The sequence below is a fragment of the Pangasianodon hypophthalmus genome, chromosome 14 (genome assembly GCF_027358585.1).
Source record: "Pangasianodon hypophthalmus isolate fPanHyp1 chromosome 14, fPanHyp1.pri, whole genome shotgun sequence".
In the NCBI taxonomy this organism is placed as follows: Eukaryota; Metazoa; Chordata; class Actinopteri; order Siluriformes; family Pangasiidae; genus Pangasianodon; species Pangasianodon hypophthalmus.
In genome coordinates, this window is record NC_069723.1 from 5,342,795 (window position 1) to 5,464,018 (window position 121,224).

The following is a 121,224-nucleotide window of genomic DNA, read 5'->3' on the forward strand; positions in this document are numbered from 1 at the left end:
CTTTCAGGGAGCGGTATTGTTCGCGAGCGTGCGGGTTATTTACCGAAGATAAAGGGACGTTCAGTTCCGATAGAGTATTCAGAAATCGCGTCCAAGAGGGGGTGTTTTTTTCTTATAGGAGAGAGAAAGATGTTTAAATAAATTGATCATATGGGACCCTTTCTCCATCTCACCCTTATAAACAAATTCCCCCTTCGAATTCCAACCCCCACCGCTCTCCTTTAATTTCTCGACGATGTACGCGGTGTTCTTGCGACCCCGAGGCAGTAGGCTTTTCAAAACCTCATCGCCCGTACGGTTGAAATCAAACCCGTTGGACGCACGCATGCTTTGAGCGGGAGAAGAGGAGGGGTGTGGGACCCGAGCCCCCTCCTCCTCGACAACCTCCCCACCCTCTCCATCCTCGGTTCGCTCCTGTAACATCAGAGTGACTCTACGCTCATCTCGCCGATCCTGCTTCAGCAACGTCAAATATCTCTGCAACAAAGCGTTGTATTTTTTAATTTTTTCATAAGAACTCAGCCCCGGTTCGTTTAACACCTCCCTCATTTTATTGTTCAAATCGTCTTCGGCCGTTTCTCTGACTGTAGGTTGAGTCAGTCCGCTTAACCGACGGGGTGAGACGAGAAACATTTTCCGAGCTTTCTTCAAAGTCATTATATTTTTTTTTATTGTCTACTAGCGAGCCCTTCGATAAGATTCCCAATCAGAGGTATGACGGTCGAGAGCAAAGGTAGAAGAAACCCACCAGTCTGTTTCTTCAGAACCCTATGTTTGCTCTTTAAACAGGTTTTTTCATCTGCCAACAGCCTGATAATTTTTCTCCACTTTTTGAGTTTTTTGTATTGCAAAGGGGTTAAGAGGATGTTACCCTTGAGAAGGTTTAAAGAGATCTCGCACAGGGATCTGATGAAGTCAGGAGAGAGTTCGAGAATCTCTTTACGTTTCCGGGGAGAGGTGTGGTACAGAGCAGCGAGCAAGGGAGCGTTCCTTTTTATACGAGCCGTCATGACGTTTTTGGGACGTACACGGTCAAGCGCTGGTGAGGAAGCAGACCACTCCTCAAAATGTATCTGTCTGTGCACCCCGGGGTGAGGGCGATGATTAAATAACCGTGAGGATCTCTGGTAGCGTCTTCGAAACATTCCAAGAAATAACCCTTTTGCGAGGGAAAGATCTGATGGGCTAATACGCTCACCTTTAGTTTTTAAACGCTCACCCGAGGGTTTTTAAACAATACCAGATAATTACTGTTCAGGCTAATGGTACGGTTGTGTTTACCTCGCTGAAACATGTGTTGAGTCAGCATCATGACACTCATGTTTCTGTGGTGTCTGTACTGAGTGAAAATTTTAACCACTTCAGGATGTTCGGATGCTTGAAAGATAACGTTGTCCAGAATGATCAAATGGTTTAAGTCCTGAGGAAACAGGTTTTCATCTTCGAAAGAATCAGGAAGCCCTTTTTTATCTTTTTATTCATCTTTTGCAATTCATCGTACATAGGCTGGTAAGAAGTGTAGACCCATACAATGTTTTCGGGTACGATATTCATGACACGTTCAGAACATTCCAGTACACTTTTTACAAAACAGGTTTTCCCACAGCTACTAGGGCCTGCTATTATACAAGAGAAAGGACAGACGAACCTGTGTTCAAAATCTGTTTCTTCTATAACCTCGAGATGTGACATTTTATTTATTCGCCCCTCCAAAAAAATAAAAGAAAAAAATAAACAAATAAATAAATAAAAATATAGATTAATATCCGAATGGCAGAGTAGTACCGTCCGGAAAGAGTCGTCTTTTGTCATAGACATTTTTCTGAAATGTCGGGTTTTTTAATGAGAAACCCTTTTTATCACAAGTTATTCCGTGCTGAGGGATCTCGATAGCGCCCGCCACCCCTCCCTCTCCGGAGATCCTTAGGTAATCCTCCACCAGCTCTCTGACGCTGTCAGAGTTGACCCTCTTGCTACATTCTATGGTCTGCATGATGCCTTTGACGCGCATCACCACTTTTTTTTTATTCTTTGTCTGATAAGCGTAACTCTTGGGCCCTGCCGCCACATACTCCTGTATGCTATCCCCGTCCAATTCGTCGGTCAGCTCGCCTAGGTAATTACCCAATTATAAAGGAGTCTCCCCCTCCTTCCCACATAAATTAAACTATCCGTGTCCGTGTAGAGAACTCTGTCCCTCAACCTTTCCAGGTAGCCGTACAGTTTGAGACGCGCGTGGGCGGTGGTGAATGCGGCTATGAACACATTACTCCTTTTGCCTGGGGGCTGAATGCAACGGTCGCCGAATCTCCACCTGATCAACGCTCTCTGGTCGTCCAGAACATCAAAGTAATCGAGCACGTATTTAACGGAAAACAGATACCTGAAAAACTTTTCAGGTTCCGAGACTATCTCGGTGTGGAGCAGATCGTCTCTCTGAGCAAACTTCCCCCAAAGACTATTGAGACAGAGTTTAGCCACCTGTCTCTTGGCCGGATTCGCCTCTATCTTTTCAGGGTCTAATCGGACCCCCTGTCGCAAGGGTCTCTCTGCATGCATGATTCCGTGCACGTGCGACACAGAGGAAAGAGTAATTTACCGTTCTTGCTTTTGTATGGTAAATCAGGGAAAAAGAGCCCATGAGGCGGGTAGACCGTGGCTCTGATGAGACCAAAGTAGTTTCTAGGGTCTCAGGGGTAAGAGCATGCACTGTTAAAGTATGGATACAGCGAGGTGACGTCTACATAGAGCACCTTTTCCCCAGGTCCCGGCGTGTGTCTTAGCTTAAGAGCGCTCGTTCGACCTCCGTAAAGAGCGGCGCGAGGGACCAGAGGCTCTGGAAGATTAAACGTTTGGAGAAACTCTTTGACACAGTCGCAAGATTTTTTCATCTCGACCCACTCGTGTTCTCTCACCACCATCACGCTGATGCCGTGTTCGGACTCTAACGTCCTCACTCTCTCCTCGCTGTTCAACCACAATTTGCAGAAACTGATGCCTCTCAACGGGCACGTCTCCGCCGGGTCGAAACACGACGGACAGCTGTGGTAAAAGCACCCGTGATATTCCCACACGTACTTTTCTCTGTCGATCTCGGCGTAACCGTCTACAAAAAAAGGACCGATCTGCTTTTCCCCCATATTTAGAGCGTGCTGAATAAAGATTTTTTCTTTCGCCATGACCCATTCTAACCATTGGATGGACGTGTGCGAGAATCTTTTACGCACCCGAGCATAACCGTAGGGGCAGGGTATGGCCAACGTCTTAGGAGTCATATAAGTTGTGATAAACATTTTCATGCAGACGTCCGGCTGAGCTGAATTTATGAGGAAAATACCCCTTGGTCTGATCGGCGAAACCTAAGGCTTTTGGGAAATCGCTAAGAAGCGTGGATAGGAAAGACAGAGAGTCTATGAATTTTAGCTCATAATGAGGGTCTTCAAAACTGAGGATTTTACTCCCCGTCATGAGAATACACTGAGGCGATAACCCCTCTTTCAGCATACCTTTCAAAACCAGATAGCTGTCGAACCCTTTGGCGTTGTGAGCGATAAAAACGTTACGTCTGTAGCGCTCATTTCTGAAATACATAAGAAAATGTTTAATGCTCCCATGACCGTAAAACCACTTCTCTTCACCTTTCAACGTTTTTGCATACACCAGAAAAGGTACGTGCACGCCGTTCTCATCGGCGAACGTTTCAAAGTCATAAAAAATCAAATCGGGATGGTCGGCTCTCACGGGGAGAGGCGGAATGTAACACCTGTGGTCAGTTTCCGGCTCCCTCGTTAACTTCTCCCCACAAATTCTACATTTCGGCTTAGCACAACGATGACCATTTCCTACACGGGTGTTCGCTCCTGTGTTGTAACACCGGCCGCATCTAGCACATTTTTTAACGAGCTTGCAAAGACTGAGCGACCCACCCGTTACAAAGTTCCTCTTACATTCTTTGTGATGGGCGAAACACGCCGGGGAGCGACACTTTCTGAGACAGTCTGAGCATTCTACGGGATCATACTCTTGCATGGGGCACTCACCGTCGTTGCATATGTGACAATATCCTCAACAACTATGTGCATAGGAGCAATTAAAACCCTTGTAGCACCTATAAAGGCCTTGAGGTTTTTTTATCCCGTAATAATGGTTATCCAGTAAAAACAAAAACAAAGTTGGGGAACGGTCGGGGAAATCTGTTTCCAAATGTGAGAGGGTGCTAGACGTTCTGTAAAACACTACAATTTTATGTTCTAAAATGTCTTCGAATTTTCGCATGTCGCTAAAGGTGACAGGTGTCTGCTCGTCCAGACCAACAGCTCGCTGCCACTCTCTAGCCCGTCTCTCGCACTGCCCGTCTGTGAAACTATCATTACACGCGTGAGCTAGACCGATGGCGAAGCAGAGCTGATCTCCGAGGTCCTCTGTAACATATATAATCTTCTTTTTATATATGATTTCCCAGTCTAAAGTTTTCTCCAACTTACGTTTTCCACCGCCTCTAGGGTTCCACACCACCTGAACAATCAGATCCACTCGTTCGCTCGCCGCAACCCCCCGTGTTCGACTGTACTATCCGATCGAGCATATCTTCAAAAACGGGTAGAATATTTTCACCCGTGCCGTCGGCGACTACCGACGCGTGAACTCTTACATTTTTACCCTCTACACTTGTACCAAGTCCCCCCTCCCAGCTACAACTCTCGCGTCGTCGACCAATTCATGAATGAGACCGATCACGTTTTGATAAAACGTAGCAATATCAGGCTCGTCCCCCAGTGGAGGGATTGTTAACACGCGTCTCATTTTTACGGCATTAAAATTCTCGTGCGTCGTGACATTGATTTCTCTTTCATCAGCTCCATGTTCCTCCTTGTCTTTGACCATCGCGCATCCTCCTCCTCCTCCCACCTGCACCTCTTCTCTATCTGCTCCGGTCCCAACCCCTCCACCCCCTCCTTCTCCCAATTCTCTACCATCGCCCACGACCCCTCCTTCTGATCCTTCTTCCTCTATTCCCTCCCCCTCACCCTCCGCACCTCCTTCTACCCCCTCCTCACCATACGGCCCACTTTCTTCCTCTTGTTTGTTTATAGAAAGAATAGCGGCTTCGATTTCCAGAAATGGATCATTGTGCCTATTTAGACCGAGGATTGCATTTTCTATTGCCTGTAGAGGATCTTGCTGAATCACCGAGGCGTTATCGTATATGTCCTGACGCATGTCTATGCGAAAGGAGGGGCGGATAAGCCGTAGTCCTTCTACGCTTAACCTTAATTCGGCAAGGACCCGCTCTAAAGTCTCATCCATTTTTTTAAAAATGATATATGTATTTTTTATTATTTAAATGATATTTATATATATATATATATATATATATATATATATATATATATATATATATATATATATATATATATATATTTATATGTTTTATAGTGTTTATACGATTTATAATGTTTATAGTGTTTATATATTTATAGTGTTTTATAGTGTTATGTTTTTTGCTTATTTTGTATGCTTTTACTTTTTAACGAGGGGTCTAAATAAAACGTCACAACTCAGGGTTAAATGATTTTTTTATTTTTCTTGCACACTTTTATTATATAATTTTCCCCTATCTATAACCTAGCATTCACAACGTCAAAAATATTTCCCTGACGCTAACATGCATTCAAAAACATGAATTCACAACATCAAAATATACCTCGACACGGACATGCATTCAAACCTTTCACACAAAACCTTTTTCACACGCGTTAGAAAATGTGGTGCTGTAGTCGTGAATCAGGTCGTGAATCAAATCGCTCGTTATTTCAGCGAGCTGCAAGATTCTGCTGTCACGGCGCTGGTGGAGAGGTGGCGCTATTCTCAGCCGACGGACCCGTTCAGGTCTCGCTTCCAGGTTAGAGACGTTGGCTGAAAAAAATAAAAACCCCTATCAAAATCTTATAGGTATGTAAAGAAGAAATGTAATCTAAATATATACATAGACAACATACCGTTAAACCGTCGTTGAGGTAACTTGCGTATAAACTGAGGTCTAGTGGGACCCTCGCGCTCTCTCTGACATCGCCCTCACTGGCCTCGGAGTTGTTGATATTTCTATTACGCCGTCTCCGCTTCTCTTAGGAGAGGACAGAACGCGGCGATCTCGCGAGATCGCTGGCGAAGCCCCAGTTAGAATCAAATCCAAATCATCGGCGTGACTGTTGCTTCCCGATCCTCTCACAAACTCATCAGGATTAATACCGCGTGTAAAATCTGTCATGCGTAGTAAAAAAAAAAAAGTTTTTCACCAGAACTAAATAACAGAGGCCAAAAACAAAAAAACACAGAGAGAGATATGGTACCTGGGTCCGTCTGAGTGAGGCTAATACCCTCTAGTAAGAGAAAAACATATTAAAGAAAGTACAGAAGGGTTAAAATAAAAGAGAAATTAATAGAAAAGCTTACCTTGATACTCAGGCACCTGGTGAATTTCACCTTGAACTTTTAAAGCTGAGAATACATAAAGTGTTTATTTAAACAATGTTTTTAAGAGAAAAGAAATACCTTATAATTTCAACAAGTTTTCTTACCATGAGCCATCATGTTGATCCCCGAATTTCTTCATGGAAAATGATAGACTGTCTCGTTTCTTACATACCCTTAAAGTTCTTTTCCCACTGATACACCTGTCACAAGTTCTCGAGCAACCATATACACCTGACGCCTCATATCATCGCTTTAGAGGGTGGAGGGGTAATCTGTCACGAACCCTCCGTCAACACGTGCTCTGTGGCCGCTGAGCATCAGAATGAATGAATCCTGGTACATGAATTAAAATATATTTTTTGCATATAACAGGGATACCCTTTATGTTTCAAAAATAAATAAAGTATTAATAAAAGATCCGAAATCACACAATACACGGAAAAAAAAGTTCATCACTGCGACCATCAGCTTTGACTAGCTTCAAATAAATCACTTATACACAGCAGTAACAAATAAATAATTTGTACATTGTGCATTAAATGTTCCCCGTATGCTTCTTGGTAAAACGTGGCTAAATATAAATAGCAAAACTAACTTAACTGATGCTAAGCACTGTGTTTTTGTTTTTTTTGCTAAACACTTTCAATTGGGGAATTTTTGCTAGCTAGCTTTAATCCAAATTTATCTAAGATGTATTAAATATTAGCTAAAGTTTAAGAGTGGAATGGCATGACACTAGCGGCCTGAAATGCGACCTCGTGCGCTGGTCAGATAATTTGCACGGACCCCAGACCGGGGGGTGAGAGGGAAAGGGGGGGTTGAAGCGCATGAACGGACCCCCGCACGGAACACAGATGCGCGTGAACGGACCCACAAAAATTAGGGAGGGAGATCGGGGTGGGACATCTGAGAAAAAAAGAAGAATCTCATTGGTCGAAAGGGGGCGGGACTTCCTGACACGGCGCGCTTCTTGTAAACTTAAAAACAACAATGACTCCAATGTGTGACCATGTCATCAATGTCCAGTAGTGTTTGTCAATCATATTTGATGAAACAAACTGTATCCTCTACAAAAAAACTACAAAATAAGATAAGAATAAAATAAAAAACTGCAAAGTTGTTTGGAAGCTCGCAACACGACAGCCATGCTTAGCACCATCTTGGGCCTAGTCCAAGATGTGTGTGTGTCTGTGTGTGTGTGTAGTAGGCTCTGCCAAAAAACACAAAGTAACACAAATACAGTAAGTGACTGATGGTAATAAGATACAGGTGAGAATCATCACAAAATACATGCCCGTTCAACCTCATCTCCATCTGCAGCTGATGTGTGCAAAAATATGATGTCCAAAAAATTAGGCACAAACCTACGATAATAGTCAGCCAGTCCCACGAACTGCATAACCCCCTTTTTGGTCTTGGGCCTCAGGCAGGCCACAATCGCTGTTGTCTTATCATTTTGGGGACGCACCTGTTCATGGCCCAAGTGGAAGCCCAGATACCGTACTTCCACCCATCCAATTGCACATTTATTTGGATTTGCTGTGATTCCCACCCTTCTCAAGGTTCTGTTTATGAGATGTTGAAACGTTGAAACATAACTGGGGCTCCAAACAAACCAAATGGAAAGGTGACAAATTGGTGTAACCGAAACAGAGTGGAAAAGGCTGTTTTTTTCTTGACATATTAGAGTCAAGGGAATCTGCCAATACTCTGTGGTTAAATCCAGTGTCAAATAAAAGAGATCCAAGCCTAACCGATAGAGCAGTTAATCAATGCGTGGCATTGGGTGTGCTTCAAATTTAGACACCGTCTTGACTTTCCTAAAGTCCACACAAAAATGGACTAACTCATCAGCCTTGGGCACCAAGACCATGGGGCTCCTCCAATCACTGTGGGACTCCTCTATTACGCTCATGTCAAGAATAGCTTTGAGTTCATACCAAACCACATTTTTTTGCATTCAGATAACCAGTATTGGGGGTTGAGTACAACCACACCTGGAGGAGTGTGTTCTATGAAGTCTGTGTGACCAGGTAGAGATGAAAACACATTGGAAAAATTACCCTTGCAACCGGGAAACCTGTGCCCTCTGGGACAATAAAGTTGGGCTTTCTAGTCTATATTACAACTATCAAATTCTATGGATTTCAGGTTACCTGCCCTCACTGACTTGGTGCAAAATAATTGTTCTGCTTCTTTCTGCCTATGTAGCAAAAGAAATGAAGAAACTCACTCTTCAACCCAGGTATGTATAATAAACTCTTTAATGATATGTTAAATTGTTTAATTTCATTGATCTGTGCAAATGTGTTGTACATAAAGGACTGGAAGAAGTGCAAGTCTCTGGCAGGACCCACGCTTACCAGAACTCAAGAAGGCCAGAGGACAAGGGCAGGAGCATACAGAGCCAGTGCACTACTCAATAGTGATTGATGTGTAAAGCATGGTGTAAAGCTGTAAATGATGTAAAATGGTGTAATTAACGGTCATTACCCATATGCTACTGGCTAGAATTTAGTTAATTTCTAACCTAACTGTCAGCGTCAACTGTCGGGCTTTGCAAAACACAACCACAGGTGAGTTACTGGTCTTCTCTGAAAGCTTTGAATGTCTGTGACATCAAGGAGGGCTTTGTAGGCATACCAGAAAGGAGAGTAACAATAGTCAAGTGTCCGGTCTCCTTGTGTGTTGCAGGAGATGTGTTGGTAGTATTTGGGATAGCCTGTTTTGAAGTGGCCTCCAGGTGAAGAGTTTCATGCTTACTGATTGCTCTGTACAGCTCCTTAAGTGCCATCATAGTGTTGGCTCATGGGGGATGTAAACAGTCAGTATAATAACTGATGTAAACTCCAGATAAAAAAGCCAGTATGAATGTCTGTGACATCAGCAGATACTATGCTGAGTAGAACCCACTGCTCTGAATGGTGACCCCACTATTCAGAACAATGGGCTCTACTCAGCATATATTCTGGTTTAGAAAACTTTTTTAATCCATGAGGGATCCTCAGAGTGGCAATTCTTTGGGGGTCTGAAGGTAAGTTTTGTTAGGGCATTGATTGCATGATTTTGTATGCTTTCAGCTCTGATTGGAGGGTTAATTTGGCCCATGAGAAATTTTTCAAATCAATTCAAATTTATCTATATAGCACTTTTAACAATGGACATTGTCACAAAGCAGCTTTACAGAAATCCAGATTTAGATCCCAAGTGAGCAAGCCACTGTTGACAATGGCAAGGAAAAAACCCTGAGTCCTTACTTTAACTGTATGCTATAAAATCAAACAATGCTGAGTGTGTTGAAAGGCTGTTCATTATGAGCATTAGTTTATGATCCGAGTTATCCAAGTGGGACTATCCACATCAGGGTATCTATGCAGGACCTTAGCAACAGCAAGTGACTCTCAGGTGAAGAAAGCTCCAAGCAGAAGTAGAGCATTAGGATGGGCCAGGCATGTCTGGAGGCTACAAGGAAAGCGTGTCAGGTACTATGGAGTATTTTAATTAACCAGAGTATATTGAATCATGTATAATCAATGTATAAGGCACGAGAAAGTACGCATATGTGTTAATCAAAGAAACGAGTTAATCCATTATTATTTTGGGACCTATGTAACCAATTATTATGTAGACAAGAATGTGCTTATGTAACCAATATATGGAAACATATCCAAATCAGATGTGCTACCATTAAAAAGACACCTGAAGGGCTTTAAGAAAGGAATATGCAGTATATATATATAGATATATATATATATAAAACAGATAGGCTGGCATCACGGCACCATTATAATCTACTGTTGAGGGATGCGGGGAAAGAAACCATGTCTGAGAAATAATGGTGGCAGACAGCCAACAGGTACCAATTGTTTGTAAAAGAAGAAATCCCACCTAGAGAGATAATCTTTGTGAAACTGTATAAAAGAGTGTGCTGGAACTGAGTCTGGTAGTTGCTCTGCGGACCAGTTCGGCTTTGTTGCACTAATAAAGTCTATTTTTTTGGCATCAAATCCCTGACACTTCAAGAGCTTTTTTTGCAGAAAAGATTCCACCACAGTACCAGCATCCCATGTGGTAACATGTAGCTCAACACAGAGAGAGAGAGAGAGAGAGAGAGCGTGAGAGAGAGAGAACAAATGTTTAGGTATGCTCTTGACCTATATTGGTTTAAAAGGGTGTAAATTATGAGCAGGGGCTCTGGAAGGACTAACAATGCATAACTGAAACTGTGGTTAAGATGTTGGGCTTCTGATCAGAAGGTTGTGAGTTCAAGTCCCAGCTGCTACTGCTGGGCCCTCGAGCAAGGCCCTTAACTCTTGACTGCTCGCTTGTAGAAAGGGCATCTACCAAATGTAAAAAAAAAAAATGTATGATAGGACATAAAGCAAATGTGCTTGCATGAGACAATGTACATGAGGGGAGGACAGAATCAAACCATGCTAGTTTACTGAATTGCTCTAGGCCCATGTGAGTCTTCACATGGTATAACTGAAAAGCCTTCCAAAATCACTAAATGATCAGGAAGCTTGTTTCTAACTGTCTATGTTCCTAGTAGAAGTACTCCAGTCTTGTTGGAATTAAGTAGGAGAAAGTTATTTATCATCCAGTGTCTAATGTCCTTTACACATTCCTTAACTTTATTGAGCTGGTGTCTGTCATGTTTGCTGAAACATATAGCCATGTGTCATTAGCATAGCAGTTGAAGCTGACACCATGGCTATGAATAATTGTGCCAAGTCTTGTGGAACATCAAACTTAACTTTTATACAAATAGAGGAGTCACCATTTATATTACAACATTAATCTAAAAACTAATAATGATCAGTCATATAAGACCTGTGCCAAAGAGCTTTTCCTTTAACTTCAAAAACATTTCCAGACTGTCTAGGAGAATATTGTGATCTCTGGTATCAAAAGATGCACTAAGGTCAAGCAACACAAGCAAGGAGACATCACCCTGACCGGAGACTAGTAGTAGGTAATTTGCCACTTTAACCTCTGCAGTCTCAGTACTGTGATGAGGAGTAAATCCTGACTGAAAGATTTAATGAATGTGATTCCTATGCAGGTATGAGCATAATTGTTGAGCTACAACATTTTCTAGCATCTTAGAGATAAGGGGGAGATTTGATATTGGCTGATAGCTTGACAGCTGACAAGGGTCAAGGCTGGGTTTTGAATCAGAGATTTAATAACTGCTAGTTTAAAGGACTTAAGTACATAACCCTTGCTATCAGAGATTAATCCTTGCTATCAGAGAGTCTCTCTGACTCTCGCTGGAGGCAGTCGCATTTTTTCCTCTCTCTGCTGTGTCTGTGTGCCTCTCCCGTCTCGTCTCTATTTTTCCTTCTGCTGGTGAAGCTTCTCGAATCCTAAATTATGGAATTGATAAGCTGGTCCCTCAACGCAATTGATACGATCCTTTCACAAAGGAATGCTGGTTCGGGAGAGCCGACATGTCCGGACGGGACATTTGCTGCTGGATACACGATGGACTCTTGGAACAAGTGGAACATTGTCTGTCTGGCACCTCTGTCCCTAGAAGACGTCGAAGATGTTTACATATTTGGATTTTTAATAGCAGGTTTCCTGATGATTGGCCTGGGGATGTTCCTGATCTATCGACAAATTGGAAAGCAGGCAGCCAATAAAGAATCCCCCAAGCTGTCAGCCGTCATCACACACCATTGTGGAGCCGTTGCTGACCAGGTGAGGGCATTACATCAGAAGGTGACACAGATTGAGGAACTGTACCATCTACAATCCGTGGACATCCCCCGACACTTGGATACCATCACGAATATGTTTTCGGAACTGTGTAAATCCAACGCGACCCAGTCCGCAATCATGGTCACGCGCCAGGAGGAGATGACTAGGGGTCTCACGGCCCTGCAAGGGGACATAAAGTTGGGGGCCATGCAGAACCAGGTGCCCGAGTAAATTGTACGATCTCCTGAGTTCTTAGATTTGCTTGATTATATTTGTGCATTTTCCTCCCCGGCTAATTTTTCTTTCTCCCAGAGGACCTTCATCGCAGAATATGCTTTGTTTTGACTCTGATCTGCACCGGACACTCCAAAGACACACAGCTGTGATAACAACAGCTCCCCAAAGCATACCATATCAAATTCGGCTAGTACACACTGTTTTCGTAAATACTCTGCCCTAGTCAAGGACTGCCTCAGTGTCACATTTTCCTCTTTTTTCTAATCTCTTGCCCCCCCACCCTCCCGTACTGTAACCAACAAAAAAGACCCCTCATGTAACTGCTCCATTGTATGATGTCATATGTGTTTGTGACTTTGTTTATTGCTTTGACTGTTCTGTTAATGTTCTTCTATCGCGGATGAGAGAGGACGTTAGCGCCTCGCATGGCTGCTTAAAGGACCTCTTCTCTCCTTATGGGGGAAGATGTGACCCATCATTCCATTCATCTCGTTGTAGAAATACAATGACAATAAATGCTATCTGTCTATCTATCTATCTATCTAATCATTTTTAATAGAGGTTTATTTGCTTCTGTTAGTATTTGTATATAAGGAAATGTGTAGGTAACGGCTTCAGTGTACATGTTGATTTTGAAGAGGAAATCATTGACAGTTCAGAGTAAAATATTCTAATCACTCTACGAATGGGGTTATATTATACTCAACACAGTTATCAAATTATCTTACTTTTTCAAGTTTGTCATAAAAAAACTCAAATTCACTGCTACTATACATGCAGTTGGTATTTTTGTGGTCTTATTCCTAGTTACCTTTGCTACCATATCAAAGAATATACATAGAATTTTTTTTTTTTGTTGTTCCAAAAGGTGGAGAGATATGCTGATCTAGCAGAAATAATAGCCTTTCTATAGCTAAGAAGGCTCTTAAATTAGGCTACATTATCTAAAGGATTCAGTCACCTAATCAAGTTTTGTGGGGTCAGAGGGTGCAGGGGGTCCATTTCTTGCATTTTGCACCTGCTCTGAATTGAGCCTGTGACTGACAATCACAAATCTCTGACGGGAACCACACAACTTTATTTTATGAAATAGAATTTTTCAAGGTATTGGTTATTTTCGACTGACTGAAAACCAATCTAACCAATCTAAGCAGTGTGGGACCAAATCAAAACAAATGCATTGCATTGCTAGCCAAATGGAGTTGACAAGAAGATATGAATATGTAAAATTTGATTATGTTCTGGTATGAAAATTATATTACCTAGGATCTGTTTGGTGCTGAGCACACTTAAATTCACTGACTCACTAGCTTAACCATATTGTAAGGAAGCTCCTTTATTGACTAAAGATAGTGAATGATGATACTGAACCTACAAGCATACTTATGTATTCTCAAACATGTGTTTGTGGTTGCCCAGGTTTGCCCTGTTAGACTGACTGTTTAAACAGTTAATAGCTCTGAATGTCTACTCTTAGTTTGAGCCCTGGTTTTCACCTGCGAAGACTGCAATTGCTGTTAAAAAAGGATAGGTATCCAGATGATCACAGATTCCATCACATGTCTGAGATGGTGATGCCTCACTCCCAGATGCACTAAATGATTTCAACGCATGGTTCGAAGCAAAGGTGCCAGTGGGGCAGACCACCCCAAATTCCACTGATCAAGTACTCTGTCTATATGCAGAGGATGTCAGGAAGATTTGTCCTGAGTTGACTCTCCTGTTCCTGTCTCCTGTTCAGCTGTTCCTGACAACATACTGTGTTGGGTGCTCAGAGAATGTGCTTATCAGCTTGCAGACATCTTCAACATCTCCCTGAGCCAAGCAGTCATCCCTATGTGCTTCAAGATGACCACCATCCTCCCTGCCAAAGAAATCATCTGTGTTCTGCCTGCCATCTGCTACCAGCCCATTGAAGTCGCACCTAGCATCATAAAGTGCTTGCTGTTCTCTGGTGCAGGCACACAGGAGCTAATCATCAGAGCCATCCTGCATGCATCTCAAAAACACCCTTGGGGCTAGCCTTAGATGCATGCAGGATGGCTCTGATGATTAGCTCCTGATGATTAGACAGCTTGAATTGCAGAACTTGAGCTGGCATACCTGCTCTAGGAAGGCAAACCCCAAGAGGTACCCATATTCTTGGGTGATAGGAACATAGGCATGCATTGTGCAGATCTACTGACATGCACCTGTCTGACTGGTGTGGACTTTTGCATGATAAAAGGTGGGTTGCACAGTGGATCAGGGTGAATTGGGCCACACTATTTACACCTACCTCTGGTCCCGGCTCTTCAATTTCGGGAACCGCCATTGCCAGAGCCACAGGAACCACCTCTCTACATGGTTTCAGAAGATTTGATGTGCATGGGCTCTATTGGTTCACCTGAGCTCATTGTCGACTTCTCTGAAGGGTCCTTGCCAATTTGTCAGTAATATAGAGCTCAAAATGGGTAGTAAAAATGAGTACCTTATCTCCTGGTGTAAACTCCCATAGCCTGGTACCCCTGTTGTACAATTGGGACTGTTGATCTTGGGCCTGTTGCAAATTCTCCTGGGTTAGGTGATTTAATATGTGGAGTTTTTCTCTCAGTTCCAGAATGTACTGAATTTTGTTTTTGCTGTTAGAAGGTCCCTTCTCCGAATTTTCCCTGATAATGTTCTAAGACGCAACGAGGTTTGCACCCATACAATAACTTGAATGGGGAAAATCCTGTGGAGGCTTGGGGGACCTCTCCCACTGCAAACAACAGAGGTTTGAGCCACTTATCACAATTCTAAGCATCATTGTGAACAAACTTGTGAATCATATTTTTAAGCATTTGATTACACAGTATGACCAGCCCATTGGTCTGTGGATGGTAAACACTGGTGTGAATCAATTTGATCTCTAATAATTTGTACAGTTCTTGAAGAGTATGTGACAAAAAGAGCCTGCCCTGGTCAGTTACGATCTCTTTCAGGATCAAGATAACACAGAAAATTGCCACCGCCACACTATGTGCTGAGATATTGCAAAGAGCAACAGCTTCTGGGTATGGCATTGCATAGTCCACTAAAAGTAACACAAAGCGATTGTTTAGCAGCCTTTAGAGGAATGAAATGTAGAATATGTATATGCATAAATAGAATATGTTAAAAACAGATATACAGAGCTGTAGTGTGCAGAAAAATGTCTCATAGTGCAACTGTTTCTGTATAGAAATATACAGAGCTGTACAGTGTAAGAGTTTTTTAGGTAGTGTGCAAAAGATTCATTTTTCTATAGTGCAAACTATTTGTGCATGTGTGTCTGTGTGTGAGGTAGAGATATGCAGATTTCTCAAGTGTCCTCATTCAGTAGCCGGATTGCCTGAGGGTAGAAACTAATCCTTAGTCTCTCTGTGTTGGTCCTCAGGATCCAGTTGCCCTTCCCTGGTGGGAGCACTGAGAAGATATTGTGTCCGGGGTGGTGAAAGTCTTTTGCAATTCTCCTGGCCTTGGTCTTGGGGTCTAACTTGGACCCCAAGGTATTTGAAGCTGCTCACCCTCTCGGCTGTGGCCCCACTGATCAACGGGGGCTGTAGTTCCTAACCTGCTTCTTCCTGTAGTCAATAATCATCTCCTTAGTCATGGTAATGTTCAGGGAGAGATTGTTATTCTGACACCATGTGGAGGGGATTTTCACTTAGTCTAAGTAGGCCTTCCGTTGCTGTTGGTGATGAGGCCTACCACCACTGTGTCGTCGGTAAACTTCACCAGCTTGTTGGAGCTTTGTGTGGCCATGCAGTCACTGGTGTAGAGGGAGTACAGCAGGGGGCTGAGGACGCAGCACTGAGGTGCTCCAGTGCTGAGAGTGAGCGTGGAGGAGGTGTGTCACTGGATCCTGGACTTCCTGACCGGATGCCCCCAGGTGGTCAGGATGTCCAGAATCCAGTGGCAGATGGAAGAGTTCAGTCCCAGATCCTGGAGCTTTTTGCAGAGGTGTGAGGGGACGATGGTGTTAAAGGCGGAGCTGTAATCCAAAAACAGCATCACGTAGTTTCCTTTCCTCTTGTCCAGGTGGGAGAGGGCAGTGTGTATGGTGTAGTTGATGGGGTCATCTGTGGACCTGTTGGCCCAGTATGCAAACGGTATTATCACACCCCACACTGCACCACGCTCCCTATGATCCAATAGCACTGCTCATCTGATCCCACCATCTCTCATTGTACAAGGAAGGCATGCATCAAACTCTTCTCTGTTCTGGCACCTAGGTGATGGAATGAACTTCCCCTAGATGGCCGAACAGCTGAGTCACTGGCAATCTTCAAAAGATGACTAAAGACCTACGTCTTCCTGAAGTACTTAAATTAGCACTTTAATTTTAAAAATTGTGTTGTCTGTATGCTTTTCTTACTATATTATCTTCCCACCAGAGTTTTTTAGACTGATAGTATTCTTAGTCTGCAACCTAGTGACCCAGTATCAGGATGTATATACTGATGGAAGCTTCAAAGCACTGTAAGTTGCTCTGGATAAGGGCGTCTGCTAAATGCTATAAATGTAAAGTAAATGTAAATACAGGTGACCATGGTGCTGCTGCAAGGGAACCAAGTCATGTTGGGAATGCTGTCAGTGGGAAACTGTGATGATACTGCAGAGGCCTGCCTCCACAATCAGTGCTGCAAATGTTATGCATCAAATGTTTAGTTTTGTCTTATAGAATAACCCATGAGGGATTGTGGGAACTGGGGGGAGGGGGGTGGTTTGGTGGCATTCAGAAAAGTAAAGCTCAGGCTAATGAAAATATAGTGTTGAGACTATTTATTACAAACACAATATTTGGTAATGAGGATGCCTGGCATTTCTCTCTCTCTTCCTGAATACTTTCTCACACTGCCTGGTGAGACTTCTGTGCTCTGGACTCACTAGTTAGAATCCTTAATATGTACCTCATAGCCACGGAGCTAACTGAGGTGAATGCTGCTTGGAAGGGAGCACTACTCCTTCACATGCTTGGGAGCGGATGGACAGTGTGTGTTTCACTGCTTCCCACAGGCTCTCTTTGATGGAGTCACAGTACACCACTTATACCTTTATGCCTGGCCCTCCACACTGAGAACAGATCACCAGGCCCTGACTGCTCTGCTGTTCACTTCAGTTATGGGCAATAGACCACTGAGGCTACACTTTTGGTTGGACCATCTCCACCAACTATACTCTGCAGTTCACACCAGGCATTGACAAAGGAGACGGACATCAACCAGATGCTACGCCACCCCTCCAGGCCATGGTCTCACTGCAGCTGCAGAGGCATTGGTACCTCCCCAGCTTCTCACATGCTAGACTAGGAACTCCATCTGCCTCTTGACAGGCTCTGCCCTTTCTCAACCAGGGTGCCCTTTCTCAACCAAGTGGCGTTTCTGGTGGATTCCGACAGTTGGGTGACAGAGAACCCCGCAAGAACTGAACTGTTTCTAGGCCTACCTCTGGCACACATCATTTTCAACCTCCTGATCTGCCAAGAATTCCACACCAAGCATCCAGAAAGACCAGGCCCTCACCCCAGAGGTAGGCCTAGAAACAGTTCAGTTCTTTGGTAGGGGTGGGGGGCTCTGTCACATAGGAGGACAACCCCACTTACCTGGTCAAGATCATCGTGAACTCACGCCACAAAGATGGGTACTCCAACTAACCATCTTTGCTGTGTAAGTTCAAGATGTTCTTGACCAGGTAAGTGGGTAAGGACTTCTATGTGCGGGTGTTCTGGTGAGGGAAATGTCAGATGCTAGTGGTCCAGGTGTGACAGGCTTGAGGTGCGATACATGGAATGAGGACGTTAGTCTGCTATGGCATAGAATATCCAGCCTGTGTGTGATGTTATTGATACAGTGGAGGATCTTGTATGGGCCAATGTATCTTGCATTGAACTTCTTGCAACCTAAAATCTTTGGCTGATAACCATACTTGGACACAAGGTTGGAACTATGGGATTTCCCCTCGATGTCAAAAAGCAAATTTCTTGTTTCTCTGAGCTAGTTGTTCTAAGTTCCTGTGTGCATTCTCCCACACTTGCTTACTATGCCTAAACCATTTTTTTTTACTGTGGGTGAATCTGTTGATTTAGACTTCCAGGGAAATAGGAGTACACACCAAGTACTAACCAAGTACACACTGGAAGGGTGTCAATTACGTGGCTGAGTCCTGGGTGTATTTTGCCCAAGGAAGAAACTGAGCCCAATCCTCCTGGTTTTCAGAGCAAAATGTCCTCAGGAAACAGACGATTTCCTGGTTAGCCCGTTCCATTTGCCAATTAGCTTGTGGATGATAACTGGACATGAGGCTTACTGAGACTCCTAGTTTCTCAATGAAGCTGGCCCAGACCCTGGAGATGAACTGTGTGCTTCAATCTCTCACGAAATCTGTGGGGATCCCAAAGTAATGGAACATAAGTGTGCAGATGAGCTCAGCAGTTTCAAAGGAGGTGGGTAGGCCTGGCAAAGGAACAAGACATAGAGATTTCAAGAATCATTCTATAATGACCATAACCACAGGGTTACCACGTGACTCAGGGAGGTCTGTGATGAAGTCTATGGTGAGGTGAGACCAGGGTCGCTGTGGTGTGGGTAGAGGCACAAGCTTATCCGCTGGGAGAGTGCAGATGAGGTGTCACCTGTTTCACAACAATCCTGTGGCTGCCTCCAATTGCATCACCATAATCAATACAAGGGTTGACATGACCGATTATGCTCCAACCAAGATCTGTTCTTTGAGCAAATGGCTCATTGTCCTTGCCTGCAACAACTTCTCTGGGTAGCAGGGCTTGAGAACAGTCATACCCTATGAGCAGGCCAACATCACAGTCAATTAAAGGAGCAATCTCCTCAGCAAGGTGTTCCAGGTGAGGCCATGCTCTTGCTGTTTTCGGTGTAGGAATGTGACTTAAATTGGCAGGAATAAATTCTCTAGAATAGGTTGCCGGAAGAGGGATTTTCTTTGATGAGTAAAAGCCTCTGACCTGCAGCCCTGTTAACTTCTGACTTGGAATGACTGTACTTCTGGATGACAATGTGGAGATTTTTAATTGCACAGGCTCTTTAGGTGTGTCGAGAGTTTCTGCCTTTTCTTTCAAAATGAAGGTAGTGTCACTTTGGCTGTCCAGCAGTGCATATATAAGAACTTCATTCTCTGGGTTACTTATGGTAGATAACCACACTGGAATAACTGTTGACGTGTATGTGCTGTTCATATCTTGGACCACTCTGTTAGATATTACTTTATTTGAAGTTTCACTGTTCTGTTGAGTCTCCATCCTTTCCCCTGGCCTTTCCTTTTCCTTCACATGCTTCTTGTTGTCTGTTCGTTTGACTTTCTGTTGTCCTTTCTTTGCACCTTTCGTGGCTCGATCTTTATGTAAGCATGTTGGGTGCTTCCCCTTACATGTGTCGCAGACACTCCTCTTCTCACAGCTAGTTTGAATGATGTCCTGGTTTCAGACATCCAAAACACAGTTTTTTCATTTGCACAAATTTGACACGTTCTGTAATCGACTTATCCATCTTAATCTGTGGCATTGCTGTTTGACAGCCTTGAAGGAAGTCCACGAACTCTCTTAATTCGACACAATCCTTAGGTCCTATTTTTGGCCATGAGGCCAGTTTATCCCTGAAGGCCTTTGCAATCACAAAGGAGCTTCCATACCTGTCATCTAGGATATCCCATGCAGCAAAGTAAGCTGCTTCTGTACCTAACAGGAAATAACTCTCAATGGCCTTCTTTGCAGGTCCTCCAACATAATTGCAAAGGTAATAAACTTTCTCATTTACTGGAATGTTCTTTCTGTCTATCAACATTTGAAAAGACATTTTCCAGTCTGTGTACCTCAGTGGATCTCCACTGAAAACATTAGATTCTGCTACTGGAAGGCAGCTTGTATTTATTGACTCTGCTAATGCTTCAGCCAGTGCTGCAGTGCTATCCTCCTTGTGAACATTAGTAATAGGTTCTTTCTTTACAGCAGGTTGTGGGATATGAACAGGTTGAGCATGTGTGCGATGTTGTGGCGGTGCCAGGTGATGTGCTGGAAAACTTCTTGGACTGGGTTCAGATTTGTCCTGTATAAAGCTGCAATCATGTAGCAACTCTGATATCTCTTCTTCTGAGCACACTTACCTTTCATAAACCTGCAGTCGTGCCTTTGCTGCATTCATTCTCTTAACAGTTTCTAAGTGCTCTATCTGCCTGCGCTTCTCTTCTAATGTCCTTTACAGCATTTTCTGCTTCTTGTAGTGCAAGCCTCTGTCTGTTTTCAACTTCAAGATTTTCAACAGAAAAGTTGTTTCTCACATTCTATTTCTTCTAAGATCTTTAAGGTGGTTTGGGTGGCAGCTAACTCTGCTGCTGCTTCTTGTTTACTGACAGAGGACAGGCTTGAACGTCGTGATCTTATACTCGTAAGTTATGTACAGACCTTGAACCTTGAGAGCTTGACCTAGACCTCTGGGAAAGTGCAGATGAGAAGACTGAAGCTTGTTCCTTATAAGAAACCTCCTGGTCGCCTTTCTCTTCAAGCTGATTCCATGATCTAGGAGTCGTTTTGTAACGGCATCACAGGTGTCTGCTCTGCATTGTGTGTCCCCATCAGGGGCACTGTGTTGTCATAAGTCGTCATAAGCTTGTTTCACATCTGTTGAAGCAGAGCGGATTTTAGTTCTGAGGTCTAGTAGGACATCAGTGGAGGAAGGTTCATCGATTGCCTTTTTAGTCTGCTTGGCAAGAGTCTTCCATCTGTCATAAGTAGTTGCAAAGCGCTTTTGAATCCTTTTCGATTTGCCATCATGCAGTTCTTGACCCCTTTCGGTAAATTTTCTGGTTCTCTGGCTTCTTCGTAATTCCTGCACATCAACAGCTTCAGTCTCTACGTTTACCTCAGTCTCCTTTGATGGATTTGTGCTTATAGGTTCCTTATTAGGGCCTTTAGCCTCCTGTCGTGAGCTTACAGTGTCACTGTCTCTGTCTGAGTCTGATTTATTAGCTCATACTCAGCCATTTTCGTATTGTTTGAATTTACCATGAATGCTTGCCTGTTTAGTTACTCAACTCCAAATTAGGTTACTTAACTTATTACTTAGCTTATAGTTCATTAAAAAATACAGTTAACTTAGCTTATTAGTCTCAGTTTAACTAACAATGTATTAAAATGATCTAACTGGTCACCAAACAATACACAACAATACAGATGAACTTGTTTTCACTTACAATGGCTAAGAAGACACTTCCTTTAACACTTAAGTACTTAATAACTATGGCATAATCAACAGTGACTTAAACTTAAAACATGTACATAACTCCCAAACACCTTTACCCTTTTGGGATTTGTAGAGTCACATTACCACTTCTTAACATTTAACTTGTTTTAAATGTTTTTCTTCTTGTTGGCTTGACCCTATCCTTTCTTCCCACTTTACCACTTGTTCAGGTTACTGGTGTATGCACAGTCTTATCTGCTCGATGCTAGAGTTCGGTGAAACTCTTAGAAACTTGCTTGCAGCTCCATCTGCAGCAGGCACAGATTGTCATCTATTCACCTCATGTCTAGCAGCATGAGTTCTCACTGTTACTCCCCTTCATCCAATCACGGACACAAAGTGTTCTCTTGTTTACGGGCATTTATTGCACATCCATGTCTTCAACATGTTGTGAGAACTAGATAAAAGAAAAATAAAATAAAATACACTTTTCATAATTGAGTGATACAATACAAGCTTTCTCATAGGAAATAATAAATTACAAAAAATAAACAAATATTCACAACACAAATATAGCATGAATGATACATTACTTCAAGGCTATAAAACACTAACTTACAAATAATTACATTCACTGAAATGTAGGTGAACCATCACATTGCTATTGAATGAAAGTTGCTAACATTCATTAGCTTTAAGCACAATGTAAAACAGACATTGACATTATGTACCTCACTGGCCGCATTAACTTATAGGGACAAAAAGAAACTTCAAACTTTACAAGTCTTCACTCCATTCAAGTCTTCAGAAAACATTACTATACAGCAACATAGCTTAAACGTTATCTTCAGCTGAACACGGCAAAACTCTCAATGAGGAAACATATGGTGTCACACACAACAAAACCCTGACGTCCCCTTGACTAATGAATATTGATTCTGCTCTGAAAATAATATACAGGTGACTTAAACCACATATCCTCATGTTTTTAATCATGTTCTTGGTCAACAAAAATTATTTTATTAAGACAAAATATAAATATTTAACTTAAATGATTAAATAAACTGAAACAGTATAACTGATTCTGATAGCAGTTACAATGAGGAAGGAAATCCTGGTGGAGAGTGTTGACGTGGAGTAGGAGGGGTTTGGTACACATAGTGATGGTCCCATTTCCTGTGGGTCTTCCATCAATAGCATGAATTTTTAAGGGGTGTTGAAGTGGCCGCATGGGTTGAGCTTCATGTTGAGTTTCATGACAGTATCTTAGTCCATGAAACTCCCTGCTGCTCCTGAATCAGTCAGCACTGGGAGAACAGAGACATGGTCTGAGTGTTTTGTCTGCACATTCAGGATAAAGGAGTGAGACAAAAACCGAGATGGACTAAACATAGAAGTATGGGTGGAGGTGGAAGTTCTCTCAGTGAGGCTGGATTTGTCAGGAATTTTCCCCCAAGCAGGGCATTGTGCTACGAAATGAATGGAGTAACCACAGTAGAAACATAAATTCTCCTTTTGTTGTTTCTCATCTCTGCAGTGCTTAGTCTGGTCTGCATAGGAGTTGTATTCGCAGCACGTTTATGCACTTGGTGGTTGCAGATAAGGTGATCCAGGAGGATTAATTGGCTAAATCAATCAATCAATCACTCTAGGGCATATGCAGCCACAATTCTTTTCCCTTAGGTTACAGTGAGAATTTGTTCTCTGATTTCTTTGCCTTCAGGGGAATGGTCACAAATTCTTTGAAAGAGTTACACAAAGCAGTTCCAGACTGCTGTAGCCCAACTGAGGGCTTTGCCCATGAGCAAGCTGAGGAACTCTGCTATTTTTTCTTTGTCAGAGACACCCTCTTGGCCAGAGAAATACAGTGAGCACTGTTACAAGAAGCTCTTACACTGAGCTGTTTCTCCTGAATATTTTTTGGGATGGAAAATGAGCGAATTGGGGGGTACAGTGTGGGCTCTGGGGGAAATGAAGGCAGTAGAGATAGAATTGGTGAGCGGTTAGCATGGCGTTCAACTCGATCAGGTGCTGTTGATGTTCTCCTACAAGTCTCCCCTGGGCTACCATGGCATTTCACCAGTCTGATTCTCCTGCTGCATCCATGAGTTTGGGAAAGTAGTTTGTTATTCGGGGATTGGGTGCAGATTATCTTTGTATTAAAAAGACACTGGCAAACAATTCCAAAACAAGAAGCAAAAACCATAAACTAGAACAGGCAGGAACTCAGGTGATCAGCAAACAGTACAACGTGGGCAAATCCAAAATCCAAAAAATAAGCAACAAGACCAGATCAAAACCAGAATAATGAGACACAAATACAAGGCTTGGAAAGTCAGGTTAAGGCACACTGAGCATTACTTCACAACTGGCTGAATGTCCAAAGTCTGTTTATATACAGTGTGAATGTGATTGTGAACAGGTGTACATGATTAGAACTCAGGTAACTGTGAAGGTGCTGGTGGAGTGTTGTGCTGGGGATTGTAGTCCATGGTGGCCATGTTTGCAGACTGGGTCAGAGCATCTCCAAAACTGCAAAACTTCTGAGGTGTTCCCAGTATTCAGTGGTTAGTACCTACCAAAAGTGGTCCAAAGAAGGACAACAGGTAACAGAAACAGGGTTGTGGGCGTCCAAGACTCACTGATGCACGTGGGGAGCAAAGGCTAGCCCGTCTGCTCTGATCCCACAGAAGAGTTATTGTAGCACAAATTGCTGAAAAAGTTAATGCTGGCTATGATAGAAAGATGTCAGAACACACAGTGCATTGCAGCTTGCTGCATATGGGGCTGCATAGCCGCAGAGCAGTCAGGGTGCTCATGCTGACCCCTGTTCACTGCCAGAAGCACCTACAATGTCCACGTGAGCATCAGAAATGGACCATGGAACAATGAAAGAAGGTGACCTGGTCTCAGAGTTTCTGTTAACCAGTAAATACCGATTTTTAAGCGTTAAACATTCCCAGTGTCTGATAAAATCAAAAATTGTTGGACACAATGGTAAAAATATTACCATGAAGCAGACATACATTAGACAAAGTATGTTCGCCATTGCACACTTACATAAGGTCTCTGTCTGCCCATTTTTTTTTCACGTTTCTCCTGTAACATGTACTCTGAGTAGCTTGCTATTACATCCTTGATATTTATGTAGTTTGTCTGTGTGTGCATGCATGGTACATAGCTAAGAATCAGAAATCGAGTCCATTTAGACCTGAATGGAAAGAGCAATTTCCATGGCTAAGATATGAGACCATCAATGGAGAGAAAAAAATTAATGGTTTCATGGTTCACGATTTGTTATTATTATATTGCATATACTATGCATATTCCATAACGTTACGGTGCAAAATAAACACAGAATTGCGATAACCTCATTTTTTCCAATTTGTCTGGTAAACTCTAGCATTCTGGGCATGTTGGCCGGCATCAAAATTTCTTAGCGGAAACTCTGCCTGGTACATGTGCCTGGTACATGTGCTTCGCTTACTTGCAGAAGAGATGGCACCAGGGTGAACTATGGGAAGAAGGCAAGCCAGTGGAGGCAGTGTGATCCTCTGGGCAATGTTCTGCTGGGAAACTTTGGGTCCTGGCATTCATGTGGACATTACTTTGACATGTACCACCTACCTTGTAGACCTACACCCCTTCATGGCAACAGTATACTCTAATGGCAGTGACCTCTTTCAGCAGGATAATGTGCCCTGCTACACCAGAAAAATTGTTCAGGAATGGTTGGAGGAACATGACAAAGACTTCAAGGTGTCCAAATTCTCAATCTGATTGAGCATCTGTGGAGTGTGCTGGACAAACAAGTCCGATCCATGGAGGCCCCACCTTGCAACTTACAGGACTTATAGGATCTGCTGCTAACGTCTTCATGCCAGATACCACAGCACACCTTCAGTGGTCTTGTGGAGCCCATGCCTCGACAGGTCAGAGCTGTTTTGGTGGCACAAAGGGGACCTATATAATATTAGGCAGGTGCCCATGACCCTGTCACCAGTTCACCAGTTGTCCTTCTTTGGACCACTTGGGTCCAAGGAAGGGCAATCAAGGAAGGACAAGTGGTAGGTACTAACCACTGCATACTGGGAACACCCCACAAGACCTGCCATTTTGGAGATGCTCTCACCCAGTCATCTAGCCATCACAATACATCAAAGTCACTTTTATATATATATATATATATATATATATATATATATATATATATATATATATATATATATATATATATATGTGTGTGTGTGTGTGTGTGTGTGTATACAGTTGGGACCATAAGCCTTTGTACACCACCACAGTATATTTGAAATGAAGCAATCAAGAGTTGATTGAAGTGTAGACTTTCAACTTTAATTAAAGGGGTTTAACAAAAATATTCCATTAACCGTTTAGGAATTACAGCCATTTCTTACATAGACCCACCATTTTGGACCCTCCAGCTCCAAAGTAATTGGACAATTGACTTATAAGCATTTTCTTGGACAGGTGTGGCCTGTTTCCTTGTTATTTGACAATTTAAGAAGATAAAAGATCTGGAGTTGATTCCAAGTGTTGGCTTTGCATTTTGTAGCTGTGAACTTGCAATATGTGATCCAGGGTTTACCTCAATTTGCAAACCACTGGTAACACTCAAGCACAGAAAGGCAAGATTAGACTTTGCTAGAAAACCTGTAAAAAAGCCTACCCAGATTAACTTGTACCAGAATGAGAGGAAGAGAGGAATATCGAGAAGGAAAGGAAGGGCTCATGATCCAAATCATACTACATGTATCAAACATGGTGGAGGGAGTGTTATGGCATGGACATGTATGGCTGCCAATGGAACTTGCCCGCTGGTGTTTATTTATGATGTGACTACTTACAGAAGTAGCAGGATGAATTCTGAAGTGTATAGAGCTATACTTTCTGAGTCCACTGCCATTAGAGCATATTGTCACCATGAAGGGGTGTACTTGGTCTGCAGCAATGTTTAGGTAGGTGGTATGTAACAAAGTAACATCCACATTAATGCCAGGACCCAAGGTTTTCCAGCAGAACATTGCCCAGAGCATCACACTGCCTCCGCGTGCATGCCTTCTTCCCATAGTGCATCCTGGTGCCATCTCTTCCCCAGGTCAGTGACGTGCACGCACTTGGCCAGGCCACCTTCTTCAGAGCAGGCCTCCTTCTTCCATTGCTCCATGATCCAGTTCTGATGCTTTCATGCCCATTGTAGGCGCTATTGGCGGTGGACAGGGGTCACCATGGGCACTCTGACCAGTATGAATCTACGCAGCCCCATACGCAGCAAGCTGCTTTGCACTGTGTGTTCTGACACCTTTCTATCATAGCCAGCATTATTTTATTCAACAATTTGTGTTCTTCTGTGGGATCAGATGGGACTTAGAACTGTGTAGTGAGCTAAAATGTAACTGTTTTTTATACTAAAAGAATATGTTATTTGTTTACTGATTATTTTAGACAACAATGTTGTGATTTGTAAAAGTTGTGATGTTTGGTGGAGCATCCACACAAGGAATTCTAGATCACTGGGACATAACCATTCTAACCAAATACCAATATCCAATAGTCACTGTAGTAATACAACCTAGAGCAATCTTGCACATTACATGTAAATCACAACATAAAAGTATGAGTATTTCATACTGTAAAGTCTTTCATGTATCATATGTACTTATATTTTGTTTGTTTCATATTTAGAAGAGGAAATCCTGATTATTATTGATGAATCAATTGCTTCAGGTGAAATTAATTTTATATATATATATATATATATTCAATTCAGTTTTATTTGTATAGTGCTTTTAACAATGAACATTGTCACAAAGCAGCTTTACAGAAATAAATGGATTCACAAAAAATATATTGTAAATATGTGAATTTATCCCTAATGAGCAAGCCAGAAGTGATGGTGGCAAGGAAAAACTCCCTGAGATGATATGAGGAAGAAACCTTGAGAGGAACCAGGCTCAATAGGGAACCCATCCTCATCTGGGCGCAATGGATAGTGCAATTATAAATAAATCCCTTCTATTATTGTGTACTATATGGACAAATAGTGCAATTGTGCAATAAATAAATTCATCACAGTTTTTGCAAGAAGTCCGGTTGGTTAAAATCTATCCACTGTCCACTGATGGAGTCCTGAGTATGAAGGTGTTCGTGGCAACCGCAGCCCCAAAGCCACTACAGCAATCGCAGTTCCAAGCCATTACAGTACAGCTCCCAATACGTGATCCCCAAGCCATCTCCACAGCCCCCAGGTGGGACTAGGGGTCAGGATCACTGGCATCTCAGAAGTAGCATGTGTAGCTCGACAGAGAGTGAGGGAGAGAGAGAGATGGAGAGAGGAGAGATTGTTAGGTAAGCAGGACTAGCTATGACAGCATAACTAAAAGGGAGAGCCAGAAGCTAACACAGACATGAGGGCACCATATATATATGAGGGATCAAAAAAATTGCATTTTTTTCAGTACTGCCCTGAATAAGTTATTTCACATAACAGATGTTTACATATGTAGTCCAAAAGACAAAATTATAACCGAATTCACCCAAATGAACCAATTCAAAAGTTTACATACACTTGATTCTTAATACTATGTGTTGTTACCTGGATGATCAACGACTTGAAATAGTAATCCAAATAGTCCGACCACTTAGGGGTGGTGCAGCTAGAAGGAAATAGTTAATATATTCAGTTCAGAAACTGTTCAGAAAAAAAGAGACTTCTGTCCTTTTTTCACAACAGAGACAACATGTGTTTTGCCTTGTGTGTTACCCAACTTTTGAATGCTGAAAAAAACTATTTTCAAATCGAACAAATCACTAATCAAATCCAACATGATGTGGGATTACCTGTAAACAATCCAGTCACCTTTGCTGAAGTATCAAGATTTGAGAAACATTTGAACTGTAAAATTGTAATTGTATACTGTTCTGCCAACAAAGCTGGATACTATTTCTTTCAAACTAGCAAGATAGATAGATAGATAGATAGATAGATAGATAGCATTTATTGTCATTGTATTTCTACAACGAGATGAATGGAATGATGGGTCACATCTTCCCCCTATAAGGAGAGAAGAGGTCCTTAAAGCAGCCATGTGAGGCGCTAACGTCCTCTCTCATCCGCGATAGAAGAACATTAACAGAACAGTCAAAGCAATAAACAAAGTCACAAACACATACGACATCATACAATGGAGCAGTTACATGAGGGGTCTTTTTTGTTGGTTACAGTACGGGAGGGTGGGGGGGCAAGAGATTAGAAAAAAGAGGAAAATGTGACACTGAGGCAGTCCTTGACTAGGGCAGAGTATTTACGAAAACAGTGTGTACTAGCCGAATTTGATATGGTGTGCTTTGGGGAGCTGTTGTTATCACAGCTGTGTGTCTTTGGAGTGTCCGGTGCAGATCAGAGTCATAACAAAGCATATTCTGCGATGAAGGTCCTCTGGGAGAAAGAAAAATTAGCCGGGGAGGAAAATGCACAAATATGATCAAGCAAATCTAAGAACTCAGGAGATCGTACAATTTACTCGGGCACCTGGTTCTGCATGGCCCCCAACTTTATGTCCCCTTGCAGGGCCGTGAGACCCCTAGTCATCTCCTCCTGGCGCGTGACCATGATTGCGGACTGGGTCGCGTTGGATTTACACAGTTCCGAAAACATATTCGTGATGGTATCCAAGTGTCGGGGGATGTCCACGGATTGTAGATGGTACAGTTCCTCAATCCGTGTCACCTTCTGATGTAATACCCTCACCTGGTCAGCAATGGCTCCACAATGGTGTGTGATGACAGCTGACAGCTTGGGGGATTCTTTATTGGCTGCCTGCTTTCCAATTTGTCGATAGATCAGGAACATCCCCAGGCCAATCATCAGGAAACCTGCTATCAAAAATCCAAATATGTAGACATCTTCGACGTCTTCTAGGGGCAGAGGTGCCAGACAGACGATGTTCCACTTGTTCCAAGAGTCCATCGTGTATCCAGCAGCAAAAGTCCCGTCCGGACATGTCGGCTCTCCCGAACCAGCATTCCTTCGTGAAAGGATCGTATCAATTGCGTTGAGGGACCAGCTTATCAATTCCATAATTTAGGATTCGAGAAGCTTCACCAGCAGAAGTTAAAATAGAGATGAGACGGGAGAGGCACACAGACACAGCAGAGAGAGGAAAAAATGCGACCGCCTCCAGTGAGAGTCAGAGAGAAATTATAAAATACGTATCACATGCAGGACCATGGCAAGACTCCCAATAATAAAATAATTTACTTTTTCTTGCATGAAAAAGTATTAAAAGTATCAGTGGTCTATTAGGATCAAGTTTTGTCTGCTGTTTCTGTCACTCAGGGTTTGATGTTTCATGGAAACACAAATGTGAATTTAGCTGCAATATTTGCCATGGTCCTGATTGTCAAACACCCTAAAATGTATCTAGGTGCCCAGATTGTCAGAGATTATGTAGAGCACAATATTGTTTTGACAGGCATAAAGCAAAGCTTCAAGAGAGCAAAGGTGTATATTCTATGTGTGAATTGGGTTTCTACTGCCTTAAATGCATGTGATACCACAGAACGCTTTTAACCGTAAAAATCATGTGTGCTCTAAGGGGAAGTGCAAACTCTGTGGTGAAAAAGTTGATACAGATACTGAGCATAGTTGTGTTACATAGCAGACTAAAGAAGAGCAAGTGGATGAGAAATACGTATTTTATAATTTCGAGACTAGACAGGAAACAGGAACTCATATAGCTAATTTCTTATGCTGTAATGATTTTCATGGAGAGGTTCAGGTGACTGAAGGGGACGTGGATGCTTTTTTAAAGAAGTTCCATTGTATTAAATACAAAGGCTATACATTTATCGCACATAATGCTAGAGGATAAGATTCACACCATTTGTTAAATCATTTAGTGAATGAAGAAGGAATCACACCTGATATAGTGCAAGGTGGTAAAATTGTGTGTTTCAATGATTCTGAGTTTTGCCAGTCCTAAACTGATAGCCTGTCATTCTTACCCATGAAACTGACAAGCCTCCCAAAAGCCATGGGATTTTCAGAAAAAAGAAAGCTTATTTTTCCCCATTTTTGGAACATGTAGGACCATATCCTGAGTCTAAGTTTTATGGTGCAGAAAGCATGATGCCTAAAGAAAGAGAAGAATTTTTCAAGTGGTACAGAAAGGCCTCTGAGAAAGTCTTTGATTTTAAGAAAGAGATGGTCAAATCCTGTGTGAATGATGTCAACATTTTGAGAAAGGGCTGTTTAACCTACAGAAATGAAATTCTGAAAAATACAAACGCTGATCATTTTAAATGCATAACAATCAGGTCTGTCTGCTTGAAAATCTTTAGAACCATGTTCCTTCCTAAAAACACTTTCAGAAATCTTAAGGCAGACAGAAATCTTTCATAACACCTTCCATACTATGGCTCAAATACATCTCTGTCACACAAAGCCTACCCATTCAACACACGCTGAATGATAATGAAGCCAAGTTTGGTGACTATTAGATGGCTACTGATAGTTACTGTGAAGTTGGTCAGAAGTTGTCTTTATCACAGCTGTGAAAATTGTTTTCCCCCAATGACTCCACATCCAGAATTTGCAAGAGACTCACAATTTGCAAACGACATTGATGTTGGAACAAGAGTGGAATGAAATGAAGAAAAGTGACAATCATGTGATAAACTTTCGAAAACACTTTGACTTTCCTGAGTGTTTAAACCCATGAGATGCTCTTTTTGGTGGCCGATGCATTACATTTGCGCTAAGTACCTCAGCCTGGTGAGAAAATCGATTATTACATTTGCATTTACATTTATGGTATTTGGCAGACACCCTTATCCAGAGTGACTTACAGAAGTGCTCTGAAGTCTCTTTCAATAAATACATCCTGATACTGGTTCACTAGGTCAAGGACTAAGAGTACCATCAGTCTAAGAAACTCAGCACATAGACAGCACTTTTTTTGTAACATATTTTTATTTTGAACCACAACATTGCATACAGTACAGTATTACAGTTTAACATGTTAGTCCTTTATATTCCAGTTACATTGACAGTAGTTCAGTCTCAATTATATCAAATGTTATGCAGAAAATGCAAACATCCAAATACACCTAGTAAGACCAAAGAAAAGCAGAAAAAAAGAAAAACAAAATAAGGTAAAATAAATACAAATAAGGTGGATAGAGAAGGGGAATGATTATGCTTGTAACAGTATAGCTCACTATTGAAATATTAAAGGCATAGCAGGGGCCCACCTCTTCAGAAAAATTGATTTTTGAAGTTGTAATGCATATGTGATTTGTTCCATTTTGTACAGCTCCCACACTTTTTGAATCCAGACATTGTATGATGGAGGGTCAGGTTTTAACCATCTTCATGTGATGCACTTAATAGCTGCAGCAAGTAGAATTTGTAATACGTATATTTTGGATCTACCCTCAAAGCCCTCTGGGCATACAGCTAGGAGGGCAACTATGGGATCTTCGGGGAATTCATGATGGAAGACTTCTTTAAGAGCATCAAATATGTCTTTCCATTAGTTTCTTAATTTTGGACATGACCACAAAATATGGGTGTGGTTACCAACATCCTGTCCACAATTTCTCCAACACTTGTTAGAGCAGGAAGGATTCCATTTTGCTATTATTTGTGGGGTTTGAAAAAATCTAGTTATAATCTTCCATTTGAATTCCCTGCAGATATTAGGGCTGGTCACAAGATGTACATTACTGCAAGCTTCTTCCCAAGTTTCCAGGGGAATTGTTCTATTAAATTCAACCTCCCATTTCTCCTTTATCTGGAGAGGGGTTTTTGACCCTTTCTAATTCTGTATGCATTGTAAGGAAATGTCTCAGTTGCAAATATCTGAAAAATTCAGAACTTGGGAGCATGAATTCATTCCTTAGTTGTTCAAATGATTTAAGTGCATCATTATGGAACATTTGATGCAGATAGCCAGATAAACAAATTCGTCTTTCGTGTATCTGGATGATATCCTCATTTTCTCGAGCTCTCTACAGGGGCATGTTACCCATGTCAGCAAAGTCCTCAGACGCCTTCTGGACAACCACCTGTACGTCAAGCCGGAGAAATGCGAGTTCCACGTAACCCAGGTCCAGTTCTTGGGATTCGTCATCAAGCCTGGTCTAATCCAAATGGACCCAAAAAAGGTGAGTGCAGTCGTGGATTGGCCTACCCCCTCGTCAGTAAAAGAGGTCCAATGCTTCCTCGGGTTCGCCAATTTTTATTGCAAGTTTATCCGGAACTTCAGCTCTGTTGCAGCCCCGTTATTAGCACTCACCAAGGGCACCTCCGCCAGCTTTCGCTGGAGCCAGGACGCTGAGTCGGCCTTCTGCGAACTCAAGACCCGCTTCTCCTCAGCTCCTATTCTGCTGTCTCAAAGGGGTAAAGACGACAAGCTGCTCCCCTGCGCCTTCTTTTCCCACCGTCTTACAGAGAGAAACTACCATGTGGGTGATCGAGAGCTTCTGGCTGTTAAGTCAGCACTGGAGGAGTGGAGGCATTGGCTCGAGGGCGCTAAACACCCGTTCCAAGTACTCACGGACCACAAAAATCTCGAGTACATCCAACAAGCCAAGTGGCTCAATCCCCAACAGGCGTGTTGGTCACTGTTCTTCAACAGATTTCACTTTGTCCTGTCTTACCGTCCTGGTTCCAAGAACCTTAAGCCAGATTCACTGTCCCGTGTCTATGCAAGCACATCGCGAGAGGATAAGGTCCTCTCTATCATCCTGAGCTCAAAAATAGTAGCTCCTGTCAGGTGGAAACTTGAGGACACTGTGAGACAAGCCCAAGCCAGAGAACCCGACCCAGAAAGCGGCCCAACCAACCGCTTGTTTGTACCCAAGGCTGTTCGATCCCCGGCTCTTCAGTGGGGGCATTCCTACCGCTTCTCATGTCACCCGGGTCCCTCGCGTACTCTCGAGCTCCTGTCATAGTTTTGGTCCTTTTCCTGTGTTTTTTGTCGTGTTATGTTTTTTCCCCCACTAGATGTTGCCCAGCCTTAGTTTTCTTTGTTGTAATTGGTTTCATTGCTTTCACCTGTGTCTTGTTCCCGTTCTGTGTATTTAACCCATCCCTTTTGCCTTTGTTCCCGCTTGGTTATTGTTGTTTCCTAAGCCCCTGTTGTCTTTATCCTTGACTCTCTCGAGTTAATATCCTCTGTGTTTTTTCTAGGGCCCTTGCCTTGTTTTTTTGTCTTTTTTCCTGTTTCTCTTTTTAGTTTTGGCGGTCTTCAGTTCCCCTGCCTCGTCTTCCTTTTTGAGATCCATTGCCTTCTTGTTTCTCCCCGTTTTTGCCCTTGTGATATTTTCTTGATTTTTTAAAATAAATATTCTTGTGCACTACCTTGGCGTTTGCATTGTGGGTTTACCGCCTCCCTGAGGCTCAATGGTAAAACGTCTGTCCCCAGTCCGATCCCCAGTCCTGACACTTAAGGGACACTGAACGTAGGCTCTTTTCAGTATTCACCCATTGAGTGTGAGTGAGATCTCTAATCCATGAAATCAGGGGCCTCAGTTGGGCAGCCCAGAAGTAAAACCTGAAATTTGGAAGTCCCAGCCCCCCATTTGTCTTAGATGATTGTATTGTTTTAAGCCTTATTCTTGGTCATTTTCCCTGCCATATGAATTTAGAAATTATTTTATTCAGCGAATCAAATTAGATTTTGGAACTTCTATAGGAACATCTGAAACAAATAGAGTAATCTCGGCAAAACATTCATATGAATGGATTCAACGCAACCAATCAGAGAGAGAGGAAGTGCTGACCAGTGATCTAGATCTTCACTGATATTTTTAATTACATTCTTGTAATTTGTATTGTATAATTGGTCCAAGGAGGAAGGAATAAAGATACCCAAGTACTTAAACACATTCTTGGGCCATTTAAACCTGCTTTTAATTTGGATTTGTTTTGAGATTTGGACGGACAACACAATTTTTAAAAATTAAAATGCTAATTTAAGTACTTCAGGAAGAGGTAGGTCTTTAGATATCATTTGAAGACTGCCAGTGATTCAGCTGTTCGGACATCTAGGGGAAGTTTATTGCACCACCTAGAGAAGAGTGTTGATGCATGACTTCCTTATACCCTGAGAGATGGTGGGACCAGTTGAGCAGTCCTAGAGGATCAGAGGGAGGGTGATGCAGTGCGGGGTGTGATAAGTGCTTTAATGTGGGTGGGTGCTGGTCTGTTTTTGGCTTTGTAGACAAGCATCAGTGTTTTAAATCTGATGCCAGCAGCTACAGAAAGCCAAGGGAAGGAGCGTAGCAATGGGGTAGTATGGGAGAATTTAGGAATGTTGAAGACAAGTCATGCAGCTTCGTTCTGGATCAGTTGCAGAGGTTGAATGGCACTCAGAGGCAGACCTGCCAGGAGCGAGTTGCAGTAGTCTAGTCTCGAAACGTCAAGGCATTGAACAAGCACCTGAATGGCCTGTATGGATAGAAATGGAAGAATCCTTCTGATGTTGTAAAGGAGTAATCTGCATGAGGGTGTTAGATTAGCAATGTGAGAGGAAAAGGACAGTTGATTTTTCTTGGTTACTCCAATGTTATGTGCAGTCACCGAAGGTGAGATCTGTTGTCCAGGGAGATCACAAGAACCTGACATGGGGGTGAACAGCAGTTCAGTTTTGCTGGGATTAAGTTTCAGCTGATGAGCTGCCATCCATCATGAGATGTCTGCCAGACATGCTGAGACCTGGGCATGAGTGTGAGGGAGGGAAGGAGAGCTGTCTAACTATAGGCCAATATCAAACCTCCCAAGATCCTAGAAAAGGTTGTTGCACAGCAGCTATGCTCATACCTATAACATTCATGAAATGTATCAGTCAGGATTTAGGCCTCATCATAACACAGAGACAGCACTGGTTAAAGTGGTAAATGGCCACTACTGGCCTCTGGTCAGGGTTGTGTCTCCTTGCTTGTGTTGCTTGACCTTAGTGAAGCTTTTGATTCCATTGATCATGCTATTCTCCTCCATAGACTAGAAAATGTTGAAGGCGTTAAGGGAACGGCCCTCTCCTGGCTCAGGTCTTATTTGACTGATAGTTATCGGTTTGTAGGTGTAAATGGTAACTTCTCTATGCATACTAAGGTTAAGTTTGGTGTTCCACAAAGCTCTGTTTTAGGCCCACTGATCTTTTCTTTATATATGCTATCTCTGGGCAAAATTATTCGTAAACATGGTATCCACTGTTATGCTGATGACACACAGTTGTATGATTCTGCAAAGTCAGATGACAAACAGAAGCTTAATAAAGTTGAGGAATATGTAAAGGACATTAGAAATTGGATGCTTATTAACTTTCTCTTACTTAATTCTGACAAGAGAGAAGTACTTATACTAGGACAACATGCAGCTAGAAGTAAGCTTTCTGATTACATAATAACTCTGGATGGCCTTTCTGTTTCATCATGTGCAGCAGTAAAAGACCTTGGTGTGATTATTGACTTCAGTCTTCCATCTGAAGCTCATGTAGATAATATTACTAGGATAGCTTTCTTTCATCTCAGAAATATTGCTAAGATAAGAAATATAATGTCATGACACAATGCAGAAAAATTAGTTCATGCATTTGTTACCTCTAGGTTGGATTATTGTAAGTGCTGTAGGATCTGAAGTGAACAGGCAAGGAAAGCAAAGAAGCCATAAAGCTAGGAATCCTGCTCCCAGACTTTGCAGACCCAAGTTAATTACTGCTTGTTTACTGATTGATGGATTTCAACTGTCCTGTGAACAATCAGCAACTGACAGGACATCCCTGACCAGAGGAAGAACCCTCTCAGCCAAGAGGAACCTCTGTGAAACTTATTAATCTAGGCCGTTGGCCAAGACCAGATGGTTCACCCAACACGATGGTAAAACTGATAACTACAGAAAAGGGGGGGGGGGGGGGAACTCACCCAAGGACCCTCATGGAATGAGACCTTTGTTCTCCCCAGGAACACAAAGTTCACCACCCTTCACACATTCCACAGAACCCAGCTTTAACAGACTACATAAGGCTACTTTACATCTCCTGTAAGGACAATGACTTTTAAGATGATGCACCATAGTTTGGAAACTTGTTGCCTCTTTTAATGTCATTCCACATGTGTGTCATGCTTATAGCCACCAGGTCATTATGATGCTTTTTGATCGTTTAACAGGGATCATAGTTTTCGTGTATGTATCAATAACAGCAGGTATGTCATGTTTGGTATGTGTGCGATTACTATTGAATTTCCTAAGGGTTGGTATAACGTGAAGTTGAGTACAATGTATTACATGCATGTTACCCATTCCTTACCAAAGTTCTAACCTAAACTTATGCCAAATTTCCAAAGCACATAACTCAGAGACCAGAATGTTAATTAGTGCCAGAGGAGGGGAATACAGTTTACACCCTGCCCCAAGATCCTGCTGATTGGAGCAAACACTTTGGGGTCAGCCCAACTGGGGTTTTACCCCTGACACAAAGGAAACTCTGAGTCTCATACAAAACACCTGTGTAAGAGTCCATCAACATCTTCAGAGAGCCTTTACCAACATCTTCAAGGAGTCCTCTTCAATTAACAGCTCAAGAGAGTCTCCATCCACATCTGAAGGACGTCTCATCAACCAAGAGCTTTAGAAGTTCATCACGAGGAGATCACGCTTGCTCCGAGACTCCGCATCGAGACTGGTTCTTGCAAAGCCTATATAAGGCCAACCAGACCGCCGACCAATCAACATCGCCGGAAACTCCTTCCAAACATTTGCATTTAATACAAGTTTAAAGCCCTTCTAAATGAAGCGAATGTTAAATCAAACTCATAAGTTGATGGTTTGTTCAGGTCATGGTCTGAGAAACTGCTAGAAACTTGGAATTTCATTCACTCTCTTTTCAAAGCCATTTTCACCCCTGTTTACGTGTATGTGTGTGTGTCTGTGTGTGTTAGATTAGTTTCTGTGTTTTAGAATAGTAATAAAGTCTCGTCTGATTTTTAAAGGCCAGTGTCTTGTGTCTCTGTGCTTCAAATTTATTGCCTTAAACTGCCGATCTTGTTACTATGCTCTTAATATAGTGTTTCACTATATTTAGGATATTATTGCCAGTGGCCACGGAGGTAATATCCCATACACAATTAATAAATACACTTGTTTCAACTTATCGCTGGACGAATAGTTGATCAGCTATTAAAATATTAAGTTTACAAATTTCCCCTTCTGCTAATTTCCTTACATATATTGGTGGAGAATACATAAGATTAATCTAAATGAGCTAAATTCCTTACAATGCCTTGCTGTCTGGATGTTCCAGTAGATGTATAAACAAGCTCCAGTTGGTCCAGAATGCAGCAGCGAGAGTCCTTACTAGAACCAGAAGATATGACCACATCACCCCTGTCTTATCCACACTGCATTGGTTCCCAATCAAATTTCATATTATAAAATACTACTATTGACTTATAAAGCACTGAATGGTCTCGCACCGCAGTACCTGGGTGCCCTCATGTCTGTGTTACCTTCTGGCTCTCCCTTTTAGTTATGCTGTCACAGGTAGTGTTGCCGGAGTCCCTGCTTGCATTCTGCATGCAAAGTACATTGTCTTTAACCATTACGGGACAAAAGTTTGCCTAACAATCTCTCCCTCTCTCTCTCCCTCTCTCCTTCTCTCTCTCTCTCTGCTGAGCTACTCTTGCTACTCCTGAGATACCAGTGATCCTGACCCCCTCTGCTCTCCGGACCTGCCTGATCCATCCTGATACCCTACTTCTGGTTGGAGTTCTCATCAATTGAGATCACTTGCTGCTGCTGGAGGTGGCCCCACATGGACAGCCTTAAGATCATTGGGATTGCTGGGGATGGTGCCACTTGGGGGCCATGGAGATCGATTGGGGATCTCATATGGGGAGTTGTACGGTGATGGCTTGGAACTGCAAATGCTGTGATGGCTTTGGGGCTGTGGTTGCCACGAGCAGCTTTGTACTCAGGACTCCATCAGTAGACAGAGGATAGGTTTAACAAACCAGACTTCTTGTGAACACTGTGATGAATTTACAGGTTGCACAACAACACTATTTGTCCATTTAGTACACCGTTATAGAAGGGATTTATTACAGTGGCTTAACCACCATGTTTGGGCTTAACCACCCTGTTTAAATTTTATTAGCAGGGGAAGTCCTGGGATGGACCAATGCAGCACAGTGTCGGCTTTGCCATGAAGAACTTGCTTGTCGCCTTCATTGAGCTTCCCTTATCAGGCACGGAGAAGATCCTTGCCCTCTGCCTGTCAACATCCTCTGACCCAGCCAACATCATGAACAGGTATGCCCCAACCCTCTGCTCCAACCCAGAGGAGATAGACCAGTTTTATGAGGCCCTGGATGAAATGATATCTAGATTCCCCACCACAGAAGCACTTCACCTTCTTGGTGACATCAATGCTAGACCTGCCTCACCCCTCACGGAAGGGGCAAGATCAACGAAAATTTTCAGCATCTGCTCAAGATGTGCTGCTTCCACGGTCTATGCGTGACAAACACCTTCTTCAAGTGCAAGGAGATCCATCAGGTGTTATGAAGACACCCGTGCTCCTGCCACTGGCACCAGTTAGATCTCGTTATCACCAGATGGGCAGTACTTGGCAATGTCCTCCTCATCAACAGTTACCACAGTGCCACCTGTGAAACAGACCACTCCCTTGTGGCCAGCAAGGTCTGAATAGCACCGAAAAGCTGTACCACTCCAAGAAGAAGTGCCGCTCATGCATCAACTTCAGCTGTGCAAGCAACCCAGTGAAGATGCAGCATTTCATCAGAAAGCTGCAGAAGGCTCTCACTGAGGAGACACCTGATGAAATCACCATTGACCCCAAGTGTTTCTACCTCCAAGACACTGTACAACACAGCCATCACTGTCTATGGAAAGAAAGAACATAAAAACACCAACTGGTGTGAGGCCCACTGGGAGGAAATGAAATCTGTGACTGAGGTGAAGAGGAAGGCCCTCCAGGCTTACAAAAAATTGCCTAGCCCGAGTGCACTTGAGGCCCTCAGGAAAAATGCCTAGCAGACCGTCTGCCACTGCCATTGTGCTATTGGCTAAACCTCTGCAGCAATATCCAGGCAGCTGCTGAGACTGGAGATGTACAAGGGCATCAAGAAGGTGACAGGCCCCTCAACCATGAAGACCACCCCCCCACACACACCCCCCAGTCCAAGTCAGGCAAAGTCACTACAGACCAGAGTAAGCAGTTGCGGTGCTGGGTTGAACACTACCTCAAGCTGTACAAAACCCAAAACGTCTTCACACTCATTGCCCTGGATGCTATCCCAGATCTGCCAGTCATGGAGGACCTAGATGCTCCATGTACTCTGGAAGAGTTTAGCAAAGCCATTGGAAAGCCCCTGGCAGTGATGGCATCCCACCAGAAGTCCTGAAGAGTGGGAAACCTGTGCTGCTTCAGCCACTGCACAAACTCCTTTGCCTTGGCTAGGAACAGGACTACACCCCCCAGGATACGTGAGATGCCAACATCATCACGTTGTATAAGAACAAAGGAGACCACAGCAACTATAATAATTACTGGGGCATCTCCATTCTCAGCATCGTTGGGAAGGCATTCTCCGTGTCCCTCTGGTACACCTGTGCTCCCAATGCGGCTTCAGGGCTGGCTGTCTCCTGTAGACATGATCTTTTCACTATGCCAGCTTCAGGAAAAGTGTCTAGAGCCGCAGATGCCCCTCTACATCACCTTCATTCATTTGACAAAGGCATTTGACCTGGTCAACAGGAGTGGACTCTTCAGGCTATTGCCTGAAGAGATTGGCTGCCCTCCATGACTGTTAGCCGTTATCACCTTGTTCCATGAGAATACGCATAGCATGATCTGCTTTAATGGTGCAACATGGGAGGCCTTCCCAGTTGGCAGTGGAGTCACACAAGTTGTGTCCTTGCGCCCACACTTTTCGGCATCTTCTCCATGCCTCTCTGATACGCTTTCAGGAACTGAGGTAAGGGAGTCTACATTTACACCAGGGATGACGGCAAACTGTTCAACATCTCCAGTCTCCGTGCTAAGACTAAAGTCACAAAGGTACTCATCTGTGAGATGCTCTATGGTCTGTAGCAGCTTGTAAACTGCATGTCCTACACCTTCAAGGAGTTTGTACAGACCGTTAGTCTGAAGAAGACCAACATCATGCCCCGGGATGCAGACTCCCCTCCTACTATTGTCACTGATGGGGGAAGTTGTCAAAAATTTTACCTACCTCGGGTCCACCATCTGCAGTTCGCTCTCCATCGATACAGAGGTGAATGGCAGGATCACCATGGCAGCAGCAGCCATGGCCAAACTGAAACAGAGGGTCTGGAACAACCCAAAACTCACAGAAAAGACCAAACTCCTCGTCTACCAGGCCTGCGTGCACAGTACGCTTATATACTGCAGTGAGACTTGGACCACTTACATAAGAGGAAACTCAAAAGCTTCCAGTTGAGGTGTCTGTGGCATATTCTGTGCATACAGTGGCAGGACAAAGTATCCAATTCAGAGGTTCTGGAACACGCCAGCATGAACAGCTCGTTCACCACACTCACCGAAAGGTGTCGTTGATGGCTTTGCCTCATCAGGAGAATGGAACAAGGCCACATTCCCAAGGACCTACCATAAGGAGAGCTAGCAGAGGGCTCAAGGTCAAATGGATGCCCATTTCTGCTCTACAAAGACATCTGCAAGAAAGACATGAAGCTGTCCAACTTCAACACCTGGGAAAGTAGAGCAGATGACCGCTCCGCTTGGTGCCTTGCTGTCAGACGGGGAGTACAGAAAGCTGAGGAGGCCAGAAGAAAAAAACCTAGCTGGAAAGGAGGAAGCAATAACACTGTCAGCCTCAGCGGTCATCATTCATCTGCAGCAGATGCGGCAAAGACTGTTATTCTAGAGTCGGATTATTCAGCCACTCGCAAAGGTGCAGATAGAACATCACCAGAATGGAAGCTCTCTTGAAGATGGAAGACCATTGTCTCTCGAAGACCACAGTCTCTTGAAGACAGAAGGATGCCAACTGGGGTGCACAGTAACTCAGTACAACTAGCTCTTCAACTAGAAAGTATTGAAATAAGTTGTCATAACAGTAAATAAACTCTATGAACAGAGTATTTGTGTGCTAATTAGCTAGGTACATACCTTAAAGCTGTAATTGATCTTCCATTTCTTTCCATGTTGCATCACTTTTTGTCCTGTTATGATATAACAGATCATAGAGACATTCTCTTTGCTGCCACAACTCAACAAACTGCTTTTCTTTTAAATCCAATATGTTTTGTTTATGTTTTGCCTTCGACAGTACTGTGTTCTGTCATCCTCCATCCCATGATTTTAAACAACTGTTGTAGCAGGTGTCTCATTCAGATTTTTTCAATCAAAATTTTCTGTCTTTGGGCACAGTGGAGCTAAATCTCCTGCCTGTAAGTAATTCACATTATGCATTCAAAGACTGTGGGTTTGTACTGAAAAAACAATGGGAAGTGGGGCTCATGGGGATAAAGTTGGAATACCTCTGCTCTATAGCCTTGAAACCAACCCCTTACTTTGCAAGCAAGCAGAGAGTTGCAAGAGTGTTTCTCGCTGTGAAATGATGTTTTTGACATGTTTTGTGCATGCTAAGATGCTTTTCTGCTCACCATGGTTGTAAAGAGTGATTATTTGAGTTACTACTGTATATCCTTCCTGGCAGCTCAAACCAATCTGTCCATTTTCCTCTTATGTCTCTTATTAACAAGGCGTTTCCACTCAAAGACCTTTCACTCATTCATTTTTTCTTTTGTTTTTCACACCATTCTCTGTAAACTCTAGAGACTGTTGTTTGTGAAATTCCCAGGATATCAGCAGTTTTTGGAAATATTCAAACCAGCCCATCTGGCACCAACAACCATGCCATGGATAAAGTCACAGAGATCACAATTTTAACAAGCATTTAACAAGCTTATACTATATATATATATATATATATATATATATATATATATATATATATATATACATATATATATGACTTATAAGTCAAAAGACCTGATTTGTCCAGCATGGAACAGGTTTGCCCAAAAGCATATGTTGTCTTAGTAACTCAGCTGAACTTATGAATAGCTCCATTTGTGGAACTGAAAATTAGCCAGGCTTGTTGAAATAATCCTGGCCTGAGTTACCTCACTTCATGGAATACCTCACTAGTCAGAATAAGTAGAAGTCCTGTTAAGTTGTCCATTTAAGGCAGGAAAACCATTTTGTATAGCATATATTAATACTCATGTCATTTTTTTAGGTTTAGGTGAGCTGAGGTAACCCCTGAGCTACCATGTTGTCCTAAGTTAATGTCAGAAATCTGAATTTTTATTTATTCTTCTTATTTTTAACCATACTGTGCAGGAAATTGTCTTAGGCAAAAATCAATTAAACCAAATAGAGATTTTTTTAAAGTTTCCTTTTCTTGCAGTGTTTCTTGATTTTAAGAATGTTTAATTTTGTTATTTTTGGATGCATATTAGCATTTCAGAATATATTTTGCAAAGTACTGTATATACATTCCGGTCCATAAGTATTTGTACAGTGACACAATTTTTGTAATTTTGCCTCTGTACACCACCACAATTGATTTGAAATGAAGCAGTCCAGATCTTATTGAAGTGTAGACTTTCAGCTTTAATTCAAGAGGTTCAACAAAAACATTACATTAACTGTTTAGGAATTACAGCCATTTTTTCAGAGTCCCTTCATTTTCACAGGCTCAAAAGTAAGTGGACAAACTAACATAATTACAAATATAAGGATTTTTTTAATACTTGGATGCAAATACTTTTCTGTCAATGACTGCCAGAAATTTGGAACCCATGGACATAACCAAATGCTGAGTTTCCTCTCTTAAGATGTTTTGCTTCAGTTGCAGCTTGTTTGTGGGTCTTTCTGCTTTCAGTTTTGTCTTCAGTATTTGAAAAGCATGCTCAATTGGGTTGAGGTCAGGTGCCTGACTTGGCTTTTTAAGAACATTCCATATCTAAATTCTTGGGTTGCTTTTGCAGTAGGTTTTTAGGTCATTATCCACCTACACTGTGAAGCGCTGTCCTATCTGTTTTGCTGCATTTACATTTACATTTATGGCATTTGGCAGACGCCCTTATCCAGAGTGACTTACAATAGTGCTTTGAAGTCTATCAAAAATACATTCTGATATTGGCTCGCTAGGTCACAAACTAGGAATACCATCAGTCCAAAACTCTGTTGGGAGGTGATTTTTTTTTTTTTTTTTTGTGAAAGTGCTAATTTAAGTATTTTATGAAGAGGTAAGTCTTTAGATGTCGTTTGAAGCCTGCCAGTGACTCAGCTGTTCGGACATCTAGCGGAAGTTCATTCCACCACCTTGGTGCCAGAACAGAGAAGAGTCTCGATCGGAGGGAGCGTGGTGGCGCTCGAGGTGTGATAAGTGCTTTGAGATAAGTGGTTGCTGGTCCATTTTTGGCTTTGTAGGCGAGCATCAGTGTTTTAAATCTGATGCGGGCAGCTACAGGAAGCCAGTGGAGGGAACGCAGCAATGGGGTGGTGTGGGAAAATTTAGGAAGGTTGAAAACCAATCGTGCAGCTGCATTCTGGATCAGTTGCAGAGGACGAATGGCGCTCAGAGGCAGACCTGCCAGGAGTGAGTTGCAGTAGTCCAGTCTTGAAATGACAAGGGACTGAACAAGCACCTGTGTGGCCTGTGAGGAAAGAAATGGACGAATTCTTCTGATGTTATAAAGGAGAAATCGACATGAGCGTGTTAGATTAGCAATGTGAGAGGAGAAGGACAGTTGATTGTCCATGGTTACCCCAAGGTTGCGTGCGGTAACCGAAGGCGAGATCAGAGAATTGTTTAGGGAAATTGCAAGATCCTGAGATGGGGATGAATCACCTGGGATGAACAGCAGTTCAGTTTTGGTGGGACTAAGTTTCAGCTGATGAGTTGTTATCCATGATGAGATGTCAGCCAGACAAGCTGATATCTGAGCAGAAACATGAGAGTCTGAGGGAGGGGATGAGTTGAGTGTCATCTGCATAGCAGTAGTATGAAAACCCATGTGAGGATATGACCGAGATTGAGTATAGAGGGAGAACAGAAGAGGACCAAGTACTGTTCATTGTGGAACACCAGTTTAGAGTCTGCGAGGAGCAGACTGGAAAAGGTCGTAGGAATTAAGGGCTCAGCCCTCGACTGGTTTAGATCTTATTTAACCGATCGCTATCAGTTTGTAGATTTAAACGGTGACCACTCAGCACGTTATCGAGTAGAATATGGCGTTCCGCAGGGTTCAGTCTTAGGCCCACTGCTTTTCACGTTATACATGCTCCCTTTAGGTAACATAATCCGCAAACATAATATTAGCTTCCATTGTTATGCTGATGACACACAGTTATACGTCTCAGCTAGGCCAGATGAGAATAGCCAGTTAAAGAAAGTTGAGGCATGTGCGATAGACATAAGAGACTGGATGCTAAGCAACTTTCTCCTGCTAAACCCAGAAAAAACAGAGGTTCTGGTACTGGGACCACAAGCCGCTAGAAGTAAGTTTAGAGATCACACTGTTACTTTAGATGGTCTCTCTGTTTCAAGTAGTCTAACAGTAAAAGATCTCGGTGTGATTATAGACTCTAATCTCTCATTTGAGGCGCATGTAGATAATGTAAGCAGGTTAGCATTTTTCCACCTCAGAAATATTGCTAAGATTAGAAATATACTTTCGCTAAGTGATGCTGAAAAACTAGTCCATGCATTTATCACGTCCAGATTAGATTACTGTAATGCTTTACTATCTGGATGCTCGTCTAGATGCATAAATAAGCTTCAGATAGTTCAGAACGCAGCAGCGAGGGTCCTGACTAGGACTAGGAAGTATGAGCATATCACGCCAGTCTTATCTACATTACACTGGCTCCCAGTAAGATTCCGCATCGATTTTAAAATATTACTCCTAACCTATAAAGCATTAAACGGTCTCGCTCCGCAGTATTTAAGCGATATGTTAGTACCTTACGTTCCGCCACGCCTACTTCGCTCTAAGGATGCAGGCTGTCTATCAGTACCACGCATTGCCAAAACCACGGCAGGGGGCAGAGCTTTCTCTTACCAAGCCCCAAAATTATGGAATAGTCTCCCAGTTAATGTACGTGAAGCAGACACGGTCTCAGTGTTTAAGTCGAGGTTGAAGACTTATTTATTTAACCTAGCATTTAGCGACTAGTGTTTTTATCAAAGGAGTAGATCTGGGGGACTCGTGGATGTTGAGTTTTATCTCCACACGGTGACTGTGAGTGTACCTAACCACTTTCCTTCTCCTTCTGCCGAGCTACACTCCTGAGCTGCCGGTGATCCAGACCCCCCTACGCTCTGGACCAGATGAGCATCACTCCTGAGCTGCCGGTGATCCAGACCTCCCCCCCTTCACTCTGGACCTGTCCACCAGCAATGCTTCATACTGCCACGAAAACGCTTCAGCTGTTTTCCATGGACTACACCAACACACATTGTGCTCACACACATGCACACTACAGTGTAAACCCATATGAGGATGGGTTCTCTGTTGAGCCTGGTTCCTCTCAAGGTTTCTTCCTATCACCATCTCAGGGAGTTTTTCCTTGCCACCGTCGCCCTGCTTGCTCATCAGAGACGGCACACACACACACTTCACTTTACTTTTGTTTGTGTAAAGCTGATTTGAGACAATGACCTTTGTAAAAAGCGCTATACAAATAAAAATGAATTGAATTGAATGTGGATCCCCTCCATGTCACCTGATATGACCGATCTTCCAGGTAGGAAGCAAACCATTGCCATGCTGCACCACGAATTCCTAGGCTCATGAGGGTGGATAGGAGAGTCTTGTGGTTCACCGTGTCAAACGCTGCTGAAAGGTCAAGGAGGATGAGAACTGAAGACAGTTTGGCTGATCTAGCGGCATGTAGCTTCTCAGTGATGGCCAAATTGGCAGTCTTTGTGGAGTGTGCCAGTTTGAAGCCAGACTGATTGGGATCTTGGAGGTTGTTCTGTGAGAGATAGCAAGACAGCTGATTATAGACAGTCCGTTCAAGGGTTTTAGAAAGAAAAGAGAGAAGTGATACCGGTCAGTAGTTGCTGATGACAGAGGGATCTAGAGTGGGTTTCTTCAGGATGGGAATAACTCTTGCTCTTTTGAATGAAGTTGGTACATGACCAGATGTTATGGAGCCATTGATGATAGTGGTGATGAAGGGGAGGAGATCTTGAGAGATGGTCTGGAGCATTGTGGAAGGGATTGGATCCAATAGGCAGGTGGTAGGATTGCAGGATAAGATGATTTGCAGGATCTCTTCTGTTGTTAGTTTAGAAAACTGTGTCAGCGAATAAGAAGGAGAATCCTCAGTGTGTAGTGTAGGAGTAGGAGTAGAAGTGAATGTCTGGCAGATTTTTCCAATCTTCTCATCATAAAAAGTGGCAAAGTCTTCAGAAGTCAGAGAGGATGGAGCAGGAGGAGCCGGAGGGTTGAGCAGTGAAGAAAAGATGTTGTGGAGCTTGCGAGGATCTTGTGCAGAGGATTCCAGCTTTTCTTTGTAGAAGGCAGTCTTAGCAGAAATCACTTCAGATGAAAATTTGGACAGGAGAGCACGATAGGAGACCAGATCTGTGTCGAGTTGCGATTTCTTCCACTTCCTCTCTGCTGTTCTTAATTCTCTCCGATTACTGCGCAGCACATCCGATAGCCAAGGAGAAGGGCTGGAAATCTTCCTGGGTTTAGAGAATAGAGGACAGAGGAGGTCCAAGGATGAGGAAAGTGAGGAGAGGAAAGTGTCAGTGGCTAGCTCCAATTGTAGGGAGGAAAAGGAGTCAGGGACAGGAAGGGATGATAGAGTGCAGGAAGCTAAGGAGGAAGGGGAGATAGAGTGAAGGTTTTTACGAGTGGGAAAGAAATATAGATGGCTGGTGGTTTTAGGCAGGATAGGGAGGGTGATGGTCAGAGATGTGGAGAGGGGTAGCATAGATGTCTGAAGTAGGAAAGGGGTGACTGAAGACAAGGTCCAGGGTGTTACCTCCTTTATGTGTAGGAGGACAGCTGTTGAAAGTTAAGGAAAAGGAATGGAGAAGAGGGAGAAGGCAAGAGGACTGGAGCTTGTCAGCAGGGAGGTTGAAGTCTCCAAGGACAGTAAGAGGGGTGTGAGTAGAGAAAAGACTGAGAAGCATGTCCTTTTCTTCAAAAAAGGCCCCAAGGGGACCAGGAGGTCGGTAGATGACAACGATGAGAAGGTTGACTGGAGAGGTAACTGTAACTACATGGAATTCAAAGGATGAGATGTTGAGATGAGACATGGAGAGCGGTGTGAAGCACCATCTCCGAGACAACAGCAAACCTATACCACCACCCCTGCCAGCTTCTCGTGGAGTGTGCGAGAAAGCATAAGCGGATAAGGATAAGAGGATAAGGCAGCCGGTGTAGCTGAGTTCTGTGGAGAGATCCAGGTCTCAGTTAGTGCCAAAAAGTCAAAAGAGTAATGGGAATGAATGTGACTGAATGTGAGCAGAACGTATAGCTCTGTACACTTCAGAATTAATCCTGCTACTTCTATCAGCAGTCACATCATCAATAAACACCAGTGACCCAGTTCCATTGGCAGCCATACATGCCCATGCCATAATACTGCCTCCACATGTTTGACATATGATGTGGTATGCTTTGGAACACGAGCTCTTCCTTTCCTTCTCCATACTCCTCTCTTCCCGTCATTGTGGTACAAGTTAATCTTGCATCAGAACTGGTCAGGTTTTTTAGAGTTTTTTTTAGCAACGTCTAATCTGGCCTTTCAGGTCTTGAGTGTTACCAGTGGTTTGTATCTTGAGGTAAACCATCTGTATGTACATTGATGAGGGTGTCTTTTGATTGTAGACTTTGACAAAGATACGCCTACCTCCTCCAGTGGGTTCTTGACTTGGCTAGATATTATGAAGGTGTATCATACCATTCTTCAACAGGGAAAGAATTATGCAATCATCCACTTTAGTTGTCTTCTGTGGATAGTTTTGGTGTTGGACTGCATATTGAGAGTTCCCATAAACAGATACCAAATGCAAATTCAATGCTTGGAATCAACTCCAGACCTTTTGTGTCCTTAATTTGTCATGAAATGCCAAGGAAACAGGCCACACATGGCTGTGTTGCAGTGAGCTGTGGTGAGGATAAAAAGGAGAGAGACGAGTGCCTCGAGAGTCAACCAGCACAGAGCCATGTGGGTGCTTGTGTGTGTGTAAAATAAAACTGCTGAAAAGCTAAAGTAAAAGATAAAGAATAAACCACCTTTTGAGTGGGTCCAAGCCTGCCTCCAGCTTCCTCATTCCCTACCCAAACTGGGAAGTGTTACACTGGCGCCGAAACCCAGGAGATTAAGGAAAGAGCGCCGTCATGGAGTCCTCACCACTGGCTGGGATCGTCAGGTCCCTCGCCAGCCTCCACAAGACCCAGCATCAGGCCCTCCTCCAGCTACGCCAAGACCAGGAGGAGCTCCTCCATGCCCTGCTCGAAGCCCAGGTTGAGGACCAGCAGGTGCTCCAGAGCTTGGTCCAGCAGGCTGGTACTCCAGCAGCAGGCCGTGGCGGGCCCGGCCCACATGACCCTCACCAAGATGGGACCACAGGACGACCTGGAAGTGTGCCTTGAGATTACTGCCTCTCCTGTCTGGAGAAGCCCAGCTCACAGCGCAACAGCTCCCTGTGGTGTTTGTGGATGGGTCCTGCAGTAGTGAGAGATGGTGTGGGATGTTGGCTGGGGAGGCAGTTCCGGGGCCGTGGACATCAGCTCCACGTCAAGGGGATACAGAGAGTGGGGAGTGCCCTGCTCCTCCCCTCTTGGTGGGGATTCCCCTTGGGGATTTCCCCTTGGCGCAGTCACACATCGAGACCCTGAGGCATGCCTGCGACCAAGTGAGAGTAATCGATGGTCAGCAAATTCAGCCTAATCTTGCACTCTCCCACCCCTATTTTTCGATTATTAAGGATAGCTTATATCAAGTGACACAGGACACTCAAACACAGGAAGAGACAATCCAGTTGTTGGTCCCAAAAAGCTGTATGGAAAATTTGTTCCATGTGGCTCATCATAATCCCATGGCTGGGCATTTGGGCCAGGATAAGACACTGAAACATCTAATGGCTGGGTTTTATTGGCCAGAATTGGGATAAGTGGCTAGAGCCCCTGTTATTTGCAGTACGAGAGGTCCCGCAAGCCTCCACAGGGTTTTTTCCGTTCGAGTTATTGTATGGGGGAAAGCCTCACGGTGTCCTTGACATCATTCATGAAAATTGGGAGGAGGGACCTTCAAACAGTAAAAGCGAAATTCAGTACGTTTTTGACTTGAGGGCAAAACTCCACACCTTGAGTCACATAACACAGGAGAATTTGCGTCAGGTGCAAGAATGTCAATCCCGGCTGTATAACGGGGTACTCAGCTATGAGAGTTCATAACGCGAGATAAAGTGCTCGTTTTGCTACCCACATCGAGCTCTAAATTACTCGCCAAGTGGCAAGGACCCTTTGAGGTCACACGGAGGGTTGGGGGTGTCAACTATGAGGTAAGGTGAATGAATGGAGGCAGGGCGTGGCAGGTTTATCACCTTAACCTCCTCAAACCATGGAGAGAGATGGTTCCCGTGGCTTTGGCACCAGTCGTTCCAGAGAGGGAGGAGCTAGGACCAGAGGTGAGTATAAAAATGGAGGCTCAATCCACCCTGGTCCCTTATGGAGACCACCTCTCTCCATCCCAAATTATGGACATTGCCAAGCTGCAGGCAGAATTTTCCGATGTGTTCTTGCATCTACCTGTTGCACTAATCTCTTAGAGCACCATATAGAGACACCCCCAGGAGTGGTAGTATGTAGCCGCCCCATCGTCTACCTGTCCAAAAAAAACAGGTGGTTCAAGATGAGCTCAAAGCCATGATGTGAGAGTAATAGAGGAGTCCCACAGTGACTGGTCCAGCCCATTAGTTTTGGTCAGGTTTTGTGTGGACTTTAGAAAAGTCAATGCAGTGTCTAAATTTGACGCATATCCAAGGCCTCGCATTGATGAGCTGCTCTATCGGTTAGGTGCGACTCACTTTTATTCGACACTGGATTTGACAAAGGGCTATTGGCAGATCCCCTTGACTCCAATATCTTGTGAAAAAATGGCCTTTTCCACTCCGTTTGGGTTACACCAATTCGTGACCCTTCCTTTTGGGATGTTCGGGGCCACCACAACCTTCCAACAACTCACAGACAGAATCTTCCTTCCACATGCTGCTTATGCTGCTGCCTATCTGGATGAGATTGTTAGCTACAGCAACAATTGGCAGCGGCACATGCAGCATCTGAGGGATGTTCGGAGATCACTGAGATGGGCGGGACTCACAGCGAACCCAAGGAAGTGTGCGATTGGAGAGGTGGAAGTACAGTATCTGGGTTTCCACTTGGGACATGGGCAAGACAGCAGGGATTGCGGCCTGCCTGAGGCCCAAGACCAAAAAGGAGGTTTCTGGGGCTGGCTGGCTATTATTGTAGGTTTGTGCCTAATTATTTGGATGTCACCAGCCTCCTGACTGATCTCCCTAAAAAGGGACTGCCAGATCTGGTCAAGTGGATGGCGCCGTGCCAGCAGACTTTCACTCAGGTAAAAGTTACAATCTGTGGCAGACAGTGGTGGACAGTAACGAAGTAAATGTAATTCGTTACTGTACTTAAGTAGCTTTTTCACGTATCTGTACTTTACTGAAGTATTTCCATTTGGGGAGACTTTTTACTTTAACTTCACTACATTTCAAAGTCAAATATCTTACTTTTTACTCAACTACATTTAGCGAAATCAGTCGTTCCTTTGTATTTATGAGAGGATAAAAACTTAACTGGTCGAGCACACGGCAAGCCGCCAATCAGGGTACAGCGCTGTTTTGAACTTGTTTTGGTTGCCGCTTGGTGGTATCTACTTAGCGTGAATACAGTTCAGCGTTAGTGCAACAGCATAACATTTTGAGAGTGCCAGTGCCTTCATAAATGATGGAAGAAACTCCTCACTCTAACTTGCCACAACACCCGTGGCCTTATTTGCGCTATTTTTTTGAAGTCGTTGAAAAGAAGAAAGAGTCCTTCATTTTCAATTGCCTTCTCTGCCTGCCTCGGCCCTGTAAAATTTCTTCTTACGAGAATTCTCCTTCAAATCTAAGGAAACACGTAGAGGTAAGCCATTTTCATTCTGGTGGTCATTTTTAATTGAGTAATCTACCAGTAGCTTGCAGAAAACGGTTTCATTGTGTATGTTAAGTTAGTTGTTTTTACCGAAGTTTGCAGTTGTTGAAGCTGAGTGCTCCGGTATTGTGAAATGACAATCAATCGATGTTAATACTTTATGTTGGAATATAAATTCTATTCTGACCTAGTTTTGAATGCAGCATATGATGCTTAAACAGTTGGCAGGTGGAGTGGAGTGCTCCTTATTAACCGAGATTGTTATTTTTTCAGATGTTCAGCTTCCAAAGTTCAGCTTTACCAAGCATCACCAGCAGTACAGGAATTAATGCACAAACACTGACAATCACACATCCAAGCATTACTAAATTGATATAACATTCCGCCTGACTTTGTGGAGAAATGCATGACTGAAAGAGTTTTGTACACATATGCAGCTGTGACTGGCAAGTGTGTTTCTTCTGATACAAAAACTAGTTCCTGTTACAGTAAATCTGATATGGCCAGTTTATATTTATGCACAGAGACATTCAGATACAATACAGCAAAAGAAAACTCATGTGAACCTGTGTTTAATACAAGTTTTTATTAAACTTAAACTTGCAACTATGTTACAAATAAACTGAAAACTTAAATTGAAACTGCCTGCTCTGAAATCCTGTTATTTCATTTGATTCTAAAGAAAATTGATTAGCTTCAAGGTTTTGAGCTCATGATAATTTTAATAGACATAAGTGTCTGACTAATTAATATCATTCTATTAATAGATCGGTGTGCTAAGAGTAACATTAGAGTCTTTTCACATATTGTTGATTAAGCAAGAGTCTTGTGACAAAAATGATAAGATATTATAGCCATAATAAATCATAGAACTTTGGATACTTAAGTACATTTGAAGGCAAATACTTTTGTACTTTTACTCAAGTGAAAGTGTAAAGGGAGCACTTTTACTTCTACTTGAGTAATATTTTACCTAGTGTATCTCTACTTTAACTCAAGTACTTGGTTTGTGTACTTCGTCCACCACTGGTGGCAGACCACTTTTACATTCTCTTGACTTCTCGCTCCCTAATTTTTTGCAGGCGGTGGGCAGTAGATGGTGGCAGGCTGGACGGCTTCACGGCCTGAGTCGGGTGGTGGGGGTATGTGGAAGCAGAGGAGCGGTTGAGCACCAGTTTGTGAATGGAGGGCAGAGCCGGAGAAGGTGAGTGGTAAGGAATGAACACCTGTGGGGAATTTTACTTATGAGTGTTCTGTGTTGCAGGAGCTGTGGTGAGGATAAAATGAAGAGAGATGAGCGCCTTGAGAGAGAGCCAACTAGCACAGAGCCGTGTGTGTGTATGTGTGTGTAAAATAAAACTACTGAAAAGCAAAAGTAAAAGATATAAAGGGCCTTTTGAGTTGTTCCACACCTGCCTCCAGATTCCTCATTCCCTACCCGAACTGGGAAGTGTTACACTGTGCCAAATGGAACGGATTTATACACTGCCTGGGCATATCTTCCTTTTATACAAGAGTTTTCTTAATTGAATGTCTTATTTTTTTTTAAATTATGGATTTACTTTGGCTTGCTTGCTTTATTTTTTTCACATTTCATATTTCTTTAGTTAATGCCATTAATAGCTATGAAACTGGTTGGGTTTCACACAAGTTTCATTTGTGTAAACTCATTTTAGCAACTAAAAATACACAAGCTATTTAAACTTGACAGTGTAATCCACAAATAAAAGTGCAGAAACTTACTGTGATACTGTACTAACGATACAAATGTTTGTCCAAAATTAAGGGATTTTAATGAATACCAAATTTTTGGCATAAATGCTCCTACGAATGATTTACAAATAAATCCATTTGTATCCAATTTGATAAATGAGACCCAATGTTTGTAAATGAAGCCCATATTGACACAATAATTTGTTTTGTTATTTATACACATCAGACAACATAGCAACCAATCCCTATATCAGTTCCTTGATGTACTCTGCATTTATTCCATGGCTTGGTTAGGACACCAGATTAAATTATATATTTAAAAATAAATAAATCCCAAAGACATAAATTTTAAAAGGTTTTTGTCAAGAGAATCTAGCATTTACTTCAAGGGATGGCTTGGTCACAAATGAAGATGCCATCTGGAGTCTAAAGTGGTATGTTATACATTTCATTTCACACTTGATGAAATATTTTTTATTAATCTAAGCATGTACCGAATACTCATTTTTTTCATTCCGTAGATGGTCTGTTGCTTGCTATACATGCCATGTACACTATCTGTCCAAAGGTATGTGGATATATGCCCATTACACCTATATGTGTGTGTTCCCCAAACTGTTGCCACAAAGTTGGAAGTGTCAAGGTTTTGAAGAGCTCAAGTGGCCTGCACAGAGCTCTGACCTCAACCCCACTAAACACTTTTGGGATAAACTGGAACGACGACTGCACTCCAGGCCTCCTTGCCCAACATCAGTGCTTGACCTCACTAATGCTCTTGTGGCTGAATGAGCTAATCCCCACAGCCACATTCCACAATCTAGTGGAAGGCCTTCCCAGAAGAGTAGAGGTAATTACAGCAGCAAGTGAGGAGTAAATTTGGAATGGGGTGCTCAACAAGCACATATGGGTGAGATTGGTATGGGGTCCAAATACTTTTGGCCATATAGTGTATATGTATTCTGATAGCCTTACTGTGTTACGTATTGGGCATGTTTTCTGGCCTTAGCCAAAAAGAGTGGAGTTGGAGAATTGCTACTGGGGTGTCAGATACGGGTAATTAAACAGATATGATATTTAAGCAATATCACATTAGCAAGACTGCTGTTGTACTGAATATGATTTGGCTGTAGGCACGAGGTCTCAGGTAATCCCAGTATAACAGCATGATTGCGAGTGAGATATTGCTTTTATACAACAGTTCAATAAACAAAAAATTAATATTGAGTAACTGACATTTTAGGCACAATATAACCAAATAATTTATATATTTTTGTTCTGTTAACTAAAATAGTTGCCAGTGGAGCGACAGCTGGATCGAGCATTGCATGTTGCCATCCAATGTACAGACTGACTGACAGTCCGTAGTAAGTGTAGTTATGGTTTCAATGTAATAAACTACTGCTAGAATTGGAATTTATTGTAGCAAACACCGACAAACGAAACAAACAGTGAAATGTCCCAAATTCAGAGCTCTGCCTTTACAAGGACTTCAGAGCCTATGATATTTTTCAAGCTTCAAAAGGCTGGTGGAAAGACACAAGTCAAATACAATTCAATTCACAAAAAGTTTTGTTTTGTCTTGTTTTATAGTTTCATGTAAGCTATTTTGAAAAAAGTATACTTTTCTGGAAAAATGCACAATGAAAGGAGACAAACCATTTTTGCACTGTCAGGTTGGGATGGTTATAGGCAAAATTTACCAATTTTATCCATTTTTTACATCCAATTTAGGTGGTATGTTACCAGTCAGCATTGTGGTGGCTGGTGTCAGCTGGTGACCACAGAGATGCCCTGCTGAGCCTTAAGCATCCTCCCACAATCTATGTGTCTGACATTGCTGGATGACTGAAAACTGAGATTCACCCCTCATGGTATTTGTTTTATTACTTGTTTTGTAAACTTCCCTTCTATGAAGAAAATCTCAATCTGTGACTAGCTATAATTATAGTTTTAAGAATATGCAATTTCTCTTAAATATTAATTATTGTAATTGCATGCACTTTAAAAATAAAACAACTGATATCATTTTTTAAGTCAATTTTGTAGTGCCTAGTTTTTTTTCTATTTGTGTTAACCACTAACACAGTGTGAGAAAAAGTATGGCATTCATCCAAGGAAAGTTCTAATTCCTTCAATATTGAACGTAGATGAGCACCAGACAGATTTTATGGCATAATATTCTCAGTAGCCATGTTTCCTATTGCTCCTGATGAGCTGTGTCGGGAACACACTTTGCACATTACAGGTGATCAACATACGAACACGAATACTTTTGTAAACAAACAAAAGTGGAAGTCATTTTTACTCCAATTGAACAATCATCATAAAGGCTGAAAGGCAGATGTGGAAGTTACTCACTACTATGATAATAAAAATATTTCATAATATATAATTGTGGCAGCGGGGGCATGGTCGAGCAACCACAGGCAAATCCTTAGTTACTGCTCAAAGGCGAAAGGGCAGCTGACCTCTGTGAGCTGCAGCAACTGGAAGTGTCTGCGGTGCTCCTCTGGTGTCCGGCCGACCCGCTGCAGGACCTCACCGTCACGTGTTGGCTGAAAAAGCAAACCAAAAGAAGTGCAACACAAAAGAGGCCATCACCAGCTTGTAGCTTTCACCTCATTCAAGTTCAAGAAACACAAATAACTAGGCTGGCAGTAATAAGATACAGGTGAAAAATCATCATTACTATCCGCAGGCGATGCTCGACCACGCTCCAGCTGCCACATATTCCCACATCAGTATATTCCAGATATAAAAGTGCAGTTATCCATGCAAATTAGTCAATCTAAATGAAGGACTTTCATGAATACCAAAGTTCTTGTGTAAACGTTCATACAAACCATTTACAAATAAAATCGTTCATATCCAGCTTGATAAATGAGGCCCAGTGTCTGTAAATGAAGCCCATACTGATGCCATAACATTTGTGTTATACACATCAGGAAACACAGTGGCCAATCCCTATGTCCTATGTTGTTAGGACTGTTTATTTCACACTGTTAGATTTGTTTGTTTTTATTCCCCTATACAAAGCAAAACAACGAAAAGGGCATGTTCCACTAAATCTTTATGTTCCACTAAAACTTTAATCTTTATATCATAAAAATGTATCTTTTTAAAGATGCTTGCTTATTTTATTTATTTATTTATTTAAGCTGGATGAGGGGTGTACCCATTTTATGGTCTCTGATCGTCTTCATTGGGTAGGAATAGGTTTATATAAGCAGAACTCTTTACAGAGATCTTTACGTTTTTACATTCTTTGAACAGGGTTGTGCATTTTTACTGAAATTAAACCGTGAAAAGTGTGGGGGCTGGTTGGCATTTACTTTCCTTTGATACATTTTCTATTCAAAACACTCTCATCAAGTCTACAGGCTTAAAAGTAACTATCTGCCAACTATCTTTTCCACTATAGCACTAGTATGACACTATGTAACACTAGTAGCTAGCTTTACACACAGTACATTAATAACTGAAAATCAGATAATAAGAATTCAAATCCAGTCACTACATGCAAATGAGCTGTGTCGGAAACACACTTTGCAAGTTATAGGTGATCAACATACGCACACAAGTGCTTTTGTAAACAAACAAAAGTGGAGATTATTTTGAATCCAATTGAATGATCATTGTATAGGCTGACAGGCAGAAGTGGAAGTTACTCACTACTATGGTAATAAAAACAATCGTGTTTATATATATATATATATATATATATATATATATATATATATATATACACACAATATAATTATAATTATTATTATAAATGTTAATTATAATATAAAATATAATTGTGTATTTCAGTAAGTGTTTTTCATTCATTTCTGGTGGCCTCCAGCCACTATTGTGACTTGCTATTTACAGTACTACAGTCTATGCCAGCCACTTGAAGCGGCCTCTTGACTGGCAACTGTTGACTTGACCAGTTTGAGATTGAACCTCTTCTGATTCACCATGACTGGCATAAACCAGTCACTGAAGATGAATGAATGAAGACAACAGTTACCTTTTTTAAAAAATTATATTTAATTAAATTATTGTTTCCATTTTTTCCCCCAAAAGCAGTGTACGGTGTTCAAAACACATCTTGAGGATAAACAAGACAAAAACAAAAAAACATGTGCGCTGCACTGCAGTAAAACAAGATAGATGCCTTTTATACATACGAATGTACGAAGTGGAAATATAAAAGAAAATAGATACATGTAAAGCTAAGTACAAGTATACTGTATATGCATACAGATCTGACAGTCACATCATCCACTTTGTTGGAAAGACTGGATTGGATGCCATATCCTCAAAAATTTCTCTAGTGGTAACAGGGCAGATATATATGATGACCTTTTTTCCAAATTAGGGGCTTATGGAGTGGCCCATAGCTGTAGGATACATTTCTTTGCTAAATATACCAGAATGCTTAACAAAGACACCGTGTCCTTATTGGAGGTGGCAACTCTGGTGAAGTTCAACAGATATAACCTTGGGGCCATTCTAAACTGTTTCCCTGTGATGCACTGAAGAGCGGAATGTCCTTCTGAAATATCTGAATATGATCACACGACCAGAATGAATGAATCAGAGTACCTCTATGGGATGTACACTTAAAACAGAGACCAGAGGTTGTAGGAAACATTTTTGGAGACAGGCTGGCATGAAATAAACCCTATGAATATCTTGAAATTTTGCTCATGTATACTGACTAAGGTTCCTTTAGGAAGCATATTGTTACAAATTATAAACCATTCTTACTGACTAAATTTCTCCCCTAGATCACGCTCCCACACAGGCTTCATGGAGTCAAAAGGAGATGTACCTACATCTGAAAGTAATGTATATATTGCAGAAATCTTATTTTTAAGATCTTTTGCCGAAGTGAGCGGCTCCTCTATTTCTGTCAATTGCAGATGTATTTTGTTCTTCTCAATATGATCTTGATAAAATGTCTCAGTTGAAGAAATTTGAAGAAGTCCCTACTAGGCACATTGAGTTCCTTGTGTGAATAGGCCAGAAAAGCAGGTTAGACCCTTAGAGAGCCAACCCAAAAAACCCTATAGCTTTAATGTGAACAGGAACATCTGATTTTAATTTTTTTTTTGTATTTCCACACTAAGAGTGTGTTGTATATACATAATTGGATTATGTAGAGGTTTTATGCATTTATAGCTCTGGGTGAAAGCTTATGTTAATGCTCTAATTGTGCAACCATTTCCAGGTTTTTTTTTTCTTTTCTTTTCAGTTTCTTTTTCTGTCGGGAGGAGAATGAAATCAGGTGACCACATATAGTGGAAACAGGGGACTGCTTGTTTTCCTCCCAAATGTGTGAAAGTGTCACTTACAAGGAAGCAGAAAGATTCGTTATTCAGAAATGAAGTACTGAATCGCCAGAATGGGGTTTCACAAGACTGAATAATGTGCATATAATTTCTCAGAATGAGGAAATAGTCCAATCTAGAATAAGAATTACGAGGATGAGAATAAAATGTATAATATTTGGATTTTGGATGTAGTTCTTTCCGTGTATCTGCCAGGCCGGTATCCAAGCATAAATTATTAAGGGCTTTCGTGCAGTTTGAGTTTCGGATAGAGCCAGTGAGATCAACTTGGAAAATTGTCCCCTCCATGATGGCGGTGCCATTGACGTGTATGATTAAGGCCAATGAGGCATCTACCAGTTCTTAACTATGGGGACCACTTTATGTCCAGATGATATAGTCTCACTGGCACCTTGTACTTTATTGGACCATAGATAAATAATGTGTTCAGACTGTAACTTAAGCTGACAGGTTATTTAATATATAACGTTATTCTGCAAATAATTTTAAAAGAGTACAGAACACGTCTGCCATCTTCTTTTACGTTGTTGTTAAAGTCTGGATACAAATAGTGCAAGCTGAATTGGCTGTTTTCGTCTGGGTTTTACGGTATTTTTCAGTGTTGTGGTGAACTTTCCCTTAGCGATCAGCTGACACGGTTTGGCTACTTGCAGGGAGAGGAGAAGATCACAAAAGAAAACAGCTATGGCGGCCGAGATTCATTCAAGGCCACAGAGCTCCAGGCCTATCCTATTGAACAAAATCGAAGGCCACCAAGATTCAGTGACTGCCGCGATCTTAATCCCGAAGGAGGATGGAGTCATAACGGTTAGCGAAGACAGGTACAGTAGGGCTGCTGCTCCTCTAACATTAGTTGTGCCAGTCGGTTAGCTAGTTAAGCTAGCAAGCTAGTTGCATAAACGCGGTTCCAGTTACATTCGTGTTCTTTAAAGCGGTCCTGAAAACGAGTCTGTATTATTATTATTATTATTATTATTATTGTTATTGTTATTGTTGTTGTTGTTGTATTTTATGTTATTTTATAGAATTAAATGTTATTAAATTTATATAGCGAGCAAGTTTATATCAAACCTGTCTGGCTTTACTGTTAGCCTCTTTACAATTCTTCATGTTTAGACACCACCGATTCCGAGGAATAAAGTAATGAGAACTGAGTCAGTCCTTTCTATTTTCTATACTAATTTGAATTTTTCCTTAAATGTGAATGTTCATTTCTTGATATCTAGGTAAGTTAGTGGGCCAGTGGCTCTTGGTAATGAAGTATAACTAACCGACTTTTATTTACATTGTAAGCCGAGGAGGAAAACCCATAATTCCAAACTGATCCGTCCCCGATGGTTAGGAACAAAACCTCAAAACACAGGGAAGATTAAATTACTACATAACAAAGTTCTTGGTGTTTACATTTACAAGCTTAGGAGCAAACTTCTTTCATAGATAACAGCTCTCTGTTGCTCATTTAAACCTGCAGCATCAGTAATTATGCACTAAAAATTTTATTTGCTAACACTATTTAAGTGTTCTCAATTTTTATCTGTCTTTTTGTGTGCCAATGAAGCTTTGTGGTTCTGTAATTAACTTTTTTCAGTTCTTGTTTCAGGACTATTCGAGTATGGCTGAAGAGAGACAGTGGACAGTACTGGCCCAGCATTTACCATACTGTGTCCTGTGAGTTCAAAGCATACATGACCTTTCTGTTAAACTGCATTCAGCATGAAATTGAACTCTGTGCCACCATGACATAAAACATTCTTCCAAGTATGTCTGTAAGCTTACAGCCTTTTTCGTCAGAAATAATTTGCACTCACTGAATAAGATTTTACTGCTTTGGTGTCCTTACACCTTGATGTTGGCTAGGAATGACTTTTGTGTTCAGCAGTGGCAAGGCCAATTCTTTTCCGTTTGCTATACGCTGAAGACATTTAGGTTTGAGATCAAAATATGAATAAGAGATGATAGATCAGAATTTCGGCTTTTATTTACAGATATTTATATCTAGATGTGTTAACTTAGAACATGGCACCTTTAATGGCAGACAGTAATATTTTAGCTGAGCAAAAGTATTGAAACAGATAATCTTAAAGTAAATAACACATAATACTTGGTTGCATATCCTTTGCTTTCAATAAGTGCATCAAGCTAGCAACCCACTGACATCACCAAACTGTTGCATTCTTAATTTGTGATGCTTTTCCAGGCTTGTACTTCATTTTCTTTAAGTTGTTGTTTGTTTTGGGGGTTTCTCCCTTCAGTCTCTTCTTCAGGAGGTGAAATGCATGCTCAGTTGGGTTAAGGTCTAAAACGTTCCACTTTTTTCCTCTGATGAAGTACTTTGTTGTGTTGGCAGTGTGTTTAGGGTCATTGTCTTGCTGCATGATGAAGTTCCTCTAAATTAGATTGGATGCATTTCTCTAAAAATTGGCAGACAGAATGTTTCTGTAGACTTGTGAATTCATTCTGCTACTACAATCATGAGATACATCATCAATAAGATTAGTGAGAGAGTTCCAGAAGTAGCCATGCAATCTCAAGCCATCACACTACCTCCACCGTGCTTGACAGATGAGCTTGTACACCAATCAGCCATAACATTAAAACCATCTGACTAATATTGTGTAGGTCCCCCTTGTGCTGCCAAAACAGCTCTGACCCCTTGAGGCATGGACTCTAGAAGACCTTTGAAGGTGTACTATCGTATCTGGCACCAAGACTTTAGCAGCAGATCCTTTAAATCCTGTGAGTTGCGAGGTGGGGCCTCCATGGATCACACTTGTTTCTCCAGCATATCACACAAATGCTCGATTGGATTGAGATCTAGAGAATTTGGAGGCCAAGTCAACACCTTGAACCCTTTGTCATGTTTCTCAAACCATCCCTGAACAATTTTTGCAGTGTAGCAGGGTGCATTATCCTATTCAAAGAAGCCACTGCCATTAGGGAATATTGTTGCCATGAAGGGGTGTACTTGGTCTGCAGCAATGTTCAGGTAGGTGGTATGTATCAAAGTAACATCCACATGAATGCCAGGACCCAAGGTTTTCTAACAGAACGTTGCCCAGAGCATCACACTGCCTTTGCCTTCTTCCCATTGTGCATCCTGGTGCCATCTCTTCCCCAGGTAAACGCCGCACACGCACCTGGCCGTCCATATGATGTAAAAGGAAATGCGATTGATCATACCAGGCCACCTTCTTTCATAGCTCCATGGTCCAGTTCTGTTGCTCACGTGCCCATTGTAGGCTCTTTTGTCAGTGGACAGGGGTCAGCATGCACACTCTTACTAGTCTACGACTACGCAGCCCCATACACATACATGTTCTGACACCGTTCTATCATAGCCAGCATGTAGTTTTTCAGCAATTAGTGCTACAGTAGCTCTTCTGTGGGATCGGACCAGACAGGCTAGCATTTGCTCCCCATGCGCATCAGTGAGTCCTGGATGCCCATGACCCTGTCTCTGGTTCACAGTTGTCCTTCTTTGGGTAATAACCGCTGCGTGCTGGGAGCACCCCACAAGACCTGCTGTTGGAGATGCTCTGACCCAGTCATCCAGCCATCAGAATTTGTCCCTTGTCAAAGTCGCTCAGATCCTTATGCTTGCCCATTTTTCCTGCCTCCAACACATCAGCTTCGAGAACTGACTTTTCATTTGCTGCCTAATATATCCCACCCCTTGATAGATGCCATTGTAATGAGATAATCAATGTTATGATTGGTGTATGTTTTCGATCATGAGCAGATCCTTACTTTCTCCACACTTTGGCCTTTCCATCACTTTGGTAGAGGTTAATCTTGGTTCTAGGACTTTTGTGGCTCATGTCTATATTTCTTTGTGAATTCCAATCTGGCTTTTTGATTTTTACTCAGTGGTTTGCATCTTATGGTATGGCCTCTATATTTCTGCTTTTGAAGTCTTCTTCAAATGGTGGATTATGATACCTTCAACCTTGCCCTGTGGAGGTTGTTCTTGATGTCACTGACTGTTGTTTTTAGGTTTTTCTTCACAGCTCTCAAAATGTTTGTCATAATCTGCTGTTGTTTTCCTTGGCTGATGTGTTTGATGTCTGGTGGTTAGTACACCAATGGTTTATTTCTTTTTCAGGACATTTCAAATGGTTGTACTGGCTATGCCCAATGCTTGTCAATGGCTCTGATCAATTTCCCCTGTTTTCTTAGCTTCAAAATGGCTTGCTGTTCTCCCATAGTCAGCTGTCTGGTCTTCATGTTGGTTTATTTTTTTTAACAACAAATGTGGTCTTCAGAGGCAAAATCCAGAGCTCAAACCAAGAGTAGACATTCAGAGCTATTAATTGTTTAAACAATAAATCTGACAGGGCACGCCTGGGCAGCAAGAAACACCTGCTAGTCACATGTTCCAATATTTCTGATCACTTCAAAAATGGGTAGGTTCAAACAAAAGGTAGATGTAAATATCAGGAAATGAAAACTGAAATTCTGATCTGTTGTCCCATATTAATTTTTTTGATCTCAAACCCACATGTCTTCAGTGTATAGCAAAAAAAAGAGAGAGAGAGAGAAAATTGGCCTTGCTTTTCCAATACTTTTGGAGGGGACTGGATATGTATATTCACTTCACTAACAAGGAAAGTTATATGCTTTGTGTGAAGAAATCTACAGAATGTTTAAAAGAAGCAGGTCAATATTTATATAAGGCTTCTTTCTCATTGCTTGCTTCTGGTCAGGTGGTGTGATGTCTCATTAATCTGTATTTTAATTGCCACATTTTGAGGCCTTCTGCTTGTTGTTTTGCCTTGCTTGACTACAGTTTCTGTTTGCTCAACAAATCAAAATAATATGTAACAAGATAAAGCATCAGACTTTTTAATATTTTTTCCTATCTCTGTTTTATTTGCATCTCTTGCCTCTCCCCAGCTCCATGTTCATGCATGGCATACCACCAAGAAAGCAGGCGGATCTTCATAGGACAAGACAATGGATCTATTGTGGTAAATTAGTCTCTGGTCCCTTCTGCTGGTCAATTTAGATAGGGTAATTATCCTATAGTCTGAAAATTCACTGTGGAAACTTGTGTGAGAAAGTGTTTATAGTGTGTATATTGGTATAGCTTTCTTTCAGTTCTGTATTCTGACTTTATTTTACTTTTTTGTCATGCAGGAGTTTCTAATTTCTGAAGATTTCAACAAGATGAACCATGTGAAAACCTACCCTGGTAATATTTACAGTAACATCTTCAGCATTTAGCAGATGTCCTTATACAAAATGATTTGCAGAAGTGCTTTGTAGTCTTTATTAAAAAAAACATGATAACATGATACTAGTAAATATAGATTATTGTCTGACAATACTGTAAAAGTTAAAACTTTGTTAGGAGGTAGTATAAAAGTTAGTACAGAACAGAAAACAGAGTACAAGCTGTTTAGATGTGTACAAATGTGTAGATTAAATTACTTCTGTGATAGGAGATATGAGTGCATACAACAGCAAATTAAAAAAAACTCTAATTTTTATGAAGTTAAAAGTGGCTTCTGAGGTTTCTCTTCTGTCAGTTAGGGGAAGAATGCCAAGCAATGATAGGTGACCTTTAAGTTCAAAGTTTAGTCAGCGGAGGCTGTAGACAATTTAAAGAGCTCTTTGAATGCTCACTGTGGGATGTTTTTGAATTTGAATGTAACACTCTAGACTGCTACACACACACACTTTGAATTTGAAATAATTTATCCATTTCTATGTGGATTGTGACTCTTGAAACTGTCAAAAGTAATGTCAATGCCAAACTGTGGTTTAACAGAACTCTCCTACCTATGCAGAGAGAAACATTCTGTTTTCATAAGTGTAGTGCTGCCAGTGACCCCAGATTAGTATAGAAACTCATGCAGAATGTAACTAATTAATTACATTCTGCATAATTAGTACTAATTAATTAAAAGTCAGGGTCATCCCCACATACAGACAATAGCCCTCCAAAAAAAAAAAAAAAGGAACTGATCATAGACTTTTGGAAATCTCAGGAGCTCACTTACAGTGGTATAAAAAGTCTACACATCCCTGTTTAAATGGCAGGTTTTTGTGATGTAAAACAAGGAAACCAAGATAATTAATGTCAGATCATTTCTGGCTTAAATGTGATATAGCAAACAGCGAAATTCAGGTGAAAAAAAAAAACACAACAAAAAAAAACTTAGAATAGCTTGGCCGCACAAATGAGCACACACCTTAACTAATACTTTGTTGTTGTACCTTTTGCTTGTAATACAGCACTCAGTCATTGTGCCTAAAAGGCTGCCAACTTGCACATCTTGATTTGGCAATTTTATTTCACTGTTCTTTGTACAAATGCTCCAGAACTATCAAATTGTCAAGGGATCTCCTGCGCACAATACTTTTCAAGTCATTCCACGGGTTTTCAATAGGATTTAGATGTGGGCTCTGACTAGGTCATTCCAAATAGTTTAATCATCTTGTGAAGCTGTTTCTTTATTGACTTAGATTTGTGCTTTGAGTTGTTCTTGCTGGAAAATGAAAAGGCCTACAGGTTTTATGCCACAATATATAGGTATTTGGAATATATTCTACAATGGTCTCATCAGACCATAACACATTTTTACCACATGAGTGATTTAGGCAGGATTGGATGTTTTTTTTTGTGGAGATAACCCAGACATGTAAACAATACAGGAGATTGTTGACACACGCAGAGAGTGACCAGTACTTGCCAGATATTTCTGCATTTACATTTACATTTACGGCATTTGGCAGACGCCCTTATCCAGGCTTACAAGGGTCTTAACCACTAAGCTACCACTTCCTGCAGCTCCTTTAATGTTGCTGTAGGTCTCTTGGCAGCTTCCCTGATAAGTTTTCTTCTCGTCCTTTCATCAATTTTGGAGGGACATCCTGTTCTTGGTAACGTCACCGTGGTGCCCCATTTTCTCCACTTGTTGATGATGCCATTGTACATCTATGCCGTTGTACATCCATGTTTTGGAAATTTTTTTTGTTTCCTTCTCCTGATCGATCCCTTTCATTAACGAGATCCTGTACATGCTTCATAAACAGTCAATTGGATGAAATCAAGAAGAAAATCCTACTGAATCATTATTTGGATTTAATCAGAATCATTCCACTGATGCCAAGTGTATGATAATTACTTTTGAACATACGTTTGAATGTGATTTGTTAATTCTGAGCACAGTCACATGCCCCATTATAAAAACAAACATTTCTGTTTGTTTTTCAGTTTAGTTTTGTTGGTTGCTGTATCACATTTAAAGGTGGAAAAATATCTAGCATGATTTATCCTAGTATTTACATCACATAAATCTGCAGTTTTAACAGGGATGTGTAGACTTTTTATGTCCACTGTAACCGGGACCTGAATATTACCTCCATCATCAAGAAGGCCCAACAGAGACTCGATTTTCTCTGGAAACTGAAGAGGTATAGACTAAAGAAGCAGCTGCTGATATATTTCAACTCAGTAATCATCTGAAGTATCCTTACATCCTCCAGCACTGACTGGTATAGCAAAACTGATTCATACAACAAGAAGTAATTGGAAGGCATTGTATTAAGCCTCAAAAACTTAGTTTCAGTAAAACTTACTCAGTAAAACTTACGATTGTCACTGATGGTCACTCTAAATATTACTTTTAGTTATTATTTTGTTTAATCACTACACTTCAATCACTACTGTTGCTACTGATTGTCCATAAGTACTACTGCAACTTTTTGCACAGTTACTTTGTGGCTAGACTTGGCATTAATTGCACACCTCATGCATTTTCCTCAAAAAATTACCACAAAGACTGTTGTGTGGCAATAAAAGAACCTTGTAATCTTGTAATGAGACTGGATCTGACTTATAATCCCAATATCTAGTGTCACCCAGAAGGTTTAATGTGTTGTACATTCTGAGCTGCTTTTCTGCTTACCGTGGTTGTAAAGAGTTGTTATTTGAGTTACCGTAGCCTTCCTGTCTGCTCGAAACTGGCTATTCTCCTCGGACCTTAACTGGCTCCTTAACCAACATGATCTTTACAGCCTAACATGATCTTTAAGTACTAAATAAAAATATTTCCTTAGAAAAAAATTGTTTTATTAAAGTAGTATATTGCAGAGTATATTAATGGTGGAAATCACAGTTTTGTTCAGGACTGTATTATTCATCACAGCAACTTCCAATGGATATTTCACATACCGCCTCACATATCTGCACATTGCCAGCTGAAAGTCTTTGAACACCTGGAGTGTATGTTTTACTACAGTTTAATCAGTATTACTGGCACAGATCAAACTAAATAATAAAAAGAGCTATTGAGTAAAGAAACCTAAATATTTGTGGAATTTATTAACTGCTGGCTGTTTTGTGTGCTTTATAAAAGGCATTTGCACTTGGAGGGTAAACCCCGTTAAACATAAAGTTAAATGACAGTGCTGTAAACATTAACTATAAAGATTTTCAAATTTTAAAGTATTTAAAGTTAGGTCATTGAAACAAAAATATATTTAAACAACGTTTTGTATTTAAACAAAGCTTTTGACTGCCAGTATAATATATGTTTGTCAGCTTGTTCTCCTTTGTGTTTCAGGTCATCAGGGTCGTGTGTCAGACATGGTGTTCTCCTTGCTGAGTCAGTGGGTGGTGAGTACAGGTTATGACAAGAGTGTTAGCTGGATGTGCACCCAGAGCGGCTCCATGCTGGGATGCCACTACTTCAGCTCATGGGCCTCATGTCTTCAGTATCCTTCAGCTAGTGCAGGTATCTAATATCTTTGGTTTTCCTGGGATTGTGAATGTCCTGTATCTTTTTTTCGTTCCTTTGTGTATGCAAGTCTGATGTGTTCTCTTATCAAGGTGTGTGTATGTGATATCTGTCTTCCTTGTGTGTAAACTCTCCTGTGAGCTTCCTTGACCGAATGCTTAGATATGATGATGATACTCAGCATGCATTTGTTGGTGACTACTCGGGTCAAATCACCTTGCTTAAATTGGAAAGGCAGACATATTCCACCATAACTACTTTGAAGGGACACGAAGGTAAAGTTCACATAAACACATGTATATACACTCACAATCCACTTTAATGAAACACCTATACCCCTGCTTATTTAGGCAGATATCCAGTCATTCACATGCATTAAAAATGCATAAAATGCATAAAATCATGCAGGTACAGGTCAAGAGCTACAGTTAATGTTCACATTGAATTTCAAAATGGGTAAAACGTGTGATCTCTGTGACTTCAAATGTGGTTGTTGGTGCCAGATGGGCTGGTTTGAGTATTTCAGAAGCTGCTTGTCTCCTGGAATTTTCACATCAACAGTCTTGGAAAAACAAAAAACACTGAGTGACAGTTCTGTGGGTGGAAATGCCTAGTTGGTAAGAGCAATCAGAGGAAAATGGCCAGATTAGGGATAAAAATGGCCGGATTAGGGATTTTTTTTTTTTTTTTTTTTTTTTTTAATAATATAATTTTTTTATAATTTTATAATGTGATTGTTCACTTGCTGCTTAATATACCCCACTCCTTGACATACATACATTTCATATATGTGTGTCTGTGTGTGTGTATATATGTGTGTGTGTATATATATATATATATATATATATATATATATATATATATATATATATATATATATATATATATATATGTGTGTGTGTATGTATATGTGTATATGTATATATGTATATATAAATGAAATGTATATGCAATGGAAGAAGGTGGTCTGGTCTGATGAATCAAGTTTACTTTTACATAATCTGGACTGCCGGGTATATGTGCGTCACTTACCTGGGGAAGAGATGGCACCAGGATGCACAATGGGAAGAAGACAAGCAGGAGGACGCAGTGTGATGCTATGGGCAATGTTCTGCTGGGAAACCTTTGGTCCTGGCATTCATGTGGTTGTTACTTTGATTTATACCACCTACCTGAACATTGCTGCAGACCAAGTACACCCCTTCATGGCAACAGTATTCCTTAATGGCAGTGGCCTCTTTGAATAGGATAATGTGTCCTGCCACACTGCAAAAATTGTTCAGGAATAGTTTGAGGAACATGACAAATTGTTCAAGGTGTTGACCTGGCCTCCAAATTCCCCAATCTCAATCTGATCGAGCATCTGTTGAATGTGCTGGACAAACAAGTCTGATCCATGGAGGCCCCACCTCGCAGCCTACAGGACTTAAAGTATTGATCCTTTGCTTTAAAAAAAAAAATATATATATATATATATATATATATATATATATATATATATATATATATATATGTATATAAACACATATACATGTATACAATTAGTTCCAAAAGTGTCGGACTGGTTCTTTAAATATGAGATGATAGATCAGAATTTCAGTTTTCATTTCCTTATATATTATGTGTGTGTGTGTGTGTGTGTGTGTATGTATAATTATATATATATATATATATATATATATATATATATATATATATATATATACACATACACACATATATATATATATATACATATAAATAAAATTATTAGCCCCCCTACAAAATAGTCATTGTTTTTTCAAGTATTTCAAAAGTGCTTTTAACCAGAGCAAAAAAAAATTAACACAGCTTTTTTAGACATCCTAGTTTTATTTTGGATGCTTACATTATTTTATATTCCACACAGAAATTAAAATATTACACACAACACAAAAACTACCAGGGTCAAAATTATTAGCCCCCCACATTCTAATAGTCAATTGTGTATCCTTTTTGCTGGATAACTGCCTGCAGTCGTTTGTTGTAATCGTCAACAAGTCTCTGACAGTTCATTTGAGGAATCCTGGCCCATTCTTCTTTGGCAAATCTCTCAAGTTCCTCCAGATTCTATGGTTTTCTGGCATGGACATTTTTCTTTAGGTCACCCCACATATTTTCTATTGGATTTAAGTCAGGGCTTTGTGCAGGCCATTCGAAGACATTCACCTTGTTCGTCTGGAGATAGTTCTTCACCAAGAGAGACGTATGTTTAGGATTGTTGTCATGTTGGAAGATGAAGCGACGACTCAGACCTAGTTTCACTGCTGACTGCTTAAGGATTTCTTTCAAAATATCCACATATTTTTCTTTATTCATGATCCCTTCCACCTTGACAAGATTTCCAGTTCCAGATGCACTGAAGCATCCCCACAGCATAATACTCCCACCACCGTGTTTCACTGTGGGGATGGTGTTCTTTGGGTTGAATGCCTCTCCCTTTTTTCTCCAAACGTAAGCAGTGTCTCTGTGGCCAAAGAGCTCTAGTTTAGTCTCATCAGACCATAAGACACGCTTCCAGTATGAATAATCTTTCTCCAGGTTGTCCTGAGCATACTTAAGTCTGGCTTGAAGGTGTCTTTTCTTCAAAAGTGGAGTTTTTCTTGGTCTGCAACCAGTCTTTCCAGTGTCTTTGAAATCTTTCGCTTCCTACCTCTGCCAGGCTTGTTCTGCACTGTGTGGCTTTCTTTGAATTTCCGGATTATACCTCTCACTCCGGTTCTTGAGACGCTTGGATAGCTTTGTATATCCTTCTCCTGTTTTATGTGCATCAATAATTCTTTGTCTCAAGTCCAAACTGATTTCCTTTGTTTTTGGCATGTTGCTTTCTCAAATGACAGCTCAATGACCCATACTGAGGCTTTTATACCTTAATTTAACTTAATTATTGAGTGAGATCACCTGTTTCACCTGATCACCTTTACGCACATCACCTGTGAAGGTAAAGGCCTTAATAAATGGTCATTTCTTATAGGGGGCTAATAATAATGTCCCTGGTCATTTTAGCTTTTTCTTACATAACAATGTTTTGGTGTGCAAATATAAATATTTTGGTCCTTCTAACGAAAAATAGTATGTTCAAAAATGCTGTGTTAAAAATTCCTTGCTCTGTTAAATAGGAATATCTTGAGGAAACTTAAAATTTCATAGGGGGGCTAATAATTTTGTCCTCAACTGTATATATGTACACACACATTTTATATATATATAAAATATGTGTGTGTTAACATGGTAGCTTTGGTGGCAGACCACCCAATTTTTGAGCAAAAGTATTGGAACAGATAGTCTTAAAATAAATAACACTTAATGTTTGGTTGCATATACCTTTCTTGCAATAATTGCATCACCAAACTGTTGCATTCTACTTTTGTGATGCTTTTCCAGGCTTTTACCACAGTTTCTTTCATTTGTTGTTTGTTTTGGTGGGTTTCTCCCATCAGTCTCCTCCTCAGGTGGAGAAATACAGTTAGGCCCATAAATATTGGGACATTGACACAATTCTAACATTTTTGGCTCTATACACCACCACAATGGATTTCAAATGAAACGAACAAGATGTGCTTTAACTGCAGACTGTCAGCTTTAATTTGAGGGTATTTACATCCAAATCAGGTGAACGGTGTAGGAATTACAACAGTTTGCATATGTGCCTCCCACTTGTTAAGGGACCAAAAGTAATGGGACAGAATAATAATCATAAATCAAACTTTCACTTTTTAATACTTGTTGGCTAATCCTTTGCAGTCAATTACAGCCCGAAGTCTGGAATGCATAGACATCACCAGACGCTGGGTTTCATCCTTGGTGATGCTCTGCCAGGCCTCTACTGCAACTGTCTTCAGTTCCTGCTTGTTCTTGGGGCATTTTCCCTTCAGTTTTGTCTTCACCAAGTGAAATGCATGCTCAATCGGATTCAGGTCAGGTGATTGACTTGGCCATTGCATAGCAGTCCACTTCTTTCCCTTCAAAAACTCTTTGGTTGCTTTGGTTGTCCATCTGCAATGTGAAGTGCCGTCCAATGAGTTCTGAAGCATTTGGCTGAATATGAGCAGATAATATTGCCCGAAACACTTCAGAATTCATCCTGCTGCTTTTGTCAGCAGTCACATCATCAATAAATACAAGAGAACCAGTTCCATTGGCAGCCATACATGCCCACGCCATGACACTACCACGACCATGCTTCACTGATGAGGTGGTCTGCTTAGGATCATGAGCAGTTCCGTTCCTTCTCCATACTCTTCTCTTCCCATCATTCTGGTACAAGTTGATCTTGGTCTCATCTGTCCATAGGATGTTGTTCCAGAACTGTGAAGGCTTTTTTAGATGTCGTTTGGCAAACTCTAATCTGGCCTTCCTGTTTTTGAGGCTTACCAATGGTTTACATCTTGTGGTGAACCCTCTGTATTCCCTCAAGTCTTCTCTTGAATGTTGACTTTGACACACATACACCTACCTCCTGGAGAGTGTTCTTGATCTGGCCAACTGTTGTGAAGGGTGTTTTCTTCACCAGGGAAAGAATTCTTCGGTCATCCACCACAGTTGTTTTCCGTGGTCTTCCGGGTCTTTTGGTGCTGCTGAGCTCACCGGTGCGTTCCTTCTTTTTAAGAATGTTCCAAACAGTTGTTTTGGCCACGCCTAATGTTTTTGCTATCTCTCTGATGGGTTTGTTTTGTTTTTTCAGCCTAATGATGGCTTGCTTCACTGATAGTGACAGCTCTTTGGATCTCATCTTGAGAGTTGACAGCAACAGATTCCAAATGCAAATAGCACACTTGAAATGAACTCTGGACCTTTTATCTGCTCATTGTAATTGGGATAATGAGGGAATAACACACACCTGGCCATGGAACAGCTGAGAAGCCAATTGTCCCATTACTTTTGGTCCCTTAACAAGTGGGAGGCACATATGCAAACTGTTGTAATTCCTACACCGTTCACCTGATTTGGATGTAAATACCCTCAAATTAAAGCTGACAGTCTGCAGTTAAAGCACATCTTGTTCGTTTCATTTGAAATCCATTGTGGTGGTGTATAGAGCCAAAAATGTTAGAATTGTGTCGATGTCCCAATATTTATGGACCTGACTGTACATGCTCAGTTGGCTTGGTGATTGACTTGGCCAGTCTAAAACCTTCCACTTTTTCACTTGATGAAGTCCTTTGTTGTGTCGGCAGTATGTTTTGGGTCATTGTCTTGATATGCATGATAAAGTTCCTCCCAATTAGATTGGATGCATTTCTCTGTAAACTGGCAGACAGGATGGTTCTGTAGACTTCTAAGTCCATTTTAATGAAGCCTGATTGACATCATCAGCAATGTCTGGTTGTTAGTAACCAGTGGTTCTTTTTCAGCTATGCTTAATGTTTATTAATGGCTCTGATCAATTTCCCCTGTTTTCTTAGCTTCAAAATGACTTGCTTTTCTCCCAAAGACAGCTCTCTGGTCTTCATGTTGGTTTATCATTTTTAACAACAAATGCAGTCTTCACTGGCAAAAATCCAGAGCTCAAACCAAGAGTAGACATTCAGAGCTATTAATTGTTTAAACAGTCAATCTAACAAGATACTTCTGGGTAACAAGAAACTTTTCAGTGCAATTTCAAAACTCCACAGAAATTACTTGCAGCTTTTGCTCCATCAGGGTCAAGTTCACGTTTCTCGGCGTGTGTTTGTGTGTGTCTTGCAAGCTCACCCAAGCAGCCTCACACTCTGTCTCTCCCTCCTGTCCTTGAAAGCACAAACGGACACAAATAAGTAGAATGCCGGTAATCAGACACAGGTGATGCTCGAGCATGTCCTCACCGCCACGCACATGCAGATGTAAATATCAGGAAATGAAAGCTGAAATTTTGATCTATCATCTTGTATTCATCTTTTGATCTCAAACCAAAATGTCTTCAGGGTATAGCAAAAACAAAAGAATTGGCCTTGCCGGTCCAATACTTTTGGAGGAAACTTTGTCTGTATGTATATAGACAGACCCCTTTGAATATATTGGATCGGCAAGGCCAACTGGGCCTGCTGAATTATTTTATGCATACACAGGGCATGGTAGGAAGTACTTGAGTACTTAATTATATCATGTGCTCCTGTCTGGAAGCATCTGTACTCCATATGTTTCTTCATAATGTATTCAGGATTCTCCTTTAATTTGTCACTGATCTGTAGATATTATGGAATAATTAAGGGCTTTTGATGGAAATTGTCTGTTTCTTTGGAAACTTTTTTTTTTCTTTTTTTTTTTTGCACTGAACTTTTACTGCATCTAGGTTATTACTGACGTATGCTGCAATTATTACCTGGATACTTTTATGTTAATATTATAGGACTGCTTTGTCTACTTGCTATTCACAGGATCCAGTCACAAATGTTCACTAAAGGCACAGATGATTCACGTGAAATGCCACATATGAATGGCCATACATCTCTTGTATCACTTGTGAATGAATCACCAGAGACTAATGTAAACATGAGGTCTGAACAGGTCCAAAGAAACTCTGTGTTTTTAGGAAGTATAGGAGCTCTGTGGTGGGACCCGGTGAAAAGATGGCTGTTCTCCGGTGCGTCAGATCACAGTATAATCATGTGGGACATTGGCGGGAGAAAGGGGCGCACACTACTACTGCAGGGACATCAGTGAGTACATGCACACAAACTCTTTACAAGGCTGTCTTAAAAGATATATATACCTTTGTTTACCCTTCCACAACTCTTCTCTTTCAACAAGACTTAATTTTCTGATTTAAAATTCTGTTGTCTTTCTCTCTCAAATATCTTTTTTTCTCTCTTTCTGTTTCTCTCTCTCTCTCTGTTATTTTGCTGACATGTCTGTTTTAGCAGTTAGAACAGAAAAGATAACGTTAACAAATGTAGCTACAAGTAGTGATCATCGGTCCAAGCACCATAGTGTTAATGGTTAAGGTTTTGAAAATTTATAAGTAAAAAGCCTGTTTGCCAGTACAATTTACAACAACACATATTTGCAGTCATCTATTTCAGATGGGTTTACATTACATTTTATTTTGTGATTGGAATCAGGGATTCTTGATTTACAAATGAGGTCATGAGAGAAACTCATTTTTTATATTCTATTTTATTTTATTAATTTATTTTATTATAATATTAGAAATATTGCCAAACTATGAAAACAGACTTTGCATTTTGAAATGTTACCATGAATCTCATTCAGTTAAGCCTCATTTAAATGAAGAGTGTTCACATATGTGTTGTGTGGGCAGAATATTCTGTCCATGAGATGTTGAAATGTCGCTGGGGTTCCAAACAACCTAAATGGAAGGGTGACAAATTGATCTAACCCAAATGGAGTGGACAAGGCCATTTTTTTTAGTTATTGGAGTCAAGGAAATCTCCCAATACCCCTTGGTTAAGTCCAGTGTCGAATAAAAGCGAGCCACGCCTAACCAATTGAGCGTTTCATCAATGCGAGGCATCAGGTATACGTCAAATTTAGACACAGCGTTGACTTTTCTAATGTCCACACAAAAAACGGACCAACCCGTCAGATATGGGCACCAGATCCACTGGGCTGCTCCAATCACTGTGGGACTCCTGGATTATTCCCATGTTGAGCATGGCATTGAGTTCATCTTGAACCACATGTTCGGGTAACCGGTATGGGATCTGCGTACAACCACAACTGGAGGCGTCTCAGTGTGGTCCTCTATGAGGTCTGTGCGACTGGGTAGAGGTGAAAACACATCGGAAAATTCCCCTTGTGACCTAGCAACTTGTCGAGTACCCCCGCCAGAGGAACTGTTGTTTTTGGGCCTCATGCAAATTCTCCTGTGTTTGGTGACTTAAGGTCTGGAGTTTTGCTCTCAGGTCCAGAACATACTGAATTTCGTTTTTACTGTTAGAAGGTCTCTCCTCCCAGTTTTTTCTAATGACATCTAAAATTCCACCAGGCTTACCAAAAACTGAGTCATCTCTTCCTTGGTTTGCATGTCCTGCATCACTTGATATAGCCTATTCTTGATAATCTTAAAGTATGGGTGGGATAGCACAACATTAGGCTGAATTTGCTGAACATCAATTACTTTCACCTGGTCAGAGTCGTGCCTCAGGGTCTCAATGCACAAGGGAGAAAACTGGGTTCAGGGCCGGTTTTGGGGCCCACGCACCTCGGTTCTGGGACCTGGTACTGGGGGAGGAGTAGGAGAGAGAGAGGGAGAGAGTGAGGGATAAGGGAGACGCCTGGACCAGTGATTGCCGTCATGTGATCCTCTGCCATCTGAGCCACTTCATACAGGGACGCGGGCTGGTGGCACTGGACACACTCTGCTGTTCCTGTTGGAAGGTGACCCATTGAATTGCTCCAATACCACCAGCTTCATTATCTGTTCCGCTTCCTGCTCCTCTGCCATTGACCACCGGCGGCAAGAGTCCTTCAGCTGCTGCAAGTAAGTAAGGGGGCGGTCGATCTCAGGGAGCTGCAGCGGCTGGAAGCTTTGGGGTTTCTAGCCGACGTGCTGCAGAGCCGCCTCTTGACACTGGAATACTCCAGCTTGGCTTGTCATGATAAGTTGATAACGTAATTATCATACCTCGATCGTTTTTGCTGACTTTGATATTTTTTCCATTGTGTTTACATGCGTGTTTCTTTGCATAAGAATGAATGTCACCAACATTTTAGACATTTGTGCTGCTTCTGTCTTCTTGTCTGCTCTAGGGCTGTCAAATTAAAATTTGAACTTAGAATGTTCATTGAATTTAAGATAAAAACGCACATTCGAATGCAAAAACTTTGTGCATTCGAATTTAAGATGTGTAGCAAGCACTAGCACCGATTTTAATTAAAACATACTGTTGAAAAAATGACATGCAAGAACAATGCTCTAACAATGGTTTTTGGACGAAAAATCTATAAAGAATAGTTGTAGTGTTTCAAATAATCCAGTTATAATGTTGTGTATTGAGCCGCTTAAGCAGTGTGAGCTGCAGCTGAACATTGAATGAACACTGGTCAACTGAAGGGCTGTACTACCTGGTTAATTAACTCACCCAAACGTATCCTATACACATAAGAGGTTAATCAGACATAACATAGACAGCATAAGTGTGTAGGATTCTAAGTGAACAGGCAGCAACAAAACCACAGAATCCTTGACCAAACCTTACACAAGAACTCCACTTAGTTTGCCAGAGGAACCATAAAACAGTGGAACCCCACTCAGCAGACCCTGAGGAGCCAAGTTAATTACTGCCGGCTTAATTTCAGCTATCTTGTGAACAATAGGGCAAACATTAGAAAAACCCTGACTGGAGGATGAACCCTCTCAGCCAAGAGGAACCTTGTAAAACCTATTGATTTAGGCCATTGACCAAGACCAGATGGCTGGTCCACAGGACAAAATGCAAGGACCCTCAACCATAAACCTGATAATCTAAGGCCAGAAGGGGGTGACTAACCCGCAGGCTGCCTCAAGATAGAGTTCTTTTTTGACTTCTCACATTCCACAGACTGTATCAGAACACTCCATGTAGTCTTAAAGGGACAATGACTATGAAATTGATACATTAATAACTGCAATTTCCTATCTTCTTCCATGCTTTATTTTGGTACTTCTCATGCTTATAGCCACAAGTTTGCCTTATTTGTTTGATTATTTAGCATGCATTATTATGGTTGATTGTATTAACAACAACCAATATATGTCTTGTTTGGTATGTGTGTGTTCGTTAAATAATTTTCTGAAAGATGAGTGCAAGGAAATTTAGGGAGAATGCCATTATATGCATGTGTTAGTATTTGGGTTATAAAGTTTGATCCACGCTTCATGAAAAAACCTGCAGAAACAATAGACTTATTAACATCATAGGCAGAAAATATGGCTTATACCCCGCCCTAAGACAATACCTGATTGGAGGAAACATTTTGTGTTTGGACTAGCCAGAAAAAGTTTAAAACCCTGTGACACCAAGAAGTCTGTTGGAAGGAGGGGTTTTCATCGAGTCATCGGAACGGAGTCAAGTCAAGCGGAGTCGAGAGGAGTCAAGTTATCTATTAAGAGTAACCAAGAGCTCCAGAAGTTTTCGACCCACGAGGAGATCACACTTGCTTTGAGACTCCACATCCAGACTGGTTCCTGCAAAGCCTCCGACTCCTGCATTTGCACCACCGACAACCACCGTTTCACTCATCCAAGCTCTTTTGTAACCTGCCTACAAGACTCTGCCGGGTACGCCCTCACTCCATTCACCATCCTCATTGGTCTCCCAAGACACCACTCAAAAGCCGACCAGACCGTTGGTGAATCGCCGGGAAAGCCCTCCAGAGCAGCGCCACAACAAGGGAATCCCCTTCCACTGAAATGGTGCATTTAACACAATGTTTAAAGCCCTTATAAATGAAACAAAGTTTAAATGGAGAAGTTGATGGTTCCTTCAGGTCATGGTCTGAGAAATAGCATGCAGTGCTAGAAACTTGGGATTTCATTCATTCTCTGTTCAAAACCCTTCTTCATTGACCTTGTATGCATGCGTTGTGTGTGTTTGTGTTAGATTCATTTCTGTGTTTTAGAATAGTCTAATAAAGTCTCGCCTGATTTTAAATGCAAGTGTCTTGTGTCTCTGTGCTTATAATGTACTGCTTTAAACTGCCGATCTTGTTACTCTGCTCTTAATATATAGCGTTTTCACTATACGTAGGGTATCATTGCTGGTGGCCACAGAGGTAATATCCCATGCACAATTAATAAATACACTAATCTCAATTTATCGCTGGACGAATAGTTGATTAGTTCTTGCAATCTTAAGCTTGCAAAATTTCCCTTTGAGTTGATGTGTTAATTTCCTACATTTTTTGGTAGAGAATGCGGGCAGTTTAATCTAAATTGTAGGCACTGACCAAGCCACAGGTGTGTATCTTTTCTATTATTGTGGATAATAGATTAGAGACATGAAAGTCTGATGTGTTAATGTGTGATGTATGCAGTTTGTGCTAGCTTGCTATGTGAATAGATGGAATGTGAAAACTCGGTTTGCTTCCCTATTGTTAACCTGCAGTAAATGAGAATTAAATTCGCCCCTGTTAGGACGAAGAAATCTCCTCTCTGTGTGGTAGGGAAAAAATTGAACGTGTTCCTCAATTTTATTTCTTAGAAGGCCTTATGTTATAGCCAAGTTGATGCATTGCATGTTCCAATGTTATTGAAATAGCTATCCGACTATTCAAATAGCTATTTTACTCCCCAGGGTTAACCATTAGAGTAGCAAACTTATGAATGTCCTTTTGTGTCTGCTCTCAGAGTAGTTTTGAAAGATATTGTCCAAGTATGTTTTGAATGTGAAGTTTTGTTTTAAAACTTGATCAAGTAAAGTTTAATTAAAGTAAAATTTAAATCAAGTAAAGAGTAAATCTGTGTAATCGGCAGCAAAGAAACCCTGTTGTGTTTGTGTGTCCAGAGAAGCTGGCATGGAAATTTTAAGTTCTGTCAAGATCACATTAAATTGTTGTATTATTTGCACTGTACCTGTAGCTTAGATAAGTTTCATTTCGCTCTAAACGAACTGAGATTTAAAGTGCCACGATTTAAAGAAGGCTACAAGTGGTGTTTATATGAGTAGTGTTGAACTGTGCCGACATTTCATGCGAAGAGTTTAAACTATCTCGAGCAGTGTGTTAAAGAAATACTGTTTGTGTTGGTTGCCATAGCAACGATCGGGGCCCGGAAGTCCTAGGAGACTCTTCCGGGGCAACTCTGAACTGTGCATGGGCAGTCTGCCTACACCTGAGAGATTGTTATTGTAAACAATCTCTCAGGTGTAGCTAAGCTAAACCAAAGCAGTGTTTTACACTAACGTCTATGTTAAAACCATCAGCCTTGAAGGTTAGCAATTAGCATTTTGTGGCTTGCAGCAATTGAATACAGTTGGTGTTTTGGGCAATGTTAAAGTGATTAATTCTCATACGTCTCCCTCACTTTCCTGTTTCATTTACTCTTCTCCCTTCTTGTTATTTTCCCCTCATTCCAGTAGAAGGAAAATACTTACCCACAATTACTTATTGTGATAAATTTAATAAAGCTATTAAATTTAACTGAAAACACTCGAGTTTGAATATTTCCCCATCGAGTTAAAGACACATGATCATTATTTCACCTTTAAGGAATTTTGACACCTTTGTGTCCTTGCTTGACAAGTTCCACTTGGATAAGAACAACCTCCCAAAGGCCTTGTAATAGGAGACATTACTATCCCTTACTACGCGTTTCAATGTAAACCAGAGACAGCTGTCTTTCACTTTGTGCTTATTTCCCATATGTAGTTGTGCATCAACTGTAAACAATTCTATACTCGTAGTTCAGCATAACGGCAACAGGGCCTGTTTGTGGAGCCTATTTGTCAGTTGAGCCAGTCTCCTTCCCATAATCATGCTCAGGTCCTTCTTGTCCTTTCCTGTCATCTTCTATGTCACCTGTCCCATTTTAGAGAGTAAGGTGGCGTTCCTTCATCCAGTCTGAGATGGCAGACAGAGATGGATCGATGGATCTTCAGCCTGGAAGGACAAATAGAGCTTAGTGTCATGAGCATAGTATGAGACTTAATCACAGGCCCCAGAGAGGTAGTATAAATAGAAAAGAGCAGTGGACACAGAACTGACTCCTGGGGTACCCCAGTTGTGAGTTGCTGAGATTCAGACACACCTCCCCTCCATGATACCTTGAAGGATCTGCCTGAAAGATAGAATTCCACCCAGCACAGAGCTGTTCCACTGATGCCTAGACTGCAGAGAGTTGATAGGAGGATTTGATGATTCACAGTGTTAAAGGCAGCAGAGAGGTCAGGTAAGATGTGGACAGATGATCTTGAGGTTGATAGTCGTAAGGCTTCAGTGGTGGAAAGCAGAGCAGTCTCTGTGGAGTGACTGCTTTTGAGGAGTTGCAGAGCCCATTCCCATGCAGCTGTCGCACACTTCAGCTTCAGGATGGCCTCCAGATCGTTAGTGGAGGCCAGCTTGGTGAGCGTCACATGTGGTACTGTGGTAGGGGATACAGTTGGAGATGTAGTGGGCTGCAGCAGTTTCTGGAGTGCCTGCCGGCTCCTGCGTGAGGGCTTCGAAGCGCAGCTGCTGCTTGTTGCGCAGGTCGCGGAGCGCTTGGTGTTGGGTTTGGCAGAGGATGGTGAGGGACTTGACAATCTTGCCGAGTGGGGAGGCTTCCATGGCAGCATCGGAGTCTTCCCCGATGCCGGGTTTCAGCACCACTGTAGAACCTGATGTGTGAGAGGGTGTGGAGGAAGACTCGGGAGGCAGGCGGAATTTTAGCCAAAACTTAATGAACTTTTATTGATCTTATTTAGATTTTTTTTGTACCTGTCACAATCACCTGAGAGAAGGGCTGATGTTCACCTCTCTCAGACACATGCGAACTTCAGGCTTAATCCAGGATTTTTGGTTAGGGTGAGAACGAATGATCCGGGAGGGCACACAGCAGTTCACACAGAAACTGACATAATCCAGAACAGACTCTGCATATTGATTCAAGTCATCAGAAGAGGACTGAAAGATGGACCAGTCTGTATTTTCAAAGCAATCTTGGAGTTGAGACTTGTTCCTTATTTTAGTACTGTATTATCCTTTTCAGTTGTTGGTGACTGTTTGAGTTTCTGTTTATATGCAGGAAGCAGTAACAGATGAGTAGTCTGACTTGTCAAAATGAGGACAAGGAGTAGGTTTATACAATGGTGGTGTAGCAGTGGTCAAGGGTTTTTTTCTCCTCTTGTTGGACATGTAATATGTTGATAGTATTTTGGTAACATGGTTTTCAGGTTCTAGTGGTTGAAATCTCCCATAATCACTGAGAGAGCCTCTGGGTGTCGGGTTTCCTATTCACAAATGGCTGCGTACAGCTCATCCAGAGCTTGATTAGCATTAGCATCTGGTGGAATGTAAACTGGTTGGAATGGTGAGAAGGACTGAATCTGGTGGAATGGTGAGAACTGAAGTAAACTCATGGGGCAGATAAAATGGCAGGCATTTGACTGTGAGTTGCTTTAAGACTGGGGTGCATGATTGTGAAACCGTTTAACATTGGTGCACCATTTGCTGTTGATTTACTGGTAGCATCTGTACAGCGGTCCAGCTGGTGCAGAGATAACCCGCTCAGTGTAAGAGTGCTGTCCGGGGTGTTAGATCCCAGCCATGTCTCAGTGCAACAAAGCAGGCAGCAGTCGTGGAGGCCCTTCTGTAAGTTCATCCAGCATTCAGTTTATTTTTGAGAGACTGAACATTAGTGAGCATAATGCTGGGCAGTGGCGAGCGGGTAGGACACCATCACAGTCTGACCAAATTACCACATTCTGACCAAATGGCTGACCTTGGAAATTTTCATAGCATTTTATTCAGAATGCCTCACAGAATCAAAAGAGACAAGTTTCATGATTTTAGGACAAACCATTCAAAAATTACAAGCAAAAATATGCTTTTTTCATATCTTGTGAACACTAGGTGGCGTTGTTTCCAAAACTGTACAGATAAGTTATGATAGCTATGACATATACTAAGTTTGGTCTGAATCAGCTGAAGAGTTAGAGATATAGCCTCATGTCCATTTCGGCATCCTTTTAGCTAGCATGGTGTAACGATGATCTGAGTCAAATTTGGTTAAGAGCTGTCTTGGAGGAGTTCAGAAAATTGCAGAAAAATTTTGGAAATGATGGAAAATGATGTCATAGGGTGTCTTTGACACCAATAAATCAGAGGGAAAAAAATTGTTTCTAGCCCTTACGGTTTAAAAGTTATTAGCATAAACATGAATGCAACTTTGAGCTGTTGGTGGCGCTAGAGGGTTTGAGATAGCAACTCCAAATTTGCTATGGTAACATTTCAGACTGTCCCCTATCTGTGTGCCAAATTTCATAGCTTTCCGATGTACGGTTCTATGGGCTGCCATACGCACCTGCAGTGCTTGGCCCTTAACAATAATAAGAAGGTGGTTGACGGAAATAATAGGTGCCTGCACATCTGTGGTGCTTGGCCCCTAATAATAACTAAGCTGAGGAAAAAATAGGTATCTACACACCTGCGGTGCTTGGCCCCTAATAAGAACACTAACAATTACAGTAGGTGCCTACGCACTGACAGTGCTTGGCCCCAATCATAACAGTAATGATTACAATACGTGTCTACACAGTAAAAAGCTGATGAAAACAATAAATGCCTACGCAACTGTGGTGCTTGGCCCCTAAAAATAAGATCTTTGAGCAAAAGAATAACAATTTACATCGATCATCCAGTTCAAAAGTTTACATCCCCTTGACTCTTAATATAGTGTGTTGCCTTCTTGAGCACCAGTGAATGTATGCACCTTTTGTAATAGTTGTGTATGAGGCCCTCAACTGTCCTGAGTGAAAAGATGGATCGAGTGTGAAAAGGTGGATCTCATCATCATATAGCCACCCCTATATATGGAAAGGGTTAAATATGCAGAAGATGCTGGAAAAACAGTATGCAGGGTCTGGAGGATTTTTCTGAAGAGCAGTGGGCAGTCTGCTCAGGACAAACAAGGGACTCATGAAGAACTATGACAAAACATAAAAACAGTCGTTGATCATCCAGGTAACAGCAAACATTATTAAGAATCAAGCATATGTAAACTTTTAAACTGGTTCATTTGTGTAAATTCGCGTATTATATTTTTTCTTGTGCACAATATGTAAACATCTGTTAGGTGACATAGCTTATTCAGGGCAGTACTACATAAAAAATAAGATACAATTGTTATGATCTCTCATTTTTTAAAAATATTTTATATGTAAGTTTTATATTTTTATGTATACACACTTACAGAGCACTTTATTAGGAACACTGGATAGGGCCTCCATTTGCTCTCAAAACAGCCTCAGTTCTTCGTGGCATGGATTCCATAATATGTTGGAAACATTCCTTTGAGATTTTGGTCCATGTTGACTTGATGGCATTAAGCATTTTTTCAGGTCCGCATTCATGCTGTGAATCTCCTGTTCTACCACATCCCAAAGGTGTTATTTTGGTTTGAGGTCCGGTGACTTGGAAAGTCACTGAAGAATGTTGAACTAATTATCATGTTCATGATACATTTTGAGACAACTTTTGCCTTGTGACGTGGTGCATTATCATGCTGGAAGTAGCCATTAGAAGATGGACTGTTGACACAAGGCAGGTTGGGTCCATGGATTCATGCTGTTGGTCTCAAATTCTGACCTAACCATCTTTGTGCCTCAGCAGAAATTCAGGTTCCTCAGACCATGCTATGTTTTTCCAGTCTTTAACTGTCCAGTTTTGGTGAGCCTGTGCCCATTGCAGCCTCAGCTTTCTGTACGTGCCTGACAGAAGTGGAACATGACGTGGTCTTCTGCTGTTGTAGCCCATAAGTCTCAAGGTGCAACATGTTGTGCATTCTGAGATGCTTTCCTGTTCATGACAGTTGTATGGAGTGGTTATCTGAGTTACCCTTTCTGTCAGCTTGAACCAGTCTGACCATTCTATGTTGACCTCTCTCAACAAGAAGTGTTTCCATCCACAGAACTGCCACTAACTGGATGTTCTTAATTGCACCATTCTGAGTAAACTCTAGAGATTGTTGTGGTTGAAAATCCCACATGATCAACAGTTATAGAAATACTCAAACCAGCCCTTCTGGCACCAACATTCATGCCACAATCAAAATCACTGAGATCACATTTTTATTCCATTCTGATAGTTGATGTGAACATTACCCAAAGCTGCTGGTATCTGCGTATCTGCATGATTTTATACTGTGTCAATTCTATGTTTTTATTTATCAAGGGATAAATAACAATTGTGTGGTCCTCACCAACTTCTAAAACAAACAAATTACATCGGTTGACAGCAAAAAACACAACAGATTTCATAATGTCATCATGTACAGAAATTAATTTCGATGTGATGAGGAAATACAAAAAACAATTGTGTTTTCCCGAGCTGTACCATTAAATTGGTGTGACATGCTTATGCATTTCAGGTGGAGGACTTTTAAGGCAGAATCTACAGTCAGATAATCTTTTCATATGTTCCCATGAAATACATTTCTGATAGTTACACTGAAAATAATTAAAATAACACATTAATAATGGTGGAAAATAGTGCCTTATATTATAAATCCTGATCTACTTTTCTTTTGCAGGAAACTCCAGCAGGCTACTTCACCAGCTCTCACTTCGATAACTCTGTGCTTAGTGTAGTTATCTGGCTAGTAGCTTTCAGTCAGAAACAGAAAAAAAAAAAATCATCCCAATTGTCTAATCCTGTTTCTCATCACAGCAGCTGCTATCCAATAAAATGTGAGGAATGCATTCATAAAAAACTTGTATTATAATCAGTATAATAAATGCTATTTCCTAATAGGGCACACACACTAATAGTTTGTTAGCCCTTCTTTTTCTAATTTCAGAGCCTCTAGATTATTGGTGTTAGTTAATAGAATATGTTAAATATGTAATAATAAAATAATAATAATAATAGTAATAATAATAGTAAATAAAGTAAAAATTAGACTTCGGTAGCGGCGCAGCAAGACCTAGAGAAGCTCATCCACGCTTTTATCTCCAGCAGGGTAGACTACTGTAATGGTCTTTTAAATGGACTTTCCAAAATGACCATTAAACAGCTACAACTCATTCAAAATCCTGCTGTAGCAGTTTTAACTAGGTCAGAAAGAACAGAGCACTCCAATTTTACTGCTAGTTAGTTACTAAAAGTGCTGATTATATACTATAATCATATCATGCCTCCATTACCACTCACACCCTTACTCCGAGTGTGGCATGATTGAAAGAGTGGGAAAAGGGGTAATGACTGGATTACAGTTTATTCAGGATCCTGATGGCCTGCAGGTAAAAACTGTTCTTCAACCTGTTGGTTCTGGATTGAATGCTGCATTGCCATCTGCCTGATGGCAGTCTGGTAAACAGTCCATGTGCTGGGTGATTGCAGTCTGTGGTGATTTTGTCATCCTCAGACATTGTGTATGGAAAGCTGGGATGTCCTATAAGGCTGATAGTGTGTTGCCAGTGATGAGTTCAGCTGCTCTCAAGACTTTCTGGAGGGCCTTGTGGTCATGGAGGGAGCAACTGCCAAACCAGGCAGTCATGCACCCAGTCAGGATGCGCTGTATGGTACATTTGTAGAAGTTGGTCAGGATGCTGAGGGGAAGACCAAACTTCCTGAGCCTCTGCAGGAAGTAGAGTCACTAACAAGTGGATTTCACCACTGTGTTTGTGTGAAAAATCAGGTCAGGTCGTCGGTGAAGTGCACACCGAGGAACTTGATACTGCTGATTCTTTCCACAGGAGCCCCACTGATGTATAAAGGGGGCTGCTGTGGATGTATAAGGGGGACTGTTCCCCCTGCAGCCTTCTGTAGTCCACAATCATCTCTTTACAACCCTTGGCAAAAATTATGGAATCACCACACTTGGAGGATATTCACCCAGGTTTTTTACTTTATAGCAAACAAACAAATCACAGATATGACCCCAAAAAAATGTTTTGTTCAATAGCTTAACATTCTGGCTTTGTGAAACATTTGTGAAAAATTCACTGACTTTGTTTTTTATTATTATTAATGGCATGTCTTTTTCCAAATCAAGTAGAGGAAAAAAGTATGGAATCATCTTTTAATTTCCATTTCTAAAACAAATACCAGGACAAGTCTAAAAATGCTAATTAAAACTGCTGATCTCCTGGGATTTTCATGCACAACAGTGTCTAGAGTTTAGTCAGAATGGTGCAGTAAAGAAAAAACAGCAGCAGTTCCTTGGATGGAAACACCTTGTTGATGGGAGAGGTCAGTGGAGAATGGCCAGTGGTCTTCAGTGGCCTTTCAAGTCACCAGATCCGAATCCAGTAGAACACCTTTGGGATGTGGTAGAACAGGAGAATCGCAGCATGAAAGTGCAACTGAAAAATCTGCAGGAATTGTGTGATGCAGTCAGGTCAACACGAACCAGAATCTCAAAGGAATGTTTCGAACATCTTGTGGAATTTCTTTGCCACAAAGAATTGAGGCTGTTTTTAGAGCGAAGGGAGGCCTTAGTGAGTATTAGTATAGTGTTCCTAACAAAGTGCTCACTTAGTGTATGTCATCATTAGGTGTGGTACAGGCTCAGTCATGTACATGAACAACAAAGTGGATTATTTACTTCATCACAGAGGTATTCAAACTGTGAGCGCAAATTTCAGTGGGTGCGGTTGAGAGAAAAATACTGAAAAAATATTTAAAAGACTGTATTACATGCTTCTTACATGTTTTGCATAGAAGCTTCGCATTTTATCAGCAGAATGCAAAAATATCTCAAAACAGCAGTCTTCTTTTTTCCCTAATAAGTCAAGGCAAGTGGGGTTTTTGTTGTCATTCCTCTATATAGCTGGTATGGAACGAAATGTCATTTCTTTAGGACTATGATGCAACACATAACAGTACAGTAGTACAGTACACAAGACTACATAAAGTGCACATACACAACAGTGTGAGACAAGTTCACAAGAATAAGTACTGTGCAAGAGATTCAGAGACTGTGCAGTTCCCGTACAAAATGGTGAGACTGCTGGTCTGGACACTCTCTATTGCCCCTCTGTAGAAGGTGGTGAGGATGGGAGGGGGGAGGTTGGCTCTCTTCAGACTCCATAGGAAATGGAGGTGCTGCTCAGCCATCTTGGCTAGGCAGGTGGTGTTGAGAGTCCAGGAGAGATCCATAGTCATGTGCACACCAAGAAGCTTGGAACTTTTGACTTTCCCCACATTTGTTCCATTGAAGTGCCGTGGTGAGTGGTCCATTCAAGTTCTCCTGAAGTCAGTAATTATCTCTTTTGTCTTATCAACATTGAGAGATAGATTGTTGTCTCTGTACCATTCTGCAAGCTGCCTCACCTCCTCCCTGTTTGCTGATTCATCATTGTTGCTGATGAGGCCCACAACTGTAGTGTCATCACCAAACTGTGATTGATGCCAAACTGTGATTGATGCTGTACTTTGCAACACAGTCATGAGTCAGTAGGGTAAACAGCATTGGACTAAGCACACAGCCCTGGGGAGCATCAGTGTACAGTGTAGTGGTGCTGGAACTGATGTTGCCAATCCAAACAGACTGGGGACTCCCAGTCAAAAATGACAGGATCTAGTTGCAGAGGGAGGTGGTCAGACTCACCAGGCTCAGCTATTCTATTACTTGCTGTGGGATGATTGTGTTGACTGCTGAACTGAAGTCTATGAACAGCATTCTTACATAGTGACCCACCTGGACAAAAAGGACAGAGAAAGGTGGATGGTAGCAGATATGGTGTCTTCTGTTAAGTGATTAGGATGGAGAGTGTGCTAGAATGGTTCAAGTGTCATGGGAAGGCTGCTCTTTACGTGTTTCATGACTAGCTGCTCAAAGCACTTCATAACGATAGGTGTGCATGCAATGGGCTGGTAGTCATTCAGGCAGGACACAGATGATTTCTTCGGCACAGGGATGATGGTGGTAGTCTTGATGCACATGGACAGCTCCTTGGCTCAGGAAGTTGTTGAAGATGTCTGTAAAGCTGATCAGCACATTCCCTGAGCACCCATCCAGGTATGTTGTCAGGACCAGCGGCTTTCCGTGGGTTAACTCAGGACAGAGTTTTCCTGACATTTAGTACATCCAGACAGAGTACTTGGTCTGTGGAATTTGTGTTGGTCATTTCTGCTGGCATGTTGTTCTGTAGTTCAAACTATGCGTAGAAATCTTTTAATGCTTCTGGGAGCGAGGCAACACCATCACAGACATGTGATGGAGCTTTGTAGTCCGTGATGGCCTGGATACCTTGTGTCCTTGGGGTTTAGGAAGTGACCTTGGATTCTTTCTGCAGTTGTGCTTCGCCTCTCTGATAGCCCAGGACAGATTGTCCCTTGCTATGCAGAGGGCTGCCTTGTCATCAGACCTGAAGGCAGTGTCTCAGGTTTTCAGCAGTGAGCTCATTTCGGCAGTCATCCATGGTTTCTGGTTTGCATGTGTGGTGATGGTCTTGAAAGAAGTCACATCATTTATACATTTGCTGATGTAGCCAGTCACTGAAGCTCTGGTATTCCTCAAGTCTGTGTTAATGTTATGGCTGATCTGTGTATGTCGCATAAAAAATATGATATAGTAATGTGGATTTAGTAAATGTGTTTAAATTAAAATCTACTTTTGCTGTATGAAGATATTTTGTTGTGTATATTAACATAGTTATACGTTATTCAGGAAAATATCAGTGATACGACACCATTATTAAAAAAGGTGTTTCAGTACTGCTTTGTTGCATTTGTGTGTACAGTGCATTCCAGAATTATTGGTACCCTTGAAAATGAGCAAAATTGAATTTATATAAAAATGAATAAAATATGTATTTCTGCTTGCACTCCACACACTACTGCTTTGCTGAGAATGGTGCACCACTAAAATAACTTCCAGTCAACAGTGGTCCTGTGTTGGTCTATCTCCACTAGTGGATGGGAAAGGGTAGCTGAAAGGTTTTGGGGTATTATTTTTGTAGCCATATTGGAACAAATGTCAAGATTTTTTTTTTGACACAGTTGTGTGAAATAAGCTGGGTGGTGTCTCATGCCAAGTGGTGTTGAAATCTCTTCTGATTTTCTTACAGTGAAAAGGTGCAGGCTCTGCGGTATCTGCAGCTGTCTAAGCAATTGGTCTCCTGCTCTGCTGATGGAGCTATTGCAGTGTGGAACATGGACGTGCCACGGGAGGAGGTAAATATAATTACACATTATCTTTTTATGTTTCTGGAGTAAAAACACGCAAACTGTACATTATCATAAAAATGTTTTACACTACAATATATAAGTACAGTTGTGTACAAAAGTTCACATTCTCTTAGGACTAAACAAAGATTTATTTTTAATAATAATAATAATATTGTTTATACAGTGCCTTTCTCAAAATCAGGTTTACTTTACAAACTCCATAAAAGAAATAAGAGAACTGACAAAATATATTATTAAACATGAATCAGAGATATAGCACATATTAATAAGGAACAACAGAGATTTGATATAATAAGGACCAAAAAGAGACAAAATAATTGACAAATTTAATAAATCCATAATCAAAACCACAGAATCTGATGTAGCAGAATCTGCCAAAATAAAAGATGTGCTAGCGTGACAGGACAAAACCAAAAATCATAGAATACATGTTTTATTAGGTAGCTAACAAGAACCTACATGAAGTATAAAAAAAAATATAAATAATAAATATAATAAAATCAAGCAAGTCAGGCTCCTGAGTGGGACAACAGACGATTGTTCGCCCTATCTTCCTGCCTGATAGGTAGGAATTGGCAATGACTAAATTAGGGAATTTAAAAAACATGACTAACATATCTCTTTATATGTAAACATTTCCACTTACAAAAAATATTTTCCAAATCCAATTCTAATCTTTTCCATTTGTTATAGGATTGTTTTGGCTTGCATTGATTTGATACCGATCCTGGGTATCAAATCAGTACGGTAATACTGTTAAAGCACATGGCTTTAAAATGAGATAAAAATACAAATATACATGGAACTGTAGGCATTATAGTGGGTGTTGGGACATTTGCTAATAGGATTGGTTTCAAAAAATTTTTAACACACCTATCAGTTCTTTAATGTTTCAGGTTTTGTTTATTTATCTTTGCATAAGAATGCAATAACTAAACTAATTTTGTGTTTGAGTGATAAATGCATTAACTCAAGTTACTTCTGCCATTTTGGGAATTTTACTTTGAATCAAGATCTGTTTCCGGAAGAAATGGGAGAGAGCAGAGTGCAGCCTGTGAGCAAGCAATTTCAGTGTGAGAGTATATGTCACTGCTAAGTGCACACAGAACAGAAGTACACTCTTATGTGGAAACTATAAGAGTATTTTGTTTTTGGATATGGTCAGTTTCTGTTTTGCCTATCTGACATTCACTGTCAGTGAGGATGTCATTTAGTTTGTAATTGACCAGTATCTGTATTCATGCCCAAATAGACTACTGTCTTTTCCTTCCCAGATGTACACAGGCTTACTTGAGTTGCTTTCAGTTTGTAGTGCACAGGAGAGGAATGCAGCTTGTCATCTGGTTTCCATTTTTTATGCTCACTGAATGAATGGTGATGTGCATTTAGAAGAGTTTGTCTTCATGTGTGCATGATCTGTCATGGATCTGCTCTCAGGGTTGCAATTCAGTAGCTCTAGAGCTTTGTGGAATAAACTACTAACATTTACAAAATGATAGTGTTCAGTCAGATGAGACTCAGTTAGGAAAAGAGCCATTTCCTTAACTCTGACAACATTTTCTGATCTATCTAGAAGAATATTGTGATCTATGTTATCAAAAGCTACACTGACATGAATACGGGCAAATAATACATACAAGAAAAGAGACATAACCTTGATTGGATGGCAGTAGTAGATAATTTACTACTTTACCAGTGCTATTTCAGTATTGTGAAGGGGCCTAAACCCTGACAGTGGTGCGATCTGCCTGAAAGAGTTTATGTATATAATACTTATGCAAGTTTGAGCTTAGCTCCTCAGCTACAATATTTTCTAGGATCTTGAAGATAAAAGCAAAGTTTGATTTTGGACTATATTTTTGACAGTTGAACAAGGTTCAAGGTCAGGCTTTTCATTAAAAAATTAATCAGTTGTTTGATAACTGCTAGTTTAGAAAATCTATGTACATAACCAGCATTATGGGGGTTTATTATTTTTAACAGCGGTTGGTTTTTCTACTGGTAGTATTTCCTTAAGAAGATGGGTTGATGATTTTGAGGAGGAAATAAGTGAAATTCATTATAATCACTCCACTGTTTGAACTAAATGCCCTGAATGTTTACAATTTTGGCATGAAAAAAAAAATCATTGCTACTACATACTGATGATATTTTTGCTTCATCTTATTCATAGTTAACTTTGCTACAGTGCTAAATGTTATATTAAATGTATTTAATTGCTGAGGACAAACAGTTTCAATCAGTAAACAGTAAGGGGGCAAGAGGACCCAAACTTTTCATCTGTGTTTTTTTTTCACATGTGAATTTTCACGCGTGTTTTGATATTTTGTTATTCTTTCTCACTTTGCACACAGGCTCCACAGTGGTTGGATAGTGATTCGTGTCAGAAGTGTGAACAGCCATTTTTTTGGAACATTAAGCAAATGTGGGATACTAAGACCCTGGGTCTCCGACAAGTATGTTGCTAAGAGTACTATTGCTAAGAATGTATGCACATAATGATCCCCATGATTCTGAACAATATTTCAAATTGAAATATTTATTTGCAGCATTTCTTCAACTTAGAGGAAGCCTATTAGTTTCACAAAAGTTGTGTAAAACTGATTTCGTGCTATCATGTGGTAGTAGTACTACCCGAGTGAGGCCCATTTTTTCAGAGTGCAGGAGACTGAGCAACTGTAATGATCATTCTCTTAACATCTTATTCTGCTGTACATTTCTGTGCATGATTACCACAAAATATAAAAGATAGAAGTTTTCTTGTTTATTTGTGAAGGTACTGCAAGTTTTTAAACATATACTGGAAAAACAAGAGCTTGCATGGTACTAGCTGTCTTCAGGCAGTAATAGAGACATTTTTGGGTGCACCATAAACTCTTAGTTTTTCTGTGTTGTAGCACCATTGCAGGAAATGTGGTAAGGCAATTTGTGGGAAGTGTAGCTCTAAACATTCAACCTACCCCATCATGGGCTTTGAGTTCCAGGTGCGAATGTGTGATGACTGCTACAACACAATCAAAGAGGAAGAGTAAGTATTCAAAAAGTCACTACCACCACCATTTCATCCCATACACACACGCCACCATGTTTTAAACACCTCTTGGGGTGTGTGTGTGTTTTTGCAGTCGAATACCTATGGCTATGTTCCATGAAGGAAAGCACAACATATCTCACATGGACATGGACATTTCTAGAGGCCTTTTGGTCACCTGTGGGAGCGACCGTATTGTTAAGGTAGCGACTGTATTGTTAATATGTGATGGGGAGACCTGTATTGGGATTGGAATTGTCTCTAACTTGCACCAAGAGCCTCATACAGCATAATGTACTGTGGAATAAAGAATTTTGGCCCAACTTCACTTATCTGATCTGTTATTTCCACAGATATGGGACATGATCCAAGTAGTTGGCTATAACATTTCAACAGACTCTCACTGAGTGATTGACACAATTGAAGCTTCACTCCACAGAAGCCCATTACAGTCTCCACTTATGAATCCACAAACCTGGCCTACTCCCTGTTGTTATATTTCTGTATGCCTATGTAATTGGAGTCATTTTGAGTGATAACCCATATTGTCTGAATTGTAATTATTCCTCTTATTCCTGTGTGTGTATGTCTGTGTGTGGCCCTTGTCCTGACATGTTAACTCTCTCTCTCTCTCTCTCTCTCTCTCTCTCTCTCTCTCTCTCTCTCTCTCTCTGCCTTATTCAACTCAGGTGAAGAACTGTGAGTTCTATTCAGACTGTAATAACAGTGACCCATAAAACTGTTTCATTGCAGTTGATGACCCATCCTATGTTGCCACGGAAAGTTTACTATAGAAACAACAGCAGAGTGTTCATGCATGACACAATACATCATGTCCATTTTTATGGGTCAAGGGTCACAGCTAAGTTTGGTGACAGAGGTTAAATGTAAGATTTCGCTGATAGTTTTATAATTTAACAGGGAACATTCTCTGGGATAAGACAATGCCAATGGGTGGGAATGACTGTGTAAAGCATGATGGGAAGAGAAGAACAGAGTATGGAGAAGTGAAAGAAGAGCCAAAGCAAACCACCTCATTATGGTGTGGGCATGTATGGCTGCCAAAGGAAGCTGGTTCCCTTTTTTGTGGCAAAGAAGTGGAATGTTCACAATGGAATGCCAGCCACTTGAGCATTTATTTCTGCTCAAAGTGAAGGCAAAATGCCCGTATAATATCCATTTTATATGTGTGTGTGTATATATATATATATATATATATATATATATATATATATATATATATATATATATATATATACACATATCTCACACACTGATCAGCCATAAGATTAAAACCACATGCCTAATATTGTCCCCCTTGTGCTGCCAAAACAGCTCTGACCCATCGAGGCATGGGTCACAAGACCTCTGAAGGTGTGATTTGGTATCTGGCACCAAGATGTTAGCAGCAGATAGTTTAAGTCCTGTAAGTTGCAAGGTGGGACCTCCATGGATCAGCCTTGTTTATCCAGCACATCCCACAGAAGCTTGGTGAAAGAGGCCACTGCCATTAGCCATTGCCATGAAGGGGTGTACTTGGTCTGCAGCTGGTACGTGTTGAAGTAACATCTACATGAATGTCAGGACCCAAGGTTTCCCAGCAGAACATTGCCCAGAACATCACACTGCCTCCGCCGGCTTGCCTTCCCATAGTGCATCCTGGTGCCATCTCTTCCCAAGGTAAACAACGCATACCCCTTTGTAACAAGATAATCAATGTTAGTCATCTGTCAGTGTTTTTAATGTTATGGGTGATTGGTGTGTGTGTGTATATATATATACACACACACACACACACACACACACACACCTATCATGGGGTCACAAGACCAGTCAGTTCTCGAATTTGATGTGTTGGAACCAGGAAAAATGGGCAAGCGTAAGGATCTGAGAGACTTTGACAAGGGACAAATTGTGATGGCTAGAAGACTGGGTTAGCGCATCTACAAAACAGCAGGCCTTGTAGTGTGTTCCGGGTATGCAGTGGTTAGTACCTACCAAACGTGGTCCAAGGAAGGACAACCGGTGTACCGGCGAAAAGGTCATGGGCACCCAAGACTCACTGACATGCGTGAGGAGCGAAGGCTAGCCCATCTGGACTGATCCTACAGAACAGCTACTGTGGCACAAATTGCTAAAAAGTTCATGCTGGCTATGATTGAAAGGTGTCAGAACACACAGTGCATTGCAGCTTGCAACGTATGGGGCTGCATAGCTGCAGACAGGTGGTTTTAAAGTTATGGCTAATCGGTGTATATGGTTTTATATTTATAATTAATAACTTGTCCAAATATTTATGGACCTGACTATATGACATTAACACAGAGTTAAGCCTGAAGAAGGCTCCACTCTTCTGGGAAGGCTTTCACCTAGATCTTAGAGCATGACACTGGGGATTTGCCCATTCAGCCACAAGAGCATTAGTGAGCTCAGGCACTGATGTCGAGTGAGAAGGACTGGTGCACATTTGGCATACCAGTTCATCCAAAAGGTGCTCAGTGGGGTTCAGGTCAGGGCTTTGTGCAAGTTCTTTTGCACCAACCTTGGCAAACTTGCTGCTTACCAGATGTTTTTTGCACCATTTTTTCAACTGTTGTGTGTCAGAATGCCAGGAGCAGTTTCTGAAATTCTCAAACCAGCCTGTGTGGCACCAACGACCGTGCCATGGTCAAAGTCTGAGCACAAACTGAGATCACATTTTTTCCATTCTACTGTGAACACTAACTTGTCCTCTTGACCTGTATCTGCATTATTTTATGCATTGTGGTGCTGCCACATGATTGGCTGATATTTGCATGAATGATATAGGTGCTCCTAATAAAGTGTCCAGTGATTTGTATATAGTACAGCCTCTCGCGTGGACCCCAACCCCCGACTGAACTTTCTTTGCAGTCCATTGTTTGAGAGTTGCCGTATTGTGTGTGTGTGATGAGAATTTCCTAAATCATTATTGTTCTGTAAATATGCCCCTGAGAAAGCTGTGCACAAGCTTTGTGCCAGGCTATTTGTTTCACCTTTTTACTAACCCAGTGGTCATCATAGGACTTGCGATCATATTTTCTGGTCATATAAAATAAAAGCATTAATTAATATAACTGAATTTTTGTGGGCTGGGTCACATTGTTGACCCTAGGATGTTTTGTAAACGCTAGTAGTGGACGCAGTCATATTAAGTGAGTTGTTGCAACCTAAGTACAGTGTCTGACGTAGCTGTTAAGATGAATTTGTTTATGTTGCAGTGCAAGACAAAGATTTTGGAGAGTCATTATATAAGTGAACTTAGCTTTTCTTTTAAACTCTCCTCTTATATTCAACAGTAATTGAACATCTGTGACTCAGTTTATATTCAGCAGATTAGTTGGTATCCGCTCATGTACAGTACTTAAAATCTCTCTTATTTCTGAATGTTATTACTTGTATTAGCTATAGTAATGTTGGCATTGTGTAGCTGTTGTACAGTTGCACACACACACACACACACACACACACACACACACACACACTCAACATAAGTATTCAGTCCCTGCAAACGCTTGTCCAGCTATGTCTCAGTACAGTTTGATCACAGACATCTTCAGACTTTATGGCTTGGATTTTGGTTCATTGTGGGAATTTATACACACAGCTGTGCACCTCTCTAAACCATATCCAGTCAAATGAATTTGCCACAGGCTCCAGGCAAGTTCTAGAGACATCTCAAGATAATCAAAGTGAGCAAGATGCACCTGAGCAGAATTTGGAGTGCCTTGGCCAAGGGTCTGAATACTTATTAATTAATTAATTATACTAATACTAATTAATAAATTTCAGTTTTCTTTCTTTTTTAATAAATATGCAAAAAAAAAAAACTTTTTTTAGGTTTGTTATAGATTATTTTGTCTTGATTAATGGCCAAAAAGGTATATTTAATCCAGTTTAAATTACATATATAATACAGTAAAGTGTGCAAAATCTGACAGGGACTGAATATAAGTTTGTTATTATATTACTTTCTAAATCCACTGTACATACAGTATAGAATAATCCTAATCATAATTCCACATGTCTGTTTTTGTCTGTCTGACCGACTTTTTTCCATTCTCTCTCATACCCATTGCAATACCAGATTTACTCATGTAGGCATTTATTAATTATGGATAAACATGGTCCATATAACAGAACAGTTTACAGGCTCAGTTACAATGAACACCTACTGTATTTAGTTCAAAATTACTTGCTGATTACATGTAGTTAAACAGTAAAAATTACATTTCTAAATTTGCATATTAGGCATCATTGTTGAAACATCCTGTCGATCCAAATCCTGCACCTTTTCAGACAGAATGCACCTGAGACCAAGTCACTGGGTAACTGGGTAAAGAATGAGAGACAGTGATTTTGGTCTGAGCAGGTTCCCACCTGGTCGACCAGATCAGCTAGTCACTGTGCATAACTGGAAACCCATGGTTAGACCAATGAGATGGCATAAAATGCAGGCAACAGATTCTGTACAACAGGGACAAAAGGTTTTAATGTGAATGCAAATGGATGTATGTCATATTTACTGGAAACATTCTATATGTTTGCCATCTGTTTTGCACTCTGAAATTAATGACTTCATATTTACAATGAGTAAGTCCTGGTGGAAACCCAACATTTATAATAAATATATTGGTTAGCTAAAAGACATCCCTGTGTTAATCTAGTAAATTGTAGATGTATTAAATTTCTTAGTTCTGTTTCTGTTTTCTTATCTAATCTGCATAAGGTGTGTGCATGTTATTTAAATGGCACTGTATGTACTGTATTTCAGAGAAACTGTTCTCTGTGTTTTGTGTGTATTTGGCCAAAATGTGTGTTGAAGTGCTCTTTGTGAGATCAGATTCTAATAACCTGTTTCTGTTTGAATGTTCAGTGAGGTTGGAAACCTTTTGCAATCTCTTCCATGACACTCATGAACTTCTCATCTTCCAGTTGGGAACTATGTGTCCAGGCCAGTGGCAGATGGGCTGATACCATTCTCCGATCTATAACATGCACAAAAAAAAAAGAATTGACAGATTTATTAAAGGTGAGATTTTTTTCCACCTTTTTTTTAATACTTATTTTCATATCATCCCCTTTCTGTCCACATTAAGCCTTAAGGAACTGCATCTCAATTTTTTTTCCACACATTTTCTAAGATTTGGAGATTAGTCTTTGCTCAACTTCTCTGTTTCTTTATAAATTGGAATAACAAGCATGATGGCAAGATGTATTTTATTATGATTTCCAAAAGCATAAGGAATCAGTACTGACAAAATGGTTAATGACATTGCTTGCCTAAGATTGTGGATGTTTCTGTTTTGGCACTGTTGGAATTGTGCTGCATTTAAGACAATGTAACTGCAGTCTGCATCCACAACACAAAGTTGCCAGAGAAACAGGACATTTCGGACAAAGGTCTTTCAACAGGTGTAACAGACTAACTAGGGAATTAGACACATTCTTTCCTCAATAAAATTGTATTTAATAGATCGTTAACAGTTACTTTTGTGTTAATATAGATTCTTCAGGTCATTGAACAATGAACTGCAGTGTCCCACAATACAGCATATTTTTCTCCCCTTACAGCCTCTTAGACTTTGCTACCTTAATCTTGCCTTTCACTTGTATGCTGTTGACTGATTATACCTTAGTTTAGCCTGATTCAGCAGCACAGATACACAAAATGGATATGTTACAGACATAAAAGCTTGGATGAAAGTTACATGACGATTCTTGTCAGCCAGTCTTGATAGTCGTGATTTAATCTCTTGTGGAGATACAACGTACAAATTCCTGCAGTGTTATCCTAAATGGGTATCCATAATTTAAATAAAAGCCTGACAGTTTTGGGTGTAACAGTTCAAGATGATCAGCTAGGTATAAAGCAGTGTCTATAAATGCTGGGATTTGTGAATCCTTCATAATGGGTGTGTACTAATGACTCTACTGTCTACACTGCTCAGTGACATTAAAATCTCACTGTTTAAACCATGCATGAAGAAAAATGTGACTAATTCCGTCACCTGGACCTGCATTTATCATTTTCTTATGATGTTTTTCTCATTATAATGGGGTCTTTTTTGTTATAATGAGATCTTTCTGTATGGAGGTTCTTGTTATTAAAAGACCTTTTCTCATTATGATGTCATATGTTCTCATTGCAACAAGATGCTATAGGGTTTTTTTTCCTTGGTTGGCAGCACAGAGTTTTGCTTAAAATTTAATCGGTTGTGTGTTCAGACATGCTCTTGTATACACTGGTGCACTGGTATTAACAGGTGGTTATTTGAGTTACCAGCATGGTGGCCTCTTTTGTTAAGGTGTTTTGTTCCACCAACATGCTGCTCACTGGACTTTTTTTGGTACTATTATCTGTAAAATCTAGAGACTATTTTGAAAATCCCAGAACATCCTCAGTTTCTCAGGTACTCTAGCCAACAATCTTCTTGGCAATAATCTTTACACAGTCCTTTAGATTATGTCCGTGTTTGAAAAACTGAACTCATGTCTGCATGCTTTTATGCATGAAGTTGCTGCTCATATACATTTATGCATTGTATGTATATTGTTCATACCTTGGAAGAATCTTCCACTGGGATTTGTGACAGCAGCCTCAGACACTGCGAGCCACACAACAGTGTCAGCCCCCTGTTCTGGTGTTCGCAAACGCTCCTTCATTGAGCGGTAGAAGTCAGGCATGGCATTTGCAATCACTAGTAATAAAGAGAGATGGAAAAGAGCTGTCATCTCTACATCTAGCTCAGACTATTTTAACTATATGTATGAGAAAGAGTGTAATTACTTGGTGTGTCCACCCAACCAGGGTGCATTACTGAGAAGTGAATGCTGGTGTGAGCTTTAGCAAACTGTTCTGTCATCACCACTTGCTGCCTCTGAAACAGCCAAAGCTAAATTACCCATTGCTAAACCACAACATACCAAATCAAACATAAAGGCAGTATAAATGTGCTCACAATCCCAGTGCCAAATGAGTGCACATATCTTGTGCTGTGGAGCCATTTTAATTGCACTGTGGATATATCAAATTTTTTGTATGTATTCAACAGTAATATTGTTTTTGTATACCTTGTTTTGGGCGTATACCATGGTGCCATCATATCTGCCTCTCTGTGACTGCAAATTTCCTGTGCGCAGTTTCTGCACCAACATCCCCCCAGATGTCACTGTGATCTGAGAGACAGATATTCACTGCAGTCAGAAAGACAGATACAGTATTTTTCTAGTGTCATGTGTCTGTGTTCTAAGAGATACCACCCACACTTACCACTCTGGGGTCAGGGCTCTTTTCCAACATGGGAATTAGGCTCTTGATGAGAATGTACAGGGCTGGGAGAGAGAGATACTGTTAGAGGGCAGGAGAGTAGTACAAGGAAAGACATTAAAATTAAAATGACTGCGAGTATAGGATGCGGATGCTGTGAGTAAACAATCATACTTTAGTGTTGAGTACTAATCCAAATTATGTGGTTACAATGAAAACTGTATTACTGAAATAGCAAAATTTTCAATAATAAAAAGTCACTGTGTTGTATTTGTATGGCTTCATTTTCAGTGGACATTTGGAAAATCATACGCTACAGTAAAGGATGACCTTTACACCAACCATGTGTTTCGTACTTCACTCACCAAGCGAGTTACTGGCAAAACTCTTTTCAAAGCCCTCTGCATTCACTTCTCTCTTAGTCATCATACAACCTGCATTATTGATCTGCAGTATCACAGTAAAATACAATTCATAAAAGGACAGTTAATTACTCTATTAATTACATTCCTTATGCCTGTATGGGCTGAAGGAAAGCAGATCACTCACCAGGACATTAAGGGTTTTGTATCTTTTTTTGAATGCCTCTGCAAACTCCCATACCTTCCTGGTCTCAGATAGGTCCAGGATGTGCACATAGACTTCCTGAAGTAACACACTCAGAATCAGCAGTGTCATTATCACGTCATCTCTCTTACATCGAGCAAAACAAACACCATAGCTAAAACCCGAGTGAGAATATAACATATAGGTCAATCAGTGATTTGAATACGTGATCTGAGTTAAAAGAGTAAACAAACAAGTTTATTACAAGTTTTTATGGTTTGCAGATTGAATTGTTCAAAAGAAGTAAAATATTCTTTAAATGGAGATGTTTGCTTAGTAACTTAAGAGTTTTGTAAATTAAGTGATTAATTAAATAAAACAAGTATTTAGGCCATCTTCTCTGACATTACAAAGTGATCTCAGTCTCATCCAATTTCCAGTGATCATCCTTGAGATGATTCTAAAACTTGATTAAATTTCATTTGTTTTTATGAAGCTTCACAGCTCACAGTGAATGTTGTAGAGCAAACAACAATCTAGGAAGTCAAAAATATTATCTGTAGACCCCTTGAAACAAGGTGGTACAATTTATTAACGCCAATGTTTGAAAAAATAAAAATACAAGATTTCAAGAAAAAAGGTCGCAGTATTTCGAGAATAAAGCCATAATACCAAATACAAAATGGTTTTGTGTTGAAATTAGGAACATTGAGGATTTAGTGAAATTATTGTTTCTTTTGTTCAAGGAGAAATCACAGACAGTGGACACCTCCAAGGTTATTGATAATTACATCTGCATGCCATTCAAAGAGGGTGTGTAGATGAATGATAATCAAAAAAATCAGTTCTAATACTAATAATCTGGTACTGATACACCAGAAGGTTAGGTATTTAAGTACTTTTTTATTTTTCGTTGCACTGATATGCACCATTCTGTCATAGTATGATGACTTTATTCTTTATTATAGTGATTTTTTAAAATCAGTATTACGAATTTTTTCTTGAAATATTATAAAGTTATTCTAGAAATATTGTGATATTGTCTCGTAATATTATGATATTTTCTCTAAATATTACGACAAAATATTGTGACTTTTTTCTTGCAATATCATATATTATGACTTTATTTAACCTACCAGAAGGACAACCATCTCTGTAGCACTCCACTAATCAGGCATTTACAATTTATAGATCTTTTGAAAGAATGGTGTTCATTCATCCAATACAGTTCCAACTTGTAGAACCTATGCCAAGGCACACCGAAGCTTTGCTGGCAGCTGGGGGTGGTCCAACACGTTAATAAGACACTTTATTTTTGTTTGTCCTTTAATTTGTCATTTGACATGTGTGAATGTCCAGCAGGAACCCAAGTGGACATATCTAGAGAGGCCCAAATATAGATCTGATGTGCTTACAGAGGTGACCCCCATACAACCTTTTACCCAAATTCCCCAAGCTCATACCCAAGAAGATTTAAGTTCTTAAAATCGCTGCCAAAAGTGCTTCAACTAAGTACTGAGTATCAAGTCTGGACACTTGTGTAACTGTTTGTCATTATAACACATTTGCAAAAGTAAAACAAACAAACAATTTTATTTTAAAAAGAATCCAGGAAGTTACTGTTTATATGACCACTGACAACTCTGACTCTGATGGTGTCTTTGACCCTGGCTGATCTGAACTAGCATAATGACACACATGTTTTCCAAGTAGATAATAATGCATTTATTTTTCTTCTAAGCTAATGGATGTCATTTTAGTTTGATTTGTGTAAATAGTATTTGCTTTAGTCTGTATATTAGATTTAGTGTGTACAGAGAAAAACAGCACTGTTGCATATGCACACAGCTGGACGTTTGTCTTTAGGACAAATGTTGTAATACATGTTCTCACTTTGTTTCCAGACTCCTTGATAATCTCAGCTCTGGTTTCCTCAGCCTTGTCCTTGTTTCTGCACACCATGTGGATTGTACCACCTGAAATGTGGGTAGTACAACATGTCAACATGTAAATAATAAACTACATACAACAGAATCAGCCACTGATAAAAAATATATCAGACAGGACAGACTCTGTACTGAGAAGGTCTTATTTGATATATTCTTATTTGTACTATATGATACATTTGGATTTGTACTACAGACTACACACTTTAGTACCTTTCTTAGCAATGGCCATGGCAACTGCTTTGCCAATGCCACTGTTAGCTCCAGTGATCAAGAAAGATCGGCCTGCCACAGACACTTCTACATCTTTTTCTGTAAAGTGTTTCGATGCAGACTCAAATGCTCCCCTGGAAGAAACCCACAAAGAAAATTTTGAAAAAATTCACACTATAAAGGCTGGTGTACAAATTTAAACCAATTGAGATTATTTTCCATAATTAGGTCTGTAGCAATTTAGTATCAAATGTCCAGTTATCATAATAAAACATTTACTTTTAAAATTTAACCTACTTTTTCCCTCACTTTCTTGATGCTAATAATAAATCCATCACCCCAACAAAACATAATTTGGTATTACAATTAAATATACCACAACCTCACTAAATGGCATCTCTAAATAACAGAATGAGTGCAAGTAAAAACTGAGATGTCGCTTAGCTAACAAGCGCAAGTCAGGACACCTCTGTGGTGCCACTCTTAGCCTGAATAAGTGGCTTTGTCCACTCAAGCCAGAGTCACCGGGCAGAGGGACAAAGGGCACGAGGCGGCACTGGGGACGCTAGCTCCACTCAGTAAATGAGCACACTGTTAAAGTGTTGTGCAGAGCCTAATGAGGCACATTGGGTCGCTGTGGGTCATTGCAGTGAAGTAAAATGCAAACAAAAGGGATATTTAGATGGGGACAGTAAAAAAAAAAAAAGGGGGAAAAGCAGCAATTATTGGACATGTGGAAGGGAAAGAGCAGTGTTGGTTTATCCATAGGGGCAGGTGGAGCAGAGGCCAACCATATATACCAGCCATACAACAATCTTCATAAAGTCATTATTCACAACCCATACATTTTCAATTGTGCTGAAATACTAATTAGCTCTTTTCAGTGACCAGTGATTTAAAAAAAAAATGCTGTTTTTTGACAGATATAAGCCTACATTCCATTGATTTCGTTGCCTTTCTAGATTATTGCACAGCATGCTCACTTTGCTCCATGCTTGCTTTATTAATGTTTTGTTTATGAGTGGGGAGGGGCAGCGGAGAGGACAGTTACTGACAGTTCTTCTGTGTTTGTCTCAATGACAAGAGGAACCACACCTGCTGTATCAAGCACAGTTGAATTTCTGTTTTCTCTCTCTCTTTTTTTTTTTTTTTTTTTTTACATCAATTTAAAGTAAGTTATCAAAATGAGCACTGCCATCCATTTTAGTCTATAGATTTTAGTTCATTCCCTGGTCAGAGAGAATGTGATTAGCAAGTTTAATCTACACTGTTATCTAGATAGCTATATAACTAGGCTGTTAATATATCTTTAGACAGTAACTGTCAGCAAACAGAAACAATAATAATAATTGCTTATAAAATTATAACATTCAATAGAGATGTGATTGAAAAATTTGTGCATCTGAAAGAGAGTTGAGTTAAATGAGGCAGGTTCAACACATAAGTGGGAGTGTTATGTCAGAAATGTTCAGTTTGATCAACTAAGTGAACTGCATAGTTTGATTTTTTGTTAGGCTACGGTAGATATAAAAAGTCTACCTACCCATGTTAAAATTGCAGTGTTTTGTAATGTAAAAAAAAATTAAACCAAGATAAATCATGTCAGATCTTTTTTTCCACCTTTAATGTGATATAGCAACCAAATTCACAAAATTCAAGTGCAAAATAAATAGAAACGTTTTAGGGAACAAAAAGTAAAAGAAAACATCATAAACTGGTTGCACAAGTGTGCACACTTTTATAATGGGGCATGTGACTGTGCTCAGAATTAACTAATCACATTCAAACTCATGTTCAAAAGTAATTATTATACACTTGTTATCAGTGGAGTGATTCTGACTAACCCCAAATAAAGATCAGCTGTTTCTATAGGAGTTTCTTGACTTTTTCTTGGTTTCATGCTGCTGACAGCTGAAGATATAGTTCACAAAGAGTACCATGGAACCATGAAGGCCACCGTCAACAAGTGGAGAAAATGGGGCACCACAGTGATATTACCAAGAACAGAACGGCTCTCCGAAATTGATAAGAGAACAAGAAGAAAACTTATCAGGGAGGCTGCCAAGAGACCTACGGCAACATTAAATGAGCTGCAGGAATATCTGGTAAGTACTGGTCACTCCCTGCATGTGACAACAATCTGTCACGTTCTTCAAATATCTGGGCTATGGGGTAGGGGGGCTAAACGGAAGCCCTTTCTCATGACCAAAAACAACAAAGCCTGCCTATAATCACCCCAAACCATGTGGCAAACTGTGTAATGGTCTGATGAGAACAAGGTAGAACTCTCTGGACATAATTCTAAAAGATGTTTTACGCAAAAACAAGACAGCTTATCACCCAAAGAACATTTTCCCACTGAATTTGAATCTCTACTGCCACTTAATTATGTAATGGTAGTAGCTTTGTCCAACCAGCAACAGGGCAACTGCACACTGTAGGGCTCCTGTTCTCTGCCTCACTCTCCACTTACTTAGGCTACCTCTTTATTGTTCTTTTTTTCTATACCTTTTGTATTCTCTCTTTCCATTTTCATATTCTTTTCTTTTACATCTCTCTTTCTATTTGTCTCTCTACTGCTATTTCTTTCTTTTTCACTTTGTCTCCTTTTGTGCATTTTGTCTATACATTTTTCTTTGTGCTTGTGACAGGTGCTTGTGCTTGTGAGAAATCACGTCTTCTTTCTCAAATCTTTCTTTCTTTCTTTCTTCCTTTCTTTCTCTTTTATTCTTTATTTGTGTCTGATTTTGTTTGTTCATGTCTGCCACTCTCTCTCCCTCCCTTTTCTATTTGTAATATTCTATTACATGCATCTTTCCTCCATCTATTCCATCAATTTGCATGCACAGTATTTCTTTCAGTATATGCTAATTTATAGCTTAATGGGAAATACTGATGTGTTGATATACACAATCAGCACAGCCACATTTAAACTGCAATTGTACCTGAACTAACTAGACTTATACTAAATATAGGACTATTGCGTGGGGAAAAACGACTGTTCTGGCTGAATACTTGAATACCATTTGAATATTTCAGAAGAGTTCATAAACAGATGCAGCCTATACCTGTCACAAGTATGTGAAAAGAGGAAACGAAAATGTTTTCAGGTATATTACTTTACTTTGAATTTAAGAAGGTGTTTAAATAGTAAAATAGGACATTTCTGCTACTGACCACAGATTCACAGACGAATACAAATTCGTGCCTGTGCGCGCGGCATCGTCCAGTTTGTATTAGCCTATAAATTATTACTAACCATAGGTTAAAGGTACAAGAATATTTAAAGTTTTTATTGAAGGCCTATTTTCGCACATTATAAATATAAGTAATTATTAATCACATGAACTACAAGCCAATATTACTATTCATACAAATTTCTGTGTTTGAGCTATTATTTGCATACATTTAGCAGTATACATGTAAAAGATGCAACAGTTTTGCTTCTTACTTGGTAAATTCGATGAATCCTTTGAGGAACCACGCCGAGTTACGGTACAGAGACATGGTTAATAACAACGCAATCCGTTGCTTTGCTGTCCGTCTGTCTGTCAGTCACCCGCTTTGACAGCCTGCGCCCGCTGCCCTTTTAAAGGGTCTTCACATGAGCGCGCATGGAAACGCGCACATGACTGAAACCATTTATCATCAGCCGCCGTCTAGTGGCAAAAAATTCAGATTATTGGAGAGTGTTTCGCCTCACATTTCGTCTTGTGCTGAATTATAGAGTCCCAATTATGACGTCATTAGAAGGCTATGTAACGAGTCAAAATTAAAAGTGAATTAGATTTAGTTGTTTATCTATTTCCCTCACTTCGTAGGAGCGTCATAGTGACGCAGAGGTTATGCGTAAAATGCGTTAAAAATGCTTGTCAACTTTTCTGCAGCTCGTTTCTATCGAATGAAATTAAAAAGGTTTTACCTAATGATATTACTTCCTGAAGTAACCTGCTTTTGCATAAATTTTGCTTTGTCCGTGTATTAGTGGTTTAGCAGGTGTTTGTGGAACAAGCTAGATGGGTAATGTCTAACACGGCACACCTGTGCCCTGTTTTCCTGTTGTGCAGTGGCACAAGCCCTGACCTCAGCCCACTGAATGGATGAACTAGAATGCAGACTGCACCTCAGGTCTCCTTGCCCGACATCAGTGTCTGGCATCACTAATGATCTTGTGGCTGAATGGGCAAATGCCCACAGCCACGGTCCACAATCTAGTGAAAAGCCTTCCCAGAAGAGTGGGGGTTATTAAAACAGCAAAGGGGAGACTAAATCTGGAATGAAATGTTCAAAAAGCACATATGGGTGTGATTGGTCAGGTGTCCACATACTTTTGGGCATATAGTGTATAATACTATGGCAGATTAGCAAAGCAAACTAACTCTATCAGCTACACACACTCACCATATACACAAACAGTCTTCCAACCTTTATTTTATTATTATTGTTTTGCAATCTCTATACACATTTAATGAACAGTTGTGTCAAAAGTGAGGGGAACACAGCTGTCAGCAAGTTACTTGTATGCCCCACATATCCACACCCCACCACCCTGGAAAGACACACTTCACCAACACCTCACCTAAAAACCATCCATAACTCAGTTCTTTACATGTGAGAATATACAGGTAAAAAAACTAACACTGCTTTTACTTGACTTTTACTTGATTGCTTTTACAAATTACTTTATTCTTATCTACTGGTGCTGCCACTGCTCTCCTTTCCTACGCCAAAAGAACAGAGCATAAACAAAGCAGGAAACTCTTATAGAAAAACAGCTTAATGAATTTAGCTCATATCAAATAGTTTAACCCATAGAAATACACAAGAACATATTTACTTATCAATTGAAGCTAGGTTTGTGTGATGTACTGTAACTATACTAGTAGGAATTCAGAAACTGCACATCCAGTCCAATTTTAAACTTTGACCAGTAGATGGAGAGCAAGTGTTCTGATTAGTAGTATTAAGCCTATTATGTAGCAGCAGACAGATGACAACTTTTTTTTTCAAGTGTGGAACACCAGGCATACAGATAGATTTAGCCTAAACAAATCCCTTGCACTTACTGTGTCTACTATGCCATTGGGTCATGTTTAAAGTAAAGTCATGTGGGTTTTATATGTTGGAACGAAATGTCATTTTTCCATGACCATGGAAAATACAGCACACAGGACTATATAAAGTGCAGATACACAACGAGTGTGAGATGAGTGCAATAAACAACAAATACACAGGACAATAAATACGCAGAATGTTAACAAGCGCATGTTAACAAGACAGGACAACAGAACAGTGTTGTGCAAACATATGCAAACAATTGTCTGTAAACTAACTTTGTAGTTTCTGTACCAGGCATTGAGACAGCTGGTCAGGACTCTCTCTATTGTCCCCCTTTAGAAGTTGCTCTCCTCAATCTCCAAAGAAAGTGGAGATGCTGCCGGACTTTCTTGGCTAGACATGTGGTGTTGAGCCCAGGAGAGGCCCTCTGTGATGTGCACACAAAGAAATTTGGAGTGTTTGACTCTCCACAGTTGCTCATGTGTCCTCCTGAAGTCAACAATCATCTCTTTTGTTTTATTGACTTTGAGAGTGATTGTTGTCTCTTCCCCATTCTGTGAGCTGCTCCACCTCCTCCCTGTATGCTGACTCATCATTGTTGCTGATGAGATCCACAACTGTAGCAGAGTAAACAGCAGTGGACTGAGCACACAGCCCTGTGGAGTGCTGGTGTTCAGTATGGTGTTGCTAGTGTTGCCAATCCACTGCAACCCTGACCAGGATAAAGCATTTACTGAAGATGAATGAATGAATGAATGAATGAATGAAAATTAATAAGTTAATATATATTTGTATATATGAAAAAAATATATCCGTGGCAAATATTATTTTATACATTTTAATATTTCATTATGATCATTTAAAATATTTTTGTTAATATCACAAAAAATAAATAAAATAAAAATAATCACATTAATAAATATAATATTATCTTATTATGTATTAATAATATAAGCATATAAATAAGTATAATAAATATAGTGCATATTGCACAGGTTAGCCAGTCACTCCTTTTTAAACGTAGTCCACCAACAGAACAAGTGAAGCATAATGAAATGGAGCTTGATGAAAGTCATGTAGAGCAGAAATGTTTTTACATTTAAAAAAAAGTGTTTAGTGTAAGTATTGACTGCTGTTGACCAGTATATTTTCAGACGGTAAAATACATTAGCTTTACTTACATTACTTTGATTAACAATGGTAAAATAAATCTACTTACATACTTATATACTTATAAATATGCAAATTATACTACTACAGTATAGCAACATGGGTTACATAATGCCTTATGTACCATTTTAAGCTAGCATTGTTCAAAGCATCATTTGAAGTTGTTGCATTTGTCATATGCCTGTCACTGTGCACACTCCCAGCATGAAGAAAGCAAGTGTCCACAAAGAAGGACAGACAAGAAGCAGACACACTGTTAGACTGGTCTTATCTACTGCACAGGCTCTGACTCCAATTTCCACCTACTGTGCAAACTCTATCAAGATGGCGACTTTCAATTCGATCAAATTTAGGATTCAAAACTGTACAAGGACAGTAACTGGTGCCATGATGTCTACTCATATATACAATCATTGTATTAAACACAGTGATAATCAAACAGATGAAAAATGGTTTGCACACTACATTAAGAGCAACAAATATTATTACTTTTCATTTACAGAAATAAATTATTAGTGCTTTCCTCCAAAATCGAAGAGAGCTGTAATAACAAGTTTTTTTAAAAAAACATGTTATTCTAGTTGTCAGTCGTGTCAGCTCTCTTCAGGTTTGGAGGAAAACATTTCCATAATTTCAACAAAATAGACTTCATGTGAAAACTATAATGAATTTTCTGGTAATGAATCAATTTGCAATAATATTATTATCCCATGACATCGGCATTAAATAGACATATATAAAGTAGGTGTTAGCAAGGCATGGATATAGAGCAGGGGTGTCAGACATACAGCCTGTGGGCAGGATGATAAAGCCACTTTCCGTCCCAGCAAATAAGTTTAAAATCTAAATTAAATTAAATCATTTTGTGGATCATAATTAATCTGAAAGATTTGAAGGAGGAAAAAAAAGCTACTCTCTGTTATTCCACTAGGGACAAAATTGAATAGTAGACTCAGAACCAAACACTGGGCCAATGACATGAGATGCGATCTAAGTCCATTTCAATTCCAGTTTGTCACAATACAAAAAAGTTAAAAGTTCAAGGGGTGAATACTTACGCAAGGCACTGTATGGTAAAACCATAATTTTCGAAAATCCCTTTTGGAGGGTGATACATGTTCAATCCATTTGTGTATTTAGAATGTACACTGAATGTACACCAAAAACCCTAACAAGTTGACTGTACTCAGTTGATTGAGTAAACTTGTTCCCTCAATTTATTTGAGTAATGTGGTCTCCCAAAACATGTATATTTACTGACTGTGAAGCGAATCTGGGCCGTGGCAGTGAGAGCGCTGCATATTAGCCACTAGTCCACCAAGGAACCAATATCCTGAAAAAATTAAGTTCACTTAACTTGGTGTCCATTTTAAGTGTACTTAAATATAGCGTGTACCAAAAGTCTCAATACATAGGGGACATTAACATTTTTTAGCAAAATATAACTTTTACAAATCATCCTCTACATGATTGCCCTTTCTTTGTAAACACATGGAGTCATCTCTCCTACTTTTGATGAACTCTAGAACTTCATTACACCGGTACCAGCAACAGACGAGACAAAGACGACCACCTTTTGCAATTATCTAACAATCAGTGCATTAGTTCTCTTGCTGCCAGGTGGAACTCCTTGCAGCACCAATCACATCAAAGAAAGACCAGACTGAGCTATTTTAACGAATCATAATTTTGAGTTCATAACACTTGAAATCTTAAGTTTACATGTTTTGTAGGTAAACAAGTTGAACAAACTTAGATTCTTGTAAACATTAGGGTTTACGGTGTACCTTTTAGATAAATGCTCATAAATGAACACATTTAAGAGAAGTTGTTAAAGTGTTGTTGGTCTACTTAGCTTATTTTTTTACTCCGGCCCACTTGACATTGAACTAAGTGTAATGTGGCCAGTTACCTAAAATGAGTTTTTCTTCTTCTTCTTCTTCTTCTTCTTCTTCTTATTATTATTATTATTTGATCCATTCCAGCCACAGCTGCAGTTAAAGATCCTGAAAATCCAGGACTGCTCCAGTACCCTTACTACCCACATTGATGCTCCCAACTCCTAAAAAAAATTAATCATACAAAAAAAAAAATCTTACACTATGACATCTCTACTCGCTAGATTGTGCTCTAATTTTAAATAAACAAAGAAACAAATAAATAAATAAATAAATAAACTGAAAACAAATCAAATGAAGCTTTGTTGTTTCAAACACTTACTTATCCACTGCAGAACTGCATTGTTTCTTAACTGCCTGTTGAAATGTACAGAATGGAAACTTTGCCTCCTTTCTGCCAATGTCCCAGATAGCTTCAATAAAGGTAATGAATGAACACAACCATTGAACCCTGCTGCCCAGATTTTCTGCTTGAACCTAGCAGCTCTTTCATGTGCAGGAAGGCTTAGATGAAAAATCAATACTGAGTAATAGAGTAAGTGGACACTCATTAACTGGTTTATCATTGTCCAGAGCCTATCCCAGGAACACTGTGCATGAGGCAGGAATATACCCTGGATGGCAATCTAGTCCATTGCAGTAGGTGAACTCTCTTACTATAATTTTTACTGTCAATATCAAAATGTTTATACATGCTTGTGCCAAGAGACATTATTCTGTATAGACATGTTAATCTGGCTTTTATATACTGTAGGCCAGAGCCTGTTTCATTCACAATGCAGCACTGTGTAGACACAATCAACTATTTCACATGACTGGCCCTAGGTGTATTTGACCCTTATCAGGCAAATCCACTCACTGACTGCCAATTATCAGCCAATCATGTGGCAGCAGTGCAATGCATAAAATCATGCAGATACATGTCAAGATAAGTTAAGGTTAGGATAGTTAAGGTTCATGTCAAACACTAGAATGGGGGAAAAAGTGTCTCAGTGACCATGCCATGGATGTTGGTGCCAGACGGGCTGGTTTGAGTATTTCAGAATGTGATAATCTTGATTGATTTTACACAGAATTGTATGTTATGCATGAGATACTATGTTGCCTTAGCTGCTTTCCAGCATCTTTCATGACTTGGATGGTCTGCAGGATGATGAGACATCCTTTGCCTCTTCAAGCCCTTTTCCCCAGTCTGTACACAGTATCAATGGTGTCTGGAAGCTATTTTTTCATTCTGGGTAAGTTATCTTGCAGATGCATATATCCCATTCCTTTTCTCATTTTAAGGCACCCCCAACAGTCTCATATGCAATCTTCACAAATATATTTGCTCACTCATTCTGATGTTATTTATTTCACTGGATACAAACAGAACTGTCTTAACCAAACCTTCAATTTTCAATTGATTGAGCTTACTTTGTCGCTTTTCATCATTTAAATCATTTGTAACGTCAGCTTTACCTCTTTCATGCACAAGAGATTTGCTGGGAGTTTCAGGCAGTATAGCAATGGAGATGTCACTGTATTTCTCAACCTTCACAACATCAGAGGACCTAGCATAGCTATGGATTTCAGCAAAAGCTGTAGGTACAGAGCAACCTTTTTATCAGTTTTACCAGCAAATTGGTAAAGACAAAGTAGTTAGGAAAACCAAAATGTCTGGTTTAAAACATGTGAAATTAACTTTTATAGCAGAGCTCAAAATTAGTTTTAATAAGCCTGTACACTCTAAAAAATTATCCATGTGGCTAGTGAGAAAAGCTTAAAATAAAGAACAAGTTCGACATAAAAAATTTAATTTTTTTACATGTACATGTATTAGTGAGTTGACAACTTATTTTAAGAAGTTTGTCAAACTGGAAAGAAAGAAATCTGTCTCAGTTTATTAATATATGGATTTTGAACAAACAGTCTTGCTTTCACCTAACAACAAAAAAGTATTGAGTTAGTGAAACTTGAAAATCTAGTGAGCAAACTTAACGCGCCAGACCACGCCTATAGGAGGAGAAGCAACAGCAGAAACGAGCAACAAACGTACGAGTGCGCACATCAAAGGTATGTGCTGAGGAGCCTAACTATTTTTGATTTGTTTTACTAGCAACAGCTATCAAACTATATTGGCACACAGTGCAAAAAATCCTTGTCACAGGACACTAAATTTTAAAGTAACTTTACAGCTTGCCCCTTGCTAATTAGACCATTTGAAAGTTGACTTCAGCTAGCTAGTTAGCATCTTCTAAGTTAGCTAAAGCATGCCTTTTGCTAATTTGGAATTAGTGAAGTTGACCTCTAGCTGTCGTGTGTTTTCAGTTTTCTTATGTTTTGTTTTACAGTGGCAGCCGAATGACTGTAATCGGCACTGAATTTTTGTAGCATTAGTTCAAACACTGCACATGTTTGAGTATAAGTCTTAAGTCTTCCTAATTTAAATTTGGCACTATTGATGAAAGTTTGTGGATTGATCAATTTTGCATTGTTTTTACAGTAAACAATTATCATAAAATTGAAATTGCTGTGTTTTTTTATTCTGACAGAATTGAAATTAGTTACTATTACTCAAAGAAAGAGATAATTCTATCTTACTTATTTTGCTTTCACTCTGCTCAGAAATGTACATGCAAGTCGTTACCTTAATTCTTTGAGTAATAGTAACTAATTTCAATTCTGTCAGAATAAAAAAACACAGCAATTTCAATTTTATAATAATTGTTTATTGTAAAAACAATGCAAAATTGATCAATTTAAATTAACTAATTTGACCACATAATATCATTAATATGGCTCAACTTAATTAAGCTTTTAGAGTTTAAGTTGGCTTTAAGTTGTTTGGCTTTAAGTTGAGCCAGTGTATTATTTTTTGGAGTGTAGTGAAGCATGTTCAATCTTGTAAGTGGTTTGAGGTTTATGGGTTGGTGACACTTGAAAGGATATTGAGGACCCATGAAGAACCTTGATGCCATCTCGCGCTGTGCGCAATGGGAGATCCTCAGGTGTGCCCTGTATGTCAGGGGCTTTGGCAGCAGTTGGGAGCAGGATAGTTCTCTCAGAGCTGTCATCCAGTACAGCAAAGGTATCTAAAGTACATTCTTCATAATGAACATGTACAGGAACTACCTTCAGCATGACACAGTTCAAATCGTGTTGGTTGTGCTAAACAAATTGATCCTTTGTTTAGCACATCCTTTCAAGTATTAATTGTTCCCAATGACAGATTTGTCCTGAAAAAGAACTAGTAAGGCAACTCTCAGCACTGTCTGTGTCCTCCTGTGAGGATCTAATATTTATTTCATGAAGAGGGCGAAGGTTTTTACCTTGACACAAATTGCATGGCTTCTTCAGGTTGCACTGAGCATCATGGGTCCTGGCACAGTGCCAACAACTGTTATTGCCTTGAATCCATTCCTTGAGCTGGTCAGTAGTAAGTCTAGCAAATGCTTTGCATTGACCCAAATAATGCTCTGTACTGTCACAGAAGGGACAGAATCGCTTTACTCTGACTGGCTTGATCTGTGGATTAGTACCCTTCTGATGTGACGGGGAAGTTACACTCTGTTCTTGAACTCCTCTTGAGGCAGTCTTTACCTCAAAGCTATGACACCAGGCTTCACAGTGTAGCCAGTTAGAGAGGTCATATAATGTAGGTTCAGTTCCAGGTTGCCGGAACATGTGACGGTGGAACTCTGCTTGCTGGTTGGAAGGAAGCTTGTGTGACATGGGACCCACAATTCAGTTCAATGTGACCTTCAGGTCCTAAGGTTTTTAACAAACCAACCAATGACTGTACCTGAAGAGTGAACTTCTGGAATGCCACTGTATCCCCATGCTTTACATCAGGGGCTGCCAGGACACTTGTAATTTTCTTCAAGGCCAGCTGGTGGGCTGACTCATGGAGGGCCACTATGGTATCAGTAAAGGGGGTAAGCAAATACAAATAGGCATCTGTTATCAGCTTAAGTTATAAGTTATAAGTTATCTGTTATAAGTTTAAGTAGTCCACTAATATCTAATATTTAAAGAGTTCAATCGTTCAGGTGTAGACCCTCTGTACACATGCTCTGACACTGATGTGTGGGCTAAAGATGGCGTGTTTGACTCTACACTAACCCCAGGTGCTGAGCAACTTGACTGAGCAGGCATGGACCCCGGTGTGCAGGGAAAAAACTGGAATTTAGGCCCCTGAGGGTCTCTGACATGAGGGCTGTGCAGCTGAGGATAATAACTCTCAGAGCTCTTCGGGTGTTGGAGGCAATGGTAACCCTGCCTAAGGTTTGAGAGTAATACTGAGGATGGTGGTAAGTAAGTAGAGAGTGAACCTGGGAGACCCTCAAAGCCTTTGGTAACTCGGGTTGGTATATAACTGCACCATGTTTTGTTAATTTTAAAGTCTCCATACCCCTACACAGGTCTGCTTCAGGTTCAGGCCAGGGTGGAAGCTCCAGCCACTCTTCATCATTAGCTGATGCAGCCGGCTCACTCTGGTCTATGTGGCAGGGAGGGCTGGATGGCAGTAAGGAGTCTGTTCATACTGGAGGACTGTCATGGCTTTTAGCTGTGCTGAGATCTGCTCTTAGTGCTTGGGCTACTGTAAAAAACAGTTCTTTGAGCGCCATACAAACTTCTTTCAACTCCATCAAGTCAACACGAAGGGCTTGGTGCGATTGAAGAAGTTGTGCATTCTCTCTACGGATGGCTTGGAGTTCATTAGGGTATTCAGCCTCGGCTGGGCTGATGTGACTGAGTGAGGTAGGGTTCCACTATGCTCTGGATGACTGAAGCTTGGTGGACCTAACCGGGGGTCTGCGTGAGAAGCAGCATCACCATCGAGGTGGTCAGGATAGTGCCATGATGACTGGAGAGGTGTCATATGGACAGGTGCCTCCTAGGAAGGTGTGACAACATTTTCAGTTACCAGTCTGCCCCCTACATACTGCACTATAAAATCTTGGAGTTGGACTGGCGGACATGTTTGGCGCTTGGGTCTGGTTGCCCGAGTGATCTCATCATCTCAACACTGCTATCTAGCTCGAAGGACATTTGTTGGAGAGGAAAGGGCCTGATAGGCTCTGACTCTACTCGTATAAGCAGTAAACATTCCTGTGTGTTGGTCAGGACACAAATAATGAGGAGACCTGAAGCTTCTTTCCAAAGTGTATTAAATAACTTTCTTTTTGATACCCTGGATGAAAAAAATCTCGAACCGGTTAACCAAATATTCCAAGGCATGCCTGGTCCAGGGAGTTTATTTTAATATTGCTATGAATTATATATTGGATAGAGATATTGGATGTGTCAGAAGAACTGGTAATACACCTGGAGTAATAAGGACTGCTCAAAGCAATGAAGAATTGACTACTAGCTAATATCCATATGCCTTAGAAATAATAATATTCTTGTCAGTTTTAATAACTCTCCTTTGAGAGATCATAAAGCCATTTAATATCTCATTCACTTTTACCTCTAGCTCCATGTCTGGCCTGGCGAAAGCCTTGTTTTGGTAATTAAACATCTCGCTTCTTTATTATGACCAGGTCCAACAGTAAATTTATTTACTTATTAAAACATATTGGTAGTAGTATAATAGTAAAAGAGAATGTATATGGGAACACTTGGAAGCTATTGAAATATGAACTGTGGAAGACTCTGAAGAGGTTTGGAAGTAAGCTCGCCAAGATACAGAGCAACTAAAGAGGAGGTTATTGTTTAGGCAGCCCTTCTTTCTCAACAGAAGACATTGTCTGACAGGGAAAGATACAGTATGGTAAATTACAAACTAAACTGGAAGATATGTACCAATCGAAAGCTAAAGGGGCCTACATTCTTTCTAGGAGAAAATGGTTAGAAGAGGGTGAGAAAACTCTTATACAAAGCTTATTTCCTTAGACTGGAAAAAATCAAATGATATAAATGCTACTATTGATCAGCTTTGGATAAATGATAGAATACTTTGTGAATCTGGGGAGATTTTATGGCAATCTTTTTTTGCCATATGGATTTTATGGAGATTTTATGGCAAATGGCACTACAAGATACTGAGACTTCAACCCATTCTTTTTCAGACTCCAGTAAACACTGATGATAAGGATCACTGTGACAACAGCATTTGCCTCAAAGAAATTATGCGATTGGAAAATATCAAAAGCCTATTTATACCATCATACCTAAGGGTATGATGGTATAAATTCAGACTTTTATAAGAGGTTTTCTGAGCAGCTGTCACCCTTAAGGTCTTTGAAGAAAGTACTGAAAGGTAACAGCTTCCGACCCAAGGTTTTATCACCTTGGTACCAAAACCAAATAAGGATTGGGATAGCTTAAAGAATTTGCCTCCAATAACCCCGTTAAACAATGATTATAAAATAATGGCCCCTGTATTTGCCGAAAGACTTAAAGATGTATTGGGTACTATTATTGATGAATCACAATCTGATTTTATGAAAAGTCATCACATTGCAAATAATATTAGGTTAGTACTAGATTTATCGGATTATAATGACCTTATTACTGATGATAGTGTTATTCTGTTTCTTGTTTTCTATAGAGAGCATTGGAACATGATTTTATTTTGAAAGCCCTTGTAAGATTTGGTTTTGGAAACTATTTCTGAGACTATTTCTAAGACTATTAGAACCTTGTGTAATAATAATAATAATAATAATAATAATAATAATAAGTGTATAAAATTTAAATTCGGTACATTTCCAATATTTTAAAACCCCTTGAATTAAAGCTGAAATTCTGCATGTCAGTAGCTTCAATAGCCCAAGAGCTTCTTAAGGCAAAAAAATGGAATGTTCTTAAATGGCTGAGTCAGTTCCTGACCTCAACTCAATTGAGCATTCTTTTCACTTACTAAAGACAAAACTGAAGGCTGAAAAACCTACAAACAAGCAGCAACTGAAGGCGGCTTCAGTAAAGGCCTGGCAAAATATGCATTTGGTAATGTCCATGGGTTCCAGACTTCAGGCAGTCATTGAATGCAAAGGATTTCCAAGTACTAAAAACCATCCTTATTTATAATTATGTTAGTTTGTCTAATTACTTCTGAGCCTGTGAAATTGGAACAATGAAAAAAAAAAATATGGCTGTAATTCCAAAACATTAAACCCCTTGAATTAAAGCTGAAAGTCTACACATCAATCGCATGTTGATTGCTTCATTTTAAATCCATTGTGGTGGTGCACAGCGGTAAAATTATGACAGTTGTGTCACTGTCCAAATATATCTATGAGGTAATAAAGGTACAATATACGACTGTATATTGTATCTTCACTACCTCATAGAATGGAGTGATTATCAAAATAATAATAATTAAAGAACAAAAAACCCAAAGAAACAAATGCAACCCCTTTATTTTCTTATTTTAAAAAAAAAAGTTCGATTTTTTTATGTACTCCCCTTTTTTATTATTGGTTTTGTTTTCCCCTTTGTTTGTATTGTAGCCTAAACTATTGTCTGCTTCCCCCCTGCTTGGCGTTGACTGATGAATGTTGCTGCTAAATGTTTTCTGTTAATAAAGTTAACGCTGCCTGTTAATAAAGTCTAGCCCATACATATTTTGGATCATTATTTCCAATTCTACATTAAAAATGGGTAGAATTCAATCTTTTTGGCATTTAAATTTGGTATTTATAGCGTATAAAAATTATCAGTAATGCCAGAGATATTCAAACTTTTTCTCCATGAGCCCCACTTCCCACTTTTTTTCAGAACAGCACTACTCACCCTCGCAAACGGGTTACCGTAAACCATGATGGGCACGCGCACAAATATTCCGAAGGGAAGATGGAGCGACCGCAGTACAGGAGAGCAAAGCAAACAAACATCGTTTTAAATCACTGTCCAGGTATAATTACCATCAACATTAATTGTGAAGTGTTACATTTTACACTTCGTTGTAGGCCTATTTTATTGTTTTTTTCCTCGTCAAAATATTCCCGGTAGCGTTCCTAATAAATATAGTTAACTAATATTAGATATACAGAATATGCTTATTCAAGATTCAAGATTCAAGAGATTTATTGTCATATGCACAGTGAAAACACAACGGTTTAGTCCATACAATGAAATTCTTACTTTGCACATCACCCTAAAAAAAAGAAGAAAAAGAAAAAGTACATAAAATATAATGTATATAATATATAAAATATAAAAATATACAGCCCCTGAGTTGGTAAGTAAGTAAGGTGCTCTGTACATTGTGTGAACAGGATAACAGTCAGTGGGGGTGATGGAGAGTGAGGTGATTAGCGTTTGAAGTATTGTTCAGGAGTCTGATTGCTTGTGGATAGAAGCTGCTGGTGAGTCTTTTTGTCCTTGATTTCACACTCCTGTAGTGTCTCCCAGATGGCAGAAGTGTGAAAAGACTGTGTTGTGGATGTGTATTGTCCCTGATGATGTTGTGGGCCCTCCTGATGACCCCGGTGGTGTAAATGTCCTGGAGTGATGGGAAGGCTACTCCACAGATGAACTGTGCAGTTTTTAATGACACGCTGGAGAGCTTTCCTGTCCTGAACAGTGCAGCTTCCATGCCACACTGTGATTGAGCTGGTGATCACACTTTCAACTATACATCTGTCAAAGTTGTGCCAAAATGCCAAATTTCCTCAGCCTTCTTAAGATGTACAGTCACTGCTGGGATCTCCTCAGGAGCTGCTGGGTGTTGTGAGACCAGGTGAGGTCCTCGCTGACGTACATTCCAAGGAATTTGAAGGTTTTCACCCTCTCCACCTCTGTCTCACTGATGTAGACTGTTGTGTACTGCTCCTTCCTCCTCCTCCTAGGATCAATAGTCATCTCCTTGATCATGTCTATATTTAAGTGGAGATTATTTTCCTGACACCAGGCTATCAGTCCTGCTACATCCCTTCTGTATGATGTTTCTCTTGTTTTCTCCACCATTCCACTTTATTATCCTGGTGTTGGTCTGGGAGGCCACGCATTCATGGGTGAAGAGGGTGTACAGCAGTGGGCTCAGGACACAGCCTTGGGGGGCTGATGTCCGGTTTCCCACTCTGACTGACTGGGGTCTGTCTGTCAGGAAGTTCAGCACCCAGTTACAGAGGGAGGGTGTCAGTCCGAGGGTGAGGAGCTTTTCAGAGAGCCTGTGTGGTATGACTGTGTTGAATGCTGAGCTGTAGTCAATGAATAGCATTTTCACATATGTATCCTTACCCTCCAAGTGTGTGAGGGCTGTGTGGATGGCATCGTTGACAGCATCATCAGTGGACGAGGTTTTGAAATGGAATTGAAATGGGTCCAAGGTGGCTGGGATTGTCCTTTTTATGTGGATCATGACTATCCTTTCAAAACACTTCATCACAGTTGGGGTGAGTGCAACAGGACGATAGTCATTCAGGCAGGTCACAATGTTCTTCTTTGGGAGGGGCACGATGGTGGTGGATTTGAAGCAGGAGGGCACCGAGGCATGAGCGAGGGACAGATTGTAGATGTCCATGAGCACATCAGCCAGCTCTGACGAGCAAACCCTGAGTGCCTGCCCGGGGATGTTATCTGGGCCGGCTGCCTTCCATGGGTTCGTTCTCTTCAGAGTCATGCGCACCTTCTCTGATGACACGGTGAGTGGCGTGTCCAGTATGCCCTCTGTGGCCAGAATCTTATGCTGTTGGCTGGTGTTTGGGGCCTCAAAGCGAGCATAAAACTCATTCAGCTCATCTGGGAGTGTGATCTTGGCAGTTATGGCTCCTTGACTCTTGCTGGTACTCCATGATGTGCTGCACGCCTTGCCACATGTGCTGGGAGTCTGCAGTGGTGTAATATCCCTACAGCCTCAGACTGTAGTGTCTCTTGGCCTTCCTGATTGATTTGTGTAGGTTGTGTCTGGCCTTTCTGTACTCCGCAATATCTCCTGAGACAAATGCTGTGGAGCGAGCATGTAGCATGGCTCGCACCTCCCAGTTGATCCAAGGTTTATCATTGGGATAGATCTTGCAGTGTTTTGTGGGAATGATGTTCTCATTGCATGTGCTGATGTAGCCAGCTGCAGCATACTCCTCCAGGTCCACAGTAGAGTCCTCTCTCAGAGCAGCAGTTTTAAACACACCAGCTCTGATTCTTCATTCCACACTTTAACAGTCTTACTTACTGGGGGGCTTGCTTGAGGAGTTGTTTGTAGGCTGGGTAGAGAAACACTGAGATGTGGTCTGACTGTCCAAAGTGTGGCCGGGGCACAGCCTTGTAGGCTTATTTATTGATAGTTAAATCGGACATACATTGATGGGCTTTATTTCATATTAATGGACAGAAGGCGAGCGCGTATCAGGGAATATTTCAAGCAGAGAGCTCAAAACACCTGCACAACTGTCAATTACTCCAGATTCATATGTCGATTGGCTCATCTGTGTTTTTAATAGTGGAAAAAAGAAGACTGCTCTTCTTGGATATTTTTGCATTCCGCTGTTAAAATGTGAAGCTTCTATGTGAAATGTATAAAGTTTGACAGGTCTGAAACAGTCATTTAAAAACTGCGTGCCCCAGTTTGAATACCTCTGAATTAAACTGTCCACTTTCTATATATTTTTCTATTCAGACTTTTTAAATCAAGAAACCATTCCAGTTACTAAAAGAGAATTTGATGCTGTTCGTAA

At 40.6% G+C, this 121,224-nt stretch overlaps 2 protein-coding genes and 1 long non-coding RNA gene across 4 annotated transcripts; 1 reads left to right on the forward strand and 2 right to left on the reverse strand.

Moving 5' to 3' along the window:
* Window positions 1-5,558: 5,558 nt before the first annotated feature.
* Window positions 5,559-6,073, reverse strand: LOC128320026 (uncharacterized). Its single transcript, XR_008303476.1, has 2 exons — window positions 6,000-6,073; window positions 5,559-5,916 (listed from the first exon to the last, which is right to left on the reverse strand). It is a non-coding gene; the product is annotated as an uncharacterized LOC128320026 (long non-coding RNA).
* Window positions 6,074-59,295: 53,222 nt separating this feature from the next.
* wdfy1 (WD repeat and FYVE domain containing 1) lies at window positions 59,296-98,645 on the forward strand. 2 transcript variants are annotated; one of them, XM_026924001.3, is made up of 12 exons: window positions 59,300-59,779; window positions 60,559-60,626; window positions 63,852-63,925; window positions 64,095-64,149; window positions 67,529-67,679; window positions 67,865-67,977; window positions 74,232-74,358; window positions 89,350-89,455; window positions 91,825-91,926; window positions 92,368-92,498; window positions 92,596-92,704; window positions 92,855-98,645. In XM_026924001.3, exons 1-12 carry the CDS (start codon window positions 59,643-59,645, stop codon window positions 92,906-92,908), a joined length of 1,227 nt encoding a protein of 408 aa, XP_026779802.1. In that variant the 5' UTR covers window positions 59,300-59,642; the 3' UTR covers window positions 92,909-98,645. The 2 variants fall into 2 exon arrangements, with proteins under 2 accessions (XP_026779803.1, XP_026779802.1); XM_026924002.3 differs by lacking the exon at window positions 74,232-74,358 and having other exon boundaries at window positions 59,296-59,779.
* Window positions 96,608-106,095, reverse strand: dhrs12la (dehydrogenase/reductase 12-like a). The gene is made up of 10 exons (XM_026924418.3): window positions 105,946-106,095; window positions 102,495-102,628; window positions 102,229-102,311; window positions 100,339-100,434; window positions 100,155-100,236; window positions 99,793-99,854; window positions 99,594-99,698; window positions 99,310-99,400; window positions 99,083-99,220; window positions 96,608-97,507 (listed from the first exon to the last, which is right to left on the reverse strand). Exons 1-10 carry the CDS (start codon window positions 105,999-106,001, stop codon window positions 97,392-97,394), a joined length of 963 nt encoding a protein of 320 aa, XP_026780219.1. The 5' UTR covers window positions 106,002-106,095; the 3' UTR covers window positions 96,608-97,391.
* Window positions 106,096-121,224: the final 15,129 nt, after the last annotated feature.

Bases quoted from the DNA above. Each gene is read 5' to 3' on its own strand.
- wdfy1 (XM_026924001.3), top strand. From the start codon at position 59,643: ATGGCGGCCGAGATTCATTCAAGGCCACAGAGCTCCAGGCCTATCCTA. The intron at 74,359-89,349 runs GTGAGTACATGC...ATTTTCTTACAG, and splicing joins CTACTACTGCAGGGACATCA to TGAAAAGGTGCAGGCTCTGC. The intron at 91,927-92,367 runs GTATGTTGCTAA...TCTGTGTTGTAG, and splicing joins AGACCCTGGGTCTCCGACAA to CACCATTGCAGGAAATGTGG.
- dhrs12la (XM_026924418.3), bottom strand. From the start codon at position 106,001: ATGTCTCTGTACCGTAACTCGGCGTGGTTCCTCAAAGGATTCATCGAA. The intron at 100,237-100,338 runs GTGAGTGATCTG...GTGATACTGCAG, and splicing joins ACAAAACCCTTAATGTCCTG to ATCAATAATGCAGGTTGTAT. The intron at 99,221-99,309 runs GTAATTACACTC...CTTTATTACTAG, and splicing joins TGGTTGGGTGGACACACCAA to TGATTGCAAATGCCATGCCT.